Genomic DNA, 144,179 nt, shown 5'->3' on the forward strand with positions numbered 1-144,179 from the left:
TGATTTGGTTCCTTTGGTTCAAAACACAGGGTTGAGGGAGAGGTTCGTGCATGACCTAATGTAATATTGCTTGAAAGCCAACTTTTGTTGAATGATGAAATTGCATATCTGTGTCTGATATATGCAGTTTTCAGAGATGAGGTAAATAATGGTAATACCACGCCTGACAATATTTTTTGTGGATCTCCCGTGCTTTGTTCCAAAGCACCTGTTTTGGAATTGTCAGGGAGGATTATAGCAAAAAGTTACTGCAGTTAGCATGACAGAAGATCATAGAATCTCCAACGTTTACCAACAAGCCTAGGAAAGATACAATCCGCATCTAAGTTATGGATTTAGTCAAACAGACAGAGACAAAAAAATGACATTGACATTTGTAAAGACACAGACAAAAATGACAACCTTTTTTAAAAATTTCAACAATGGAATCGATGCCTGCAATGACAAAAAAAAATACACACATACATTTTGCTCAACGGGGCTCTATAAAAGACGAGGATTAAGATTAAAATAACAAACATTTGCTGGAACAGAGTAGATTTCGCTGCAGGATCTCTGAAGGGGAAAAGAAGGCCATGTCGTGCTCCAGAATCGCTAAATTTTTAAAAAAATGTAACATGCCTTTATAAAATTTGTTTTACACTATTCCTCTGGCCTACATGCCCAAAAAGAAAACCCTACTAGCCATCTGTCTTCAACTTTTGTCCCTCGTGCTCGTACTTGATTTCCCCTAGATCTGACCTTTGCAAGTTTTTTCGCAGTCGCCATCTGTTTCAAGCAAGTCAGGGACTCTGCTGTGATGGCCCTGCAGCCTCTGGAGATGTGTGTTCTTTCTTGTTGAGAACCACACAAAGCCCTGCCAACCCCTGCAAACCGTGATTGTATCCAATATGCCAATGCCAAAAAACTTGAGGATAATAATTCATGTAAATTATTCACATTATTACCCAGCAGGAACAAAGGAAACATGAAAATATTTAAATCAAAACTAAATATGATTGGTTGTCTCTGTTGTTAACCATAATAGCCTCCACTATAGTTTCCTGCAGGCAAGAACTAATAAAATGATTATATATAATGAACACATATAAACTATAATCTGACAAAATCAATACTATTCAGTCGATACATATACATTCATCAACATGAAAGCACAAGGGTTAATCCTATGAAGGATTCAATCAAACATTTCAATCAAGGATAAACAACCCAAATATTGTGATACTTCACTAAAAATAATCAAATTGACAAAAGGCATCTAATAGCTACCCAACCAATCTAACTCATCTTAACCAACTAGGTTGTGAGTGTGTCATAGCTCAATAAGACACATATATTAATATTACCAAAACAAATTCCTCTCTTGAGTGATACTCTTCCTCCCCTTGGAGGATCGCACATTTCCTGCATCCAACTCAACACATTACAACAGTAGTTAGTTGTTATTAAAACATCATATAATAGATTTTAAAATATTCAAGATATAAGAATGATTGCACATTCATTCATCTAATTCCCAAATATATTCAAAGCATATTAATGTGCTTACAATATTTTAACAAAAATAGGTAAAAGTAAATTTAGTAATGTCAAAATGGGATGTAACATAGAGGATTTGATTGGCAACCTTTTGGAGACTGTAGAAAGGCGATTGAAGAAGCTCGATTAAGATTTAATTTTTTGTTGTAACCACACTTGCTAGGCCTTTTTGTACTTGTTGAAGTCATCCCATTTTAAGCATTTATTTTAGATTTTACTAGATGTAGGGTTTTGGAGTGGAGTGGCTGGTTTATTGAGGGTTTGAATCTGTTGTTGAATGTTTCTTTACTACTGTGACTATTTAGTTCTAGTTGTACTATTGTTGGGTTGGTGTTGTGAGCACCTAAGGTTTGATGCATAATTATTGTTGATATTTGTAACGAAAACCTCATTTTCCAGTACAACTATTCTGGGTATGTAAGAAATTGTTATGTAATCTCTTTCTAATATAAATGTTGCTAGATTGGTGAAGGAAGCTATTTTTGGGGGTATGTCATAAATTTTGGAAATTATTTAGAGTGTTTCTTCTAATTTTCATGAGTTTACTGTATTCAAAGAGCTACAAGTTATTTATGTATCTGCATAACTATTATGGTTGAATGGACTAGAAAACAGTATATCAAATCATTACTCAAAAAATAAGAAAAAAAAAATTGTATCAAACTAGACTGGACATTATAATAGCGGAGCACAAAAAGTATCATATCAATAATTATCCCTAAAAAGATCATTATTAGAACTTTTTAATCAGTGCAACAAGTTGTTTTGTATTATCATTCAGGAAGATGAAGAATTTTGAAGAAGAATTGATTGAATTGAAGCATAGATGTGAAAGATAGAATGAGGAGTATAAACATGTGCAAAAAAGTTATAGTGAGTGTTTGGATCACTTAAATTACTTGCATGAGCATCCTAGCTGGTTTAGATCCATCTTCAAAAAGAAATTATAAGTTAAAAAAAATGACTCTTCCAGTGAAAAAATTTGGGATGTCAGTAAGAATGAATTGCAGAGACAAAATCTTTGATTTTCTTGCAAAGAGGTTTGGGAGCCCAATCACGTATTGTCACGAACCATATTTATCTATAATTACTTATTTTGAAAATGATGCTTATTTTATTTATAAAATTGAAAAGAAATGGAAATGAAATTTTTAGTGAAATAGATGATAATGAAATAGGAATTCAAATGCAATGAAAAGATTTACATTACATTATTTATGTAAATGTAATTGAATAACCAGTATTATTTTTGTGAAACTGGGGATCGACAGTGCTAATGAGAAATTGAGTGGAAGTGAATGTAGGAACAAGTGAATGCGGATGAAGGCAAGAACATGGTTCAAGTAGAGTTGTTTTTAGCTCTTGGACTTCGCTAGAATAGATGGGAATCTCACACACCATATTAGAATTTATAATCTGCATCTTGTAAAGATGGAGGATTTAAATGACTTTATTTGAGTGCTTGTTTAAACAGGAATGATGAATTTGGAATGAGTAGTTTTTATTGATAGATTGATTTAAATATTTGTACATGTATTTTGATGTTTGTATGTGCATCTTGTGAAATGGATTAATATCGTGCTTATATTTCAACTTCTTGATTTATGATAATGATGTTTATAAACATATATATATCTATATGTGTATATAAGGATATACATATACAAGTATATACACATATATATACATATATGAATTATATGGTGTTTTGAAAAGAAAAGAAAAAGATAATTAAATTTGAATTGATTTATCACTATAGTTATATTTAAATATATATAATTATACGTATTATATATGTATATGAGTTTGAATAATAATTCGATCACACACACACACACACACACACACACACACACACACACACATATATATAAATATATTGTTGAGATTAAATTATTTTGTTTTATGATATATATATATATATATATGAGTTTGAATAATAATACGATCACACACACACACACACACACACACACACACACACACACACACACACATACATATATATATAAATATATTGTTGAGATTAAATTATTTTGTTTTATGATATACACATATGTATATATATATATATATATATGTGCATGATAGTGACTTATTTGAAAGCAATCTATTCAATATGGTGGCGGGTTATCACTGCAATTCATAATCGACAAACCATGCATGATATGAGGGAAGTCGACTTGGCATTGTAGAGACTAGAAACTATTGTAAAGTGAAATCAGTATTAGTCAACCATGCTGCAAACAAAACTTAGAGATCAAGTTGAATATGGACTGATCGACGTGGCTGAAAACCGTTAGAATAAGCATCGCATGGCATGCAAACTAATCCACATACCAATGACAGTGCATGGGAAGCTAACAAACTACATTGATAGCAGTGGGAGTCGATAGTAATATCGACTAATAAATTGCCTAGCCACATAATAACATCTGTAATAATGAACTTAATGACTTGAGTAGTTTGGTGTCACATAGTAGATAATGAATATCATTGCATGGAGAACACATAAGTGTTCGAAACCATTTAGGACTGTGATGTTGCAATTAAAAAATGTGTGGTGTCACTTAGATACCAATAAATCAATCCACCACTATGAGAGATTGGCTCAAAAATAGGAATTAATATAGATTTCATCACTATATATATAGACTGTTGGTTTTGGAGGAAAACACGAGGGAGAAATATGCAAAAAATATAGATGAAAAATAGAATAAACAATATAGATGATAGAACAGAGAATGAAGATGAAAACAACACAACAAAAGGAATTGTAAAACATAGAGAAAGAAAAGTATTGGAAATCTAGAAGTGTTGCGGTCAGACTTAGAAGAAGAATTAGTGTTGAACATCATAGTTTTGGCGTCGAATTTCAGAGGTAGGCTCTTAATCGAGCAATAGTTTATTATATATTTATAGAATAAGAATAGAATTATCTTGAGAAATATTTATTTTAGATCACTAATAAAGAAAGAGTTAAACTTTGAATTAGTTTATTCATTAGAAGACATGATAATTTATTTTAAAATTTTATTTGAAGAAGCCATATAGGTATGTGCATTATGAAATGTCGTCTTACTTAATATACTCATTGTAAAAAAATTACTGAATTTAGATAGTTGAATTCGTAAATCATAGAAAACACATGTTAGTGTCAATTTTAATATGTTATTTGAAGAAAGAAAGTGTACTCATATTCTATTTGTTTATATGTAAATATACATACATACATGTGTTACACCTTCTTAATTTAATTATTGTCTTTGATTTACTTGAAAAGATAGAAGTGAAATATTTCTCTCTTTTCAGATATATATTTGTTTGTCCATGAAAGATTGTTTCCTTCTATTTCTATTTAATGAAAGATTGTATTCTTTAACATTGTATTTTTGTCATGCGAGAAATAGGAAGCTAGGATTGAAAATTGAAAGGTTGTCTTCTATATATTTATACTAAGTTTCATATGAACATTAGAAAAGCTACATATTCTTGTGTTTGTGGGAAAGTTACCTTCCGGGATGAGTGCCGAATGTGGAATCACAGAGAGAATAGTTTGCTTTTCAAAACTATATTTTATTGCTATGCATGGTATTATACTCGACCAAGTAACTAATTGACCATTGAAATAGATGGGTTTATTTATGCTCTTTACCACATCCTTGATTGATCTTGTTTGTTTCTTAATGGAATTAGAAAATAGAAAATATGTGTATCATTCCAGGCATGCACCAGATTCCATCTTGTCTATTGAATTCATTTTGCTAAGCAATTCGTGCAGGGTCAGGTATTCTTGATTGACCAAGAATTCTGAGGAAGTGTAAGCTTCAAGGTTGGGTGGAAAAAGCACCTGAATCTTGTTCTCCTCTTCATTCTAAAGATTGCATTGAAGATAGTTTGGATTGCAGACCAAGGGACACATCTCATTCTTTACTTTATATTTTCTTAAGACATTAGAAAGGCCTAAGTATTGTATGTAGATATGATTGAAATATTACTACATTTTCTTATTGAATAAAGAATCTATATCTCCTTATAGAAATCTCGTGTTTATAATGATATCATTGGAAATGATCATTTAGAACTAAGGATGAAATAGTGGAAGTAAATAGACTTATTTAAGGAATTATGAGTTTATTTAAGAATAAAGAGTATTACATTTTATTATTGAAATTAGAATGTTTTACGTCTGTACATTTTGGTATCAGAGTGCTAGGTTTGAAACACTAAGGCCTATGACAATTACGCTAAAGAAATACTCCTTGATACATGAATTGTTTAATTGCAATGGGTTCTAGAACTACTAGAGCTGGATCAAGCAATGGGAATGAAAGACTTGACTAGGTTCTTGATCTTTTGAATCGACAGAATGCTAGGATGGATGGAATTGAACAAGAAGTTTGAAGGGTTGGTGAGGTTTGAAATGAAATTCCTGGAGCTGAGGAACAACCTGATTATCAAGCTAGGATTGAAGGGGACTTAGCCAAAGACTTGAAAAGGATATTCCCACCGAAGTTCTATGGTAAGACCATTGGTGATCGTGTTGAAGCTTGGGTAATTGAGATGGAGAAGTATTTTGAACTTCGTAACATGTCCAATGAAATTAAAACAGTATGGGCTACTTATCAGCTTACTAGAGAAGTTGTGAGATGGTGGGACAATGAGAAATATGAGAAAAAGTTACAGCCTGGTGATATTACTTGGGAACTATTTCTGCAATCATTTAGGAAGAGGTGGTTTCCTCAGTTATTCTTCGACAAGAAGATGACTAAATTCCAAAATCTGAGGCAAGGTGGTTTGACAGTTACTAAATACTGGGAGAAGTTCACCAACCTCCTAAAGTATGTTCCACAGTACCAGATGGATGAATGATTCCGCATTCATAAATTCATCTTGGGTTTGAGGACTCGCATTGGAGCAGAAGTGGATATTCATAATCCATTGACTATGGATGGAGTTTTTGAGAAAGCAACTAAATAGGAATAAAAGTTGCAATAGTTGGCAAATTTATGAAAGAATGTGAATATACCAAACCAGGTTTTGGGAATAGGAGTTTTCAAAATAGTGATCATCAGAAGGGAAACCTATAGATAAGGAATCTGAAAAGAGGACCTCACACTCAAGAGAAAGGAAGAGTGAACCAGGATCAAAACAAGAAAGTAAATAGTAACACCAACTTCACTAATCCCAATACTAGGTAGAACTTTGACATGAATAGATCTGGTGGACACCCAAGACCTAAAGATGGATGTTACAACTGTGGGGGAAATCATTATGCTTCAAACTATCCATAACGTACCACTTCTCAAAGAGGAGGAAATCAACAAGGAGCTTCACAACATCAGATTTATGCAACGGTTGACAACCTTCAGGCTGATTTACAAGCTTCACCTATCCAAATGATGGGTAAGCTTTTTGGTCAATTAGTTTCTATTTTGATAGATATAGGAGCTACTGAATGCTTTATTGATCCTAAAGTAGTTTCTAGATTATTTATTAGACCTGGTTATATGTCAAATGCATGGATGGTTCAATATGGAAATCAAGCAGAAAAGAGGGCAGATTCATGTCTATTTTGTAGTGATTTAGAGCTTCCTAGTTTCCAAACTCAGGTTAATCTATATGTGGCACCACTAGGATCGTATTATGTAATCTTAGGTATCAATTGGTTAACTAAGCACAAAGTTGTAGTAAGCTGTGAGAGTAAGGTTGTTAGTTGTATAGATGATTTTGGAAATCCAGTTGAGAATTTTGGATCTCAAAGGTCTCTTGAATTGAGACACATCTTAGCTATGCAACTCAAGAAATCCCAAAGGAAGGGATGTTCCATCTTTACTGTCATTGTAAGTGACGTGGATAATGCCAAGAAGAGCCCTAATGATTATCCATTTCTTAGAGATTTTTTGGATGTTTTTCCAGAAGACCTTACTAAGTTACCACCAAAAAGGGAATTTGACTTCTCTATAGAACTCTTACCTATATCTGAGCCATAATCCAAGGCTCCATATAGAATGACTACCACAGAATTGTATGAGCTTAAGGCTGAATTGAAGGAATTGCTTAGGCAAGGTTTCATAAGACCTAGTGTATCCCCATGGGGTGCACTAGTAATCTTCGTGAAGAAGAAACATGGTACCTTGAGATTATGTATTGACTACAGGATGCTAAACAAGGTAGCCATTAATAATAGATATCCTTTGCCTAGGATAGATGAGTTATTTGACCAAATGAAAGGAGCTACAGTATTCTCTAAGATAGATCTTCGATCAAGTTACAAACAGCTAAGGATTAAGGATGAGGATATTCCTAAGACAAAATTTTGAACTCGGTATGGACACTATGAGTTCACGGTCGTACCTTTTGGTTTAACCACTGGCCCAACAGCATTCATGAACCTTATGAACAACATTTTTAGAGATTATCTGGATGATTTTGTGCTTATATTCATTGATGACATATTAATTTATTCCAAGAATGAAGAGGAACACAAGAAGCACTTAAGGATAGTTTTGCAACGATTAAGGGATCAGAAACTTTTTGGAAAGTTTTCAAAGTGTGCTTTCTTTTAGAAATAGGTGCACTAGTTAGGTCATGTTATATCCTGCTAAAGGAATTTCAATTGATCCTACAAAGATAAAGGAAATTGTAGATTGGCCAACACCTTAGAGTGTTACAGAGGTCATATTTTTGATGGGTCTTGCAGGGTATTACAGGAAGTATGTGGAAGGTTTTTCAAAGATAGCAACACCTATTACTTATCTTCAGAAGAAGGGAAAGAAATTTGAATGGACTGAGAAGTGCGAAGAGGCATTTCAACTTTTGAAGCAGAAGTTGACAACAACACCAGTCTTGACTGTACCAGATCCTAATGGACACTTCACAGTGATTACAGATGCCTCGGGTGAAGGTGTAGGAGTAGTGTTAATGCAGGAAGGAAAGGTGGTTTCTTTTGAGTCTAAGAAACTAAAGCAATATGAATTGAACTATGCACCACATGACTTGGAGCTTTTAGCTATTGTTCATGCATTACAAATGTGGAGGCATTACCTTTTAGGGAAGCCATTTGAGCTGAAGACAAACCACTTGGGACTGAAATATATCTTTACACAACCTAACCTTAATGCAAGACAGAGAAGGTGGCTTGAATTCATAAGTGAGTATGATTTTGGTATTGAATATATAAAAGGAAAGGAAAATAGGGTAGCAGATGCTCTCAACAGAAGAAAACATCTATGTGCTATGGTTACTACAAGGTCAAACTTGAAACCGCAAGTGTTGCAAAATCTTTTTGAAGATGAGCATTACCTAAGGGTTGAGCAAGCCTTGGGACTAGATCCTTCAGATCACCGATTTGATGGATATGAGTTGGAACCTAATGGTATTTTGACATACCAAGGAAGGATGTATATTCCTGAAGGTAGAGACTTAAAGAAATTAATATTGCATGAGGTGCACAATACACCTTATTCAGGACATCCTCGAGTGACAAAGATGGTAGCTTAATTGAGATCTTTGTATTTTTGGCTTAAACTCAGGAAAGTAGTGATTGAGTATGTGGCACAATGTTTGGAATGTCAAGAAGTGAAATTTGAGAATGTTCATCCTGCAGGACTTTTGTTTCAACATGTCATAATAGAGTATAAGTGGCAAGTAATCATTATGGATTTTATCCGAGGATTACCTATAGGAAAAAACAAGCATGATACCATCTTAGTAGTTGTGGATAAATTGATAAAAGTTGCACATTTCATACATGGAAACCTCAAGGATGGATCATTTATTCTTGCAACGAAATTTGTGCAAGAAATATTCGGATTGTATGGTGTACCAGAAACCATTATTTCAGATCTAGGGATACTAGGATGACATCTAGATTTTGGTCAACATTGAATGCATCTTTGGGAACCAGACTGAACTTTATTTCAACGTATCATCCTCAGATTGATGGCCAAACGGAAAGGGTTAATTAGGTTGTGGATGATCTTCTACGGATGTACTATATGGATCAATAGTACAATTGGGAGGAGTATTTGCCTTTGCTTGAGTTTGCATGTAACAACTCTTTTCACGCATCCTTAAGGATGACACCTTTTGAGGCACTCTATGGATGAAAGTATCGCACACCCATTAGTTGGGATAGAATGAAAGATAGGATCATTATTGGTCTTGATTTGCTCAAGGAAATAGATGAGCAGGTGAAGTTGATCAAGACAAGATTGAAAGAGGTAGCCGATAGACAGAAAACCTAGATGCTAATAGAAACGGGACTTTCAGAAAGTTTGTTGCAGGAGATAAAGTCTTTTTGAGGTTCAAGCCTCATAAGAGCTCTATCTCATTTGGGAAATCATCAAAGTTGGCACCAAGATATGTGGGACTCTTTGATGTGCAGGAAGTTATTAATCCAGTCGCTTATAGATTATATTTACCACCTTCTCTAGCACGAATCCATAATGTTTTCCATGTTTCTTTATTGAAACCTTTTCATCCCAATGCATCTCATATTCTTGATTGTCAATCTTTACAGGTACAGGATCCAGAGATGGCACTAGTGGAGCCCATCTGAATCCTAAATCAACATAGCATGAAGCTAAGTAGAAGAGATATCATTTAGTATAAGGTCCAGTGGGACCAATATTCTAAGGATAGTGCTACATGGGAGGATGTTGAGATGATTGATTGTCATTTTCCTCATTTGTTTTCTTAGAGTAGTATTTACTTAGTTCATGAGATACCTTGGTACTCTGATTTTATTTACATGTTGTGAACTTGGATAGCATGGATGCTATTGTTATTATTTATGTTTTGATTTGAGACTATGATATATGGTTAATATTCTATGATGTTGAAATACTATGTGCTTATTGATAGATAATAAGACATCGAGACAATGTCTCTTCCAAGTGGGGAAGGATGTCACGAACCATATTTATCTATAATTACTTATTTTGAAAATGATGCTCATTTTATTTATGAAATTGAAAAGAGATGGAAATGGAATTTTTAGTGAAATAGATGATAATGAAATAGGAATTCAAATGCAATGAAAAGATTTACATTATGTTATTTATGTAAATGTAATTGAATAATCAGTATTATTTTGTGAAATTGGGGATCGTCGTTTCTAATGAGCAATCAAGTGCAAGTGAATGAAGGAGCAGGTGAATGCAGATGAAGGCGATAACAGGGTTCAGGTAGAGTTGTTTTAGTTTTTGGACTTCGCTAGAATAGATGGGAATCTCACACACCATATTAGAATTTATAATCTGCATCTTGTAAAGATGAAGGATTTAAATGACTTTATTTGAGTGTTTGTTTAAATAGGGATGATGAATTTGGAATGAGTAGTTTTAATTGATAGATTGATTTAAATATTTGTACATGTATTTTTATGTTTGTATGTGCATCTTGTGAAATGGATTAAATATCACGCTTATATTTCCACTTCTTGATTTATGATAATGATGTTTATAAACATATATATTTATATGTGTATATAAGGATATACATATACAAGTATATACACATATATATATATATGTATATGAATTATATGATGTTTTGAAAAAAAATTAATAATAATTAAATTTGAATTGATTTATCACTATAGTTATATTTAGATATATGTAATTATACGTATTATATATGTATATGAGTTCGAATAATAATTAGATCATACACACACACACACACACCCACACCCACACACACACACACACACACATATATATACGTAATTATTATATATGTAAATATATTGTTAAAATTAAATTATTTTGTTTTATGATAAATCATTATTTATTTATATATATATAAATATAAATATATGCATGATAGCGACTTATTTGAAAGCAATCTATCCGTTATGGTGGGGGGTTATCACTGTAAGTCATAGTCGACAAACCATGCATGATATGAGGGAAGTCGACTTGGCATCATAGAGACTTTGAAAGAAGTCGACTCGACATCGTAGAGACTAGAAACTATTGCAAAGTGAAATTAGTATTAGTTGACCATGCTGCAAACAAAACTTAGAGTTCAATTTGAATATGGACTAATTGACGTGGCTGAAAACCGTTAGAATAAGCATCACATGACATGCAAACTAATCCACATACCAATGGTGGTGCATGGGAAGCTAACAAGCTGCATTGATAGCAATGGGAGTCGATAGTAATATCAACTAAGGAACTGCCTAGCCACATAATAACACCAGTAATAATGAACTTAACGACATGAGCAGTTTGGTGTCACATAGTAGATAATGAATATCATTTCCTAGAGAACACATAAGTGTTCGAAACCATTTAGGACTATGATATTGCAGTTAAACAATGTGTGGTGTCACTTAGATACCAATAAATCAGTCCACCACTATGATAGATTTGCTCAAAAATAGGAATTAATATAGATTTGATCACTATATATATAAACTGTTAGTTTTGGAGGAAAACATGAGGGAGAAAAATGCAGAAAATATAGATGGAAAAATAGAGAATAGAGATGATAGAATAAAGAATAGAGATGATAGAACAGAGAATGGAGATGAAAAGAACACATCAAAATGAATTGTAAAACATAGAGGAAGAAAAGCATTGGAAATCTAGAAGTATTGCGGTCAAATTTAGAAGAAGAATTAGTGTTGAACATCACAGTTTTGGCGTCGAATTTCAGAGGTAGGCTCTTAATCGAGCAATAGTTTATTATATATTTATAGAATAAGAATAGAATTATCTTGAGAAATATTTATTTTAGATCAGTAATGAAGAAAGAGTTAAACTTTGAATTAGTTTATGCATTAGAAGACATGAGAATTTATTTTGAAATTCCATTTGAAGAAGCCATATAGGTATGTTCATTATGAAATGTCGTCATACTTAATACTCGTTGTAAAAAAAATATTGAATTTAGATAGTTTAATTCGTAAATCATAGAAAACACATGTTAGTGTCAATTTTATATGTTATTTGAAGAAAGAATGTGTACTCATAATCTATTCGTTTATATGTAAATATACATACATACATGTGCTACACCTTATTAATTTAAGTCTTGTCTTTGATTTACTTGAAAAGATAGAAGTGAAAAATTGCTCTCTTTTCGGATATATATTTGTTTGTCCATGAAAGATTGTTTTCTTGCCAGATATAATTGGTTGTAAACGAAAGATTGTTTCCTTCTATTTCTATTTAATGAAAGATTGTATTCTTTAACATTGAATTTTTATTATGCGAGAAATAGGAAGCTAGAATTGAAAAATAAAAGATTGTCTTCTATATATTTATTCTAAGTTTCATGTGAACATTAGAAAAGCTAGATATGCTTCTATTTTTGGGAAGGTTACCTTTCAGGATGGGTGCCGAATATGAAATCATAGAGAGAATAGTTTTCTTTTCAAAACTATATTTTACTGCTATGCATGGCATTATACTCAACCGAGTAACTAATTGACAATTGAAATAGATGGGTTTATTTATGCTCTTTACCATATCCTTGATTGATCTTGCTTGTTTCTTAATGGAATTAGAAAATAGAAAATGCATCTATCTTTCCAGGCATGCACCAGATTCCATCTTGTCTATCAAATTGTTTTTGCTAAGCAATTCGTGCAGGGTTGGGTATTCTTGATTGACCAAGAATTCCGAGGAAGTGTAAGCTTCAAGGTTGGATGGAAAAAGCACCCGAATGTTGTTCTCGTCTTCATTCTAAAGATTGCATTGAAGATAGATTGGATTGCAGACCAAAGGACACATCTCATTCTTTACTTTATATTTTCTTAAGGCATTAGAAAGGCCTAAGTATTGTATGTAGATATGATTGAAATATTACTACATTTTCTTATTGAATAAAGAATCTATATCTCCTTATAGCAATCTCGTGTTTATAATGATATCATTGGAAATGATCATGTATAACTAAGGATGAAATAGAGGAAGTTAATAGACTTATTTAAGGAATTATGAATTTATTTAAGAATAAATAGTATTACATTTTATTATTGAAATTAGAATGTTTTACATCTTTACATGTATGTACAAGGGAAATGGTTAAGGTGTTAGTAGAAGAAAAAGGCACAAAAGGAAAGTTTGGGAAAGAAGAAATTGCTTCAGATGGGCTTGATGCTTGTAAAAATGAGGATGAAGTAGGGTCTTCATGTCCTTATATCAAAAATGGGTACAATGATGTTCAATAAATCAATGAAGAATCAATTTTTCTTCAGGTATGGATTGAATTATTTTTTGTGTGGGAAACTTGGAGGTTAGGCTTGACAAAACTGGTGAGATGATAGGTACTTTTGATGACACTAAATGTGCTCCTAATGTTGTTCAACCTTCTTTATATGAAAAGTGAATGACACTAACCAATGAGGAAGTTAAATTGGATGAACCTATTTTTGTTTTGGCACCAAATGATGATAATGATGATTTTATGTTTGGGCCTAGCGCTGCCCCAAAGTCTAATCAGCAAGTGTGCAAAGAAGATATCATAGAGTCAATTGATTATGAGAGTCAAGTTCTCCAAGGCTAATCATATAATTCATCATGTGAAGCAGATGGAGTTCATAAGCCTAGTAAGTCACATACATTGGAGAACCAATTGAAGGTTAATGAGAATAAGATTGTTGCAGCATTATCACATTTTGATAATACTCATAAGATGGTTGAAGATCATCTTTGGAAGATCCAACTTGAGAGAAGAAAAAAGGGACTTGAAGAAGAACCTTCTCACTTACAGGTGATTAAGGAAGCTATGAAGAAAATGAAATCAGATTATTTACATCTTCACTTAGATCGAGACCATCTCCTCAATCTTGTTGAAATATATTTTGATGCATTGGGAACGAAAGATGAAGAAGTTGCAAATCTTACCTATGAGCTTATGAATACAAAGAATTACTTGGAGATTACTCAAGTGGCCCTACAAGAAGAAGAAAATCAAATTGATGAACTTGGTTTGGAATTGAGTTTGGCACATTCTGCGTCAGCTAAATTAGTAAATCGGTCATCTATTGCAACCACTCCTATGGAACAAGGTACAAATAGGGCTAGGGAAATCATACAAATTGTTGTAGGAATCCATGTCGGTAAGGATGAAATAAAGAATAAGGATTCCAACATATTCTATCCTAAGGAGATACAATATGCTGACGAAGACTAGTAGGAACAACAAGAAGTTGAACTCATGAATGTTGTTGGACAATGTTCTCGGGATGATATAGTTTGCCACCATAAGCTAGTTGATTTAAAAAAAAAATTAGGTGGTTTTTAGGATGATACTTTTGATGGATTAGTAGCTCATAATGAGCATCCAAATTTTAAAAAAGGTGTGTATGAAGATAGCATTAAAAAAGATGAAGGAAATGAAGTTTCCATGAATGGCAACAACAATATATTGTCTTTTAATGTGCTCGATAATAAAAGGGTAATGAAAAAATCCTTTGTGAATGATGTGGGCTTGGAATATCATTTTACAAATGTTCAAGAAGATGGTTTTGTGGTCTCAAGCTACTTTTAGGGTATGTCATTCTACAACAGACTTGTTGTTCCTTATTTTATTAAGAAATCATTGCTTGGCATTTTGGAAAGACACAAGGTCTGTAAAGGTCTTGTACTATTTAGAGGATTGTATATGCATTGGAGCCATTTACTTGAAGAACTATTGATGGGAACTAATAGGTCACCTCTTGAAAAGGTAATGCAATTTCATAATGCATGGCTTATCATTTAAGGGAATGTTACTTCAAGAAGCAATGTGCAGCAAAAGATGGGAGTATTTTCAGATTTGATTCATTGGTTACCAACTTACTCATCAATGATTAATAGTTGTCCTATGAAGTTGATTGTAAAATTTTCAGACCTTATGGTGATATTAACAGGAAATTGTATGAATTTGTATGAACAGGGTAGTCTCTATAGCAACCAAGAGTTGGGTGTGGATGATAATTTAGTAGTCCATGACAACAAAAGCACTCTTGAGGTAATCAACAATCAGATTCCCAGAATTAGTACTGCTGCTATAATTTGTCCTAGCAACTTTGAGGAAAAAGAGAATGCAGATTTTGGAGATGACAAAATGAGGTATGAATCATTCCAATTTTCAGACTTCAATTTTGCATCAAAGATGGGATTTCAGTTGCATGTTTAATTCTATGTGTTTAAGTTTGGTGGTTCTAGTTTTATTTTGGGAATTTAATCACATGATCAACACAACCAAATGGTGTTATAAGCTTTGGTGGTTGGTACATTCAGAGATAGAAATGGTTGTAGGTGAGCATAATAAGGTTGCATGGGCAACCCATCTTAATGAATCTTTTCAATTTCCTACCTTAGTGGATATGCTAACTCATAGAGTTGACATTGATAAGTTCCCATCAAGAATGTTATTTGATGTAAAAGATGTTATTCATTGTTTCATGAGAGACAACTTGGATCTGGTGAGATGGTTGGATTGGCAAAGGTGCATGAATGGAATACTTCAAGAAAGCCAATTTTTAGATTGGAGAAACCAGTTTTCAGCATTTGCATTGTTAAATACAACTAAGTATGTGGTTTGGCATCAAGAGGATTATACTTTTAGTTTTGACCATTGGAGCATTGATGAGACAACAACATTTGGATTTTGGATGAGAGATATTCATTTCATATTGTAGGTGTATAATAGCCTTATGGTTTGGATTTCATGGAGAAGCCAGTTGCTTCGTAGGATGTTGCGGTATATTGGTTGTATCAAAGTGGCGCAACGTCAACATGGTGGTTCCCTTTTGAGATTGATTAGGAACTTTGGGATCAATTGGGTTTATAGTTCAACAATTGAGGATGAGGAGGCCAATGTTTCCTCACTGGGGTTTACTTCCATGGTGTTCCAGTTTAGTTTTTTTGAAGACCAGTTTCTTGGGGAGTTGACAGAGATGGTGCAGTATTTGATTGTTCTACTTACTAGTTGTTATTAGGAGGTCTCTTGTGTTGGCATCCAATAGGGCAATACTTTTAGTGGTTGGTTCTATAGATCTCCTAAGTTGACTTGGGACCCTGGGATCATACTCAGTTTCAGTTTGGTTTAGCATAGTGATCTTGGGGCTGCATTGGAATTGCTTCAAGACAAGCAATTTTGGGAAGGGCGAACTGTAATGTCCCCTTTTTAGCACATGTTGTTTGAGGTTGTTGTTAGCCTATTTATCCATGGTCCGGTAGGCTAACTAGGACATTCAAGGGATCTTGAGGATATCTAGCCTAAACAGTTTTAGTTGCAAGCGATTCTGAGGTGTTTTGGTGTGCTTTTGGGATACTTACTATTTATAGTAAGTCAGGTGGTCCAGGTTTGGACGATAGAGAACTCATGAATAATATCTTATTGATGTTAGTGTTGATTTTGACTGAAGATTTTAATAATCGCTTACGATTATTAATTTATTTAACAATAAAGTTAAGTTATAATGTTAAATTAAATATTTAACTTTATTAATGCAGGAACTTAAAAGTAAAAGGAAAAGTTATTTAAAAATTAAAAGCTGCCTTTCACTAGAAGTACTCAGAGACTTGAATATTAAAAATAAAATTATATCTATCTATCCCAAATTGGTTGGAAAAGTGTGTGAGCTCTCATAGGAAAGTTATAAATGACTCTTAAGAGTTCATTTTTAGCAAGCTTGAATTTGTGAGTCTATTTGCTGCAGATAATTTCTCAGAGGTTCTTGAGGATAGGAATCCTCTTGAATAACATTCTTCACACTGTTGAGAGACATAGTCTCAAGAATACATTGGGTTTTTTCATCCAGGAAAACATTGTGCTTCAAAGAGATTAAAACTTGCAGCTAGAGGATTTGATTGGCAACCTTTTGGAGACTGTAGAAAGGCAATTGAGGAATCTCGATTAAGATTTTATTTGTTGTTGTAACCATGTACTTGCTGGGCCTTTCTTTACTCGCTAATGTTGTCCTATTTTAAGCATTTATTTCAGATTTTGTTGGACGTAGGGTTTTGAAGTGGAGTGGTTGGGTTATTGAGGGTTCAAATCTGTTGTTGTTGAATGTTTCTTTACCTGTTGTGACTATTTAGTTCCAACTGTACTATTGTTGGGTTGTTGTTGTGAGCACCTAGGGTTTGGTGCAGATTATTGTTGATATTTGTAATGAAAAAACTCATTTTCCAGCACAACTATTCTAGGTATGTAAGAAATTGTTATGTAATCTCTTTCTAATATAAATGTTGTCAGATTGGTGAAGAAAACTGCTTTTTGGGGATATGTCATAAATTCTTAAAATTATTTATAGTGTTTAATTTGAGTTCCATGAGTTTAATCTATTCGAAGAGCTACAAGTTATTTATGTATTTGCATAACTATTATGGTTGTATTTGCATATCAAAACATTACTAAATAAATAAATAAATAATTGTATCAAACTAGACTGAACATTACAATAGTGGAGGACAAAAAGTGTCATATCAATACTTATCCCTAAAAGATACTTAGAGCACAACTATGGGTCTTATTTCTTTTTGGGACCATTTTGGACATCTTAGCAAAAAAGACATGTGATGTGACATAGTACTTGACCATGTGGACACGAAACCGATTTTTTTAAGTAGGGGACTTGACAAGTAAGCAACTATACAAAATTGAAAGAAATTTGAAATATCTAGGGCATATTTTAGGAGGCACAAAGTTAGGGTGCTCCACTCTAAGACCCTCTCCCCTAATTCACAAATGATTAGTCATCACTAGTTTATATTCCATTAATATTTTTAGTCATGATCCAAATAAAAAGTAATCCTCACTTGTCTATATCATCATTCATTAATATTTTACAAATGTATAAGATGATTGATATATCAAATAATAGGTGGTCCTCACTTGTTCACATCATCATGCATAAATATATTTAATCAAATAATGAGTGGTCCTCACTTATTCATATCATCATTCATACATATTTTTGATCATCCAAATAAAAAATAGTCAAACCATAAAAATTCTCATGATAGAGAACTTATCGCCCCAAATGAAAAGAATCAAACCATGAAGAAAAAACACTCAAAAAGGAGCTTTCACAAAGAATTGTCTATACAAGCATCAAAGAGAAGCCCGATAAGACAGTTTTCTTATTTAATAATTTATTTTTCATACATATTTTTTATCATTCAAATAAAAAATATTCAAACCATGAAAATTCTCATGATAGAGAACATATTGACTAAATGAAAAGAATCAAATCATGAAGAGAAAACACTAACAAAAAAGGGCTTTCACGAAGAATTGTCTATAAAAACATCAAAAGGAAGCCTGATAAGATAGTTTTTCTTATTTAATAATTAATTTTTCATACATATTTTTGATCATCCAAATAGAAAATATTCAAACCATGAAAATTCTTATGATAGAGAACTTATTGGCCAAATGAAAAGAATCAAACCATGAAGAGACTTTCACGAAGAATTATCTATACAAGCATCAAAAGGAAGCGTTATAAGACATTTTTTCTTATTTAATAGTTAATTTAAAATCAGAATACAATTATATTCTGATTTTTAAATTAAATATTAGAACTGGCACATAAATAAGACGTACCGTACAAAGTGATAAGAGAACAATAGTTTTGACATCTTCTTAGTCCGATGATCACTAGACGATTGAACAAGGCTTTTGGCCTGCAATTGCATTGTTTGCTCCGCATCAACGTACCAACCAAAGCAACTCTCATCATTATCACCTCTATTTGTACCACGCTCTCTTGCTGGTCAGCCAATCTGAATTTCATCATCCATTCAAAATGAAAAATCTCAGAACACTCCTGTTAATCTTACTTTTCGCGCTTCTGGTCGACCCTTCTCACCAGTTCAGTCGGCATCGAGCTCTCTCACAATTTTTGGCCAGAAGGAGGTCTGCTGTGGAAAAGCAGCCCCAAAAATGGACGCCTCCTTCCATTAACTTCGATCACATTTACGCTCAAAAAGGATTGCAGGAGAATGACAAGATAACTTCTCTGCCCGGCCAGCCATCAAATGTAACGTTTGCACAGTATTCGGGCTATGTGACGGTGGATTCAAAGGCGGGCAGAGCTCTATTCTACTATTTTACAGAGGCTACCCAAGACCCATCTACTAAGCCTCTCCTCCTCTGGCTCAATGGAGGTATTATTACCTTACCCTTCAATCTTCATACCATGGAATAATCCTTTCATTCTGCAAAGCTAATAATTAAAATGGTGTGTGATTTCAGGGCCAGGATGCTCATCGTTTGGAGTGGGAGCAATGACTGAGCTTGGACCTTTCCGTGTTAAGCCCGATGGAGCGACTCTTTATAGTAATCCCTATGCGTGGAACAAAGGTATTCTTTTCTTTTCTTTTCTATACCCACCCACCATTCTTTTTTTCTATTCACCATTGATGTTTCTTATTAACTTCCATTTCAATCCATTTTTTGATAGTGGCGAACACCCTGTTTTTGGAATCACCTGCGGGGGTTGGATTTTCATACTCAAACACCAGCTCTGATTATGATAACTCCAATGATGACATCACTGGTATTTTGGTCTGAGTTTTGTTATAAACAAGAATGCATACCAATTTATTTAGAGAGAATTATCTGTTTGAATTTTACTAATAATTAAATATACGCTGTTGATGTGATGGGTAAATACTATAGCTCGAGATTCGTACACGTTTCTACTGAATTGGTTTGAAAGGTTTCCGCAATATAAGAACAGAGAATTCTATATCGCAGGGGAAAGCTACGCTGGTAAGTCTTTCAACTCTCTGATATCTTAATACACATGAATAATAAATAATAAATACATGTCTACTCTTTCTTTTGTGCAGGCTTTTATGTACCTGAATTGGCAGACACGATTCTTAAGAACAACAACTCTCGAACATCTTTTATAAATCTCAAAGGAGTTATGGTGCGATTCTTTTACCTGCTTTTACAATTTTTTGAACTATTATATGCTACGAACGATGTGTATGATCGTTCAATTTATAATTCAACATATATATATTTAATTAAAATATTAGTTATCATTTAAATTTGAAGAATTATATATTTATTTTGTTTTTTACATTTGTAATTATGTATCAAAATATATTATACATCAAACAATTTTTTCATGATTTTAATTTCAGAATTGTATAAGTTTTTTTTTCTCAAAGATAAGTTTGATATCATATTTTTACAAATATTTCATTATTTTATTATTGATAATAATATTATTTTTCTTTCTTTTACATGTCATGAATGTCTTTATAGATAAATGATGTAAATAATATATATTTATTTCATAAATTGAATTAGAAATATTTATTTATTCAAAATTTGTGTTTATATAGGTTGGAAATGGACTAATAAATGACGAGACAGATGATTGCGGTGTGACTGACTATATGTGGTCACATGCATTAATGTCAGATGAAGAGTATGAAGATGAGCGCTGTATTCCATCTGATTCAGACTATCAAAGTCAAAGTCGCACAGTTCACTCTCAATCAAAATCGGATGGGGGAGACATAAACCCATATAATATATATGCACCACTTTGTCCTTCTCATCCTGACCCCATATGGAAATATTCAACTTTAAGATCTTCTGCTTTCACTGTAAGAAATAAATGTGCTTAAGTAGATTCATGTTTTCCCTAGAATATTTTAGCATTTGTTTTTTGAAGTGTAGTGATATTGGGTCATATGATAAAGTTTACAAGATCTAAAGAATTGCTAGATTGTCTCTATTGCAGGTTGATGCATCTATGGATGGATTAGATGGATTTGATCCATGTACTCCTGGCTATGTACAAACATATCTTAATAGACATGTAGTGCAAAGTGCTCTTCATGCAAATGTGACGAGCTTGCCTGATGCATGGGATGAATGCAAGTATGATTATATATGAGACTCCTTCAATTAAATATACGTATTTGATCTTACGTTTATGACATAGAAACTCATCATCTAAACTATAACTTTCTCACCTTTTTCTTCAAACAGTTTTGAAATAAATCTATTTTACAACACCTCTGCAACCACAATGCTGCCAATATATCAAAAACTCATGATGTTGGGATTGAGAATACTAGTCTACAGGTATTATAAGGGAGAAACCCATTATTTTGGAAAATATTATTAATAATATATTTTGAATTGTGAAGTAGCTAATAGCTTACACTTTGGTTGCAGTGGTGATGTGGATGCAAGGGTCCCAGTGACTAGTACAAGATATTCCATTAATGCATTAAAGCTTCCAATTGAGAAAGAATGGTATCAATGGATGAATGGAGATATCGATGTGGGGGGTTATAGTGTAATTTACAAAGGCTTGATATTTGCAACTGTAAGAGGAGCAGGACATGAAGTACCTAGCTATCAACCATCGAGAGCCCTAACCATGATCAAATCCTTTTTAGCTAACAAGCCTCTACCATCGTAGCAATCCCATGGTTAGATATTACTATTGTTGTTTAAATAATTTAATAACTATTGTCAATATTTTACTATTAGTAAAGTTTGTTAAAGATGGTATTCCATTAATTTTTAACTCTAATTTGAAATTTTGAGATTTAAAAAGTATGTAAATATTTGATTTGCTATGAGTTAAAAAATTGGATAGAAAAGATTTAAAAAATATAAAATGAATTACTATATTCATCTATCAAGTGTTATTATATTATATGAAAATGATGTGAGTTAAATGTTTCTTCTTTGTAATATTTATTTTTTGAAATAAATTTATATTTTATATTTATCTAAATAATAATAATGACATCTAGATGAAATTATATAATTACAAAGGGAAATCAAATTTTCCTAAGATTAACCTAGGATAATCAGGTAAATGTAATCAATTAAAAAAACTAAGATTTATTAATGATAGTTATGAATAGTCAAAATAAAATAATTATGCTTGTTATCATGGAAAGATAAACTGAACAAGGATAATGATAATAATCTCTATGAATTTTGAATTGATTATGTTTAATGTGGAATAGACTCATATTGCATCTCTATAATATTTAATTGTTCTCTTTCTATTATGACTTGTTTATGTCATCGAATTCTGGAAGGTTTTTCCCCGTGATAAATATTATATTTAATGCACTAAAATAATATATTTTATATCAATTGTTCCATGAATGTTTCTAAGATGAGAGAGAATGTAAGAGAGATGAAACATGTTAAATGAATGCCAAAACCTATAAATACAAACATATAGCTCAAATTATCTAAAAATGTGTTTAATTATCTCACGATTGATTTTGAAATAAGGAGATTAGCTAAAATTAAATTTTAAATGTGAAAAGCAATCTAGGTTGAGTTGAACATGAATAGGGGTCATTCTTATATCCAAATGAATTAATTAGGATGATAGATTAGTATGATCTAGGTGAGAAACAAATATCTAAGTATGTGTGGTGCAATAAGTGAAGGGTATATTATAAGATGCACAGAGATGGATGTGGGGTAAGTAAATGTCTATAAATTTGTGTATTATGATAGCTAAAATTTAGCGGAATCATCTCAAATTCACAAAAAAAAAAATCATTTAACTATGTATATAAGTAAAGATATTTTTTTAAAATGGGCAAAAAGTGAATGAGAAATGGTATGGGTATGCAAATTTTGTACCATTACACTTTTTGGAAAGAAAATTGGTAAGTACTTTGTCAAGTATTGATAGTTTCAGGATGAAAATATATCTTCTATAAGGAGGGGCCCACTTATTGAAAAAAAAACCTTAAGAAGAGTTGCAAAGGCTTTACAAATTGATTTTATGATAGGTAAGATTTAGGAGAATGATCTCAAATTCACACAAAATTGTGTCATTTAATAATTGATTGGCATTGATCTTTCAAATATGTTATTGGAAAATATTATTTTGTAGGAGGGTAAGTGGCCTTGGACTCAAATAGTTGACTATTAGGCTATTTTATTCTACTCAAATGCTATTTCACCACAAGAAATTTAGCTTCCACTTATCCCCATGGGTCTCGTCTTTGGTTTTCCTCCACCTAATGGAAGAACTTTGACCATCACAAATGTACGATCTTTCTTGATTCTTTGAATGATGACTCATATAACTCCATTGATTTAGTGCCTCCTTCACTTGTTTCTTAGGCTAGTTCATCTATGCTAGTAGTTACTCCTATTGCCCCTACATCTGGGGACTTGGATAGCTCTACGCTCCCTTCGATGGTACCAGATATTTAGTCTCCATTTTGTGATGTCTCCCCCTCCAAACCAGGTTCTTGTCAAGGTTGGAATTATTCCATTTGTTTTGCAGTGGGTGTTTCCTCCCCTACTCTAAAGGGTACTAATTGCAAATTGATTCTTCCTAGATAATTGTTATTTGAAAGAAAAAAAATTAGTTCTTATTATTATTTATTATGCATCAACTACCATTTATGATTTACTAATCATTTATTCATTTCTCACATCATTATTAATAACTTTTATTTTTTACTTTTCTATTTAATTAAAATAATATTTTATTATTCAATTAAATATGAGCTAATTTTTATTTTTCAAATAACTTCTATTGTTACCTCTTTAGTCATCATTAGGAAACTTAAAGTTTCTTTATTCATCTAGTCAGTTAATTTAGTCTATATTTAGAAACTTAATCTTCTTCATCAAGTTAATCTTGCTTCTATTTAGAACAAATTTCCTCTTCCTTTCAAATTGCAAATAGAAACTTGAAGTGTAAATTTATCTATAAAATAAATAAATAATCTAGTATTATCCCCTTACATCCTAAAATTGGCAAATTTCTAGTTTTTGAATTGAAACCATTATTGTTCAATTAAGTTAGGTAAGCATTCTTATCTTTATCTACTAAATTTATAAATGCATCATTTTCCTCATCATTTCAAATTACACATTCCAACATTTTATGTAATTCCATTCTCAAAATCAATCGACAACAAAGATTTAGCGTCCACAAATTCCAAACAAAGAATGTCAACATCATTATATTTTCAAGTTTACAGTGAGATTCTAAGAATAGAAGTAGGATTTTATTTCTTTCTTTTGTATTATCAAGTTATTTTACTAAATTACTTTTTAATTTCATACTAATTATTCACCTATCATTTATCATTTATTAATGGCTTCCATTTTCTAACATGAGACAATTGCCCCCCTTGGACGCATAGATCATAACCAAGAAAATGACATGAATCACATCAAGAAAATAAAGAAGTCGACATAGATCCCATTGACATCACTAATTGTTAATAGGAAACAAGCATGTATAAGGAAAATGCCACAATATCCTTTAAACTAAGACTATCTACTTTTGTCAAAGTAGGCTTTCTCGTAGATGAGAAATTAGTAAATATTGATAATTTCCAACTAATGATATCAGATTTCCACAATCCATTATAATAAGTTGTAGGTTTTCTGGAATTAAATTGAGTTGTCTTTTTTGCATCAAAAGAAAACACAATCTTATTCTAGAAAACCTACAGCTTATTAATTTCCAACTACACAAAGATGGGTTAACATCTTTATTTTAAAAAAATTACCCCATTGTGCAAATAGAATATGTCAAAGCATACAAGATCGCATAAGAGGATTAGGGTTGCATGACCAAGGCATTTTAGAACTAGTACAGGTTGAGGAAAATTCCTGATATCAAGGCATTAGTTATTCTTCAATCAATGAATCTAGTGATATCTCCATGATATTAGAGGAAAATAGTCCAATAAAACCATAAAAAATGGAACCATGTGTATTCCTTACCATAATGCTGCCAATATTTCTTTCATCAACACCCTAGTTCAATATGTTGTAAGTGTTATGTTAATGACCTGTGTTGTTGTAAGGGGTCTTATAAGGCTTGTGTTGTTGCAAGAGGTTTGTTTATAGCCTATGTAACTCTGCCCTTGGAAATTTGTTTGTAATAGGGTCAACAACCTCCTTTGTTGCCTCTTTAATAAAAAACAATAGATCTTTTATTGGATTAATTTGACATCCACTTAAAAGCCATCCAATCCACTTCAATAATTTTGAATCTAGAAACCAACTGAATATTCAAGTCTTCATATCCCTATGATAGATCCCACACTCTATCTCATCATCATATTCTTAACAACAGATGTTCCTTTGACTTTTTTGATAGCTAAGTCTATATCCTTGAATATCTATATATTACTTCTTTTTATGTCAAGAGGCATCTACAATGACATCAAAATGTCCATAAACAAAAATCCATTTCTGAAACAATTTGACATGCAAATGACAGGTAAATGCATAAAATATGCCATGTTTCAGCTTTTGTGGAGGTTTTATTTTATTACTCCAAATAAAATAGAACCCTTGCCACTTGTCTCCAACTAGATTCACAGATTTTTGCATGCAGGACTTTAATGGATTTGTATTCTTAATGTTTAGTATTTTAGAAGAACATTTATTTTACAAATCTCTCAACATATTTTACATTTTATTTTTTTAAATCAGTAAAGGCAGAGCCAAGTCCATATATTGATTTTAGTTAAATACAATATAAACATACATGACTGATGTAGGATCAAAAACTTGTTGTATGCTATTGAAACCATTCTCAGCATTTTTGAGAATAAAATTTCAAGGCAAACAAAAAACCCTATGCATCATCTTCTGTCATTCCAAAAAACTATCAACTTTATGACATTGAAGATCATATTAACTATAATAAGTTCAAGTAGTAGGTTCTCAACTACAAGATTAACAGAGATTTTTACCATAATTTTATAGCCAAAAATTTAACAAAGACCAGTGTCTAGCTATAAGCATCGAAATGTCTAAAAACATAACCAGAATATAAAACCTAGCTTTCAAGTTTCATCAAGGGGCACGACTAGAGGAGTCGAAGTTCTGCCTCTTCCTCGACCTTTGCATGGAGGTCGGCCTCAGCCATGACCGGACCCACGACCCACCCTTCTGGCACCACCTCTTTTACCCTGCTCGGCCTGGGGTTCCTCTTCTTGGAATTTAGGAGGCAGGATTACGTTTGACCTTGCAAATAAGATGAGTTCTTCCTCTCTGCCCAAGTCTTCTGGATTTTCACCCATGAAACGCCACTTGAGGTATCTGAGCCCCAATCCAGCAAATGCCCTATGTTTGTCCAATTCCTTACCTTTCAAGTCTAGCAGGAAGGGGTAATACTTTATTAGCTCCCCATGAACGTTGAACAAAATTCTTTCACTTGGCCGAGGGGCTCCAGATTCATGAAGCGCCTTGTTAAGAATTTCTTGGAATTCTTGTAAGGTTTCCTCTAGGAATAACTTCTTAGTAAGGCTCCATACGACTTGTTTGGCCAGTTTCAAGTCCATCAAAGAGGCGACGAACTTGGATGATATGCTTGTGTTATCTCAAGGATACTCCTCCCTATTCAAATGCACGCTACCCAGCATCATTTTAACCACCAAGATGACTAAAGGCTCTATGTGGAGTAGGAGTCACTTCAGCCTCAAGTCTATTATTCTTCGGGCAAGGGAAGGATTGAATCAGATTAATCTTTGAAATGATTTTTGGCAGGTTAAGAAATAATAATGGCTTGCAGTATATGCTAAGTAAAGCCTAGTGGGAACTCTCTTTAATGCCTAATTATGAGGAGTTGCTTGCATTAAATTCACCTGCAAAGGTGGCGAAGTATATTTATCCCGGACATGCCAAATCTCCCTGGCTCTGATATGATGATTGTCCTGCCGACAATCCATTCCTTGAGCTCGAAATGACAGCTCTCACCAGCTGGATTTTGAGAAGCGAAAAAGGAAAGGCTTGATTTGAGAGTGCATTAGGATGACATCACTGTGACCGGGCCTGCTTTATTGCTGAAATAAGGTGTAGATTTGAATTCAAAAAAGAGTAGCCGTTCCCCAACTTGGGCACCTAAGATAGATGTCATCTTTAATTAAGGAGGAGAGCCTCTACTGGGTCTACTCACTTATATTGAATCCCTCCCTTGTACTCAACAAACCCAAGGGACACATTCCTGCTGCTTTGACCTGTTCTACTTGTCCAAGCTACCGGACTCCCTGGTCCCACCAATGGATAAAATTTCTCTGTGATGTTAATTTAGAGAGGGCATCTGCTACTAAATTTGCTGCTCTGAAGATATGTTTTGCTTCATAATGCTCCAAATTTGCCATATTTTTTGTTATATTGTCTAAAATTGCCTGTAGCCACCAATTTGGGGTTTTTTCCCTTTTGATTGCATTGATTGCTATCTCTGAGTCTCCCTCCACTGTGATGTTTCTTAAACCATGCTTAATGCAATCCATCAGTCCTAGTTGTAAGGCTTTGAATTCTGCTATATTGTTAGTGTCCGATGGAATCGGCTTTGCCATTTTCCCTATGATTGATCCTGAGTGATCTCTAATTACATATCCTATGCCTGAGGGGACTGGGTTGCCTTTAGAGGTACCATCAAAATTTAATTTTAGCCAACCGAGCTTTGGAGGGGTCCAAGTAGCTTCCTTTCTAGAGTTGGATTTTTTCCCAAAAGAGGGAGGAATCCTAATTCTCTGCCAATTTTTCCTTATGCTTTCATCCCAAGAAGAGAAAATTTTGGGTGGTTCCAATGAGAAAGCTATTTTGTAGTTTATTGTATCCACAATTCTCGTTTCTATTGAATTTAGGATCGATTCAAGCCTTTTGGCTTTGTCTTCAAATAGCCTACGATTCCTTTATTTCCAAATTTCCCAAACTAGGCATGATGGGGACACTTCCATAATTTAATTCAAAATACTTTCCTTTTTTAAATATAAGTATACTAGTAATATGCCAATTTCCTTGATAACTCTCTCATTCAGATCACTCAATAGAAACCAATGAAAAAATCAAAAAAGAATTTACCTAATTGACCAATAAAACACAGTGGAGAAGAAGGCGATACAACATAGAGTCGAACTATATTAAGTCCGTGTATTTGGCGATAAAACAAGGCCACTGTCATCCTTTTGCTTACAATGAATTGCATTGTTTGCTCCGCATCGACGTAGCCTGCAAGCTGTTCAATCTCAATTATAACACGCTCTTTTGCTGCTCAGCCCATCTGAGTTTCATCATCCATTCAAAATGAAAAATCTCATAACCCTCCTCTTCATCTTACTTTTCACACTATTGTTCGATCCTTCTCACCAGCGCAGTCAGCAGCAAGTTCTCTCAAAAATTTTGGACAGGAAGAGATCTGCAGTGGAAAGCCCAACTCGTGAATGGACGGCTCCTTCTGTTAACTTTTGTCAAAGTAGGCTTTGTCATAGATGACAAATTAGTAAATATTGATAGTTTCCAACTACATAAGGATGGGTTAACATCCTTATTTTAAAAAATTACCCCATCGTACAAACAAAATATGTCGAAGCATGCAATATGATAGAAGAGGATTAGGGTTGCATGACCAAGGCATTTTAGAACCAGTAGAGGTTGAGGAAAATCCTTGATATCAAGACCACAGTTATTCTTCAATCAATGAATGTAGTGATATCTCCATGATATTAGAGGAAAATAGTCCAATAAAACCATGAAAACAGGGACCATGTGTATTCCTTACTATAAGGTTGTTGCGAGCATTTCTTCCATCAATTCTCTAGTTCAATATATTATATGACTCATGTTGTTTTAAGTGCTATGTTAATGACCTATATTGGTGTAAGGGGTTCGTTAATAGCATGTGTTGTATGTGGCATGTTAAGTTTTCTGTTGTTGTAAGAGGTTTGTTTATGACATATGTAACTCTATCCTTGGGTTTTTGCTTGTAATGGGGTCAACAACCTCATAATAAAAAATAATAGATCTTTTATTGAATTAGTTTGACATCCACTTAAAACCATCCAATCTTCTATATTTTTGAATCTAGAAACCAACTAAATGTTCAAAACTTCAAATCCCTATAATAGATCCCACCCTCTATATCAATAGTAGCTCATCCTCATATTCTTAACAATGAATGTTCCTTTCACTTGTTTGATAACTAATTCTATATCCTTGAATATCTATATATTACATCTTTTAATATATACCAATCATTCTGTGAATTTCCTTGATAACTCTCTCACTCAAATCACTCAATAGAAACCAGTGAAAAAATCAAAAAACAATTTACCGTATTGACCAATAAAACACGGTGGAGAAGATGGCGATACAACATAGAGTCGGATTATATTCAGTCCGTGTATTTGGCGATAAAACAAGGCTGCTATCGTCCTTTTGCTTACAATGAATTGCATTGTTTGCTCCGCATCGACGTAGCCTGCAAGCTGTTCAATCTCAATTATTCATAATCACCTCTATTTATAACACGCTCTCTTGCTGCTCAGCCCGTCTGAGTTTCATCATCCATTAAAAATTAAAAATCTCATAACCCTCCTCTTAATCTTACTTTTCGCGTTATTGGTCGATCCTTCTCACCAGCGAAGTCAGCAGCAAGTTCTCTCAGAATTTTTGGAGAGGAAGAGATCTTCTGTGGAAAGCCCAACTCATGAATGGAAGGCTCCTTCTGTTAACTTGGATCACATTTATCCTCAAGACGGATTGCAGGAGAATGACAAGATAACTTCTCTGCCCGGTCAGCCATCAAATGTAACGTTTGCATAGTATTTAGGATATGTGACAGTGGATTCAAAGGCGGGCAGAGCTCTGTTCTACTATTTTGCAGAAGCTGCCCAAGACCCATCTACTAAGCCTCTCCTACTGTGGCTCAATGGAGGTATTATTATCTTACCCTTCAATCATCATATCATGGAATAATCCTTTCATTCTGCAAAGCTAATAATTAAAATGGTGTGTGATTTCAGGGCCAGGATGCTCATCGTTTGGATTTGGGGCAATGACAGAGCTTGGACCCTTTCACGTTCAGTCAGATGGCGCCACTCTTACTAGTAATCCCTATGCGTGGAACCAAGGTCTTCTTTTCTTTTCTATACCCACCCATCTTTATTTTTTCTTTTCACAATTGATGGTTTCTTATTAACTTTCATTTCAATCTATCTTTTGGCAGTGGCGAACACCTTGTTTTTGGAATCACCTGCTGGGGTTGGGTATTCATACTCAAATACCAGTGATGATTATAAAAATGGCACTAATGAGAATACTGGTATTTTGGTTTGGTTTTTTTATAAGCGTGAATGCATCACAGTTTACTTCTAGAAAATTTGTTTCAATATTACGGATGAAAAGTATGCTTTTGATGTGATGGGTTAAAACTGTAGCTGTGGATTCATACACGTTTCTACTGAATTGGCTTGAAAGGTTTCCGCAATATAAGAATAGATAATTCTATATTGCAGGGGAAAGCTACGCTAGTAAGTCTTTCAACTCTGTAGTATTCAAAGCCATTTTTCCTGCCGAGGCAGAATTGTTAGTTAATTGATATAGAATTACAAGTTTTAGTTTGAAATCTTTTGGATTAAGAATCAAGTATTGAAGGTATCTTTTGAATTATCGTTCATGATATCTAATGTTTTTTTTAGGCCTTATACTGAAGAAGACTTCAGTAATGATGGTTCATTTAGAATAATTGAACTTCAGTAAAACCTTAAAAATCTATTAAACATAAATAATATTATCTCATTCTCTTCTTTTGTATGCAGGTTTTTATATACCTGAATTGACTGATACAATTCTTAAGAACAACAACTCACGTACATCTTATCTAAATCTCAAAGGAGTTCTGGTGTGTTCCTTTACATATACAAATTCTTAAATTAGTTTATGAGCCCTTCAAAATATATCTGTTATTGGATTTTTTTTTATTCATATATTTTATGATTAAATTTCTATTTTAGAATTAAATCCTTTACATAAATCTTGGGTTATTCAATTAAACAAGTATGGATAACTGAATGTATTAAAAATAAACAATCAATATTTTACATTTAAATAATTAAAATAAATCAAAAATATTTAGTTTTAAGTTCTAATCTAAAAATAGACTTTGTCAAGCGTGATTAATTTATTTTTTGTGTGACTTAAAAAGATGGGTAAATTTTCGGAATCAATAAAAGTATCGTATTATTAATTATATTATACTTATAAATATAGATATATCAAACATAACTATGAAATCAACCTAGCAATTGTAAATCAAATATATCTGTTTGAATTTAACTTATACAATTTTCAATATTAAAAAATATCTACTTATGCTTTTGAACATATATAGAAACATGGTTCTATAATCAAGAGTTTTCATATAATAGGAATAATTCTTCCCTTGCTTCAACTTCATAGATGTGATAGTTCAATGACATTGAACTATAATGAAAGACAACAAGGAGTCATGCTATATGATCTAAAATATTAATTCAATATTTATGTCACTAGATAATTATTTTTTAATCTCTTTGATGTGTATAGATGATGATCTTTTCATAGATTCACTAGATGATTAAATGAATTAGGATTAATAGAAATCCAAAGTGGCAAATAAAATATTTTTCCCTTCAAATTGTCAATGATGCTTAAGTGGAGAGAAAACAAGTAGTTCCAAAATAAAAGGTCATTCTCACAAGTAAATTATGGATCTTGGTAAAATAAAAGGTCATTCTCACAACTAAATTATGGATCTTGGTAAAGATATGAAATGGGTCAAATTAGATAATATAATTGATTCCTAGGAATGAGTCCAAATATAGGTGGATATCTTTCTAAAGATATAAAATGGGCTATAATAAAGGATGGATCTAATTCTTAAGAATGAGGGAAAATAAATATGATTATAAATTGATCATATGTAAATTCTTAACAAAATTCATACTATTTACATGTTATTATATAAAATTAAACTAAGTAAAATAAATCTAATTATTAAGAAAAATTACATGGTATATAATTTTTAGTGTATTATAATATACTAAAAGTAATAAAGACAATTTTCTATTGGGATGATGTTTTGATAAATCTATCCATTTTCTTTGTAAATACATTTTTATTTTGAATGCCTTTTGTTAGTGTAAATGTTTTAATTTGATGTTAATAATATTTATATATTTTTTATTCTCAATATTTCAAGCATTAAAAGTATTAATGATTGTAAATGATCTATTATTTGATAAAAAATCTTTTAAAAATGTTAAATTGTTCTATTATTTATCATAAAAAAAAAAATTCCATTTTATCTGAAAAAAGAAGAAGCGTATTTATTGTGTTATTATTGGAAGCTTGTATTTTTCAATCTTAATCACTATATATATACACTAACAAGTTTTTTTTTAAATGAGTATATCTATAAAAAAAATTAATTAGTATAATTCATAATTTATGTATGTCATCATAAGAAAATATTATAAATTTTAATATATCTATGAATTTTACATCTTAAGAACTTATTGAATAGTTATGTTTATATAGATTGGGAATGGATTAACAAATGATGAGACAAATGACTGCGGGTTGGTAGATTATGCATGGTCATATGCTTTGATGTCAGATGAAGAATATGAAGATAAACGATGTAAGGGATCTAATTCAAGATTCCTATCTTATAGCGACACATTCCACTCAAAATTTAAGTCAACTAAAGTGATAAACCCATATGATATATATGCACCAATTTGCCCATCCAATCCAGATTCCACATGGACATCATCTACTACAACTGTTAGAAAGCTATTCTTAACAATATTTTTTTCATATTTTTTTGTAGTGTAGTAAGTTAGATCATATTATAAATTTTGAGAAATAATACACATATGATAAATAATATCTATTGTAGGATGTTATATCTATGGATGGATTATATGGATTTGATCCATGTAGTCCTGGTTATGTAATTACATATCTCAACACACATGAAGTGCAAAGAGCTCTTCATGCAAATGTGACAAGCTTACCATTTGTGTGGGATATGTGCAGGTATAATTATATATGAGACTCCATAAAGTGAAGATAAGATTTTTTTATCTTAGGTTTATAACATAGAAGACTAACATCCAAAATATAATATGCTAATATTTTCCTCCCTATGCAACCACTATGCTCCCAATCTATCGAAGAATGATTACATCGGGAGTGAGAATACTAGTATATAGGTATTATAAGGGAGAAACACATTTAAAAAAAAATATTATTAGGAATATAATTTGGATTTTGTAATATAATATTATATACTCTGGTTGCAGTGGAGATGTGGATTTAGTAGTCCCAATGACTGGTACAAGATATTCTATTAATGCATTAAAGCTTTCAATTGAGACAAAATGGTATCCATGGATGAATGGAGATATTGATGTTGGAGGTTATAGTGTGATTTACAAAGGCTTGATTTTTGCAACTGTAAGAGGAGCAGGACATCAAGTACCTAATTATCAACCATCTAGAGCCTTGACAATGACCAAATCCTTTTTAGCTGGCCAACCTCTACCATCATAGAAATCCCACATTTAGATATTATTGTTTCTCTTCAAATTGTTGAAAAACTATTGTTACTATTAATAAATTTTGTTAAATCATCAAATTTTATTTTAATTTAAAAATATTCTATTTGTTTGATTTACTATAATTTTAAAAATGAAAAAGAAAATATTAAATTATAAATAAGATTAATACATTTATCTATCACTTTTTGTTAGATTCTATGAAAATAATTTGAGTTATATTTTTTCTCTATAATAATTTCTTTAAAATAATTTTATATGTTATGGCTAGCTAAAAAGTAACAATGACATGTAGATGGAATTATATAAATGTGAAGGAAGATAAACTTTTTTTAAGATTATGTTAGCCTAATTTAGCAAATGCAATCAATTCAATAAAAAATAATGTAGATTTATTACTCTTAGTTAGAAATCATAGTTTAAATCATTATACTTGTTCTTTTGGAATATAAATGTAAGGAAGCATAATGATAATTAGCTAGATATGAATTTATAATTGTTAATCTTTAATGTCAACTTAACTTTTAAATTTCTCTTGGGTTAACAATTAGACCTATCTATCTTTTTAATAATTTTTTAGGTTTCTTGTTGGCCTTAAGATTGAGTTGGTGTGAATTTCAAAATCTATGTTTATTTTCCAGGTCCCAAATTTATTCTCTTGTAGATTTGAGCTTGCTTGATGTGTAAGTATAAGTCATGTCTCACTTGAATACTCTTCTAGTATTATATTGTACATGAGGATTGGTAATATTGAAATATAGCTTATAATAATTATAATTATATCACAATGGAGCATGTTCATCTACATCAACCATAGAATTTTATGTAAAAGACCAAATATAGTATACAAGAATCCTAAAATAATGCATAAAAAAGTTACTCCATTTTATGTTGGTGCTTTTTTATATACTTAGTTAATTAGATTATTATATTAGTATGCATCTAGGAAAAAATTACATAGGTAGATATCTACTAGGGTACATTGTTATTGTATCAATTGATTTGTGTTTTTCTTATGTGGTGGAGATGTATACTACATATGTATACATTCACATATATTAGTAGCTTATCATATATATAAGCACTTGTGGCTCAATATTGAAATTCCTTGTAGAGTATTTACATCCCTCTTTAAATAGTAATCATAATTCATTTATATAATATTTAATTATTATTGTTTGTTTATGTCATCAAATTCCTAAAGGTTTTCCCTCATTAACAAATATCACATTAAATGTACCAAATTAAATTATTTTTATATCAATTATTTGATGAATTATTATAGAATGAGAGATAATGTAAAAAATAAAATACATGTTGTATGGAAACAAATAATGCCTAAATAAACAATTAGATGGCTTAAATAATGAAAACGTCTATTTAATTATCTCAATTTGGATATCAAATTAGGTGAGGCTAGCTGAAATTGGATATGGGTTTTGAAAATGCATCTCAGTTAATTTGAACATGAGTAGGGGTGATCCTTATATCTAAAAAAAAGAAATTACGATTGTAGATAAATAGGATCTAATTTGGAAATGAGTGTCTAGGTAAGCGTTTCTTCAGACATGTAGTGTTGCAGTTTAAACACTTCGTTGGTGAAGTGGCCACCAAGGTTCAAATCCTTGTTGGGTCGTTGTGCTCACAAGGCCTTGTTCCTTTGTTGAACCATTGTGCTCGCGGATTTGAACAAGTGAAGTGTGGGGACGAGGTTCCCCATTTGTGACCTCACCGATTCATAGCCCTGGGTCAAAAGAGTTCACGTGGAGCCCGAGAGTGTGTTGTGCTAGCGTCACCAGTCACGTTAAAAAGTTTACTAGGAATAATTTTTTTTAAAAATGTCTAGGTAAGCGTGGTGCAATAAATTAAGCACATATTATAAGATGCATAGAGATAGATATGATGCAATTAAATGTATATAAATATGTGTCTATTATGATACATATTTAAGTTTGGTGAATGATCTCAAATTTAAATTAAATTGTATCATTTAGTAATGTGCATATGTTATTGTAGAATATTTTTAAAATATTCCTTCTTCTAGAATATTCTTATTTCACATGGATTACTTCTTTTTGCAGATAATATTCATAGAAGAAAATCTTGCTAGGAGATAATCTTTCTCAGATGTGACTTTTTTTTATGGAGATCCCATTCCACTACTCTGTTAGTGTATTACACTATTGATATGTGGCTATATAGTTAGTTGATCAAACTATTGTATAGTTCTTAAGTGGTAACTTTGGAGTTTTACATTAATTAGTATACTTTTAGGTTAATAATTAAGTAATTAATAAAATTAGGTTGGTTAGTTTCTAGGAAGTTATTCCCATAGCCAGTTTTCATAAGGGAAAATAAGGCTTTAAAAAGCCATTGCACTATAATGTATTATCATCTAATTATATCTTATTGAATCCCAATGAAACCAATGATATCAAAGTTTTTTTTGTTTTTTTTTGACAATAATGGTTTAATCTTGTTTTCTCTATTTCCTCTACCATTTTTAACATGGTATCAGAGTAGGCGTGGGACTAACATGGCTGCTAGCAAGCATAGGAAAGTTCTCTGCACAAAATTATATAGAAGTTGTGTCTGGGAGGCATGGCATTGACAAAGGACTATTCTTTTGCAACCGATGAATATTCATGACATTTTATAGAAGGCGATTAGTTGTATTGCACAACAAAAGGTAATGGAGACAATTAAGGTAGTTATGCTTATTTTTGTCTCCATATAACTATAAAACTTTTTCTATCATTAGGTTTATTATTCTTTGTAATCAGTCTTATCTTCATCTACTAAATTTATAAATACATCATTTTCTTCATCATTTCAAATGATATAATCCAACATTTTATGTAATTCCATTCTGAAAATCAATGAACAACAAAGATTTAGCATCCACAATCCAAACAAAGAATATCAACATCATTATTTTTTCAGGTTTACAATGAGATTCTAAAAATATAAGTAAGCTTTTATTTCTTTCTTTTGTATTATCAAGTTATTTTACTTTTAGTTTTTAATTTCATCCTAATTATTCACTTTTTATTTATCATTTATTAATGACTTTCATTTTCTAACATGGGACACTTGACTCCCTTGGACATCATAACCAAGAAAAGGACATGAATCACATCAAATAAGAAGATAAATAAGTTACCATGGATCCCATTGACATCACTTATTATTAAGAGGATACAAGCATGCATAAGGAGAAAGCCACAAATTCCTTTAAACTAAGATTATAGATACTTTTGTCAAAGTAGGATTTCTCATAGATGAGAAATTAGTAAATACGGATAGTTTCCAACTACATAAAGATGGGTTAACATCTTTATTTTCTTTATTTTTAAAAATTACCCCATCGTACAAACAAAATATGTCAAAGCATACAATATGATGGAAGAGGATTAGGGTTGCATGACCAAGGCATTTTAGAAATCCCTAATATCAAGGCCTTGGTTATTCTTCAATAAGTGAATGTAGTGATATCTCCATGATATTAGAGGAAAATTAGTCAAATAAAACCATAAAAATAGGGACCACGTGTATTCCTTACCATAAGGTTTCTGCCAACATTTCTTCCATCAACACCCTAGTTCAAATATTATATGACTCGTGTTGTTGTAAGTGGTATGTTAATGACCTACGTTGATATAAGAGGTTTGTTAATGGCATGTGTTGTTGTAAGTAGTCTGGTAAGGCTTGTGTTGTTGCAAGAGGTTTGTTTATAGCATATGTAACTCTACCCTTGGGGCTTTGTTTGTAATAGAGTCGACACCCTTATTTGTTGCTTCTTTAACTAAAAAAGAATATTTCTTCTATTAGATTAGTTTGACATCCACTTAAACCCATCTAGTCCACTTTAATATTTTTGAATCTAGAAACCAACTAGATATTCAAATCTTCAAATTCCTATGATAAATCCCACACTCTATGTCAATATGATTTCATCCTCATATTCTTAACAACAGATGTTCCTTTGACTTGTTTGATAACTAAGTCTATATCCTTGAATAATCTATATATTACTTCTCTTAATATATACAAAAAATTTATTGATATCTCTCTCATTTTAATAATATTATGTAGTCCGATTATTTATTTTAACTTTTTAATCATCCAAATAAAGATCATGCAAACCAAGAAAACTCTCATACTAAGAACCAACTGGCGAATTAAAAAAACAATGAAATCACTGAATAGAAAACAGTGAAAAGAACAAAATAACTACCAAATGTGGGTTTCCACGCAGGCGATAAAATAAACCCTAGCCCATAGAACTAAGTGGGACAAAATGGCGATACAACATAGAGCCGAATTATATTGAGTCCCTGTATATGGCGATAGAACAAGGCCGCTGCCGTCCTTTTGCATTGTTTGCTCCGCATCGACATAGCCTGCAAGCTGTTCAATCTCAATTGTTCATTCAGGCCAGCCTTAAATCACATACATAACATTTTAAATCTAGAGAATGTCAATCAATTTCTCTTGCTGCTCAGCCCATCTGAGTTTCATCATCCATTCAAAATGAAAAATATCATAACCCTCCTCTTAATCTTTCCTTTCGCGCTATTGGTCGATCCTTCTCACCAGCGCAGTCAGCAGCAAGTTCTCTCAGAATTTTTGGAAAGGAAGAGATCTGCTGTGGAAAGCCCAACTCATGAATGGACGGCTCCTTCTGTTAACTTCGATCACATTTATCCTCAAGACGGATTGCAGGAGAATGACAAGATAACTTCTCTGCCCGGTCAGCCATCAAATGTAACGTTTGCACAGTATTCGGGATATGTTACAGTAGATGCACAGGCGGGCAGAGCTCTGTTCTACTATTTTGCAGAGGCAACACAAGACCCAACTACTAAACCTCTCCTCCTCTGGCTCAATGGAGGTATTATTGGCTTACCCTTCAATCTTCATATCCTGGAATAATCCTTTCATTCTGCAAAACTAATAGTTATAATGGTGTGTGATTTCAGGGCCAGGATGCTCATCGTTTGGAGTGGGAGCAATGACTGAGCTTGGACCCTTCCGCGTTCAGCCTGATAACGCCACTCTTTCTAGTAATCCCTATGCGTGGAACCAAGGTCTCCTTTTCTTTTCTATACCCACCCACCTTTAGTTTTTCTCTTCACAATTGATGTTTCTTATTAACTTTCATTTCAATCTATCCTTTTCGCAGTGGCGAACACCTTGTTTTTGGAATCACCTGCCGGGGTTGGGTTTTCATACTCAAATACCAGTGATGATTATAAAAATGGCACTGATGAAAACACTGGTATTTTGGTTTGATTTTGTTATAGGCCTGAATGCATCACAGTTTACTTGTAGAAAATTTGTTTCAATTTTACTGATGAAAAGTATGCTTTTGATGTGATGGGTTAAAACTGTAGCTGTGGATTCGTACACGTTTCTACTGAATTGGTTTGAAAGGTTTCCACAATATAAGAACAGAGAATTCTATATTGCAGGGGAAAGCTACGCTGGTAAGTCTTTCAACTATGAGGTATTCAGGTGGGAAAGAATTATTAAAATACTATTTTTACTTCAGAGGTTTAAATCAAATCTACAGAATTGTTAGTTAATTGATATAGAGTTAAAAGTTTTAGGGTTGAAATCTTTTGATGAAGAATAGATTAGATCATATCAAGATCGTTCATCATACCTAACTTTTTTTCTTATGATATTGAGGTCTTACATTGAAGAGGATTTCATTTATGATTGTTCATTTGAAACGATTTAAATTCAATAAAATCTTAGAATCTATTAACTTTCAAATCAGTTTTAAACAAAAATAATATTTCTTAATATTTCTCATTCTCTTCTTTTGTATGCAGGTTTTTATATACCTGAATTGGCTGATACAATACTTAAGAACAACTACTCACGGACATCTTTTCTTAATCTCAAGGGAGTTATGGTGTGTTTCCTCTACATATACAAATTCTTACATTAGTCAATGAGCCCTCCAAACTATATCTTTTATTGGATTTTTTTTCATAGATGCATTTTGTTTTATGATTAACTTTCCAATTTATAATTAAATCCTTTACATAAATCTTGGGTTATTCAATTCAGCCAGTAGGGATAAATGAATGTATTAGAAATAAATAATCAGTATTTAATATTTAAATAATTAAAATAAATTTAAATATTTATTCTAGAAATAGACTTTGTCAAGTGTAATTTATTTTTCATGTGAATTAAAAAGATTGGTAAATGTTTTGGAATCAATAAAAATAATGTATTATTAATTATATTATATTTATAAATATATATGTCATACATAACTATGATATCAACCTAGCAAATGTAAATCTAGAATGTCTATTTGAATTTAACTTATATAGTTTTCAATATTGAAAAATATCTACTTATGCTTTTGAACCTATATATAAACTTGGTTCTACAATTCAAGAGTTTTCATATAATAGGAATAATTCTTCTCTTGTTTCAATCTCATAAGAGTGAGAATTCAATGACATTGAACAATAATCAAAGACAAGAAGGAGTCATGTTGTATGATTTGACTTATTAATTCAATATTTATGTCACTAGATAGTTATTTTTAAGCTCTTTGATGTGCATAGGTGATGATCTTTTCATAGAATCATTAGATGATTAAATGAATTAGAATTAATACAATCCCAAAAGAGCAAATAAAACATTTTTCACTTCAAATTGTCAATGATGCTTAAGTGGAGAGATAACAAGTAGTTTCAAAATATCAAAGGTCATTCTCACAAGTGATCTAAACCACTTCCGCAAATTCTAGATCATAAAGATATGAAATTGGTAAAGTTAGATAATATAATTGATTTCTAGGAATGAGTGCAAATAGAGGTGGATATCTTTTCAAAGATAGAAAATTTGCTATATTTTGGAGAGATAACAAGTAGTTTCAAAATATCAAAGGTCATTCTCACAAGTGATGTAGACCACTTCGGCAAATTCTAGATCATAAAGATATGAAATTGGTCAAGTTAGATAATATAATTGATTTCTAGGAATGAGTGCAAATAGAGGTGGATATCTTTTCAAAGATAGAAAATTTGCTATATAATAAAATATGAATCTAATTCTTAAGAATGAGGGAAAATAAATATGATTATATGTCAATTCTTAACAAAAATCACATTATTTACATACACTTTATCATATAAAATTAAACTAATTAAAACAAATCTAAATTATTAAGAAAAATTAAAGATATATAAATTTAATCATTACAATAATAATAATGAAAATTTCTTGTTGCAATGATTTTTTGATAAATCTATCCATTTTCTTTATAAATATTTTTTTTATTTTGAATACCTTATGTTAATGCTAATTGTTTTAATTTGTTGTTAACAATATTTATATACTTTTAATTTTTGAATATTTCAAGCATTAAAATTTTTAAGGATTATAAATGATCTATTTTTTGAAACAAAATCTTTTTAAAATGTTAAATTATTCTATTATTTATCTTAATATTGTCGTTCCATTTTGTTGAGAAAAAAAAGTGTATTTATTGTGTTATTATTGAAACCTTATATTTTTCAATCTTGATCACTATATATACACTAACTATTTTTTTTAAATGAGTATAACTATAATTTTTTAATGAGTATAATTCATAATATGTATTCCTCATTAAAAAGTATTGTCAATTTTAATATATTTACAAATTTTACATCTTTAAGAACTTATTGAATGGTTATGTTTATGTAGATTGGGAATGGTTTAATGAATGACGAGACAGATGATTGTGGGGTGGTAGATTATGCATGGTCACATGCTTTGATGTCAGATGAAGAATATGAATATAAACGATGCAAGGGATCTAATTCAAGCTTTCGATCTAATAGCGACACATTCCACTTCAAATTTAAGTTAACTAAAGTGATAAACCCATATAATATATATGCACCACTTTGCCCATCCCATCCAGATCCCATATGGACATTGTCTACTACGACTGTAAGAAAACTATTCTTAAGTATACATTTTTGAAGAATGTTTTTAAATAATTTTTTTAATGTAGTAATGCTAGATCATATTATAAATTTTGAGAAATAATTAACACATGATAAATCATTTCTATTGTAGGGTGTTATGTCTATGGAAGGATTATATGGATTTGATCCATGTAGTCCTAGTTATGTACTTACATATCTCAACACACATGAAGTGCAAAGAGCTCTTCATGCAAATGTGACAAGCTTACCATTTGCATGGGATATGTGTAGGTATGATTATATATGAGACTCATTAAGTTGAAGATAAGCTTAATTTTTTTATCTTCGGTGTATGATGTAGAAGACTAACATCTAAAATATAACATGCTATTTGTTTTCTATAAACAGTGATGTACTATGGTATGGTACCTATGCAACCACTATGCTCCCAATCTATCGAAGAATGATTGCATCGGGAGTGAGAATACTAGTATACAGGTATTATAAGGCAGAAACTCATTTTTTTGAAAATATTATTAAAAATAAAATTTGGAATTTGTAATTTAATGCTATATACATTGGTTGCAGTGGAGATGTAGATTCAATAGTCCCAGTGACTGGTACAAGATATTCCATTAATGCATTAAATCTCCCAATAGAGACAAAATGGTATCCATGGATGAATGGAGATATTGATGTTGGGGGTTATAGTGTGATTTACAAAGGCTTGATTTTTGCAACTGTAAGAGGAGCAGGACATCAAGTACCTAGCTATCAACCATCTAGAGCCTTAACAATGACCAAATCCTTTTTAGCTGGCCAACCTCTACCATCATAGAAATCTCACATTTATATATTAATGTTTCTCTTCGAATTGTTGAAAAACTATTGTTGTACTATTAATAAATTATACTAAATCACCACATTTTATTTTAATTCAATGATGTAAGATTTAAAAATATTCTTTTTGGTTTGATTTGTTATGATTTAAAAAATGAAAAGAAAGTATTAAATAATAAAATAGAATTAGTATATTTATCTATAAAATTTTTTAGATTATATGTTCATGAATGATTTGAGTTACATTTTTTTTCTATAATAAATTCTTGAAAATAGTTTTATATGTTATGGCTAGCTAAATAATAATAATTACATGTAGATTAAATTATATAAATGTGAAGGGAGATAAACTTTCCTTAAGATTATGTTAGGCTAATTTAGCAAATGTAATAGTTTAAATCATTATCATTGTTATTTTGAAAAATAAATGTGAAGAAGCATAATGATAATTAGATAGATATGAATTTATAATTGTTGATCTCTTTAATGTGGACCTAACTTCTAAATTGCCTTTGGTTTAAAAATTACACCTCTATCATTGTAGTAGTTTGGATGTCATGTTGGATCTAAGATTGGGTTGGTGTGAATTTCATAATCTATGTTTATTTTTGGGTCCCAAATTCATTCACTATGTATAGATTTGAGCTTGCTTAATGTGTAATTCTAGGTTATGTGCCTCACTTGAGTAATCTTTGTCTCCATTACATTTTTATTGTATATCAGGATTTATAATATTAAAAGATAGCATATAATAATTACATTTTTTTTTAATCAATAAAATTTTAATTGTTTATATTGATAATAAAAAAGATACATAATCAAATTATAAAATTTGGCATATCCATGACACATTCAACTATCATATCTTCTTGACCCATAAATAGTCTTTAACTATAAGGGTTAGTGTAGGATCATGGGGGGCCAAAAAGTGGCGATGTGAAAAAAATAGCCTTTTCCACTTGCCTAAAAACATGAAAATCCGTGTTGACTTTTTGCTTGGCCTGGGTGTTAGTACACCTTGGCATGGTAAAAACCTAAGCAAATCGGATATCGAATAAAATTGGATATCCGAGAATATCAGATATCTGATTTTTATAGGTAATTTTAAATTAAAAAATAAATTATATATTATATAATATATAATAATATATTATATATTATATAATATGTAATATATAATATATTATTATATTACATTATATATTTTATAATACGTATTATATAATATATTATTATATTATATTACATATTATATAATATATAATATATAATATATTATTATAAATAATACAATAATAATACATATTATATATTATGTATTATATTATACTATAATTTATATTATATAATATAATAATATATTATATAATTCTATATTATATAATATATAATATAATATAATATAATATTATATATTATATAATACATATTATATATTATATAATACATATTATATATTATATAATACATATTATATTATATTATATATTATATATTATATTATATAATACAATATAATATTATATAATATATAATACAATATTATATTATATTATATATAATACAATATTATTTTATACTATATATAATACAATATTATATTATATTATATTATATAATATAATATCATATAATACAATATTATATTATATAATATAATATAATATCATATAATACAATATTATATCATATAATATATTATAATATTATATATTATTATATTATATTATACTATATTATATAATATAATATTGTATTATATATTATATAATATTATATTGTATTATATAATACAATATTATATTATATATATAATATAATATAATTTTATTTTACAATAATTTAACTATAAAAACCCGATATCGAATTTTATCAGATATTCGATTTTCTGAGACAATATAAGTGGACTGTGATAGCTCGTGAATTATTTTTCACCAATGGGCTGTGTGATTTTTTTAAAATCTGATATCCAATTGGACCCGATATCCAATTTTGTGACCCAAATTTGCAAAAAGCTCCATTAAAAGGTAGGATTTTATTGTTTTTCATCATTTTCATTCAAATTTTGGCATTTTTTTTAATGTTTATTTATTTTTTCATTCAAAATATGGTTTTTTCCATAAAAACTAGGTTTTTTTAAGTCAAATACAAAATTGTTCAACTTTGTTAACTAAATTCAATTGTTTACATTCAATTAGATTAAAAATGGGGGATAAAAATGAAAACATTGATCAACCACAACCACAACAACCAAACCCTCCTGCACAAAACCCTCCTTTGCCAAACCCCCCTCAATTCAAGATTTAATTGCACAAAATTTTAACCAATTGAGGGGGATTGCAGATGTCTATCGTAGGATCCCTTGCCTGAACCCAATGTTTGATCCCCTCACGTCGATCATAAAGAGTATACAAACCGTCACTAAGGAGCATAATGTCTCTTGTTTGTGGTGAGATTCTATTAACCTATGTTTTAATCCAATGTTTGATCCCCCTCGATCATAATATAAAAATTTATATTACATATTATATGATAGCTTAGGATCAATACCCAATGTTTGATCCCCGTCGATCATAAAATTTCCCTACGTTTTTATTAGGGCAGCATTTTTTCAGTTGGCAAAAAAATTGTCAGTCTCATTCAATCGAATGTTGTTGCATGGCCAATTTCTTGTTCTACTCATTGTGGTAACAAACCGTAGGTTCCAACATGTCCCGTTAGGCATTAATACCCTATGCATGCTCTTATTTTACCCCCCCACTCGGTCGAATGCTCGGGGTCATACCCTACAGGCGTCATCCCTTGAGCACCCTAAGTGCTAAAAATTGTCAAACTTTGACGGGCCCTAACTCAAAATCCATGGCACCTGCGAACGATCTATTTTAACCTATGGGGCCATGAGAGGGGTCCCTACAAAATCCTATCTCAGTTTTTCAATTTTTCCTATAGTTTTATTAGGGCAGCATTTTTTCAGTTGGCAAAAAAATCGTTAGTCTCATTCAATCGAATGTTGTCACATGGCCAATTTCTCGTTCTTCTCGTCATGATAGTGAACCATCGATTCCAACATGTCTAGTTAAGCATTATTACCCTATGCATGCTCCTATTCTCGGCCCACTCCCCCAACTCGGTCAAATGCTCGAGGTCATAACCTACCAGCGTCGTCCCTTGAGAACCCTAAGTGCTAAAAAATGTCAAACTTTGATAGGCCCTAACTTAGAATCCGTGGCACCTGCAAATGATCATTTTGAACCTAAGGGTCCACAAGAGGGGTCCCTACAAAATCCTATATTGGTTTTTCCATTTTCCCTAGGTTTTTATTAGGGCAACATTTTTTCAGTTGGCAAACAAATCGTCAGTCTCATTCAATCGAATGTTGTCGCGTGGCCAATTTCTTGTTCTACTCGTCGTGATAATGAACCATCAGTTCTAACATGTCTAGTTAGGAATTATTACCCTATGCATGCTCCTATTCCACCCCCACTCGATCAAATGCTCGGGGTCATACCTTAACGATGTTGTCTCTTGACCACCCTAAGTGCTAAAACTTGTCAAACTTTGACGGGCCCTAACTTGGAATCCGTGGCACCTGCAAACTATTTGTTTGAACCTATGGGGCCATGAGAGGCATTCCTAAAAAATCCTATCTCATTTTTTCAATTTCCCCTGTGGTTTTATTAGGGCAGCATTTTTTAGTTGGTAAAAAGATCATCACTCTCATTCAATCGAATGTTGTCGCGTGGCCAATTTCTCGTTTTGCTCGTCGTGATAATGAACCGTTAGTTATGACATGTCAAGTTAGGCATTATTACCCTATGCATTCTCCTATTCCCCTCCCACTTAGTTGAAAGCTCAATGTCATACCCTACCGGCATCCTCCCTTGAGCACCTTAAGTGCTAAAAATTGTCAAACTTTGACAGCCCCTAACTCAGAATCCGTGGCACCTGGAAACAATTCGTTTGAACCTAGGGGTCACGAGAGGGGTCCCTACAAAAGTGTATCTTGTTTTTTCAATTTTCCCTATGGTTTTATTAGGGTAGCATTTTTTCAGTTGGCAAAAAAATCATCAGTCTCATTCAATCGAATGTTGTCGCGTGGTCAATTTCTTGTTATGCTTGTCATGATAACAAACCATCAATTCTGACATGTCCAGCTAGGCATTATTACCCTATGCATTCTCCTATCCCCCCACCCCCACTCGGTCGAACACTCGGGGTCATACCCTACCAATGTCATCCCTTGAGCACCCTATGTGCTAAAAATTGTCAAACTTTGACGAGCCCTAGCTTGAAATCTGTGGCACCTGCAAATGCTTTGTTTGAACCCACAAGTCCATGAGAGGGGTTCCTACAAAATCCTGTCTCGATTTTTCAATTTTCCCTACGGTTTTATTAGGACAATATTTTTCAGTTGGTAAAAAAATCATCACTCATTTAATCAAATGTTGTCGCGTGGCCAATTTCTCATTTTGCTCGTTGTGATAACAAACCGTTGGTTCCAACATGTCTAGCTAGGCATTATTACCCTATGCATGCTCCTATTTTTCACCCCCCCTCCAACTCAATCGAACGCTTGGGGTCATACCCTACCGATGTCGTCCCTTGAGCATCCTAAGTGCTAAAAATTGTCAAATTTTGATGGGCCCTAACTCGGAATCTATGGCACCTGTAAACAATCTGTTTAAACTTACGGGGTGACGAGAGGGGTCCCTACAAAAGCCTATCTCATTTTTTCAAGTTTCCCTATGGTTTTATTAGGGTAGCATTTTTTCAGTTGGCGAAAAAATCGTTAGTCTCATTCAATCGAATGTTGTCACATGGCCAATTTCTCGTTCTACTTGTCGTGATAACGAAATGTCAGTTTGGACATGTCTAGTTAGGCATTATTACCCTATGCATGCTCCTATTCCCCCCCCCCAACTCGGTCGAACGCTCGGGGTCATACCCTACCGGCATCGTCCCTTGAGCACCCTAAGTACTAAAAATTATCAAACTTTGACGGGTCCTAACTCAAAATCTGTGGCACCTGCAAATGATCTGTTTTAACCTATAGGGCCACGAGAGGGCTCCCTACAAAATCCTATCTCGATTTTTCAAGTTTCCCTATGGTTTTATTAGGGAAACATTTTTTTAGTTGGCAAAAAAATTGTCAGTCTCATTCAACTGAATGTTGTCGTGTGGCCAATTTCTCGTTCTTCTCATCGTGATAATGCAGCGTCAGTTCCAACATGTCCATTTTGGCATTATTACCCTATACATGCTCCTATTCACCCCCCCCCCCCCCCCCTCCTCGGTTGAACACTCAGGGTCGTCCCTTGAGCACCCCAAGTGCTAAAAATTGTCAAACTTTGAGGGACCCTAACTCGGAATCCATGTCACTTGAAAATTATTTGTTTGAACCTATGGGGCCATGAGAGGGGTCCATACAAAATCCTATTTTGGTTTTTCAAGTTTCCCTATGGTTTTATTCGAGCAACATTTTTTCAGTTGGCGAAAAATCCATTAAGTCTCATTCAATGAAAAAATATAGATAAACAAGCATTACACTATAGACACATAATGATCATCAATATTTCCATCTATTGTATACACATAATTACCATTACACTTGCATGTGACATCCATGAACGAATATGCAAACATGATTTTTCATCATTATCAATACAACTACACCAATGTACTCATGTACATATACATTGTATATCATCAATATAACTAAACCATTTTGCTCGTGGACATTGTATATCATCATAACAATGTTACATTAGTTCACATGCATATACAAATACAACATCCCACTTCATCTGCATCAGATATCCTCATGTCCTAAGAGAAAATCTTACGTACAACAATGTCTGCATATAAATGAAGACCAAAATAAGCAACCTTTTTATGCGGAATGAATGTGCTACAAGAAACAAATTATAACACTTAACACAAATTATTTTGTCAAATTATAAATAGAACATTTGAAACATTTTTAAGACATACAAGATTATATAATTATGAAACTTACCATTTTCTCTGCAAATTCTAAAGTATAACTTTGAAGAAAGATGCATGTTGATTAAAGCCCTTCTCACTGCATTTCTCTACATGGTTGAAGATGGTGGTAGATATTGTCATTTCTAAATGGCAATACATTCACTTGACATAGTGTGTGAAAGTTTACAAAATTTAATCACATTGACAAAGTGAGGGACTTAGTGTTTATGCACAAAATTTAATCTCATTAATGCACAAAGGAATATGTACCATCACCAAGAGTAAACTAGTCAATGACGAATGATCTAGCATGAACCTGTATTTTTAAGAACTGTTAGTCTACACATAAAATGCATGCATGAACATAAAGGCTTTGTGATAATCACTTCAATTGAAATGCATGATAATAAATGAAAAGGTGGGATTATATACCATAAAAATATGTCCCTTTGAATTATATCGAGAGAACCCACTATGTTGACGCAAAAAACATAATGTGATAGTGTTTATATCATCAAAAAGACCTGCATAAGCATAAAGGTTTTGCGATAATTATATCATCAAAAATTGTCAAATAGTGTTGTCTAATAACAAAAATTGTAAATCTCATCAAATGCATGATAATAAGTCGTGTTGCAAAAATGCGTCCCTTCAAATTATATCTAGTGTACCGGCTATGTGCATGCAAAAACCATGTTGCCAAAAAAAGGTTCATCAATAGACCTGCATTTTGAAAACATCCTTTTAATATACACGTAACAAACTTGAACAGTAAGGTTTTATGATCATTGTTTGAAATGAAATGCATGATAAAAAAAAATAAGGCACCATTAAAGACCTACTACTCAAGTATGCCTGAAGGGTCATCTCTTTGCTTAAGAGTATCTAGTATTGCTTCATGATCAACAGTAGTCACTGTCCATAGTTCTTTGGTCTTCAATTTTTCTTGATGCTTCAACAACTTGACATTTGTAGCTATAATAAGGTGTGAATACATGAGAATGGTTTTGTGTTTCTCATAGTCTTCAAATCCAGGTATGTCATTCTTTCTAATCATGTATGTTCGCAACCAAGTTCCCACAACAACAACTGAACTTGTAGGATATGTGAACCCATCATCATCTGTCACTGGTTGTGTTAGCTTATGTTTTCCATGTACACATCATGCCAACCAATATTCTGATCTCTCTTCATTCCCTTGCGGTGCAACAACTATAAAAACATGTCCTAGCTATACAAGATCTGATAGACAGTCATACTCAAGTGAACTTTTCATGTCATTGTTTGACAAGGATATTGTTTGAGATAAAGGAGTTAGTTATTGGGGAACCCACGTATCAACCCACTCACTTGACTCACACTAATCCCAACCACACCGAACACAACTCTGACAAAAACAAGCCAACGCTCGTGTCCAAATGGTCCATCTACTTGTATCTAAGCTAAGAAATGAATGCATCTTTAAAGAATCTTTAATTGTTTGACAATCCAATTTGTATCCCACTGTGCCCTTCTCAACCAATCAAAAGAATCTGGTCACTGCTGAATCAAGAGTACCTCCATGTGACAATGTTGAACTACACCAATCAACAATATCTAACGTACATCAAAGAAATTTGCACCTAAAATCCTCAATTGCTCCTTAACTAGAGCTCTTTTCAAACATGCACCTGCTCCATTGTGCTCCCCCTTCCCATGCCCTACCTAAAAAAAACACCAAATATGAGGTATACACCTCTCTACATGCATTCTACTCAACCAATAAAACATACGGGCATTCTTGAATTGACCCGTACAATTATCTGACCATATGATATGTCGATCGATTGCAATATCTTTCTCAAGCAAGAACTCAAAAAAAATCAACAACACTCACTTCTCTTGAGACTAATTTGCATCTAGAACCTTCACCTCCACTCTTCAAAGTATATTTCACTGTCTCATATCTTTTTCTCTCAACATAATTATTTCCAAACTCGTGTTCGCTGCCCTCATGAAAACATGAAACAAACTTTGACAACTCACCACATTGTGAGCACTTCTCATTCAAACAATCATTTCTATAGAAATAACATCCATCATCTCTAGGGCATAAAAATAGATCTTGCAAGTCTCTTTATGTTCTCGGAAATAGCATTGCACCAAACTCTTGCAACATCTCATTAGTATGCATCGTAGAATGAATATGGCATAAAAGTTCATGGTACATTGAAAACTCCACATAGTACTTGCAACAAGTATTACGAATCTTAAGAGGTACACAATAAAATGGCTTCAAAGATTCAAAGGCCCTTTGTGATATTTGCAAAGTTGGATGTACTTCACAAAAAAAATTGTACAACATTGTTTGGCTTGATTCCAAGAAATGTTTGGAATGTGGTATGCGGTCTCAATTGTTGATTTTTAATTTCAAAACGTCCTTTACATTGGGTGATACTCTAGAATTAGAGTGCCAAAATTGTTGAATCTCCTCCTTCACATATTTAGTCAACTCTCTATCAACACATGGAAGCCTCCCACCAAAAGCCCATGTATCATGTTGAAGTGGATCGTCAAGTCTTTGTCTTCATGCAAGTTCTTTATCCAAGGTTTTACGGTTTATGTTCAAATCAACACAAGTTAGTCTCATTTAATGAGCCTTCCTCAATTGATGGCTTACGAAGGAGGTTGTAATCACTCTTCGAGCGGCTCTCTTATCTCTTTCCTTGGTATTCTTTCCAATAGAATTGAGAGCATCAAATATATTTTTGGCAATTATAGAATTTATCTCCATCTTCTTGTTCATACAAATCTTCTATTTGTTTAGCAATGGTCTCATCAATATCATCTTTAGCAATTGAATAAAAAGTTGGCATTGCTTGGTCAATGTCTTATTGCTAAAATTTTGGCCGAAAACTTGTGTAGCCCACAATCGAACGGTTCTTGTTGACCTCTTCTGTCACAACCCGACTTAGACCCTAGTTAGATTTACTTTACTGTGCCAGATACTTATATTGTTGACATTTTATATGTAATTATTTGATTAGCTTTTTCATGATGTTAGATGGTATTTTGTGGTTTAATGACATTAATGATGGTTAGTTATTTTATAATATCATTATTTAATGGTGATGAATTATTATTTTCAATTATGATCATTAATGATATTAATGCTTTAATTAGATTTTAAACCTGATAATATGAATAATGCATTTTATTATTGTGATTTGATGACCTTTTGTTGAGTTGGAGTATATTGCAGGTTAATCGTCGAAGGCAAACATATGACCGAGGAGGGGTTTTTCTAGCTCGCTAGTAGCAACCTAAGTATTGGAACCTTGTGCAAAGTACCCAATTAGATAAGCAAATAGTAAATTAAATTAGGGAGTTTAATATAAAATGAAATTATTAAAATAAAAATAAAATAATAGTAAGGATAAATTATTAAACATACAAGTATTTAATATTACAATCAAGCTAGAAATTAATTATAATATAATTATTTAAAAGTGAGTAATTAAAAAAAATATAAGTTATTTGATAATTAAATTATAAAATAAATAAAAGCTATTTAAAGAGATAAAATCTTGTAAATAATTAGAGGACTAATTTTAAAAAAAAGGGGGATTAATTCAAGGAATTTATTAAAATATTAATTAATAAAATAATTTTATATGTATAATCAAGATTATAAATTATATTTTCGACATGCAAGATACAATGCATGAGTAAATAGTAAGATACTAAATTTAGGGAAAATAATGTGCTAAAAATATAGACGACATGCAAGTAATGATGAAAACTAAATAATTAAATTAGTAGATTATTTTCTTTAAAACTAAATCTTTAAAATCATGCTAACAAATTTGTGATTTAATTTAAGAATTATTTTGTGAGTTCTAATCATGCATTTTATAATTAAAAATTTGGTTTTATTTTTAGAACTTAATCATGCAATCAGTTAAATTTTATTTTTAGAGAATTTAATATTTATAAATATAGGGATAAATCTCTTATTTGATCATTCCAATTCTTTTTGAGCTTCTTGATTCGTGTGATTGCTATGAAGTCGACAAGGTAGATTGAAGAGATTGTCTGAAATTTGGGAAACACCTGGGATTCTTCTTTCTCACAGCCAGGTTCATTTATTTTTCATATTTAATTTGAGTCTTAATTTGATCCTTTTTCTTTAAAAATTGGATATTGTGGATTTAATGCTTGTTTGTTTGATATGTCAGTTGTGTTGTCAATGTCATCTTCTCGATGTATCTTTAAAAGTGGAAACTGGGTTTTGAGGAAATTTGCTAGGTTTTTGTGTTTTAAACATTTTTTATTACTGTGAAAATTTCAGAGAAATTGGAATCTGGGTTTTTAAGAAATGACTGAAACATTATGACTATATTTGAAAAGTCTTGATAGTGGTAAATTCTAACTTCAATATTGATTTAAGAATTTTTAAGAAAAGAATAAAAGCAATAAAAATATTAATAAATATATATTAGGAATTGATTTTAAATATTATATTAACTTAAATAGAGATTCTTAATTTAGAATTATTGAAAATATTAAAATTTAATTTTGATTTGAGGAAATTATATTGTAAAGGGAAAATTTATAAAAATTTATAAAGAAAACATATAATAATATTATTCTGACATTAATCCACGGAGGGTTAATTATTTTTCTGTCTATGAGGGATGATTATGGAACGAGAGTGCTTGTTTATGGGCTAACTAGGGAAGGGTGATTTTCTTCACCTCCCCAATAGGGTAATGATGGCCATCATATTTATTTATTTTTCTCCCTACCATAACACATGTAGTTAGTTCAACCAAGATGGGTTGTTAGTTCTACATGATTGCACAAGATTCCTTTACTACCAGTTGGTACCGGCTTGCTAGGATACTTCGTCGTGAGGGACGGGAGCTTATCAAGAGCACCAGGAAGCTTATGCTTCATTTGGTTGGGCGGATAAAACGCCTGGGTCATATGTCTGTCATCCGGTTTGTGAGAGGAGGTTATCCAGGTCAAACAGAGGTGACACATCCGGAGATAGAGAAAGTCAGAGATTCCAGATAAAATTTTATGTAATAATTAAAGATGTATATTTTATTTCATTGTAAAGACTAGAATGCTTGCATGTAGAAGTTATGAAAAAGGACCTATAAGGTAACCTGATGTGAAGCGACAGGAAGTCGCCATGCAATGTAACTAACAAAAGAAAAGAAGAAAAAAGGCTACTAACATACTAACCCACTAACATGCATGATTTACTTTCTTAGATTAGTTTTCATTTACGCATGCATGCATGGTCATATTTAATTATCTGGTAGATTATTTAATTATGAGTTTTTGCATGTTAATTTTAATCGTAATAATTTCATGCATATGATTTACGCTACTCATGCGCACACGTAACTCAACATCGTAACTAATTATGGTTTGCATTCTATTGGACCTCATGCGAAATTTTAGATTGTTATTGTTCGCATGCACATTTAATTCCTACATGTTATTTATGAGTTGCATGGTTGTTCAGTTACTTATCTATTACTTGCATGTTGATAATCATTGCTTTTGCATGTGCAATAATGGTTAATTTATTTTTTTAATTAAAACAGTGAGTTTAAGTTTGGTTTAACTAGGGTTAGGACAAGTGGGTCCTTACATTTTGGTTTAACTAGGGTTAGGACAAACAGCTAAGGATTAAGGATGAGGATATTCCTAAGACAAAATTTTGAACTCGGTATGGACACTATGAGTTCACGGTCGTACCTTTTGGTTTAACCAATGGCCCAACAGCATTCATGAACCTTATGAACAACATTTTTAGAGATTATCTGGATGATTTTGTGCTTATATTCATTGATGACATATTAATTTATTCCAAGAATGAAGAGGAACACAAGGAGCGATTAAGGATAGTTTTGCAATGATTAAGGGATCAGAACCTTTTTGGAAAGTTTTCAAAGTGTGCTTTCTTTCAGAAATAGGTGCACTACTTAGGTCATGTTATATCCTGCTAAAGGAATTTCAGTTGATCCTACAAAGACAAAGGAAATTGTAGATTGGCCAACACGTCAGAGTGTTACAAAGGTCATATTTTTTATGGGTCTTGCAGGGTATTACAGGAAGTATGTGGAAGGTTTTTCAAAGATAGCAACACCTATTACTTATCTTCAGAAGAAGGGAAAGAAATTTGAATGGACTGAGAAGTGCGAAGAGGCATTTCAACTTTTGAAGCAGAAATTGAGAACAACACCAGTCTTGACTGTACCAGATCCTAATGGACACTTCAAAGTGATTACAGATGCCTCGGGTGAAGGTGTAGGAGTAGTGTTAATGCAGGAAGGAAAGGTGGTTTCTTTCGAGTCTAAGAACCTAAAGCAATATGAATTGAACTATGCACCACATGACTTGGAGCTTTTAGCTATTGTTCGTGCATTACAAATGTGGAGGCATTACCTTTTAGGGAAGCCATTTGAGCTGAAGACAAACCACTTGGGACTGAAATATATCTTTACACAACCTAACCTTAATGCAAGACAGAGAAGGTGGCTTGAATTCATAAGTGAGTATGATTTTGGTATTGAATATATCAAAGGAAAGGAAAATAGGGTAGCAGATGCTCTCAACAGAAGAAAACATCTATGTGCTATGGTTACTACAAGGTCAAACTTGAAACCGCAAGTGTTGCAAAATCTTTTTGAAGATGAGCATTACCTAAGGGTTGAGCAAGCCTTGGGACTAGATCCTTCAGATCACCGATTTGATGGATATGAGTTGGAACCTAATGGTATTTTGACATACCAAGGAAGGATGTATATTCCTGAAGGTAGAGACTTAAAGAAATTAATATTGCATGAGGTGCACAATACACCTTATTCAGGACATCCTCGAGTGACAAAGATGGTAGCTTAATTGAGATCTTTGTATTTTTGGCTTAAACTCAGGAAAGAAGTGATTGAGTATGTGGCACAATGTTTGGAATGTCAGGAAGTGAAATTTGAGAATGTTCATCCTGCAGGACTTTTGTTTCAACATGTCATACTAGAGTATAAGTGGCAAGTAATCATTATGGATTTTATTCGAGGATTACCTATAAGAAAAAACAAGCATGATACCATCTTAGTAGTTGTGGATAAATTGATAAAAGTTGCACATTTCATACATGGAAACCTCAAGGATGGATCATTTATTCTTGCAACGAAATTTGTGCAAGAAATATTCGGATTGTATGGTGTACCAGAAACCATTATTTCAGATCTAGGGATACTAGGATGACATCTAGATTTTGGTCAACATTGAATGCATCTTTGGGAACCAGACTGAACTTTATTTCAACGTATCATCCTCAGATTGATGGCCAAACGGAAAGGGTTAATTAGGTTGTGGATGATCTTCTACGGATGTACTATATGGATCAATAGTACAATTGGGAGGAGTATTTGCCTTTGCTTGAGTTTGCATGTAACAACTCTTTTCACGCATCCTTAAGGATGACACCTTTTGAGGCACTCTATGGATGAAAGTATCGCACACCCATTAGTTGGGATAGAATGAAAGATAGGATCATTATTGGTCTTGATTTGCTCAAGGAAATAGATGAGCAGGTGAAGTTGATCAAGACAAGATTGAAAGAGGTAGCCGATAGACAGAAAACCTAGATGCTAATAGAAACGGGACTTTCAGAAAGTTTGTTGCAGGAGATAAAGTCTTTTTGAGGTTCAAGCCTCATAAGAGCTCTATCTCATTTGGGAAATCATCAAAGTTGGCACCAAGATATGTGGGACTCTTTGATGTGCAGGAAGTTATTAATCCAGTCGCTTATAGATTATATTTACCACCTTCTCTAGCACGAATCCATAATGTTTTCCATGTTTCTTTATTGAAACCTTTTCATCCCAATGCATCTCATATTCTTGATTGTCAATCTTTACAGGTACAGGATCCAGAGATGGCACTAGTGGAGCCCATCTGAATCCTAAATCAACATAGCATGAAGCTAAGTAGAAGAGATATCATTTAGTATAAGGTCCAGTGGGACCAATATTCTAAGGATAGTGCTACATGGGAGGATGTTGAGATGATTGATTGTCATTTTCCTCATTTGTTTTCTTAGAGTAGTATTTACTTAGTTCATGAGATACCTTGGTACTCTGATTTTATTTACATGTTGTGAACTTGGATAGCATGGATGCTATTGTTATTATTTATGTTTTGATTTGAGACTATGATATATGGTTAATATTCTATGATGTTGAAATACTATGTGCTTATTGATAGATAATAAGACATCGAGACAATGTCTCTTCCAAGTGGGGAAGGATGTCACGAACCATATTTATCTATAATTACTTATTTTGAAAATGATGCTCATTTTATTTATGAAATTGAAAAGAGATGGAAATGGAATTTTTAGTGAAATAGATGATAATGAAATAGGAATTCAAATGCAATGAAAAGATTTACATTATGTTATTTATGTAAATGTAATTGAATAATCAGTATTATTTTGTGAAATTGGGGATCGTCGTTTCTAATGAGCAATCAAGTGCAAGTGAATGAAGGAGCAGGTGAATGCAGATGAAGGCGATAACAGGGTTCAGGTAGAGTTGTTTTAGTTTTTGGACTTCGCTAGAATAGATGGGAATCTCACACACCATATTAGAATTTATAATCTGCATCTTGTAAAGATGAAGGATTTAAATGACTTTATTTGAGTGTTTGTTTAAATAGGGATGATGAATTTGGAATGAGTAGTTTTAATTGATAGATTGATTTAAATATTTGTACATGTATTTTTATGTTTGTATGTGCATCTTGTGAAATGGATTAAATATCACGCTTATATTTCCACTTCTTGATTTATGATAATGATGTTTATAAACATATATATTTATATGTGTATATAAGGATATACATATACAAGTATATACACATATATATATATATGTATATGAATTATATGATGTTTTGAAAAAAAATTAATAATAATTAAATTTGAATTGATTTATCACTATAGTTATATTTAGATATATGTAATTATACGTATTATATATGTATATGAGTTCGAATAATAATTAGATCATACACACACACACACACACCCACACCCACACACACACACACACACACATATATATACGTAATTATTATATATGTAAATATATTGTTAAAATTAAATTATTTTGTTTTATGATAAATCATTATTTATTTATATATATATAAATATAAATATATGCATGATAGCGACTTATTTGAAAGCAATCTATCCGTTATGGTGGGGGGTTATCACTGTAAGTCATAGTCGACAAACCATGCATGATATGAGGGAAGTCGACTTGGCATCATAGAGACTTTGAAAGAAGTCGACTCGACATCGTAGAGACTAGAAACTATTGCAAAGTGAAATTAGTAGTAGTTGACCATGCTGCAAACAAAACTTAGAGTTCAATTTGAATATGGACTAATTGACGTGGCTGAAAACCGTTAGAATAAGCATCACATGACATGCAAACTAATCCACATACCAATGGTGGTGCATGGGAAGCTAACAAGCTGCATTGATAGCAATGGGAGTCGATAGTAATATCAACTAAGGAACTGCCTAGCCACATAATAACACCAGTAATAATGAACTTAACGACATGAGCAGTTTGGTGTCACATAGTAGATAATGAATATCATTTCCTAGAGAACACATAAGTGTTCGAAACCATTTAGGACTATGATATTGCAGTTAAACAATGTGTGGTGTCACTTAGATACCAATAAATCAGTCCACCACTATGATAGATTTGCTCAAAAATAGGAATTAATATAGATTTGATCACTATATATATAAACTGTTAGTTTTGGAGGAAAACATGAGGGAGAAAAATGCAGAAAATATAGATGGAAAAATAGAGAATAGAGATGATAGAATAAAGAATAGAGATGATAGAACAGAGAATGGAGATGAAAAGAACACATCAAAATGAATTGTAAAACATAGAGGAAGAAAAGCATTGGAAATCTAGAAGTATTGCGGTCAAATTTAGAAGAAGAATTAGTGTTGAACATCACAGTTTTGGCGTCGAATTTCAGAGGTAGGCTCTTAATCGAGCAATAGTTTATTATATATTTATAGAATAAGAATAGAATTATCTTGAGAAATATTTATTTTAGATCAGTAATGAAGAAAGAGTTAAACTTTGAATTAGTTTATGCATTAGAAGACATGAGAATTTATTTTGAAATTCCATTTGAAGAAGCCATATAGGTATGTTCATTATGAAATGTCGTCATACTTAATACTCGTTGTAAAAAAAATATTGAATTTAGATAGTTTAATTCGTAAATCATAGAAAACACATGTTAGTGTCAATTTTATATGTTATTTGAAGAAAGAATGTGTACTCATAATCTATTCGTTTATATGTAAATATACATACATACATGTGCTACACCTTATTAATTTAAGTCTTGTCTTTGATTTACTTGAAAAGATAGAAGTGAAAAATTGCTCTCTTTTCGGATATATATTTGTTTGTCCATGAAAGATTGTTTTCTTGCCAGATATAATTGGTTGTAAACGAAAGATTGTTTCCTTCTATTTCTATTTAATGAAAGATTGTATTCTTTAACATTGAATTTTTATTATGCGAGAAATAGGAAGCTAGAATTGAAAAATAAAAGATTGTCTTCTATATATTTATTCTAAGTTTCATGTGAACATTAGAAAAGCTAGATATGCTTCTATTTTTGGGAAGGTTACCTTTCAGGATGGGTGCCGAATATGAAATCATAGAGAGAATAGTTTTCTTTTCAAAACTATATTTTACTGCTATGCATGGCATTATACTCAACCGAGTAACTAATTGACAATTGAAATAGATGGGTTTATTTATGCTCTTTACCATATCCTTGATTGATCTTGCTTGTTTCTTAATGGAATTAGAAAATAGAAAATGCATCTATCTTTCCAGGCATGCACCAGATTCCATCTTGTCTATCAAATTGTTTTTGCTAAGCAATTCGTGCAGGGTTGGGTATTCTTGATTGACCAAGAATTCCGAGGAAGTGTAAGCTTCAAGGTTGGATGGAAAAAGCACCCGAATGTTGTTCTCGTCTTCATTCTAAAGATTGCATTGAAGATAGATTGGATTGCAGACCAAAGGACACATCTCATTCTTTACTTTATATTTTCTTAAGGCATTAGAAAGGCCTAAGTATTGTATGTAGATATGATTGAAATATTACTACATTTTCTTATTGAATAAAGAATCTATATCTCCTTATAGCAATCTCGTGTTTATAATGATATCATTGGAAATGATCATGTATAACTAAGGATGAAATAGAGGAAGTTAATAGACTTATTTAAGGAATTATGAATTTATTTAAGAATAAATAGTATTACATTTTATTATTGAAATTAGAATGTTTTACATCTTTACATGTATGTACAAGGGAAATGGTTAAGGTGTTAGTAGAAGAAAAAGGCACAAAAGGAAAGTTTGGGAAAGAAGAAATTGCTTCAGATGGGCTTGATGCTTGTAAAAATGAGGATGAAGTAGGGTCTTCATGTCCTTATATCAAAAATGGGTACAATGATGTTCAATAAATCAATGAAGAATCAATTTTTCTTCAGGTATGGATTGAATTATTTTTTGTGTGGGAAACTTGGAGGTTAGGCTTGACAAAACTGGTGAGATGATAGGTACTTTTGATGACACTAAATGTGCTCCTAATGTTGTTCAACCTTCTTTATATGAAAAGTGAATGACACTAACCAATGAGGAAGTTAAATTGGATGAACCTATTTTTGTTTTGGCACCAAATGATGATAATGATGATTTTATGTTTGGGCCTAGCGCTGCCCCAAAGTCTAATCAGCAAGTGTGCAAAGAAGATATCATAGAGTCAATTGATTATGAGAGTCAAGTTCTCCAAGGCTAATCATATAATTCATCATGTGAAGCAGATGGAGTTCATAAGCCTAGTAAGTCACATACATTGGAGAACCAATTGAAGGTTAATGAGAATAAGATTGTTGCAGCATTATCACATTTTGATAATACTCATAAGATGGTTGAAGATCATCTTTGGAAGATCCAACTTGAGAGAAGAAAAAAGGGACTTGAAGAAGAACCTTCTCACTTACAGGTGATTAAGGAAGCTATGAAGAAAATGAAATCAGATTATTTACATCTTCACTTAGATCGAGACCATCTCCTCAATCTTGTTGAAATATATTTTGATGCATTGGGAACGAAAGATGAAGAAGTTGCAAATCTTACCTATGAGCTTATGAATACAAAGAATTACTTGGAGATTACTCAAGTGGCCCTACAAGAAGAAGAAAATCAAATTGATGAACTTGGTTTGGAATTGAGTTTGGCACATTCTGCGTCAGCTAAATTAGTAAATCGGTCATCTATTGCAACCACTCCTATGGAACAAGGTACAAATAGGGCTAGGGAAATCATACAAATTGTTGTAGGAATCCATGTCGGTAAGGATGAAATAAAGAATAAGGATTCCAACATATTCTATCCTAAGGAGATACAATATGCTGACGAAGACTAGTAGGAACAACAAGAAGTTGAACTCATGAATGTTGTTGGACAATGTTCTCGGGATGATATAGTTTGCCACCATAAGCTAGTTGATTTAAAAAAAAAATTAGGTGGTTTTTAGGATGATACTTTTGATGGATTAGTAGCTCATAATGAGCATCCAAATTTTAAAAAAGGTGTGTATGAAGATAGCATTAAAAAAGATGAAGGAAATGAAGTTTCCATGAATGGCAACAACAATATATTGTCTTTTAATGTGCTCGATAATAAAAGGGTAATGAAAAAATCCTTTGTGAATGATGTGGGCTTGGAATATCATTTTACAAATGTTCAAGAAGATGGTTTTGTGGTCTCAAGCTACTTTTAGGGTATGTCATTCTACAACAGACTTGTTGTTCCTTATTTTATTAAGAAATCATTGCTTGGCATTTTGGAAAGACACAAGGTCTGTAAAGGTCTTGTACTATTTAGAGGATTGTATATGCATTGGAGCCATTTACTTGAAGAACTATTGATGGGAACTAATAGGTCACCTCTTGAAAAGGTAATGCAATTTCATAATGCATGGCTTATCATTTAAGGGAATGTTACTTCAAGAAGCAATGTGCAGCAAAAGATGGGAGTATTTTCAGATTTGATTCATTGGTTACCAACTTACTCATCAATGATTAATAGTTGTCCTATGAAGTTGATTGTAAAATTTTCAGACCTTATGGTGATATTAACAGGAAATTGTATGAATTTGTATGAACAGGGTAGTCTCTATAGCAACCAAGAGTTGGGTGTGGATGATAATTTAGTAGTCCATGACAACAAAAGCACTCTTGAGGTAATCAACAATCAGATTCCCAGAATTAGTACTGCTGCTATAATTTGTCCTAGCAACTTTGAGGAAAAAGAGAATGCAGATTTTGGAGATGACAAAATGAGGTATGAATCATTCCAATTTTCAGACTTCAATTTTGCATCAAAGATGGGATTTCAGTTGCATGTTTAATTCTATGTGTTTAAGTTTGGTGGTTCTAGTTTTATTTTGGGAATTTAATCACATGATCAACACAACCAAATGGTGTTATAAGCTTTGGTGGTTGGTACATTCAGAGATAGAAATGGTTGTAGGTGAGCATAATAAGGTTGCATGGGCAACCCATCTTAATGAATCTTTTCAATTTCCTACCTTAGTGGATATGCTAACTCATAGAGTTGACATTGATAAGTTCCCATCAAGAATGTTATTTGATGTAAAAGATGTTATTCATTGTTTCATGAGAGACAACTTGGATCTGGTGAGATGGTTGGATTGGCAAAGGTGCATGAATGGAATACTTCAAGAAAGCCAATTTTTAGATTGGAGAAACCAGTTTTCAGCATTTGCATTGTTAAATACAACTAAGTATGTGGTTTGGCATCAAGAGGATTATACTTTTAGTTTTGACCATTGGAGCATTGATGAGACAACAACATTTGGATTTTGGATGAGAGATATTCATTTCATATTGTAGGTGTATAATAGCCTTATGGTTTGGATTTCATGGAGAAGCCAGTTGCTTCGTAGGATGTTGCGGTATATTGGTTGTATCAAAGTGGCGCAACGTCAACATGGTGGTTCCCTTTTGAGATTGATTAGGAACTTTGGGATCAATTGGGTTTATAGTTCAACAATTGAGGATGAGGAGGCCAATGTTTCCTCACTGGGGTTTACTTCCATGGTGTTCCAGTTTAGTTTTTTTGAAGACCAGTTTCTTGGGGAGTTGACAGAGATGGTGCAGTATTTGATTGTTCTACTTACTAGTTGTTATTAGGAGGTCTCTTGTGTTGGCATCCAATAGGGCAATACTTTTAGTGGTTGGTTCTATAGATCTCCTAAGTTGACTTGGGACCCTGGGATCATACTCAGTTTCAGTTTGGTTTAGCATAGTGATCTTGGGGCTGCATTGGAATTGCTTCAAGACAAGCAATTTTGGGAAGGGCGAACTGTAATGTCCCCTTTTTAGCACATGTTGTTTGAGGTTGTTGTTAGCCTATTTATCCATGGTCCGGTAGGCTAACTAGGACATTCAAGGGATCTTGAGGATATCTAGCCTAAACAGTTTTAGTTGCAAGCGATTCTGAGGTGTTTTGGTGTGCTTTTGGGATACTTACTATTTATAGTAAGTCAGGTGGTCCAGGTTTGGACGATAGAGAACTCATGAATAATATCTTATTGATGTTAGTGTTGATTTTGACTGAAGATTTTAATAATCGCTTACGATTATTAATTTATTTAACAATAAAGTTAAGTTATAATGTTAAATTAAATATTTAACTTTATTAATGCAGGAACTTAAAAGTAAAAGGAAAAGTTATTTAAAAATTAAAAGCTGCCTTTCACTAGAAGTACTCAGAGACTTGAATATTAAAAATAAAATTATATCTATCTATCCCAAATTGGTTGGAAAAGTGTGTGAGCTCTCATAGGAAAGTTATAAATGACTCTTAAGAGTTCATTTTTAGCAAGCTTGAATTTGTGAGTCTATTTGCTGCAGATAATTTCTCAGAGGTTCTTGAGGATAGGAATCCTCTTGAATAACATTCTTCACACTGTTGAGAGACATAGTCTCAAGAATACATTGGGTTTTTTCATCCAGGAAAACATTGTGCTTCAAAGAGATTAAAACTTGCAGCTAGAGGATTTGATTGGCAACCTTTTGGAGACTGTAGAAAGGCAATTGAGGAATCTCGATTAAGATTTTATTTGTTGTTGTAACCATGTACTTGCTGGGCCTTTCTTTACTCGCTAATGTTGTCCTATTTTAAGCATTTATTTCAGATTTTGTTGGACGTAGGGTTTTGAAGTGGAGTGGTTGGGTTATTGAGGGTTCAAATCTGTTGTTGTTGAATGTTTCTTTACCTGTTGTGACTATTTAGTTCCAACTGTACTATTGTTGGGTTGTTGTTGTGAGCACCTAGGGTTTGGTGCAGATTATTGTTGATATTTGTAATGAAAAAACTCATTTTCCAGCACAACTATTCTAGGTATGTAAGAAATTGTTATGTAATCTCTTTCTAATATAAATGTTGTCAGATTGGTGAAGAAAACTGCTTTTTGGGGATATGTCATAAATTCTTAAAATTATTTATAGTGTTTAATTTGAGTTCCATGAGTTTAATCTATTCGAAGAGCTACAAGTTATTTATGTATTTGCATAACTATTATGGTTGTATTTGCATATCAAAACATTACTAAATAAATAAATAAATAATTGTATCAAACTAGACTGAACATTACAATAGTGGAGGACAAAAAGTGTCATATCAATACTTATCCCTAAAAGATACTTAGAGCACAACTATGGGTCTTATTTCTTTTTGGGACCATTTTGGACATCTTAGCAAAAAAGACATGTGATGTGACATAGTACTTGACCATGTGGACACGAAACCGATTTTTTTAAGTAGGGGACTTGACAAGTAAGCAACTATACAAAATTGAAAGAAATTTGAAATATCTAGGGCATATTTTAGGAGGCACAAAGTTAGGGTGCTCCACTCTAAGACCCTCTCCCCTAATTCACAAATGATTAGTCATCACTAGTTTATATTCCATTAATATTTTTAGTCATGATCCAAATAAAAAGTAATCCTCACTTGTCTATATCATCATTCATTAATATTTTACAAATGTATAAGATGATTGATATATCAAATAATAGGTGGTCCTCACTTGTTCACATCATCATGCATAAATATATTTAATCAAATAATGAGTGGTCCTCACTTATTCATATCATCATTCATACATATTTTTGATCATCCAAATAAAAAATAGTCAAACCATAAAAATTCTCATGATAGAGAACTTATCGCCCCAAATGAAAAGAATCAAACCATGAAGAAAAAACACTCAAAAAGGAGCTTTCACAAAGAATTGTCTATACAAGCATCAAAGAGAAGCCCGATAAGACAGTTTTCTTATTTAATAATTTATTTTTCATACATATTTTTTATCATTCAAATAAAAAATATTCAAACCATGAAAATTCTCATGATAGAGAACATATTGACTAAATGAAAAGAATCAAATCATGAAGAGAAAACACTAACAAAAAAGGGCTTTCACGAAGAATTGTCTATAAAAACATCAAAAGGAAGCCTGATAAGATAGTTTTTCTTATTTAATAATTAATTTTTCATACATATTTTTGATCATCCAAATAGAAAATATTCAAACCATGAAAATTCTTATGATAGAGAACTTATTGGCCAAATGAAAAGAATCAAACCATGAAGAGACTTTCACGAAGAATTATCTATACAAGCATCAAAAGGAAGCGTTATAAGACATTTTTTCTTATTTAATAGTTAATTTAAAATCAGAATACAATTATATTCTGATTTTTAAATTAAATATTAGAACTGGCACATAAATAAGACGTACCGTACAAAGTGATAAGAGAACAATAGTTTTGACATCTTCTTAGTCCGATGATCACTAGACGATTGAACAAGGCTTTTGGCCTGCAATTGCATTGTTTGCTCCGCATCAACGTACCAACCAAAGCAACTCTCATCATTATCACCTCTATTTGTACCACGCTCTCTTGCTGGTCAGCCAATCTGAATTTCATCATCCATTCAAAATGAAAAATCTCAGAACACTCCTGTTAATCTTACTTTTCGCGCTTCTGGTCGACCCTTCTCACCAGTTCAGTCGGCATCGAGCTCTCTCACAATTTTTGGCCAGAAGGAGGTCTGCTGTGGAAAAGCAGCCCCAAAAATGGACGCCTCCTTCCATTAACTTCGATCACATTTACGCTCAAAAAGGATTGCAGGAGAATGACAAGATAACTTCTCTGCCCGGCCAGCCATCAAATGTAACGTTTGCACAGTATTCGGGCTATGTGACGGTGGATTCAAAGGCGGGCAGAGCTCTATTCTACTATTTTACAGAGGCTACCCAAGACCCATCTACTAAGCCTCTCCTCCTCTGGCTCAATGGAGGTATTATTACCTTACCCTTCAATCTTCATACCATGGAATAATCCTTTCATTCTGCAAAGCTAATAATTAAAATGGTGTGTGATTTCAGGGCCAGGATGCTCATCGTTTGGAGTGGGAGCAATGACTGAGCTTGGACCTTTCCGTGTTAAGCCCGATGGAGCGACTCTTTATAGTAATCCCTATGCGTGGAACAAAGGTATTCTTTTCTTTTCTTTTCTATACCCACCCACCATTCTTTTTTTCTATTCACCATTGATGTTTCTTATTAACTTCCATTTCAATCCATTTTTTGATAGTGGCGAACACCCTGTTTTTGGAATCACCTGCGGGGGTTGGATTTTCATACTCAAACACCAGCTCTGATTATGATAACTCCAATGATGACATCACTGGTATTTTGGTCTGAGTTTTGTTATAAACAAGAATGCATACCAATTTATTTAGAGAGAATTATCTGTTTGAATTTTACTAATAATTAAATATACGCTGTTGATGTGATGGGTAAATACTATAGCTCGAGATTCGTACACGTTTCTACTGAATTGGTTTGAAAGGTTTCCGCAATATAAGAACAGAGAATTCTATATCGCAGGGGAAAGCTACGCTGGTAAGTCTTTCAACTCTCTGATATCTTAATACACATGAATAATAAATAATAAATACATGTCTACTCTTTCTTTTGTGCAGGCTTTTATGTACCTGAATTGGCAGACACGATTCTTAAGAACAACAACTCTCGAACATCTTTTATAAATCTCAAAGGAGTTATGGTGCGATTCTTTTACCTGCTTTTACAATTTTTTGAACTATTATATGCTACGAACGATGTGTATGATCGTTCAATTTATAATTCAACATATATATATTTAATTAAAATATTAGTTATCATTTAAATTTGAAGAATTATATATTTATTTTGTTTTTTACATTTGTAATTATGTATCAAAATATATTATACATCAAACAATTTTTTCATGATTTTAATTTCAGAATTGTATAAGTTTTTTTTTCTCAAAGATAAGTTTGATATCATATTTTTACAAATATTTCATTATTTTATTATTGATAATAATATTATTTTTCTTTCTTTTACATGTCATGAATGTCTTTATAGATAAATGATGTAAATAATATATATTTATTTCATAAATTGAATTAGAAATATTTATTTATTCAAAATTTGTGTTTATATAGGTTGGAAATGGACTAATAAATGACGAGACAGATGATTGCGGTGTGACTGACTATATGTGGTCACATGCATTAATGTCAGATGAAGAGTATGAAGATGAGCGCTGTATTCCATCTGATTCAGACTATCAAAGTCAAAGTCGCACAGTTCACTCTCAATCAAAATCGGATGGGGGAGACATAAACCCATATAATATATATGCACCACTTTGTCCTTCTCATCCTGACCCCATATGGAAATATTCAACTTTAAGATCTTCTGCTTTCACTGTAAGAAATAAATGTGCTTAAGTAGATTCATGTTTTCCCTAGAATATTTTAGCATTTGTTTTTTGAAGTGTAGTGATATTGGGTCATATGATAAAGTTTACAAGATCTAAAGAATTGCTAGATTGTCTCTATTGCAGGTTGATGCATCTATGGATGGATTAGATGGATTTGATCCATGTACTCCTGGCTATGTACAAACATATCTTAATAGACATGTAGTGCAAAGTGCTCTTCATGCAAATGTGACGAGCTTGCCTGATGCATGGGATGAATGCAAGTATGATTATATATGAGACTCCTTCAATTAAATATACGTATTTGATCTTACGTTTATGACATAGAAACTCATCATCTAAACTATAACTTTCTCACCTTTTTCTTCAAACAGTTTTGAAATAAATCTATTTTACAACACCTCTGCAACCACAATGCTGCCAATATATCAAAAACTCATGATGTTGGGATTGAGAATACTAGTCTACAGGTATTATAAGGGAGAAACCCATTATTTTGGAAAATATTATTAATAATATATTTTGAATTGTGAAGTAGCTAATAGCTTACACATTGGTTGCAGTGGTGATGTGGATGCAAGGGTCCTAGTGACTAGTACAAGATATTCCATTAATGCATTAAAGCTTCCAATTGAGAAAGAATGGTATCAATGGATGAATGGAGATATCGATGTGGGGGGTTATAGTGTAATTTACAAAGGCTTGATATTTGCAATTGTAAGAGGAGCAGGACATGAAGTACCTAGCTATCAACCATCGAGAGCCCTAACCATGATCAAATCCTTTTTAGCTAACAAGCCTCTACCATCGTAGCAATCCCATGGTTAGATATTACTATTGTTGTTTAAATAATTTAATAACTATTGTCAATATTTTACTATTAGTAAAGTTTGTTAAAGATGGTATTCCATTAATTTTTAACTCTAATTTGAAATTTTGAGATTTAAAAAGTATGTAAATATTTGATTTGCTATGAGTTAAAAAATTGGATAGAAAAGATTTAAAAAATATAAAATGAATTACTATATTCATCTATCAAGTGTTATTATATTATATGAAAATGATGTGAGTTAAATGTTTCTTCTTTGTAATATTTATTTTTTGAAATAAATTTATATTTTATATTTATCTAAATAATAATAATGACATCTAGATGAAATTATATAATTACAAAGGGAAATCAAATTTTCCTAAGATTAACCTAGGATAATCAGGTAAATGTAATCAATTAAAAAAACTAAGATTTATTAATGATAGTTATGAATAGTCAAAATAAAATAATTATACTTGTTATCATGGAAAGATAAACTGAACAAGGATAATGATAATAATCTCTATGAATTTTGAATTGATTATGTTTAATGTGGAATAGACTCATATTGCATCTCTATAATATTTAATTGTTCTCTTTCTATTATGACTTGTTTATGTCATCGAATTCTGGAAGGTTTTTCCCCGTGATAAATATTATATTTAATGCACTAAAATAATATATTTTATATCAATTGTTCCATGAATGTTTCTAAGATGAGAGAGAATGTAAGAGAGATGAAACATGTTAAATGAATGCCAAAACCTATAAATACAAACATATAGCTCAAATTATCTAAAAATGTGTTTAATTATCTCACGATTGATTTTGAAATAAGGAGATTAGCTAAAATTAAATTTTAAATGTGAAAAGCAATCTAGGTTGAGTTGAACATGAATAGGGGTCATTCTTATATCCAAATGAATTAATTAGGATGATAGATTAGTATGATCTAGGTGAGAAACAAATATCTAAGTATGTGTGGTGCAATAAGTGAAGGGTATATTATAAGATGCACAGAGATGGATGTGGGGTAAGTAAATGTCTATAAATTTGTGTATTATGATAGCTAAAATTTAGCGGAATCATCTCAAATTCACAAAAAAAAAAATCATTTAACTATGTATATAAGTAAAGATATTTTTTTAAAATGGGCAAAAAGTGAATGAGAAATGGTATGGGTATGCAAATTTTGTACCATTACACTTTTTGGAAAGAAAATTGGTAAGTACTTTGTCAAGTATTGATAGTTTTAGGATGAAAATATATCTTCTATAAGGAGGGGCCCACTTATTGAAAAAAAAACCTTAAGAAGAGTTGCAAAGGCTTTACAAATTGATTTTATGATAGGTAAGATTTAGGAGAATGATCTCAAATTCACACAAAATTGTGTCATTTAAAAATTGATTGGCATTGATCTTTCAAATATGTTATTGGAAAATATTATTTTGTAGGAGGGTAAGTGGCCTTGGACTCAAATAGTTGACTATTAGGCTATTTTATTCTACTCAAATGCTATTTCACCACAAGAAATTTAGCTTCCACTTATCCCCATGGGTCTCGTCTTTGGTTTTCCTCCACCTAATGGAAGAACTTTGACCATCACAAATGTACGATCTTTCTTGATTCTTTGAATGATGACTCATATAACTCCATTGATTTAGTGCCTCCTTCACTTGTTTCTTAGGCTAGTTCATCTGTGCTAGTAGTTACTCCTATTGCCCCTACATCTGGGGACTTGGATAGCTCTACGCTCCCTTCGATGGTACCAGATATTTAGTCTCCATTTTGTGATGTCTCCCCCTCCAAACCAGGTTCTTGTCAAGGTTGGAATTATTCCATTTGTTTTGCAGTGGGTGTTTCCTCCCCTGCTCTAAAGGGTACTAATTGCAAATTGATTCTTCCTAGATAATTGTTATTTGAAAGAAAAAAAATTAGTTCAATGGTTCCTCCCTCAAAGAATGTTCCATTGGGGTTGAATTTGGGCCCCAACTTTGATTGTAATTGATTTTTTATTTTATATTTTATTTTATTTATTTATTTTTTCAGTCTCTTTACAAAAGTCTTATCCTATCGGTGAGTTGGTTCTACCAATTTTTGTTGTTTAATTTTGTTTCATTCTATGTTTCTATCCTTTTGATTAGTTGGTTTTGCTATTTTGGTCCTTTTTTCTTTACTCGGATACCCCTTTGCTACCCTCCTTCATTTGTAATAAGGTTTGAGCCCTGTCAAAAACAAGGCTTATCTTAATAAAATAATAATTTGCATATGTAAAGATATTTTTTCAAAATGTGTAAAAAATGAATGACAAATGACGTTGTTAAATGCAAATTTTAACATTACATTTTTTTAGAAGAAAAATAATAATTTATCAAATAATTATAGTTTTTGGATGAAAATGCATCCTCTCTTTTAAGGTGAGGACCCTTATTAAAAATTAATCTTAAAATAACTTTTGAAATAGTTACAAATAATTTATAAATTAATTTTATTTAAGGTATTAGGGTTTATAACTTATAGAATTAAAAAATATAAAAGCTTGAAAGAAAGGAATGTGTATTAAGATATTTAAATGTATGTTTCAACTTAATAAAGCATAAGCATATTCATATTATTCTTAATGAATGTTAAAGGTTACCACAAATTTTATAAGAAAATACAGGAAGAATATGATTTAAACAAAACTTAAGAATAAAAAACACAAGCACATGACATCAGAGATGGAGAGCGGTGGGAGAGGAGGGAGCGAGGCTAGGGTTTCTGCAGGTAGGGTCGTTGATGAAGGTGAAGATGAATCAAATGGAGATGGAGATGGTTGGAGTAGTCCTTTAGGTGGTCCAAGTTCCTTGTCTTGGCCTATGGGTTGGGTCACTTCTTGCTTGGCCTGGTGTTTTGCATGCAGTGGTGCGTGTTGGGCGACAATGGCTTCCCTCGATGATGGTAATGTTTCTAACCCTGTCTCGGATGGTTGTTTGGAGGCTTTAATTGACTCCAGATCCCTTGTTTGGCATGGGGGTTGGTCTATTCTCGGAGTGGAGTGGCATCTTGGGTTGCGCAGGAGGGTCTATGAGGTGTCAAATCCTCTTTTCTTTTGTGTCTCGTCCTTTGTGTCCTATCTATGGAGGCTCTCTTTCTAGACCTTGAGGGTTGCTTCTCTGGTGGACATTGTGTGTTTTGGTGCGGTTCATTTTGTGGGTGTTGTTCTAGGCATGTGCCTTAGGTTTGGCTTGGTTGTTTGGCACCCCTGTTTTGGTTCGAGGGTCTTCTTGTTGGTTGTTCCTTGTTTCTTCCTACCTAGATCTTGGACTTTCTTGGGTGTGCTAGATGCCAGAGATCTTAGAGAGCTTTGATTCAGCGCCTTCTCGGCTATTGTTGGTCTAGACTTTCTTCGCTATCCTGCATTCTCTCTATGTTTTCTTTCTCATGGGTTGTTTGCAAATTTTTCTATTGAGGTGGAGATGTGTTCTATTTTGAGTAGATGCTGGGAGCTATTTTGTGTGGTTGTTTTCCCTCGATGGAGGAGCTTTCTTCCTATTCTACTTGGAGAGTTGTTGGGGATTCTGTGGTTTTCACTTATCCTCTACCTTCTTGCATTTGGCTGGAGGTTTCTTTGGGTTTTTTTTCATGGTTTTGGGAGCCATGTTAAAACCTAGAGCTTTTGGTTTGGGGAGCCTGTTTAAATCCCTTCGGTGGTTTTTATTTTTGACATCCTGGCGAATTCCCCTGTTCTCTTGTCTCAGAGGAAGGTTAAGGGAGTCTTGTTAAAACCTTTATTTATTCTATTTTTGGGGCCTCCTCTTTCATGTTTATGTTTTCTAACTCCTGGGTCTCCATATGATGAGGTATTTTTTGTCCCTCTCTTTCTTTGTTCCATGGCTATGATCATTATGCTCTATTTTCTTCATCTTGGGGTATCTCTGGTTATTCCTATTGAGGTGGCCCTGTCTTCTATGGAGGGGGAGATGGATGCTTCTGGAGGTGACCTCTCTCCTATTGAGGTGGAGTCAAATGCTTCTAAATATGCTTGGAAGTGCTATTGGGGAGTAGATGAAGCTCAGATATTTGGGTGCATGGGAGATGTTGATAGCAATTTTGCTTTCTTCTCCCATTTTTTTCTTTTGGAGATGAAATCTGTGAATTACATTCTGCCCATAGTGGGGTTCATAATGGTTTTGGGAGCTAGTTTAAAACCCAAGTTGAAGGTTAGGGGAGCCTTTCAAAACCCAATGTTTCCAAATTGTGATTGTATAGCTATTAGCTATTATATGGTGTTTGTGAAGACTATGGGTGCCTGACAAAACCCTTGGTATCTGATGAAGGTTAAGGGAGCCTTATAAAAACCCTTGTTCTTGTATTTGGCTTTGGCCTTCTGTAGTTTTAGCTAGTTATTTGTTGATAGGCTCTTCATTGTTGTATCTTTTGGCAGTTGTCTATTATGTGGTTCAAATCCCCTCAAAACCTGTTTTCCCCTCAATCAAAACAAAACTAAAGAATAATTTAAATCATAATCATAAATTATATACATTTAGTTTAATTTCAAATTTGGACTCTAAAGTTATTGCTCCTAATTATTATTTATTATCCATCAACTACCATTTATGGTTTACTAATCATTTATTCATTTCTCACATCATTATTAATAACTTTTATTTTTTACTTTTCTATTTAATTAAAATAATATTTTATTATTCAATTAAATATGATCTAATTTTTATTTTTCAAATAACTTCTATTGTTACCTCTTTAGTCATCATTAGGAAACTTAAAGTTTCTTTATTCATCTAGTTAGTTAATTTAGTCTATATTTAGAAACATAATCTTCTTCATCAAGTTAATCTTGCTTCTATTTAGAACAAATTTCCTCTTCCTTTCAAATTGCAAATAGAAACTTGAAGTGTAAATTTATCTATAAAATAAATAAATAATCTAGTATTATCCCCTTACATCCTAAAATTGGCAAATTTCTAGTTTTTGTTGAATTGAAACCATTATTGTTCAATTAAGTTAGGTAAGCATTCTTATCTTTATCTACTAAATTTATAAATGCATCATTTTCCTCATCATTTCAAATTACACATTCCAACATTTTATGTAATTCCATTCTGAAAATCAATCGACAACAAAGATTTAGTGTCCACAAATTCCAAACAAAGAATGTCAACATCATTATATTTTCAAGTTTACAGTGAGATTCTAAGAATAGAAGTAGGATTTTATTTCTTTCTTTTGTATTATCAAGTTATTTTACTAAATTACTTTTTAATTTCATACTAATTATTCACCTATCATTTATCATTTATTAATGGCTTCCATTTTCTAACATGAGACAATTGCTCCCCTTGGACGCATAGATCATAACCAAGAAAATGACATGAATCACATCAAGTAAGAAAATAAAGAAGTTGACATGGATCCCATTGACATCACTAATTGTTAATAGGAAACAAGCATGTATAAGGAAAATGCCACAATATCCTTTAAACTAAGACTATCTACTTTTGTCAAGGTAGGCTTTCTCGTAGATGAGAAATTAGTAAATATTGATAATTTCCAACTAATGATATCAGATTTCCACAATCCATTATAATAAGTTGTAGGTTTTCTGGAATTAAATTGTGTTGTCTTTTTTGCATCAAAAGAAAACACAATCTAATTCCAGAAAACCTATAGCTTATTAATTTCCAACTACACAATGATGGGTTAACATCTTTATTTAAAAAAAATTACCCCATTGTGCAAATAGAATATGTCAAAGCATACAAGATCGCATAAGAGGATTAGGGTTGCATGACCAAGGCATTTTAGAACCAGTATAGGTTGAGGAAAATTCCTGATATCAAGGCATTATTTATTCTTCAATCAATGAATCTAGTGATATCTCCATGATATTAGAGGAAAATAGTCCAATAAAACCATAAAAAATGGAACCATGTGTATTCCTTACCATAATGCTGTCAATATTTCTTTCATCAACACCCTAGTTCAATATGTTGTAAGTGTTATGTTAATGACCTGTGTTGTTGTAAGGGGTCTTATAAGGCTTGTGTTGCTGCAAGAGGTTTGTTTATAGCCTATGTAACTCTGCCCTTGGAAATTTGTTTGTAATAGGGTCAACAACCTCCTTTGTTGCCTCTTTAATAAAAAACAATAGATCTTTTATTGGATTAATTTGACATCCACTTAAAAGCCATCCAATCCACTTCAATAATTTTGAATCTAGAAACCAACTGAATATTCAAATCTTCATATCCCTATGATATATCCCACACTCTATCTCATCATCATATTCTTAACAACAGATGTTCCTTTGACTTTTTTGATAGTTAAGTCTATATCCTTGAATATCTATATATTACTTCTTTTTATGTCAAGAGGCATCTACAATGACATCAAAATGTCCATAAACAAAAATCCATTTCTGAAACAATTTGACATGCAAATGACAGGTAAATGCATAAAATATGCCATGTTTCAGCTTTTGTGGAGGTGTTATTTTATTACTCCAAATAAAATAGAACCCTCACCACTTGTCTCCAACTAGATTCACAGATTTTTGCATGCAAGACTTTAATGGATTTGTATTCTTGATGTTTAGTATTTTAGAAGAACATTTATTTTACAGATCTCTCAACATATTTTACATTTTTATTTTTTTTATCAGTAAAGGCAGAGCCAAGTCCATATATTGATTTTAGTTAAATACAATATAAACATACATGACTGATGTAGGATCAAAAACTTGTTGTATGCTATTGAAACCATTCTCACCATTTTTGAGAATAAAATTTCAAGGCAAACAAAAAACCCTATGCATCATCTTCTATCATTCCAAAAAACTATCAAGTTTATGACATCGAAGATCATATTAACTATAATAAGTTTAAGTAGTAGGTTCTCAACTGCAAGATTAACAGAGATTTTTACCATAATTTTATAGCCAAAAATTTAACAAAGACCAGTGTCCAGCTATAAGCATCGAAATGTCTAAAAACATAACCAGAATATAAAACCTAGCTTTCAAGTTTCATCAAGGGGCACGACTAGAGGAGTCGAAGTTCTGCCTCTTCCTCGAGCTCTGCATGGAGGTCGGCCTCAGCCGTGACCGGACCCACGACCCACCCTTCTAGCACCACCTCTTCTACCCTATTCGGCCTAGGGTTCCTCTTCTTGGAATTTAGGAGGCAGGATTACGTTTAACCTTGCAAATAAGATGAGTTCTTCCTCTCTGCCCAAGTCTTCTAGATTTTCACCCATGAAATGCCACTTGAGGTATCTGAGCCCCACTCCAGCAAATGCCCTATGTTTGTCCAGTTCCTTACCTTTCAAGTCTAGTAGGAAGGGGTAATACTTTATTAGCTCCCCATGAACGTTGAACAAAATTCTTTCACTTGGCCGAGGGGCTCCAGATTCATGAAGTGTCTTGTTAAGAATTTCTTGGAATTCTTGTAAGGTTTCCTCTAGGAATAACTTCTTAGTAAGGCTCCATACGACTTGTTTGGCCAGTTTCAAGTCCATCAAAGAGGCGACGAACTTGGATGATATGCTTGTGTTATCTCAAGGATACTCCTCCCTATTCAAATGCCCGCTACCCAGCATCATTTTAACCGCCAAGATGACTGAAGGCTCTGTGTGGAGTAGGAGTCGCTTCAACCTCAAGTCTATTATTCTTTTGAACGATACTTGGCACCTTGAGGCCATGAGAGAAATAGGAGTCTCTGCTCCGAAGCAAGAAGTAGGCCTTGGATAAACACTCATGATAAACCCATACGGTTCCTCACCAAACATGATTGACAATTGCAGAGGCTTCGGCAAGAGAAGGATTGAATCAGATTAATCTTTGAAATGATTTTTTGTAGGTTAAGAAATAATAATGGCTTGCAGTATACGCTAAGTAAAGCCTAGCGAGAACTCTCTTTAATGCCTAATTATCAGGGGTTGCATGCACTAAATTCACCTGCAAAGGTGGTGAAGTATATTTATCCCGGACATGCCAAATCTCCCTAGCTCTGATATGATGATTGTCCTGCCGACAACGCATTCCTTGAGCTCGAAATGATGGCTCTCACCAGCTGGATTTTGAGAAGCGGAAAAGGAAAGGCTTGATTTCAGAGTGCATTAGGATGACATCACTGTGACCAGGCCCGCTTTATTGCCGAAATAAGGTGTAGATTTGAATTCAAAAAAGAGTAGCCGTTCCCCAACTTGGGCACCTAAGATAGACATCATCTTTAATTAAGGAGGAGAGCCTCTACTGGGTCTACTCACTTATATTGAATCCTTCCCTTGTACTCAACAAACCCAAGGGACACATTCCTGCTGTTTTGACTTGTTCTACTTGTCCAAGCTACCGGACTCCCTGGTCCCACCAACGGAGAAAAGTTCTCTATGATGTTGATTTAGAGAGGGCATCTGCTACTGAATTTGTTTCTCTGAAGATATGTTTTGCTTCATAATGCTCCAAATTTGCCATATTTTTTGTTATATTGTCTAAAATTGCCTGTAGCCACCAATTTGGGGATTTTTCCCTTTTGATTACATTGATTGCTATCTCTAAGTCTCCCTCCACTGTGATGTTTCTTAAACCATGCTTAATGCAATCCATCAGTCCTAGTTGTAAGGCTTTGAATTCTGCTATATTGTTAGTGTCCGGTGGAATCGGCTTTGCCATTTTCCCTATGATTGATCCTGAGTGATCTCTGATTACATATCCTATGCCTGAGGGACCTGGGTTGCCTTTAGAGGTACCATCAAAATTTAATTTTAGCCAACCGAGCTTTGGAGGGGTCCAGGTAGCTTCCTTTCTAGAGTTGGATTTTTGCCCAAAAGAGGGTGGAATCCTAATTCTCTGCCAATTTTTCCTTATGCTTTCATCCCAAGAAGAGAAAATTTTGGGCGGTTCCAATGAGAAAGCTATTTTGTAGTTTATTGTATCCACAATTCCCGTTTCTATTGAATTTAGGATCGATTCAAGCCTTCTGGCTTTGTCTTCAAATAGCCTACGATTCCTTTATTTCCAAATTTCCCAAACTATGCATGATGGGGACACTTCCATAATTTAATTCAAAGTACTTTCCTTTTTTAAATATAAGTATACTAGTAATATATGCCAATTTCCTTGATAACTCTCTCGTTAAGATCACTCAATAGAAACCAGTGAAAAAATCAAAAAAGAATTTACCGAATTGACCAATAAAACACGGTGGAGAAGAAGGCGATACAACATAGAGTCGAACTATATTAAGTCCGTGTATTTGGCGATAAAACAAGGCCGCTGTCATCCTTTTGCTTACAATGAATTGCATTGTTTTCTCCGCATCGACGTAGCCTGCAAGCTGTTCAATCTCAATTATAACATGCTCTTTTGTTGCTCAGCCCATCTGAGTTTCATCATCCATTCAAAATGAAAAATCTCATAACCCTCCTCTTCATCTTACTTTTCGTACTATTGTTCGATCCTTCTCACCAGCGTAGTTAGCAACAAGTTCTCTCAAAAATTTTGGAGAGGAAGAGATCTGCAGTGGAAAGCCCAACTCGTGAATGGACGGCTCCTTCTGTTAACTTTTGTCAAAGTAGGCTTTGTCATAGATGAGAAATTAGTAAATATTGATAGTTTCCAACTACATAAGGATGGGTTAACATCCTTATTTTAAAAAATTACCCAATCGTACAAACAAAATATGTCAAAGCATGCAATATGATAGAAGAGGATTAGGGTTGCATGACCAAGGCATTTTAGAACCAGTAGAGGTTGAGGAAAATCCTTGATATCAAGACCACAGTTATTCTTCACTCAATGAATGTAGTGATATCTCCATGATATTAGAGGAAAATAGTCCAATAAAACCATGAAAACAGGGACCATGTGTATTCCTTACTATAAGGTTGTTGCGAGCATTTCTTCCATCAATACTCTAGTTCAATATATTATATGACTCATGTTGTTTTAAGTGCTATGTGAATGACCTATATTGGTGTAAGGGGTTCGTTAATAGCATGTGTTGTATGTGGCATGTTGTTGTAAGAGGTTTGTTTATGACATATGTAACTCTATCCTTGGGTTTTTGCTTGTAATGGGGTCAACAACCTCATAATAAAAAATAATAGATCTTTTATTGAATTAGTTTGACATCCACTTAAAACCATCCAATCTTCTATATTTTTGAATCTAGAAACCAACTAAATGTTCAAAACTTCAAATCCCTATAATAGATCCCACCCTCTATATCAATAGGATCTCATCCTCATATTCTTAACAACGAATGTTCCTTTCACTTGTTTGATAACTAATTCTATATCCTTGAATATCTATATATTACATCTTTTAATATATACCAATCATTCTGTGAATTTCCTTGATAACTCTCTCATTCAAATCACTCAATAGAAAAAAGTGAAAAAATCAAAAAAGAATTTACCGTATTGACCAATATAACATGGTGGAGAAGATGGCGATACAACATAGAGTCGGATTATATTCAGTCCGTGTATTTGGCGATAAAACAAGGCTGCTGTCATCCTTTTGCTTACAATGAATTGCATTGTTTGCTCCGCATCGACGTAGCCTACAAGCTGTTCAATCTCAATTATTCATAATCACCTCTATTTATAACACGCTCTCTTGCTGCTCAGCTATCATCTGAGTTTCATCATCCATTAAAAATTAAAAATCTCATAACCCTCCTCTTAATCTTACTTTTCGCGTTATTGGTCGATCCTTCTCACCAGCGAAGTCAGCAGCAAGTTCTCTCAGAATTTTTGGAGAGGAAGAGATCTTCTGTGGAAAGCCCAACTCATGAATGGAAGGCTCCTTCTGTTAACTTGGATCACATTTATCCTCAAGACGGATTGCAGGAGAATGACAAGATAATTTCTCTGCCCGGTCAGCCATCAAATGTAACGTTTGCACAGTATTCGGGATATGTGACAGTGGATTCAAAGGCGGGCAGAGCTCTGTTCTACTATTTTGCAGAAGCTGCCCAAGACCCATCTACTAAGCCTCTCCTATTGTGGCTCAATGGAGGTATTATTATCTTACCCTTCAATCATCATATCATGGAATAATCCTTTCATTCTGCAAAGCTAATAATTAAAATGGTGTGTGATTTCAGGGCCAGGATGCTCATCGTTTGGATTTGGGGCAATGACGGAGCTTGGATCCTTTCGCGTTCAGTCAGATGGCGCCACTCTTACTAGTAATCCCTATGCGTGGAACCAAGGTCTTCTTTTCTTTTCTATACCCACCCATCTTTATTTTTTCTTTTCACAATTGATGGTTTCTTATTAACTTTCATTTCAATCTATCTTTTGGCAGTGGCGAACACCTTGTTTTTGGAATCACCTGCTGGGGTTGGGTATTCATACTCAAATACCAGTGATGATTATAAAAATGGCACTGATGAGAACACTAGTATTTTGGTTTGGTTTTGTTATAAGCGTGAATGCATCATAGTTTACTTCTAGAAAATTTGTTTCAATATTACTGATGAAAAGTATGCTTTTGATGTGATGGGTTAAAACTGTAGCTGTGGATTCGTACACGTTTCTACTGAATTGGCTTGAAAGGTTTCCGCAATATAAGAACAGAGAATTCTATATTGCAAGGGAAAGCTATGCTGGTAAGTCTTTCAACTCTGTAGTATTCAAAGCCATTTTTCCTACCGAGGCAGAATTGTTAGTTAATTGATATAGAATTACAAGTTTTAGTTTGAAATCTTTTGGATTAAGAATCAAGGATTGAAGGTATCTTTTGAATTATCGTTCATGATATCTAATGTTTTTTTAGGCCTTATACTGAAGAAGACTTCATTAATGATGGTTCATTTAGAATAATTGAACTTCAGTAAAACCTTAAAAATCTATTAAACATAAATAATATTATCTCATTCTCTTCTTTTGTATGCAGGTTTTTATATACCTGAATTGGCTGATACAATTCTTAAGAACAACAACTCACGTACATCTTTTCTAAATCTCAAAGGAGTTCTGGTGTGTTCCTTTACATATACAAATTCTTAAATTAGTTTATGAGCCCTTCAAAATATATCTGTTATTGGATTTTTTTTTATTCATATGTTTTATGATTAAATTTCTATTTTAGAATTAAATCCTTTACATAAATCTTGGGTTATTCAATTAAACAAGTATGGATAACTGAATGTATTAAAAATAAACAATCAATATTTAACATTTAAATAATTAAAATAAATCAAAAATATTTAGTTTTAAGTTCTAATCTAAAAATAGACTTTGTCAAGCGTGATTAATTTATTTTTTGTGTGACTTAAAAAGATGGGTAAATTTTCAGAATCAATAAAAGTATCGTATTATTAATTATATTATACTTATAAATATAGATATATCAAACATAACTATGAAATCAACCTAGCAATTGTAAATCAAATATATCTGTTTGAATTTAACTTATACAATTTTCAATATTAAAAAATATCTACTTATGCTTTTGAACATATATAGAAACATGGTTCTATAATCAAGAGTTTTCATATAATAGGAATAATTCTTCCCTTGCTTCAACTTCATAGATGTGATAGTTCAATGACATTGAACTATAATCAAAGACAACAAGGAGTCATGCTATATGATCTAAAATATTAATTCAATATTTATGTCACTAGATAATTATTTTTTAATCTCTTTGATGTGTATAGGTGATGATCTTTTCATAGATTCATTAGATGATTAAACGAATTAGGATTAATAGAAATCCAAAGTGGCAAATAAAATATTTTTCCCTTCAAATTGTTAATGATGCTTAAGTGGAGAGAAAACAAGTAGTTCCAAAATAAAAGGTCATTCTCACAAGTAAATTATGGATCTTGGTAAAATAAAAGGTCATTCTCACAACTAAATTATGGATCTTGGTAAAGATATGAAATGGGTCAAATTAGATATTATAATTGATTCCTAGGAATGAGTCCAAATATAGGTGGATATCTTTCTAAAGATATAAAATGGGCTATAATAAAGGATGGATCTAATTCTTAAGAATGAGGGAAAATAAATATGATTATAAATTGATTATATGTAAATTCTTAACAAAACTCATACTATTTACATGTTATTATATAAAATTGAACTAAGTAAAATAAATCTAATTATTAAGAAAAATTACATGGTATATAATTTTTAGTGTATTATAATATACTAAAAGTAATAAAGACAATTTTCTATTGGGATGATGTTTTGATAAATCTATCCATTTTCTTTGTAAATACATTTTTATTTTGAATGCCTTTTGTTAGTGTAAATGTTTTAATTTGATGTTAATAATATTTATATATTTTTATTCTCAATATTTCAAGCATTAAAAGTATTAATGATTGTAAATGATCTATTATTTGATAAAAAATCTTTTAAAAATGTTAAATTGTTCTATTATTTATCATAAAAAAAAAAATTCTATTTTATCTAAAAAAAGAAGAAGCGTATTTATTGTGTTATTATTGGAAGCTTGTATTTTTCTATCTTAATCACTATATATATACACTAACAAGTTTTTTTTTAAATGAGTATATCTATAAAAATTAATTAGTATAATTCATAATTTATGTATGTCATCATAAGAAAATATTATAAATTTTAATATATCTATGAATTTTACATCTTAAGTATTGAATAGTTATGTTTATATAGATTGGGAATGGATTAACGAATGATGAGACAAATGACTGCGGGTTGGTAGATTATGCATGGTCATATGCTTTGATGTCAGATGAAGAATATGAAGATAAACGATGTAAGGGATCTAATTCAAGATTCCTATCTTATAGCGACACATTCCACTCAAAATTTAAGTCAACTAAAGTGATAAACCCATATGATATATATGCACCAATTTTCCCATCCAATCCAGATTCCACATGGACATCATCTACTACAACTGTAAGAAAGCTATTCTTAACAATATTTTTTTCATATTTTTTTGTAGTGTAGTAATGTTAGATCATATTATAAATTTTGAGAAATAATACACATATGATAAATAATATCTATTGTAGGATGTTATATCTATGGATGGATTATATGGATTTGATCCATGTAGTCCTGGTTATGTAATTACATATCTCAACACACATGAAGTGCGAAGAGCTCTTCATGCAAATGTGACAAGCTTACCATTTGTGTGGGATATGTGCAGGTATAATTATATATGAGACTCCATAAAGTGAAGATAAGATTTTTTTATCTTAGGTTTATAACATAGAAGACTAACATCCAAAATATAATATGCTAATATTTTCCTCTGAACAGTGATGTACTATGGTATAGTACCTATGCAACCACTATGCTCCCAATCTATCGAAGAATGATTACATCAGGAGTGAGAATACTAGTATATAGGTATTATAAGGGAGAAACACATTTAAAAAAAAATATTATTAGGAATATAATTTAGATTTTGTAATATAATATTATATACTCTGGTTGCAGTGGAGATGTGGATTCAGTAGTCCCAGTGACTGGTACAAGATATTCTATTAATGCATTAAAGCTTCCAATTGAGACAAAATGGTATCCATGGATGAATGGAGATATTGATGTTGGAGGTTATAGTGTGATTTACAAAGGCTTGATTTTTGCAACTGTAAGAGGAGCAGGACATCAAGTACCTAATTATCAACCATCTAGAGCCTTGACAATGACCAAATCCTTTTTAGCTGGCCAACCTCTACCATCATAGAAATCCCACATTTAGATATTAATGTTTCTCTTCAAATTGTTGAAAAACTATTGTTACTATTAATAAATTTTGTTAAATCGTCAAATTTTATTTTAATTTAAAAATATTCTATTTGTTTGATTTACTATAATTTTAAAAATGAAAAAGAAAATATTAAATTATAAATAAGATTAATACATTTATCTATCACTTTTTGTTAGATTCTGTGAAAATAATTTGAGTTATATTTTTTCTCTATAATAATTTCTTTAAAATAATTTTCTATGTTATGGCTAGCTAAAAAGTAACAATGACATGTAGATGGAATTATATAAATGTGAAGGAAGATAAACTTTTTTTAAGATTATGTTAGCCTAATTTAGCAAATGCAATCAATTCAATAAAAAATAATGTAGATTTATTACTCTTAGTTAGAAATCATAGTTTAAATCATTATACTTGTTATTTTGGAATATAAATGTAAGGAAGCATAATGATAATTAGCTAGATATGAATTTATAATTGTTAATCTTTAATGTCGACTTAACTTTTAAATTTCTCTTGGGTTAACAATTAGACCTATCTATCATTTTAATAATTTTTTAGGTTTCTTGTTGGACTTAAGATTGAGTTGGTGTGAATTTCAAAATCTATGTTTATTTTTCGGGTCCCAAATTTATTCTCTTGTAGATTTGAGCTTGCTTAATGTGTAATTATAAGTCATGTCTCACTTGAATACTCTTCTAGTATTATATTGTATATGAGGATTGGTAATATTGAAAGATAGCTTATAATAATTATAATTATATCACAATGGAGCATGTTCATCTACATCAACCATAGAATTTTATGTAAAAGACCAAATATAGTAGACAAGAATCCTAAAATAATGCATAAAAAAGTTACTCCATTTAATGTTGGTGCTTTTTTATATACTTAGTTAATTAGTTTATTATATTAGTATGCATCTAGGAAAAAATTACATAGGTAGATATCTACTAGGGTACGTTGTTATTGTATCAATTGATTTGTGTTTTTCTTATGTGGTGGAGATGTATACTACATATGTATACATTCACATATATTAGTAGCTTATCATATATATAAGCACTTGTGGCTCAATATTGAAATTCCTTGTAGAGTATTTACATCCCTATTTAAATAGTAATCATAATTCATTCATATAATATTTAATTATTATTGTTTGTTTATGTCATCAAATTCCTAAAGGTTTTCCCTCATTAACAAATATCACATTAAATGTACCAAATTAAATTATTTTTATCTCAATTATTTGATGAATTATTATAGAATGAGAGATAATGTAAAAAATAAAATACATGTTGTATGGAAACAATAATGCCTAAATAAACAATTAGATGGCTAAAATAATGAAAACGTCTATTTAATTATCTCAATTTGGATATCAAATTAGGTGAGGCTAGCTGAAATTGGATATGGGTTTTGATAATGTATCTCAGTTAATTTGAACATGAGTAGGGGTGATCCTTATATCTAAAGAAAGGAAATTACGATTGTAGATAAATAGGATCTAAGTTGGAAATGAGTGTCTAGGTAAGTGTTTCTTCAGACATGTAGTGTTGCAGTTTAAACACTTCGTTGGTGAAGTGGCCACCAAGGTTCAAATCCTTGTTGGGTCGTTGTGCTCACAAGGCCTTGTTCCTTTGTTGAACCATTGTGCTCGCGGATTTGAACAAGTGAAGTGTGGGGATGAGGTTCCCCATTTGTGACCTCACTGGTTCATAGCCCTAGGTCAAAAGAGTTCACGTGGAGCCGGAGAGTGTGTTGTGCTAGCGTCACCAGTCATGTTAAAAAGTTTACTAGGAATAATTTTTTTTAAAAATGTCTAGGTAAGCGTGGTGCAATAAATTAAGTGCATATTATAAGATGCATAGAGATAGATATGATACAATTAAATGTATATAAATATGTGTCTATTATGATACATATTTAAGTTTGGTGAATGATCTCAAATTTAAATTAAATTGTAGCATTTAGTAATGTGCATATGTTATTGTAGAATATTTTTAAAATATTCCTTCTTCTAGAATATTCTTATTTCACATGGATTACTTCTTTTTGCAGATAATATTCATAGAAGAAAATCTTGCTAGGAGATAATCTTTCTCAGATGTGACTTTTTTTTATGGAGATTCCATTCCACTACTCTGTTAGTGTATTACATTATTGATATGTGGCTATATAGTTAGTTGATCAAACTATTGTATAGTTCTTAAGTGGTAACTTTGGAGTTTTACATTAATTAGTATACTTTTAGGTTAATAATTAAGTAATTAATAAAATTAGGTTGGTTAGTTTCTAGGAAGTTATTCCCATAGCCAGTTTTCATAAGGGAAAATAAGGCTTTAAAAAGCCATTGCACTATAATGTATTATCATCTAATTATATCCTATTGAATCCCAATGAAACCAATGATATCAAAGTTTTTTGTTTTTTTTTGACAATAATGGTTTAATCTTGTTTTCTCTATTTCCTCTACCATTTTTAACATGGTATCAGAGTAGGCGTGGGACTAACATGGCTGCTAGCAAGCATAGGAAAGTTCTCTGCACAAAATTATATAGAAGTTGTGTCTGGGAGGCATGGCATTGACAAAGGACTATTCTTTTGCAACCGGTGAATATTCATGACATTTTATAGAAGGCGATTAGTTGTATTGCACAACAAAAGGTAATGGAGACAATTAAGGTAGTTATGCTTATTTTTGTCTCCATATAACTATAAAACTTTTTCTATCATTAGGTTTATTATTCTTTGTAATCAGTCTTATCTTCATCTACTAAATTTATAAATACATCATTTTCTTCATCATTTCAAATGATATAATCCAACATTTTATGTAATTCCATTCTGAAAATCAATGAACAACAAAGATTTAGCATCCACATTCCAAACAAAGAATATCAACATCATTATTTTTTCAGGTTTACAATGAGATTCTAAAAATATAAGTAAGCTTTTATTTCTTTCTTTTGTATTATCAAGTTATTTTACTTTTACTTTTTAATTTCATCCTAATTATTCACTTTTTATTTATCATTTATTAATGACTTTCATTTTCTAACATGAGACACTTGACTCCCTTGGACATCATAACCAAGAAAAGGACATGAATCACATCAAATAAGAAGATAAATAAGTTACCATGGATCCCATTGACATCACTTATTATTAAGAGGATACAAGCATGCATAAGGAGAAAGCCACAAATTCCTTTAAACTAAGATTATAGATACTTTTGTCAAAGTAGGATTTCTCATAGATGAGAAATTAGTAAATACGGATAGTTTCCAACTACATAAAGATGGGTTAACATCTTTATTTTTAAAAATTACCCCATTGTACAAACAAAATATGTCAAAGCCTACAATATGATGGAAGAGGATTAGGGTTGCATGACCAAGGCATTTTAGAAATCCCTAATATCAAGGCCTTGGTTATTCTTCAATAAGTGAATGTAGTGATATCTCCATGATATTAGAGGAAAATTAGTCAAATAAAACTATAAAAATAGGGACCACGTGTATTCCTTACCATAAGGTTTCTGCCAACATTTCTTCCATCAACACCCTAGTTCAAATATTATATGACTCGTGTTGTTGTAAGTGGTATGTTAATGACCTACGCTGATATAAGAGGTTTGTTAATGGCATGTGTTGTTGTAAGTAGTCTGGTAAGGCTTGTGTTGTTGCAAGAGGTTTGTTTATAGCATATGTAACTCTACCCTTGGGGCTTTGTTTGTAATAGAGTCAACACCCTTATTTGTTGCTTCTTTAACTAAAAAAGAATATTTCTTCTATTAGATTAGTTTGACATCCACTTAAACCCATCTAGTCCACTTTAATATTTTTGAATCTAGAAACCAACTAGATATTCAAATCTTCAAATTCCTATGATAAATCCCACACTCTATGTCAATATGATTTCATCCTCATATTCCTATATGATTTCATCCTCATATTCTTAACAACAGATGTTCCTGTGACTTGTTTGATAACTAAGTCTATATCCTTGAATAATCTATATATTACTTCTCTTAATATATACAAAAAATTTATTGATATCTCTCTCATTTTAATAATATTATGTAGTCCGATTATTTATTTTAACTTTTTAATCATCCAAATAAAGATCATGCAAACCAAGAAAACTCTCATACTAAGAACCAACTGGCGAATTTAAAAAACAATGAAATCACTGAATAGAAAACAGTGAAAAGAACAAAATAACTACCAAATGTGGGTTTCCACGCAGGCGATAAAATAAACCCTAGCCCATAGAACTAAGTGGGACAAAATGGCGATACAACATAGAGCCGAATTATATTGAGTCCCTGTATATGGCGATAGAACAAGGCCGCTGCCGTCCTTTTGCATTGTTTGCTCCGCATCGACATAGCCCGCAAGCTGTTCAATCTCAATTATTCATTCAGGCCAACCTTAAATCACATACATAACATTTTAAATCTAGAGAATATAAATCAATTTCTCTTGCTGCTCAGCCCATCTGAGTTTCATCATCCATTCAAAATGAAAAATATCATAACCCTCCTCTTAATCTTTCCTTTCGCGCTATTGGTCGATCCTTCTCACCAGCGCAGTCAGCAGCAAGTTCTCTCAGAATTTTTGGAGAGGAAGAGATCTGCTGTGGAAAGCCCAACTCATGAATGGACGGCTCCTTCTGTTAACTTCGATCACATTTATCCTCAAGACGGATTGCAGGAGAATGACAAGATAACTTCTCTGCCCGGTCAGCCATCAAATGTAACGTTTGCACAGTATTCGGGATATGTTACAGTAGATGCACATGCGGGCAGAGCTCTCTTCTACTATTTTGCAGAGGCAACCCAAGACCCAACTACTAAGCCTCTCCTCCTCTGGCTCAATGGAGGTATTATTGGCTTACCCTTCAATCTTCATATCCTGGAATAATCCTTTCATTCTGCAAAACTAATAGTTATAATGGTGTGTGATTTCAGGGCCAGGATGCTCATCGTTTGGAGTGGGAGCAATGACTGAGCTTGGACCCTTCCGCGTTCAGCCTGATAACGCCACTCTTTCTAGTAATCCCTATGCGTGGAACCAAGGTCTCCTTTTCTTTTCTATGCCCACCCACCTTTAGTTTTTCTCTTCACAATTGATGTTTCTTATTAACTTTCATTTCAATCTATCCTTTTCGCAGTGGCGAACACCTTGTTTCTGGAATCACCTGCCGGGGTTGGGTTTTCATACTCAAATACCAGTGATGATTATAAAAATGGCACTGATGAGAACACTGGTATTTTGGTTTGATTTTGTTATAGGCCTGAATGCATCACAGTTTACTTGTAGAAAATTTGTTTCAATTTTGCTGATGAAAAGTATGCTTTTGATGTGATGGGTTAAAACTGTAGCTGTGGATTCGTACACGTTTCTACTGAATTGGTTTGAAAGGTTTCCACAATATAAGAACAGAGAATTCTATATTGCAGGGGAAAGCTACGCTGGTAAGTCTTTCAACTATGTGATATTCAGGTGGGAAAAAATTATTAAAATACTATTTTTACTTCAGAGGTTTAAATCAAATCTACAGAATTGTTAGTTAATTGATATAGAGTTAAAAGTTTTAGGGTTGAAATCTTTTGATAAAGAATAGATCATATCAAGATCGTTCATCATACCTAAATTTTTTTCTTATGATATTGAGGTCTTACATTGAAGAGGACTTCATTTATGATTGTTCATTTGAAACGATTCAAATTCAATAAAATCTTAGAAACTATTAACTTTCAAATCAGTTTTAAACAAAAATAATATTTCTCATTCTCTTCTTTTGTATGCAGGTTTTTATATACCTGAATTGGCTGATACAATACTTAAGAACAACTACTCACGGACATCTTTTCTAAATCTCAAGGGAGTTATGGTGTGTTTCCTCAACATATACAAATTCTTACATTAGTCAATGAGCCCTCCAAAATATATCTTTTATTGGATTTTTTTTCATAGATGCATTTTGTTTTATATTAACTTTCCAATTTATAATTAAATCCTTTACATAAATCTTGGGTTATTCAATTCAGCCAGTAGGGATAAACGAATGTATTAGAAATAAATAATCAGTATTTAATATTTAAATAATTAAAATAAATTTAAATATTTATTCTAGAAATAGACTTTGTCAAGTGTAATTTATTTTTCATGTGAATTAAAAAGATTGGTAAATGTTTTGGACTCAATAAAAATAATGTATTATTAATTATATTATACTTATAAATATATATGTCATACATAACTATGATATCAACCTAGCAAATGTAAATCTAGAATGTTCATTTGAATTTAACTTATACAGTTTTCAATATTGAAAAATATCTACTTATGCTTTTGAACCTGTATATAAACTCGGTTCTACAATTCAAGAGTTTTCATATAATAGGAATAATTCTTTTCTTGTTTCAATCTCATAAGGGTGAGAATTCAATGACATTGACCAATAATCAAAGACAAGAAGGAGTCATGTTGTATGATTTAACATATTAATTCAATATTTATGTCACTAGATAATTATTTTTAAGCTCTTTGATGTGCATAGGTGATGATCTTTTCATAGAATCATTAGATGATTAAATGAATTAGGATTAGTACAATTCCAAAAGAGCAAATAAAACATTTTTCACTTCAAATTGTCAATGATGCTTAAGTGGAGAGATAACAAGTAGTTTCAAGATATGAAAGGTCATTCTCACAAGTGATCTAGACCACTTCCGCAAATTCTAGATCATAAAGATATAAAATTGGTCAAGTTAGAAAATATAATTGATTTCTAGGAATGAGTGCCAATAGAGGTGGATATCTTTTCAAAGATAGAAAATTTGCTATATTCTGGAGAGATAACAAGTAGTTTCAAAATATCAAAGGTCATTCTCACAAGTGATCTAGACCACTTCTGCAAATTCTAGATCATAAAGATATGAAATTGGTCAAGTTAGATAATATAATTGATTTCTAGGAATGAGTGCAAATAGAGGTGGATATCTTTTCAAAGATAGAAAATTTTCTATATTTTAGAGAGATAACAAGTAGTTTCAAAATATCAAAGGTCATTCTCATAAGTGATCTAGACCACTTCCGCAAATTCTAGATCATAAAGATATGAAATTGGTCAAGTTAGATAATATAATTGAATTCTAGAAATGAGTGCAAATAAAGGTGGATATCTTTTCAAAGATAGAAAATTTGCTATATTTTGGAGAGATAACAAGTAGTTTCAAAATATCAAAGGTCATTGTCACAAGTGATCTAGACCACTTCCGCAAATTCTAGATCATAAAGATATGAAATTGGTCAAGTTAGATAATATAATTGATTTCTAGGAATGAATACAAATAGAGGTGGATATCTTTTCAAAGATAGAAAATTTGCTATATAATAAAATATGAATCTAATTCTTAAGAATGAGGGAAAATAAATATGATTATATGTCAATTCTTAACAAAAATCACATTATTTACATACACTTTATTATATAAAATTAAACTAATTAAAATAAATCTAAACTATGAAGAAAAATTAAAGATATATAAATTTAATCATTACAATAATAATAATGAAAATTTCTTGTTGCAATGATTTTTTGATAAATCTATCCATTTTCTTTATAAATATATTTTTATTTTGAATAGCTTATGTTAATGCTAATTGTTTTAATTTGTTGTTAACAATATTTATATACTTTTAATTTTTGAATATTTCAAGCATTAAAAATTTTAAGGATTATAAATGATCTATTTTTTGAAACAAAATCTTTTTAAAATGTTAAATTATTCTATTATTTATCTTAATATTGTCGTTCCATTTTGTTGAGAAAAAAAAGTGTATTTATTGTGCTATTATTGAAAGCTTATATTTTTTGATCTTGATCACTATATATATACACTAACAAAATTTTTTAAATGAGTATAACTATAATTTTTTTAATGAGTATAATTCATAATATGTATGTCCTCATTGAAAAGTATTGTCAATTTTAATATATTTACGAATTTTACATCTTTAAGAACTTATTGAATGGTTATGTTTATGTAGATTGGGAATGGTTTAATGAATGATGAGACAGATGATTGTGGGGTGGTAGATTATGCATGGTCACATGCTTTGATGTCAGATGAAGAATATGAATATAAACGATGCAAGGGATCTAATTCAAGCTTTCGATCTAATAGCGACACATTCCACTTCAAATTTAAGTTAACTAAAGTGATAAACCCATATAATATATATGCACCACTTTGCCCATCCCATCCAAATCCCATATGGACATTGTCTACTACAACTGTAAGAAAACTATTCTCAAGTATACATTTTTGAAGAATGTTTTTACATAATTTTTTAATGTAGCAATGCTAGATCATATTATAAATTTTGAGAAATAATTAACACATGATAAATCATTTCTATTGTAGGATGTTATATCTATGGATGGATTATATGGATTTGATCCATGTAGTCCTAGTTATGTACTTACATATCTCAACACACATGAAGTGCAAAGAGCTCTTCATGCAAATGTGACAAGCTTACCATTTGCATGGGATATGTGTAGGTATGATTATATATGAGACTCATTAAGTTGAAGATAAACTTAATTTTTTTTTCTTAGGTGTATGACGTAGAAGACTAACATCTAAAATATAACATGCTAATATTTTTCTATAAACAGTGATGTACTATGGTATGGTACCTATGCAACCACTATGCTCCCAATCTATCGAAGAATGATTGCATCGGGATTGAGAATACTAGTATATAGGTATTATAAGGCAGAAAATCATTTTTTTGAAAATATTATTAAAAATATAATTTGGAATTTGTAATTTAATGCTATATACTTTGGTTGCAGTGGAGATGTGGATTCAATAGTCCCAGTGACTGGTACAAGATATTCCATTAATGCATTAAATCTCCCAATAGAGACAAAATGGTATCCATGGATGAATGGAGATATTGATGTTGGGGGTTATAGTGTGATTTACAAAGGCTTGATTTTTGCAACTGTAAGAGGAGCAGGACATCAAGTACCTAGCTATCAACCATCTAGAGCCTTAACAATGACCAAATTCTTTTTAGCTAGCCAACCTCTACCATCATAGAAATCTCACATTTATATATTAATGTTTATCTTCAAATTGTTGAAAAACTATTGTTGTACTATTAATGAATTATGCTAAATCACCACATTTTATTTTAATTCAATAATGTAAGATTTAAAAATATTCTATTTGTTTGATTTGTTATGATTTAAAAAATGAAAAGAAAGTATTAATTAATAAAATAAAATTAGTATATTTATCTATAAAAAATTTTAGATTATACGTTCCCAAATGATTTGAGTTACATTTTTTTTCTATAATAATTTCTTGAAAATAATTTTATATGTTATGGCTAGCTAAAACATAATAATTACATGTAGATTAAATTATATAAATGTGAAGGAAGATAAACTTTCTTTAAAATTGTGTTAGGCTAATTTAGAAAATGCAATAGTTTAAATCATTATCATTGTTATTTTGAAAAATAAATGTGAAGAAGCATAATGATAATTAGATAGATATGAATTTATAATTGTAGATCTCTTTAATGAGGACCTAACTTATAAATTGCCTTTGGTTTAAAAATTACACCTCTGCCATTGTAATAGTTTGGATGTCATGTTGGATCTAAGATTGTGTTGGTGTGAATTTCATAATCTATGTTTATTTTGGGGTCCCAAATTCATTCACTATGTATAGATTTGAGCATGCTTAATGTGTAATTCTAGGTTATGTGCCTCACTTGAGTAATCTTTGTCTCATCTACATTTTTATTGTATATGAGGATTTATAATATTAAAAGATAGCATATAATAATTACAATTTTTTTTTAATCAATAAAATTTTAATTGTTTATATTGATAATAAAAAAGATACATAATCAAATTACAAAATTTGGCATATCCATGACACATCCAACTATCATATCTTCTTGACCCATAAATAATCTTTAACTATAAGGGTTAGTGCAGGATCATGGGGGGCCAAAAAGTGGCGATGTGAAAAAAATAGCCTTTTCCACTTGCCTAAAAACATGAAAAATCCGTGTTGACTTTTTGCTTGGGTTGGGTGTCACTAAACCTTGTCATGGTAAGCACCTAAGCAAATTGGATATTGAATAAAATCGGATATCTGATTTTTATAGGTAATTTTAAATTAAAAAATAAATTATATATTATATAATATGAAATATATAATATATTATTATATTATATAAATTATTATATTATATATTATATAATATATTATTATAATATATTATATAATATATAATCTATAATATATTATATATTATATAATTTATAGTATATTATATATTATATAATTTATAGTATATTATATATTATATAATACATAATATATAATATAATATTGTATTATATAATATAATATAATATTATATTATATTATATTATATTATATTATATTATATTATATTATAAATTATTATATTATATTATATAATATAATTTTATTTTAAAATAATTTAACTTTAAAAACCTGATATCAGATTTTATCGGATATCCAATTTTTTGAGACAATATAAGTGGACTGTGATAGCTCATGAATTATTTTTCACCCATGGGCTGGGCAATTTTTTTTAAATCCGATATCCGGTTGGACCCGATATCCAATTTTGTGACCCAAATTTGCAAAATAATCCATTAAAAGGTAGCATTTTTATTGTTTTTCATCATTTTCATTCAAATTTTGGCATTTTTTTCAATGTTTATTTGTTTTTTCATTCAAAATATGTTTTTTTTTCATGAAAACTAGGTTTTTTAAGTCAAATACAAAATTGTTCAACTTTGTTAACTAAATTCAATTGTTTACATTCAATTAGGTTAAAAATTGGGGATAACAATGAAAAAATTGATCAACCACAACCGCAACAACCAAACCCTCCTGCACAAAACCCTCCTTTGCCAAACCCCCCTCAATTCAGGATTTAATTGCACAAAATTTGAACCAATTGAGGGAGATTGCAGATGTCTATCATAGGATCCCTCGCCTGAACCCAATGTTTGATCCCCTCACGTCGATCATAAAGAGTATACAAACCATCACTGGGGAGCACAATGTCTCTCTTTTGTGGTGAGATTCTATTAACCTACATTTTTATCCAATGTTTGATCGCCCTCGATCATAATATAATAATTTATATTACATATTATATAATAGCTTAGGATCAATGTCCAATGTTTGATCCCCCTCGATCATAAAGTTTCCCTACATTTTTATTAGGGCAGCTTTTTTTTCAGTAGGCAAAAGAATCGCCAGTCTCATTCAATCGAATGTTGTCGCATGGCCAATTTCTCGTTCTACTCATTGTGATAATGAACCGTAGGTTTCGACATGCCCAGTTAGGCATTACTATCCTATGCATGCCCCTATTTTACACCCCCCCCCCCCCCACTCGGTCAAACGCTCAGGGTCATACCCTACAAGCGTCGTCCCTTGAGCACCCTAAGTGCTAAAAATTGTCAAACTTTGACGAGCCCTAACTCAAAATCCATGGCACTTGCGAAAAATCTGTTTTAACCTACAGAGCCATGAGAGGGGTCCCTACAAAATCCTATCTCAGTTTTTCAAATTTTCCTATGCTTTTCTTAGGGCAACATTTTTTCAGTTGGCAAAAAAATCATCACTCATTCAATTGAATGTTGTCGCATGCCCAATTTCTTGTTCTTATCATCGTGATAATGAACCATCGATTCCAAAGTGTCCAGTTAGGCATTATTACCCTATGCATGCTCCTATTCCCCCCCCCCCCCCCTCGGTCGAATGCTCGAGGTCATACCCTACCAGCGTGGTCCCTTGAGAACCCTAAGTGCTAAAAATTGTCAAACTTTGACAAGCCCTAACTCAGAATCCATGGCACCTGCAAATGATCTGTTTGAACCTATGGGTCCACAAGAGGGGTCCCTACAAAATCCTATATTGGTTTTTCAAGCTTCCCTAGGTTTTTATTAAGGCAACATTTTTTCAGTTGGTGAAAAACTCGTCAATCTCATTCAATCAAATGTTGTCGCGTGGCCAATTTCTTGTTCTACTCGTCGTGATAACGAACCATCAGTTCCAAAATGTCTAGTTAGGCATTATTACCCTATGCATGCTCCTATTTCGCCCCCCCCCCCCTCCTCACTTAGTCAAACGCTCGAGGTCATACCCTAACGGCATCGTCCCTTGACCACCCTAAGTGCTAAAACTTGTCAAACTTTGACGAGCTCTAACTCGAATTCCGTGGCACCTGCAAATGATCTATTTGAACCTATAGGGCCACGAGAGGTGTTCCTAAAAAATTCTATCTCATTTTTTCAATTATCCTTATGGTTTTATTAGGGCAGCATTTTTAGTTGGCAAAAAAATTATCACTCTCATTCAATCGAATGTTGTCACATGGCCAATTTCTCATTTTGCTCATCGTGATAATGAACCATCGGTTATGACATATCTAGTTAGGCATTATTACCCTATGCATGCTTTATTCCCTCCCCACTCAATCGAATGCTCAATGTCATACCCTACTGGCGTCGTCCCTTGAGCACCCTAAGTGCTAAAAATTGTCAAACTTTGACGGGCCCTAACTCAGAATCTGTGGCACCTGGAAATAATTCATTTGAACCTACGGGGCCATGAGAGGGGTCCCTATGAAATTTTATCTCGGTTTTTCAAGTTTCCCTATGGTTTTATTAGGGTACCATTTTCTTAGTTGGTGAAAACATCGTCAGTCTCATTCAATCGAATGTTGTCGCGTGGTCAATTTCTCATTATGCTCGTTGTGATAATGAACCGTCAATTCTGACATGTCCAGTTAGGCATTATTACTCAATGCATTCTCCTATTCTCCCCCCCCCCCCCCACCTCGTTCGAACACTCAGAGTCATACCCTACCGATGTCATCCCTTGAACACCCTAAGTGCTAAAAATTGTCAAACTTTGACGGGCCCTAACTTAGAATCTGTGGGACTTGCAAACACTCTGTTTGAACCTACAAGTCCATGAGAGGGGTTCCTACAAAATCATGTCTCAATTTTTTAATTTTTCGTACGGTTTTATTAGGACAGTATTTTTTCAGTTGGCAAAAAAATTGTCAGTCTCATTTAATCAAATGTTGTCGCATGGCCAATTTCTCGTTTTGCTCGTCATGATAACGAACCGCTGGTTCCAACATGTCTATTTAGGAATTATTACCCTATGCATGCTCCTATTTTTCACCCCCCCCCCCCATTCGGTCGAACGCTCGAGGTCACACCCTACCGATGTCATCCCTTGAGCATCCTAAGTGCTAAAAAATTTTAAACTTTGATAGGCCCTAACTCGGAATCTGCGGCACCTGCAAACAATCTATTTAAACCTACAGGGTGACGAGAGGAGTCCCTACAAAATCCTATCTCAGGTTTTGAATTTTCCCTATTCTTTTATTAGGGTAGCATTTTTTCAGTTGGCGAAAAAATCGTGAGTCTCAATCAATCGAATGTTGTCGCATGGCGAATTTCTCGTTCTGCTTGTTGTGATAACGAAACATCTATTTGGACATGTCTAGTTAGGCATTATTCCCCTATGCATGCTCCTATTTCCCCCCCGCAATCGGTCAAACGCTCGGGGTCATACCCTACCGGCATCGTCCCTTGAGCACCCTTAGTGCTAAAAATTGTCAAACTTTGACATGCCCTAACTCAAAATCCATGGCACATGCAAATGATTTGTTTTAACCTACGAGGCCACGAGAGGGGTCCCTAGAAAATCCTATCTCATTTTTTCAAGTTTCCCTATGGTTTTATTAGGGCAACATTTTTTCAGTTGGCAAAAAAATCGTCAGTCTCATTCAATTGAATGTTGTCGCATGGCCAATTTCTCATTCTTCTCATCGTGATAATGAACCGTCAGTTTCGACATGTCCATTTTGGCATTATTACCCTATACATGCTCCTATTCCCCTCCCCACTCGGTCAAATGCTCAGGGTCATACCCTACCAGGGTTGCCCCTTGAGCACCCTAAGTGCTAAAAAATTTCAAACTTTGACGGGCCCTAACTCAGAATCCATGGCACTTGCAAACAATTTGTTTGAACCTATGGGACCATGAGAGGGGTCCCTACAAAATCCTATTTCAATTTTTCAATTTTCCCTACGGTTTTATTCGGGCAACATTTCTTTAGTTGGCGAAAAATTCGTTAGTCTCATTCAATGAAAAAATATAGATAAACAAGCATTACACTGTAGACACATAATGATCATCAATATTTCCATCTATTGTATACACATAATTACCATTACACTTGCATGTGACATCCATGAATGAATATGCAAACATGATTTTTCATCATTATTCATGTACAGATACATTGTATATTATCAATATAACTAAACCAGTTTGCTCGTGGACATCGTATATCATCATAACAAAGTTACATCAGTTCACATGCATATACAAATACAACATCCCACTTCATCCGCATCAGATATCCTCATGTCATAAGAGAAAAGCTTGCATACAACAATGCCTGCATATAAATGAAGACTGAAATAAGCAACCTTTTTATGCATAATGAATGTGCTACAAGAAACAAATTATAACACTTAATACAAATTATTTTGTCAAATTATAAATAGATCATTTGAAACTTTTTTAAGACGTACAAGATTGTATAATTATAAAACTTACCATTTTCTCTGCAAAGTCTACAAGTATAACTTTGAAGAAAGACACATGTTGATTAAAGCCCTTCTCACTGCATTTCTCTACATGGTTGAAGACGATGGTAGATATTGTCATTTCTAAATGGCAATACATTCACTTGACATAGTGTGTGAAAGTTTACAAAATTTAATCACATTGGCAAAGTGAGGGACTTAGTGTTTATGCACAAAATTTAATCTTATTAATGCACAAAGGAATATGTACCATCACCAAGAGTAAACTAGTCAATGGTGAATGATCTAGCATGAACCTATATTTTTAAAAGTTGTTAGTCTACACATAAAATGCATGCATGAACATAAAGGCTTTATGATAATCATTTCAACCGAAATGCATGATAATAAATGAAAAGGTGGGATTATATATCATAAAAATACGTCCCTTCGAATTATATCGAGAAAACCCACTATGTTGACACAAAAATCATAATGTGATAGTGTTTATATCATCAAAAAGCCCTGCATGAGCATAAAGGTTTTGCGATAATTATATCATCAAAAATTGTCAAATAGTGTTGTCTAATAACAAAAATTGTAAAGCTCATCAAATGCATGATAATAAGTTGTGTTGCAAAAATACGTCCCTTCAAATTATATCGAGTGTACTCGCTATGTGCATGTAAAAACCATGTAATATTCATCAATAGACTTGCATTTTGAACACATCCTTAATATACACATAACGAACTTGAACATTAAGGTTTTATGATCATTATTTGAAATGAAATGCATGATAAAAAAAAATAAGGCGCCATTAAAGACCTACTACTCAAGTATGCCTGAAGGGTCATCTCTTTGCTTAAGAGTATCCAGTATTGCTTCATGATCAGCAGTAATCACTATCCATAGTTCTTTGGTCTTCGGTTTTGCTTGATGCTTCAACAACTTGACATTTATAGCTATAATAAGGTGTGAATACATGAGAATGGTTTTGTGTTTCTCATAGTCTTCAAATCCAGGTATGCCATTCTTTCTAATCATTTATGTTCGCAACCAAGTTCCCACAACAACAACTAAACTTGTAGGACATGTGAACCCATCATCATCTGTCACTGATTGTGTTAGTTTATGTTTTCCATGTACACATCGTGCCAACCAATATTACGATCTCTCTTCATTCCCTTGTGGCGCAACAACTGTAAAAACATGTCTTGGTTGTACAAGATCTGATAGATGCTCATACTCAAGTGAACTTTCCATGTCATCGTTTGACAAGGATATTGTTTGAGATAAAGGAGTTAGATATTGGGGAACCCACGTATCAACCCACTCACTTGACTAGCACTAATCCCAATCACACCGAACACAACTCTGACAAAAAAAAGCCAACGCTCGTGTCCAAATGGTCCATGTACTTGTATCTGAGCTGAGAAATGAATGCATCTTTAAAGAATCTTTAATTGCTTGACAATCCAATCTGTATCCCACTGTGCCCTCCTCAACCAATCAAAAGAATCTGGTCACTATTGAATCAAGAGTACCTCCATGTGACAATGTTGAACTACACCAATCAACAATAGAACGTACATCAGATAAATTTGCATCTGAAATACTTAATTGCTCCTTAACTAGAGCTCTCTTCAAACATGCACCTTCTCCATAATGCTCCCCCTTCCCATGCCCTACCTCAAAAGAATACCAAATATGAGGTATATGCCTCTCTACATGCATTCTACTCAACCAATAAAACATACAAGCATTCTTGAATTGACCCATGCAGTTATCTGACCATATGATATGTTGATCAATTGCAATATCTTTCTCATGCAAGAACTCAAAAAAAATCAACACTCACTTCTTTTGAGACTAATTCGCATCTAGAACCTTCACCTCCACTCTTCAAATTATATTTCACTGTCTCATACCTTTTTTCCTCAACATAATTCTTTCCAAACTCGTGTTTGCTGCCCTCATGAAAACATGAAACAAACTTTGACAACTCACCACATTGTGAGAACTTCTCATTCAAACAATCATTTCTATAGAAATAGCATCCATCATCTCTAGGGCATAAAAATAGGTCTTGCAAGTCTCTTGATGATCTCGGAAATAGCATTGAACCACACTCCCGCAACATCTCATTAGTATGCATCGTAGAATTGTTGGATATTGTTGGCATATGATGAACTGGCATGATGATATGATGATAATGTATGTTGTCATTGATGTCAATAAGTTAAAGTGAACCGATATGTATATTGGAAGAAGACGGTGAACCGGTCTCGGGGTTTCACTAAGTGTGACTACCGGTTGGTAGTCTCAACTCTAGGGTTTCCAGTTTGGCAATCCAGCTTGTGCGATGCAATTGAAGACATTCTATGATGAGTTAGCTAAGAGATGTAAATGAGATCGAGGTGCCACTTCAGTTTTGTATGCGTGAAGGATTTCCTTAAGGATCTTTCATTTGAAGATCGATTGCATTAAATGTCAACCTTGGGAATGAACATTCTTCTTGGTGGTATGAGAAGAGAGCGTGATGGGTTATTGATTCCCATATGTGGTGAAGAATGAATGATGCAGATTGTCTTGTGATCTATTTGAGATTTTATTTCTCTATGCAATGTGTTTGGACAGCCAGGATTGGACCACTTGTATTGTAAACCTAAATGCTTAGGGTTTAGGGTTTATGCTACCGACCTAATTGTTGTCTATAAGGTCGATGATGTTTGTTATTGTTTGTTGTTAGAAAATGTTGTGTGTGTATCCAAGTGTTGAGATACTTGCCAGACCAGTAAGAGGAAAACTGTAGAGTGTGATTGCAAAAGAGAGGAACTGAAAAGGATCTACCTTGGCATGTAGTGTTGTTATCATATCAGAGTTTTACCTATTGTCTTCTAACCATTTCAACAGTTGGAAAATTCCTTTATTGGGTAGCTTTAACAAGCTTATTGTAAATCCTTTAACCAGGTGACTCAAGATCATTGAGTTCTTCGAACCCTCTAGCGAGGTAACCTTTAACAGGGTGATCTTTAACAGGATCTGTTCCTAACAAAACCTTATTGTAAAGTCTTTAACCAGACTAGGCTCCTAACAGAGCGAGCTTCAAAAGAGTTCAAAACAAGCTTGTGGGTATTCATCCCCACCGTGGTTTTTCCCATTTGGGTTTCCACATGAAAAATCTATGTGTCACGAGTTGTGCATTTTTCATGTGATGATTAAGTATTTTGTATTTTAGTGATTATGCATGCAAAGCTAATAGGTTATGGTATTACTAGTATACCACATGCATATGTTTATGGGTGAAGTTTTTATCAAGTATTGAATGTATTTGAAGTAATTAGACTTATCAGTTTATGATTGTCTGAAGTCTTACTGTGTTTAACCAGTATTGCCATGGTTAAATTCAGTGATGAAGACAACCAGTTGGTATTGTTTTAACTTGATAAGTTGTTGAGAAGGTTTTTGTCTATACTGATTGACCCCCTCCTCTCAGTACTGATTAGGGTATTGTTGTTCATCATTATTCATCAAGAATGAATATGGTATAAAAGTTCATGGTACAGTGAAAACTCCACATGGTACTTGCAACAAGTATTATGAATCTTAAGAGGTACACAATAAAATGGCTTCAAAGATTCAAAGGCCCTTTGTGATATTTGCAAAGTTGGATGTACTTCACAAAACAAATTGTACAACATTGTTTGGCTTGATTCCAAGAAATGTTTGGGATGCGGTGTGCGGTCTCGGTTGTTGATTCTTAATTTCAAAACGTCCTTTACATTGGGTGATACTCTAGAATTAGAGTGCCAAAATTGTTGAATCTCCTCCTTCACATTGTTAGTCAACTTTCTATCAACACATTGCAGCCTCCCACCAAAATCTCATGTATCATGTTGAAGTGGATCATCAAGTCTTTGTCTTCGTGCAAGTGCTAAATCCAAAGTTTTACGGTTTATGTTCAAATCAAAACAAGTTTGTCTCATTTAATGAGCCTTCCTCAATTGATGGCTTACTAAGGAGGTTGTAATCACTCTTCAAGTGGCTCTCTTATCTCTTTCCTTGGTATTCTTTCCAACAGAATTGAGAGCATCAAATAGATTTTTGGCAATAATAGAATTTCTCTCCATCTTCTTATTCATATGAATCTTTAATTTTTTAAGCAATGGTCTCATCTTTATCATCTTTAGCAATTGAATAAAAATTTGGCATTGCTCAGTCAATGTCTTATTGCTAAAATTTTGGCCGAAAAGTTGTGTAGCCCACAATCGAATGGTTCTTGTTGACCTCTTGCCTTCAAGATTCGCAATAATGTTCTCATCAATTTCAAGTAACCATTTTGGGGTCGTTGAAGGTCTGGGATTTGGAATTTGTCTTTCATCCATTAGAGGGTCTTCATTTCTGAAGTAATTAGGTGTTACATATTGTTCACTTGGTTGAGCAATTCCACCTTCAATGTCAAAGTTTTCCACATTTTCACCTCCAATGTCAAAATTTTCCACATGTTCACCTCCTATGTCAAACTTTTCTACATTTTCACCTCCAATGTCAAAAAATTTAATATTTACATGAAAAATTATGGACACCTTCATTTTCAGCTCCCAAATTTTCACTTTCCATTCTCGCGTCATGTTGAGCATTTTCATTATCACTTTCAACATTTTCACTTTCAAAATCTACATTTTTATTTTCAATAACTTGTTCAACATTTTTAAATTCAATTTCCTCTTCACTTGAAGTAACATTAGCAATATTTAACATACCTTGTCTTCTCCTCCTATGACCTTCTCTATCTCTTTCTCTATACACTTCAATTTGGTCATTTGAAATTGTTCTTTTGCATTAGACTTTTGATGACTACTACTCCCCATTTACTCCACAAAGATGCTCCTAAATGATTGGCAATGTACGATTTGACTTTAAGAATCTCTCAAAAACACAAATTTGTCTCAACCTATTTGAAAACCTATGATTGTCGACAGAAAATAGTATGTGAAGAATGTGGGCCGTTGGAATCCACAAAATGGCCCACGAGGCTCTTTTTTATTTACAAAAATCAGATATCTGATATATAATCGGATATCTGATTTTAATGTATAAATTTGTGGTCCCAAAAATTATTCTCGTTGACGCCTATTTTTACTGTTGCCACATTAATGGCAGTGGCAGAAATTGGATATCTGATGACATCCGATATCCAATTTCAGTACTCATATTTTAGAGAGAGAGAGATTAGGGGAGAGGGAGAGAGATTAGAGGAAAGGGGGAGAGAGAAAGATTAGGAGAGAGAGAGAGAGAGATAGAGAGAGAGAGAGGGAGGGGTAGGGGGAAAGAGAGAAATATTAGGGGAGAGGGGAGAGAGAGAGAAGAGAGAGAGAGAGGGGGGAGGGGGTAGGGGGAGAGAGAAATATTATGGGAGAGGGGAAAGAGAGAGAGATTATGGGAGAGAGGGGGGAGGGTGACATAGATTAAGGGGGAGAGAGAGAGATTAGGGGAAAGGGGGAGAGAGAGATGGATTAGGTGAGAGGGGGAGAGAGATATTATGGTGTCCTAAGGGGTCTTAGGACACAATATGACCCCTTAGGACACCATAGAAAGGCATATGGTGTCATAAGGGGTCGTAGGACACAATATGGCCCCTTATGGTGTCATAAGGGGTCATATGTTGTCCTTAGGGGTCATATGGTATCCCATGACCCCTTAGGACACCATATGACCCCTAATGATACCATATGGTGTCATAAGGGGTCATATGACCCATAATGACATTGTATAGAGTTGTAAGGGGTCATATTGTGTCCCAAGGGATCATATTGTGTCCTAAGGGGTCATATGGTGTCTTAAAGGGGTCATATGACACAATATGACCCCTTAAGACACAATATGACCCCTTAAGACATAATATGACCCATGACGACACAATTTGGTGTCGTAAGGGGTCATATGGTGTCCTAAGGGGTCGTAGGACATAATATGACCCCTTAGGACACCATAGGACCCATAACGACCCAATATGGTGTCATAAGGGGTCATATGTTGTCCTTAGGGGTCATATGGTGTCCCATAACCCCTTAGGATACCATATGACCCCTAACAACACCATATGGTGTCATAAGGGGTCATATGACCCATAATGATACCGTATAGAGTCGTAAAGGGTCATATTCTATCCTAACGGGTCATATGGTGTCTTAAAGGGGTCATATGACACAATATGACCCCTTAGGACACAATATGATCCATAAAGACACAATTTGGTGTCTTAAGGGGTTATATGGTGTCCTAAGGGGTCGTAGGAAATAATATGACCCCTTAGGATACCATAGGACCCATAATGACCTAATATTGTGTCATAAGGGGTTATATGGTGTCCTAAGGGGTCACAGGAAATAATATGACCCCTTAGGATACCATAGGACCCATAATGACCTAATATGATGTCATAAGGGGTCATATGTTATCCTTAGGGGTCATATGGTGTCCCATGACCCCTTAGGACACCATATGACCCCTAACAACACAATATGTTGTCATAAGAGGTCATATGACCCATAACGACACCATATAGAGTCGTAAAGGGTCATATTGTGTCCTAAGGGGTCATGTGGTGTCTTAAAGGGGTCATATTGCACAATATGACCCCTTAGGGCACAATATGATCCATAATGACATAATTTGGTGTCTTAAGGGGTTATATGATGTCCTAAGGGGTCATAAGACACAATATGACCCTTTAGGACACCATAGGACCCATAACGACCCAATATGGTGTCATAAGGGGTCCTATATTGTCCTTAGGGGTCATATGGTGTCTCATGACCCCTTAGGACACCATATGACCCCTAACGACACCATATGGTGTCATAAGGGGTCATATGACCCATAACGACATTGTATAGAGTTGTAAAGGGTCGTATTGTGTCTTAAGAGGTCATATGGTGTCTTAAAGGGGTCATATAGCACAATATGACCCCTTAGAAGACAATATGACCCCTTAGGAGACAATATGATCCATAACAACATAATTTGGTGTCTTAAGGGGTTATATGGTATCATAAGGGGTCTTAGGAAACAATATGGCCCTTGAGGACACCATAGGACCCATAACGACCAAATATGGTGTCATAAGGGGTCATATGGTGTCCCATGACCCCTTACGACACCATATGACCCCTAATGACACCATATGGTGTCATAAGGGGTCGTATGACCCATAACGACACCGTATAGAGTCATCTGTTAGGTCCCAATTCAACAGATTGGACAGGTTCTAAGGAAATGCCAACTCCTATGCTCAAACCCTCCAATTGATCTGGCCAGCTTATAGAGTGAACCTATTTGATTACTAACTCTCTCACTTTAGGCTCTGCAGGACCTAGGTGGGTATACCTACTCACTAGTTATTTTCAATGACTAGTGCCATTTTATAGAAGATTAAGTATCCTGGTCTGACTTCCTCCTATCTCAGAATGGCATAAATTCCTAGGATGGAGATATAGCAGATGAGTTCAAATTGTTGTTGTAGAAACTATTTGATCTTTGTGCTTGAAATTTGTATCTATACATTATTGCTAATTTATTCTAAACTTCCTACTCAGCTACTCCTATTACTTTTAATGTGAAAGTATGAAATAATGAGTTGTATTTTATAGGTGACCAGTGCCTTTCTTTGCTATTTGGGCTACAGAGTCTTTATATTTCTTTAGGACTTATTTTGTAAACTTATGAGACAATTTTTAAACCCCCCCTCTCAATGAGTCTGTCAGTTACTGTTTCTTATGAGCTCTACTTCAATGTCTATATTGTAAACTACCTGAATGAATTTAACCCTAACTTTAAGAGACCATCCAAGGAAGAATTACAGGGAACAATTACAATTCGCAAGTAAATCTTTTTGATCAAAAACTACAATATGAAACACAAAATTTTACTGGAAGAATACAAATAACCTTATCTCCTTTAGGTAATATCATAAGCAACTGCCTACAGAAAATGCAGTAATCCACAACATATACGCAAAGTAAAATGACTGATTATATTATATATATTCGCCAAAGTAGTACAATGGTAAGCCTGAGGCTATAATCTACTCCTTTTTTCTAATGATCCCCCATATTACAAGAGTTCTCTCATTTATATGATACTATACATTTTCACCAAGCATTGTGGCTTTTCATTACATAACTATTAACTAATCACTTTTGTTAACAAACTGGAAGATAAACAAATTCAGAACCCCTATGTGCTCAATGTACTTGCCATCTTTATACATTATGATATCATTGTTTAGCTTTCTCATTTCGTTTTCTGTCAGAAAAAAAAATTGGATAGAATATGATTCACATAAGGCGACAAGTCTTTGTCTCGATCCAACTCTTCCACTACTCGATTCTTCTCATTAACGAACTCTTTTTTCCACTACTCTAATGACACCAACTCACCATCACTATAAAAAGAGGGCACCCTAGGGGTATTCCCATCATCCAACTTTTGAAGTTCTCCTCTCAATTGATCTGCAAACTCATCATGGGATTTCAAATAGGCTTCACCTTCAACTCTCTTACCTGGATTCATCAAACTGGTATCAGTCATCATGTCCTGCAACCATGACCTAAGCCTTTCGTGCTCTTTCAAAGCTTTGGTTGTTCCAGTGTATGTATTCCAGTAGTGCTCTGCAACCTGAAACATATTCCTAAATCTATGTTCAACGATCTCAATAATTAACTTTTCCATCATTTTCTATATCTTTTCTACTTGCCGAGATGACTTTTTGGCCCTACTCCTCCAATATATTGCATCTGTCAAAGCATCCATAACATCTCTATCAACACTGTATGTCATCCCTATTTGACTGGTGCCTGTATCAATCTAAAGTAATCTCGCTTGCAGCCTTTGTTTTTCTTCATCGGCCTTTTCATATAGTCTTTTGTACGTAGATTTCTGTCTGACAAGAAACTCTATTTGATCCTGGTTCAGTTTAGCGACATCCAAATTTAGTTTGGCAGTGATCCTAGGGTCAGTCTTTCCAACCTGTTGTACCATCAGATGTCAGAAAGCTTCTTCTGTATCAACCAATATAGGTCTTTTATCTTTGGGATAGATAGCCCACTATAGAAGAGCCTTTTGATCTGGATCATATCCTGACCCCCTAAAGAGTTTATCAGTCTCATTTGGCATCATCTTCTTATTTGGATCCTATTTCTTAAGGAATCCATCAAACAACAGGGCGGATTTCATGTCTCATCCAGAGTACAATAACACACCAGCCTCCTTCAGTAATTGTCTCCCCTTTTCAAGTGTCATTTCTTTCATCACGAGATCCATCTCTTCTTGTAGCTTTTGAACTTGCTATTCTTCATTATTATCTTTCATGTTGTTTCTGATCTGTGATCCTTTATGTTGATAGAGGAATGCAATAAACTCTTTGGAAGCAATAAAGTCACTGTCAGCAATGAAATCCTCGTGCTTTAGGAATCTGATATCAGCAAATTCTTGGACATTCAATTCTCTTGTTGTCAAGTCTATCTATGTATCCTCTGTATAACCAGGAGGGTAATCCTCTCGAGGAGTGAATGGAACAATGCCAGATGTGGAAGTAGGAGACATATGAGCTAAAGGTTCTGCACTTCTGATAGTATCAATATACTCCTCAAAGACATGAGGTGGAACTCCTTCAAGTATTTCCAATTCTTGCTCCATGAGCTTGTTGGCTAACTCCAATGGGTCATCAATTCTTTGTAATACATTCTCATCCATTTTCCTTCTGAAAAGCTTCCATTTATAAGCCTGTATTACTTTCTCAAACTTTATTCTCTTTGCTCTGGCCTCTTCTCTGCCAATGTTCTTAATGAGATCATCCGACAAGTAAGATTTATGCCATAATAATCCAACTTTGTCTGTAGCAAGCTATAGCTCTTGGAACTTTTCACAATGACATCTGAAAAGACTAACAACCCAGGTACAATTGATTGTTTCCCATGGCTTGTCAGATGTTCTATACTCACTATTGGCAGTTGCCTCACAATCTCTAGACAAGCCACTTTGTTAGGGACTATAAGTGGCAATAGGTATGGTCTCCCTTCAAACCTCTATACCCTTACTTATGTGCAGTCTGAAAAACAATACCAATCTCCCCAATTGTGTTCAATTGAGAAATCTTCAGCTAAATCTTTTGGTCTCAAGAATCTTTGAATCTCTAGTGCAAGGGCATGATCACATGGGCAACCCAACAGTTTATATAATGGCTTGACAAAGAACTCCTCAAAGTGCCAATATTGATTATTCGCATACCTCTGGTCCCATGAAGAAACCCATAGCCGCACTGGTTTTCTCATCCTAGTATTGTCATACGTCCTGACACATAACTCTTCTGGCCATAATCCTTCATCTTGGCCCATATATAATAGCATATGCATAAGCTAGGAATAATGCTTGAAATGCACGTTAATGGCATCCCCTTTTAACTTTTCTAACTCATGATTCAAAACTTCAATTAGGAGGAACATCAACCATAGTGATGTTTGTTTTATAAGATGTTTCTGGACATGCTGCTAATTTGAATTCAATATCCTTCATGACACCAACCACTGGGACGGAGAGGTTATCCATAGCATAACATTTACCAAAATTTGTGTCCACTGCCATTCCAAGTTCCTTCATGACTCCTACGGGCATAACATTTTTAGCAGCTCCCAAATCAATCATGCAATTCTTTATCATCTTGTTATTGATAATCAAAGTTAAATAGAATGGGTCTACTTGAGAAGGATTTTTTGTTATTTTTGACCCTAAGTATATGGTTGGAATAGGGTCACTCTCAGTGTTACTGTTTTGGCCAGTCTATTTATGTTCTTTGGTCTTTTCCTTAGATACACCATTGATCACCTTCAAAGTTTTCTCTCGATACTCTGGGAGCTTCATCATCTTGAGTAATGAAACAAAGACCTTCATCTGTGTCAAGGTGTTATCAATATTGAATGACGTTGTAACAGGCAATATTGAAGCGTTCATTGTCTTGTCCTTTTCACCCTTTTACATCCTAGAAACCTGCAACTCCTTTTCCTTAGTTAACTTTATATTCTCTTCCTAAGTCTTACTTGGCTTAGTTATCGGTTTAGATGTTTTATTACTCTCCTTTATGAACATGCCTGATGGTTTGCCTTGTTCAGGGTTTATGGTTTTGTTCCTTAGCATATAAGTCCTTTTGGCTTGTTCAACAACAGCTGTAGTAATTCTCTCTCGTTCTTCTTTAGTAGGGGTCCTCAGCTTGACTTCATCTTCCTCATCCGAGAATATTTGTTGCATACAGCACTGCTGATTAATCCGCCTAGAATTTATATCATTTCCTTCACTCCCCTCAAATGAGTCATATTCCTCAAAGGACAATAAGTTTATTGCATGATCATCTGCATATTTTTCACATTCTTCCTCTCTTCCCTACAACTTCATTATCACCGTGCATTGGTAAGGAGAATGAGGCATATCACACGCTAAGCACCATATATCTTCATTAACTACCTGGTTCACCACTTTTCTCAAAGGATCTAGTATTTGGTTACCTTCTTTTGGGTTCTTGTCCACTGGCTTCCCATCCTTCCATGTGGTATTATAAGGCATATCATGCAATCTGGGCCTATCATTGCGATAGAATTGTTGTTTCTTTGTCTTATTTACCTTGACAGACAAATCCTTGAGGACATTCAGCACCTTGTCCAACTTGTCATCATCCTTTCTTTGTCTAGGGGCCTTTGGATTGAACAACCTTGCATCCTCCCTTCTTCCTATAGTTCCAGCTGCTTTTCTGTTATTTTCTATAGTTATGGCCACTTTCATGACTCCTTGAAGAGTTGTATGATTTTTTGTTCTGAGCTCATAGTTTGTTTTACTGTCAAAGGCATTCATGTAGTACAAGATGCTCACTTCAGGAAATGGTTTTATTCTATTAGGGATTTTATTCATAACTCTGTTAAATCTCTTATTGAAATCGGCCACTACTTCATTTGGATCCTTCTTGATGCTTATGATCTCATGTAACGCAAACTCAGGGCTATTGTGATCTCTGTATTGCTCAAGAAAAAGTCTTTTGAATTCTGTAAGGCTATTTACTGAAAAATTCGGCAATGCTCTAAACCAATCTCATGCATCCTCTATCAATGATTGCATGAACAACTTCATCTTGACATCCTCATATGGAAGACAAAAATCCTCCATGACTGTGTCAAAGGATTTACAATGTGCTTCTCCTGAGATGGCATTACTTCCAATGAATTTTGATATTGCAGTCCTAATTTCATTAGGAATAGGATGAGGATACACCATCATCCCTAAAAAGTCAAACTACCTGATGTGTTCTGTATTCATTAACCCATATCCACCTTGGAAGAAGTTTCCATAATTCAGTCTCATATTACTATTACTAGGAGGAAATTGGATTTGTGGTTGAAAGTGGTTTTGATATGTAAAGGCATTGAATTGGTTATGTTGATATTCAGGAGGTAAATTGGGGTATGGGAAGTTGTTGAAGTGACTGTGTTGGTGCTCAGGAGGTATATTATTATACGGAAGGTCATTTCGCCTAGGATCATATAGAGGGTTTTCAGACACCTTGTAAGTATTGTTTTTTGCATTCGTTTTATCTGTATTGCTTCTCCCTCTATTTGATCCTTAGGCTGCATGTTCACATCTCGCCCTGTATCTTTCCAAGTCATGATCAATATCATATTCATTGATATTCATACCCAATTTAGCACATAATTCTACACATTCTTGTACTCTTCCCTCATCTTTCATTTCAATGGCTGCTTCCATCATTTGTTTCATCAAGTCTGCCATACGGTCTGATGCATCCATCTTGCTTGAGCCTAAGGAACTTGAAGCTCCTGTCCTTGAATTTGGATGGTGATTCTCAAAGCCGGGAGGGAACTTCCCTTTCCACGCTCTATCCACAACTGCCAAGTCCTCATTTCTAGGGTATGTGGGAACTGTATAATTCTGTTTACTCAGGGCTGGATGTGAATGGTTTTCAGAATAATACTAATTATACTTCCCATTTATGAAATCATTTTTAGGTTCCATCGGATTGTCTACTGATTTCTTTTTTGAATTTCTTTTACTTCTTTTCTAGTCAAAGTTTGATTGGATTATGGGGTGGCCTTGTGTTATTGACCTTCTTCCATACATAAAATTTCTTATCTCAGAGTCGCCACCTTTCTTCTTGAAAGGAAATTGTATTTTGTATATGAGTTCTTTCCCACAGTAGAGTACTTTTTAAATGAATGTTCCCCAGCAGAGTTGTCAATCTGTTGGGTCCCAAATCAATAGATTAGAAAAGTTCTAAGGAAATGCCAACTCCTATGCTCAAACCCTCCAATTGATCTAGCCAACTTATAGAGTGAACCTATTTGATTACTAACTCTCTCACTTTAGGCTCTGCAGGACCTAGGTGGGTATACCTACTCACTAGTTGTTTTCAATGACTAGTACCCTTTTATAGGAGATTAAGTATCTTGATCTGACTTCCTCCTATCTCAGAATGGCATAAATTCCTAGGATGGAGATATAGCAGATGAGTTCAAGATTGTTGTTGTAGAAACTATTTGATCTTTGTGCTTAAAATTTGTATATATACACTATTGCTAATTTATTCTAAACTTCCTACTCAGCTACTCCTATTACTTTTAATGTGAAAGTATGAAATAATGAGTTGTATTTTATAGGTGACCAGTGCCTTTCTTTTCTATTTGGGCTACAGAGTTTATATTTCTTTAGGACTTATTGTGTAAACTTATGAGACAATTTTTAAACCCACCCCCTCTCGATGATTCTGTCAGTTACTATTTCTTATGAGCTCTAATTCAATGTCTATATTGTAAACTACCTGAATGAATTTAACCCTAACTTTAAGAGACCATCCAAGGAAGAATTACAGGGAACAATTACAATTCGCAAGTAAATCTTTTTGATCAAAAACTAAAATATGAAACACAGAATTTTACTGGAAGAATACAAATAACCTTATCTCCTTTAGGTAATATCATAAGCAACTGCCTACAGAAAATGCAGTAATCCACAACATATACGCAAAGTAAAACGACTAATTATATTATATATATTCGCCAAAGTAGTACAATGGTAAGCCTGAGGCTATAATCTACTCCTTTTTTCTAATGATCCCCCATATTACAAGAGTTCTCTCATTTATATGAGACTATACATTTTCACCAAGCATTGTGGCTTTTCATTACATAACTATTAACTAATCACTTTTGTTAACAAACTGGAAGATAAACAAATTCAGAACCCCTATGTGCTCAATGTACTTGTCATCTTTATACATTATGATATCATTGTTTAGCTTTCTCATTTCATTTTCTGTCAGAAAAAAAAATTGGATAGAATATGATTCACATAAGGCGACAAGTCTTTGTCTCAATCCAACTCTGCCACTGCTTGATTCTTCTCATTAACGAACTCTTGTTTCCACTGCTCTAACGACACCAACTCACCATCACTATAAAAAGAGGGCACCCTAGGGGTATTCCCATCGTCCAACTTTTGAAGTTCTCCTCTCAATTGATCTGCAAACTCATCATGAGATTTCAAATAGGCTTCACCTTCAGCTCTCTTACCTGGATTCATCAAACTGGTATCATTCATCATGTCCTGCAACTGTGACCTGAGCCTTTCGTGCTCTTTCAAAGCTTTGGTTGTTCCATTGTATCTATTCCAATAGTGCTCTGTAACTTGCAACATATTCCTGAATCTATGTTCAATGATCTCAAGAATTAACTTGTCCATCCTTTTTTGCATCTTTTCTACTCGCCGAGATGACTTTTTGGCCCTGCTCCTCCAATATATTGCATCTGTCAAAGCATCCATAGCATCTTTGTCAACATTGTATGTCATCCTTGTTTGACTAGTGCCTATATCAATCTAAAGTAATCTCGCTTGCAGCCTTTGGTTTTCTTCATCGACCTTTTCAGATAGGCTTTTGTATGTAGAGTTCTCTCTAACAAGAAACTCTATTTGATCCTGGTTCAGTTTAGCGACATCCAAATTTATTTTGGTAGTGATCCTAGGGTCAGTCTTTCCAACTTGTTGTACCATCAGATTCCAAAAGCATCTTTTGTATCAACCAATATAGGTCTTTTATCTTTGGGATAGATAGCCCACTATAGAAGAGCCTTTTGATCTAGATCATATCCTGACCCCCTGAAGAGTTTATCAATCTCATCCAGCATCATTTGCTTATTTGGATCCTATTTCTTAAGGAATCCATCAAACAACAGGGCAGATTTCATGTCCCATCTAGAGTACAATAACACACCAGCCTCCTTCAGCGATTGTCTCCCCTTTTCAGGTGTCATTTCTTTCATCATGAGATCCATCTCCTCTTGTATCTTTTGAACTTGTTGTTCTACATTATTATCTTTCATGTTGTTTCTGATCTGCGATCCTTTATGCTGATAGAGGAATAAAGTAAACTCTTTGGAAGCAATAAAGTCATTGTCAACAATGAAATCCTCATGCTCCAGGAATCTGATATCAGCAACTTTTCAGACATTCAATTGTCCTATTGTCAAGTCTATTTGTGTATCCATTGTATAACCAGGAGAGTAATCCTCTCGAGGAGTGAATGGAACAATGCCAGATATGGAAGTAGGAAACATATGAGCTAAAGGTTATGTACTTCTGATAGTATCAATATACTCCCCAAAGACATGAGGTGGAACTCCTTCAAGTATTTCCAATTCATGCTCCATGAGCTTGTTGGCTAACTCCAATGGGTCATCAATCCTTTGTAATACATTCTCATCCATTTTCCTTTTGAAAAACTTCCATTTTTAAGCCTGCATTACTTTCTCAAACTTTATTCTCTTTGCTCTAGCCTCTTCTCTGCCAATGTTCTTAATGAGATCATCTGGCAAGTAAGATTTATGCTCTCCATCCTTCAGCTTTTGTGATGATCGGGTTGTCCTTATGTATCCTTCAGGATCAAAATTGGGCCTTGGATCCCCCATAGCCATGCCATAATAATCCAACTTTGTTTGTAGCAATCTATAGCTCTTGGAACTTTTCACAATGAAATCTGAAAAGACTAACAACCCAGGTACAATTGATTGTTTCCCATGGCTTGTCAGATATTCTGTACTCACTATTGACAGTTGCCTCACAATATCCAAACAAGCCACTTTGTTAGGGACTATAAGTGGCAATAGGTATGGTCTCCCTTCAAACTCGTATACCCTTACTTGTGTGCAGTCTGAAAAACAATACCAATCTCCCCAATTGTGTTCAATTGAGGAATCTTTAGCAAAATATTTTGGTCTCAAGAATCTTTGAATCTCTGGTGCAAGGGCATGATCACACGGGCAACCCAATATTTTATATAATGGCTTGACAAAGAACTCCTCAAAGTGCCAATATTGATTATTCACATTCCTCTGGTCCCATGAAGAAACCCATAGCTGCATTGTTTTTCTCATCCCAGCATTGTCATATGTCTTGACACATAACTCTTCTGGCCATAATCCTTCATCTTGGCCCATATATAATAGCATATGCATAAGCTAGGAATAATGTTTGAAATGCATGTTAACGACATCCCCTTTTAACTTTTCTAACCCATGATTCAAAACTTCAACCAAATAAGCAGCAAAATCAAAAAAGTGGGGGTCGTTAGACTGCAAATCGGCACAAATGACCATGGCTGCAATATCCATCAAAGGATGGGCTTTTATCCCTAGAACTTGAGCAACATAGTAATAAGTATATTTGAAGAATGGTTGGAAAGAGTTGACATCATAGGGGGCCTTGTCATCTTGACCTAGTGGCACTAAGGACCTTGCATTTCTAGGTCTATGTATGGGGAATCTCCATGTTTTGTAAATGTGCTCTAGGTTAAAATATTCACTTGTCAATTTCTTGAGGTCAATCAATTCTTCGAACCCCCAGTCCAATTCAAACACAGTGTCAATAACCTCTTTTGTAATTGCAAGAATTGGCTCACCCATATAGTTATATATGGTTCTGGTTTTAGTGTCATAGTTGTTTGCCAATGCCTTCATGAGCTCCACATTCACGAAGACATTGGCCACAAATAGCCTAACTAAGTTCAATCGCCATAAATTGTTGATAGGTTGAGGGGAAACTCTTCTATTGTACCCATATATGAATAATTCATACCCCCTCAACTCTATCCATATGTCTCCAAGATCCTCAAACTGGTCCTCCAAGCCTTCCTCATCAACTCTAATCTTTTTGGACCTTAGACTGGATGATGGCCACTGGTCAATCAGGTCCTGGGCCAAAGAACACCCTTCCCTTTTCTGTCTCTTGGGTTTTTCTTCTGCAGCAAGAGGTTCCTTTCCCTTTCTGGTGTTACTAGCCTTAGTTGATGATTCCATTTGAATTTACAAAGGGGTTCTATGCGTAGATAACTTACTTGGAATCACTGAGCTTTATCTGTGAATTCGCCCAATTTCTGCTTCTAGTTTGTTGCCTGTGAATTCCTTAATGATGTGTCCATTGGTGTCGATTCATTACTTATGGCGTATTTAATCAGTTAATAATGGTGGTTTTAACAATGGTTACTTGGGCACACGTTTGAATTTAATAGCGATGTGACCTCCCCTGGGATTCATTTCTGATTTTTGCGGCAATCAATAATCATTTCGATGAGAATATTTCTTTTGATCATTTATTTTTTTAGTCCATCGATCTCTTTGTTTCGAATATTACTTCGATTAGGTATTTTCTCCCTTCATCGAAATGTTGCATTCGGTTATTATGGTTGTCTCCTCATCGATATATATCTGATGTCCATCGGGTTTCATGTCGAAGAAACCTTGGGCTTCAGTGACTTCCTTTATCTTTCCATCGAAACACCTTTTCCATCGACATCACTACACCCCGTCGATGAATGAGTCTATCATCTCATCGAAGCCTTCTTTACTTTGATGACTTGCTTCCGCTATCATCTTTCATCGATGAGCTCATTAGTAATCTTCATCGATAAAGTTGCATCGGCAAAATCACGCATATCGGTAACATGCCTTTTAGCTTCCTCGAAACTCATATCCTTATCGATATCTTTTATCGATGTATCTTCCTTTTGTCTGAATGATATCATTCTCTCGATAAGAACGTTTCTTTCGCTAAGTCTCCTTCATGTTACATCGATGGTATTGTTTCCTCAAAAACTTTTTCCCGTCGATGAAAACCATCTCTTCTTTCTTCGATATCCTCTGTCGATGGAATCATTGCTTTCAGTGAGTCCTTTCTATAGTTCATCGGTGTTCCCTTTCTTCGATAGCCCTTCTATATCGATGAGACATCACTAGGTCTCATCGATACCATCTGAATTCAGATATTTCTATAGGATGTCATTACACTTGCTCGATAACTTATGGGTTATTATGGTATCAATGAAAATGATGATTTCTTCCAAAGATAGATGGCTTCTATGATTTAATCCCACAAATCAAGATATTTTACTTACTTCAGATTTGATGCTCAACATCGTCAAGGGTCATAATGTGTCCTAAGGGGTCATATGGTGTCTTAAAGGGGTCATATGACACAATATGATTCCTTAGGACACAATATGACCCATGATGACACAGGTGTTGTAAGGGGTCATATGGTGTCCTAAGGGTTCATAGGACACAATATGACCACTTAGGACACCATAGGACCCATAACGACCCAATATGGTGTCATAAGGGGTCATATGTTGTCCTTAGGAGCCATATGGTATCCCACGACCCCTTAGGACACCATATGACCTCTAACGACACCATATGGTGGCATAAGGGATCATAGTGTGTCATGAGGTGGCAAGATGAACCATTATTACAATATAAAAAGTAATGCCAATATTGCCTACAAAAAATTGACACCTAAGGGGTCATATGGTGTCCTAATGGGTCATAGGACACAATATGACCCCTTATGACACAATACGACCATTTTCGCTCCCTCTCTCTATCTCTCTCTCCCTTCCCCCTCCCTCTCTCTCCCCTAAACTCTCTCTCTCTCTCTCTCTCTCTCTCTCTCTCTCTCTCTCTATATATATATATATATATATATATATATCCCCTCTCTCTCTCTCCCTCTCCCTAATATCATATACTAATTTATTTATAAATTAATATATTGTATTAATATATTATATATTAATAAACAATAGATTAATTATGTGCAAATTTAGTTATTGAATTTACTTATTAAAATTGGATATCCAATATAATCAGATATCCGATTGTACTGGATATCTGATTATATCGGATATCCAATTTTTGTTTTACAAATTTCAAATTTTGGCTCGGGAATGCTTTGGGATTTGGCTTGGAAGTGACAAGCCTGGAAAGTCAACTAAAAAATGTGTTTTTCAGTATTCCTTGATTTTCCAGACTTTACACTGGTGGCTGACGACTTTTTTTATAGACAAATTTGATAAAACAAAAAAGGGTTTTTTAAGGATGTTCTCATATTTCCAACAATATAAGGCTTTTCTTATTTCGACTTTAATAAATATTTATTATTTATTTTCTTATTGAATTCTGACAAAAATCCTGATTGATAGACTGATTGAAAAACACTCATAACTTTCACACGGTATTTTTTTTTTAATTCCAAAATGTCTGTCACATCCTATGCTTCATCTACTATAGGGAAAAAAAATTTTAAAAATGAATTTCATAAGGTTTTGACCAAGTTAAGGTAGTCAAATGTAGGAGTTTCTAAATTTCTAAAAATCTGTAGTAAAAAATTCATAAATAATTATTTACTTTATAAAAAATTAAAAACAAATATGTGTCACATCTGGACATGATTCTAATACTTATATTATAAATCTTATAAAAAATAATTATGATTTGATTGTGATTAGGGTGGTCAGACATACGCCTACTTCTTATATTTTTCCTGAAATTTTAGTACCACTACATTGAAATTTGAAATTTTCATCAAATAGGGTTTTTTTTCCAAAAAACAAGTATCTTAGAAACTACATTCAATTTTCTATAGATTCTCTTCTTACATATTTTTAAAATAATGTTCACAACTTATTCAAATTTTCATGTCAAGTTGCATAACTCTGATTTTTTGAAATTTCACTGCCACTTAAGGGTTTGTTTTGGCACACCATGATCCTGCACATACCCATAAGTGATATCCACTTCATAGACCAACTAACTATGATTCTTAGCCTCTACTCACTATAGTACCATCAAAGTCCTATATTAGTTTTGAATTTCTAAAACATACACAAGATATATCCATCAATAGAAACCAACCCAAAAATCATCATGATCTATTACCAGTTCAATTTTTTCCTTTTTCCTTGCCTTTTCTCAGTCGACAATTTTCTGCATCAACAATTTCCTTGAACCGGCATGGTGTCCATAGTGTCAAATCACCTCCTTACAAATATCAACACATTCTCTCCTACCCCATGCAACCCATATCCACTTCGCCAATTTCAAATGGTACCTCGCTCATGTCATCCCATCAATAAATTTTATCAATTTCATTCAACCCATAGCACCAATTTGATGCCCTATGTGCAATTATATTGCCTTCTCTCTTAATATGTTATATTTTGAAAACTTGAAATTTATGAAGCACTTATTAATTAGCTCAATAAATTTGTTAAGTTTCCAATTTTCAGCCTATCCGAATGAGATTGCATTAACTATAATACATGAATCTCCTTCTAAATACAATTTTGATACTGAAAGTTGGCTAGTAAGAATAATTGCAAGGAGAGTTATTTGCACTTCTACTTCATTATTTATGTCATCCTTTAATTTTTTAGCACCAATTTGTAATATTATACCATATTATTTCTGTGTGACACAACCTACACCCGAAGAACTAGTATTGCCTTTTGATGCTCCATCAAAATTGATTTTAGTCCACCCTTGATCCGGTTTTTGCCATAGTACTACTTCATTTTCTATTAGAGTAGGACCAACCCTCTAAAGCCCATTATGAAACCAAAATTTCAGTAACACCCATTAAGATTTTAATATTTTGTCTTCCATATTGAAAGCATGTTTTTTAAAGTTATCCCCATATGTCGAAGCATTTACTATTTCATAATAACAATTTCTAGATGAGTTTATGGGTGTTGAATGGGCTCCTCTTTATCCTAAAATCTTTTCCTATTTTGTTCTTTCCAAACTTTCTAAATAAATATCGTATAGGGTCCTATATACAAAATGCATGAATATACTGATGAGGATGCAACAGACTAGAAGGATAACCTTGAACCAACCAACCTCTAAGCCTCACAAACTCAACCAAATTCCTACTTCCAAAGATCCTTACACAACACCAAGACAAAAAAATGGTTCAAAATACACTGAACAACACCTTGGAAGACTCAAAGTCTCCAATACGTCCCCTTAAAAACAACTAACACTTCTCAAGTCTTGTGTGACTATACACACCCTTGCATTCATATGTGGGCTCCTACTAGGCTTTAGGGGTTTGAATAGCCCACTTGACCAATTCAATACAACAACCCTTAGAGGGGTGTTCTCACAAAACCTTAACACAAATGAAATAAGATTTCATGGTTTAGACCCATCAGAACACCAATTTTGACTCACTTGCCCATAAACAGACCTAGTTGCAATTAGGCTTCCATTTGAAGGAATTGGGTAATAACTTTTGACACCTTGAGGATCTAGGAAAACAAATTATATTTTCAGATACCCATTTGGGAGCTTTCAACTATATCTCAGTTTCTAGTACCAAACTAACTTGTAGATATCCTAACCTATACTGCACTAACAGACTTAATAGGACTATTAGGCCTATTTGACTGGACACCTTCCACAAACTTGTTTGGTTCTCCTAATTGGTGAACATCACTAACCATGAAATGTTATGTAAACCTCCAAAGTACTCTTCTATAATATTCAGACCCCTTTCCAATGTTCTGCCACTCAATTCTCATGCACTACACTCATCAAGTTGGTTTGTCACATAGAGATGTTAGACCTAGGGTTAGCTCTCCATCCTCGTCGCCCTGTTGTGTCCTCTTAATGGATTTTGGAACTGACATATGACACAGTGGCCTATCATCTCCTATAATGACATATTTTTCAGTTAAGGGTTCCTAGGCCAAAACCCATTATTGCAGTCAAACCCTAGGGGTTTGAGGGTTTTAGACTACCTGGTAGAGATTTGCTTGTAGAATGGGGCAATGATCACTTTAAGACATCACACCAAATGCAAAAAAAATCTAAAATGATATAGTTTCAGGATCTAGGTGATGATCATTATTTCCAATCCACCTTCAATATGCAATCAACAGAAATTAGACGGTTTTCCAAGTTTCAAACAGTTTTGATGCTTCAATTTCTTTTCCAAATCAACCAAAATCAAACAACTTACATCTTTTGGTGTTTGGGGTCCTTAAAGGTGTCACCCCAAACTAACACAACCTCCTCCAACCATTTTTCAAACTGAACAGACTGTTGGAAAATCACAACTTACAAAAAGTGCAAAATTGTCATGACAGCAAATTGACAATATGACAATTTTTGCATTATTCAACCAACTTAGACTCTTGACTATCATATTCCCCCAAAATTATTAAATTTTATTTTAAAACATAAAAAATGACTCAAATAAACCTTTGGCCACTTGATCCCTCAATTTAGACCATTGTGACCCTTATTGACTCAATTTGCTCTACAAGACCCTAGGTGACAATTTGACCCATACATGGACAAACTTGTCACACTCCTAAGATAGTGAAATACAAAGGAACCATAGGGTCTTATTACATTCATCTTAAACTAATATAAAATCATCTTGTCTTTGGATCATTCCTTCATAGGTAGGTGCTCCTGCACCATATACAAATCTCGTTCTTTCCATATTCCAACTAAGAAAAAGCTCTTTTAATTTGAGAGGCAAGGGGATTTTCCAATTCATTCTTTGCAATAGGAAATGCTAGCAATATGAGGTGTATTTACAATGTAAAATAAGGTGATCCAACATTTTTTCAACTTCTTGACATAACTAGCATTAAATAGGTTTGTGCAAACCTAATTTGCAAAGCCATTCTCCTGTTAATATTCGCCCTTTTATTGCAAGCCATGCAAAGTTTCATGCCTTAGGGAGGTAGCATCTATTCCAAAATAGTTTATGATTCCATGTCTCCCCTGCAAGGTTCTGTTCTAGCAGTTGATAACCAACTTTAACTGAGTATTTTCCATTCTTTTCCCCACACCAAATTATTTCATCTTTTCCCCATAAAAACACTATCTTCCTACTCTGTAGTAATCTCTTGAAAGTTTCCTCCTACTAGGATGGTAGATCAAGTTTATGTGCCTTCTTCCATTTCCATTTCTCTGAGTAGAATCTCACAAAATCACACACCTTTTGACCCCACTTCTCTTCTATGACTTGTTTAATAATTTCCCATCCTTGGTCATCTACTAAAGATTTGTATCCTTCCCATGAATCCTACCAAAATTCTGCATGCTCACCATTGCCAAGTTGTCATGTGCCATGATTAGTTACTGCATTCCAACAAGAGACAATAAAGTTCCAATTTATATATTCTTTAGGAGGATTTTGTATAGTGAGGATTTGTTCATTCTAACCATTATCAATATATTTGTTCCTTATAATTCGGACCCACTTATGATTTGGTTTTGATTACATGTTCCATACAAGCTTGTCATGCATAGCTTCATTCATCAAGCTCCAATTTCTCAATCCTACACCCCTAGCTTCCTTAGGTTTACACTATGAATCCCATGCCAGTAATGGAATTTTATCTTGCTTATTCTTACCATTCCAAAAAAAAATTCCTCATATTTTGATTAATAGTTTTCACCACCTTCCTTGGTATCTTTAAACACATCATTTCAAATATTGGGACAACCGTTATCACCATTTTAAGCTTGAATATCCATCCTGCTATCATGAGCCATTTTCTTTTCCATCCCTCTAGCTTTTTGAAACAACTATCTACCAATCTATTCTAAAGAGTTGATTTGTTAGCACCAGATAAGAGTGGGGTGCCTAGGAATCTTCCAGGAAGAGTCACAGATTTAATCTCCAAAATTCTAGAAATTTCTCTTTGTTTGTTAATACTTGTATTGAAGAAAAATATCTCGGCATTTGTTCCAATGTACTTTTTACCCCAAAACTATATAATATTTATCTAGTCTTTTCTTGACACATCTTGCCTCACTTAATGATGCTTCAAAAAATAGTAGAATGTCATCAGCAAATTGTTGATGAGTGGTAGATTCCATATTTGGAGCATTTTTTATCCCTCTCCATTTACCTTCTTGTCTCAATTTAGTAATAAACCTCCCCAAAACTAAACTTCCATAGTAATTGTTCGGTCCAACAATAGGAATAATAACTATAGTTAAAGTCTCAACCTAAAGTTTAGACATTCACTCTATTAAGTTACTATCTCCATAGTTGGAGTTCATTTGATTGTCAACCTAAGGACATAATACTTGAAATGGGTCTACGCTATATATGCACTAAGTTCCTGTGATAGCTACCCTACATTACTGCAGCAGCTAAAATCTTATGCAAGAAAAGTAAGCAAGAATTAAAACAACTAATGACTATAGGAAAAAACTCTGCATTAACATAAATTTCACTCAAGAAATACTAAGTCTAAAGCTGCCAAACAGGAATCACTATGTTTTCTTTGGCTACAAGAACAGTCAATGGATCTATTTCCAATGGCTGCAGGAACAGTCAATGCAAGGATGTCTACTATAGCGAAAGAAGAAAACTAAATTTAACAAAGGCATAGGAACATTCACCAAGTGGGTTCCCTTGGCTGAGTGCTTCTAGGCTTCCAAAATAATTCTAAGTGCTCAGAATAACATATCTTTATTCATTGTTTCTCAAAAGTCAATACATTATTCAGAATCAAAAGAAACTCAAAACACTCTACAACTTTATTTCTAAATCTTTTTGCTCTTTTTCCTTCTCCTTTCTTTCTAACCTCGGAAAAGAGACAAAGAAACTTATTTAAAAGAAAACAATAACTTCCTACAATTAAGATCACACTGATGAGAAGAGGCAGATAACATTCATGAAGGAGAACAGACAGAGTTAAGCCACTAAAAATGTGGATCTAAACCAAACCACAGCCAAAAAAATGGCATGGCGGTATTTACAAGATTGATGCCCACTAGAGTCAGACATAAATGAGTCTTGCACGCCTACTTCTCCTCTTCCATTCCTTACGCTCATTGTCCTCTTCGTTGATTTGAACTTTTAGTCGCCTCCTTGAATATCTCAAATTGCAATTTGCGTGACAAGAGAACCTTATCCGCAACATCTCATTTATTCCCACAATTCAAAAGAGAGAACATACAAGCATATCCATATCTATTTTAATTAATCAAAACATCTATTAATTTCACACATGATATCGCCTATGACAATCCGTATGGAAACAGGAATAAATCGCATGGCTATAGGAATAACTGCGAAGACAAAACATGATTTAATGGGTTCAGTTAACATCTGAAAGGCATATAGTCAAAATTTAATATGTCATTACCATCCTATCATATAAATCAAAACATGACAAAAAACTTATGAGTTCTAGCAATAAAAGGAGCTAATATCTCAGCTCATCATGTGCCCCAGCTTAGTGTCTTGTTGATACTCCATCAAGAGGAAAGTTTTTTATTCGGGTACTAGCTCTTAAGTCACCAATAGTTCCTTGACCTGTCCCTCCTGAAACCAAATTCCAATAAAATCCCTTCATCTTTTCTAGTCTGGTCCATTTGGCTTCTTCTATAGCTACCTCGTAGGGTTTGTCTATAATCCTGCATCCCAACAATGGCCACATGAGGATAAGGGGCTGAAAGATCAAGGGTAGCCAGTCATTGTTTTTCATCCTACCCAAATGGATGTATTTAGGGGCTCTTTGTATAGCTGCATGAAAATTTGGCAATGAATGAGGTTCGACCTATTTTAATTCCTTTGGCAAATTATTCCAACGTTGAATTAGGCAGTCAATTGCAGTTGCACTTTCATTGTCAATCAAGTGTCCATATGCTTGGAATATTTCTTCCCTCATTGGTAATACCTGACTCCTTACATATGGCCTTGCTAATATCTTCTGCCAACCATAATAAAGAACCCTTGGGTCTTTGGCTTCAATCCTAAGTGGCAATGGATAATAAAATTCAAGATTCTTATATGCTTTGGCCTGAGTTCCCATGCTAATTTCATTTTGCACCCATTGCATTAATGCTTTTATGTGGATATCACCGATGTATAACAAGGGATTCCACTCACTATTAGAAGTCACGACATAGCTATGCAAGTAGAATTCACACAATAAGTTTTTAACAGCTATTGCAGAGGTTTGATAAGCATCATAAAATTCTTTCAGGGTGTCTAAAGAAGGGCTAAAGTCTCTAATAATGTGGTTTAGCTTAAAACTTAAATACCCCTCCTTTAGATGCAAAGCATAAACTCTTGGTGGAGCCCTACATTGCATTAATTCAGGGACCATACTGGTAATTGTATCAATCTTAGCTTCCAATTCTTCAATCTTATCATCCCTCCTTTCAATTTCCCTTTGTTTCTTATCAATAATTCCTTGTAACATAGCCCTCTCTATCTCCCACTGCCTATAAAATGTTAATGCAATAGACCAATTAGTGAGAGATGATGGAGGTCTGATAGTTGTTACCTTAGGGCATGGAATTTCTTGAACATGTTCTTCAAATTGTTGTGCCACATATGCCAAACTTGAAAGTCTGTCAACACCATGTTCTTCCTGGATTTTAACCTCTGTTGGACTCCCACGTTACTCTTCTGATGTTTCAACTGAAATAACCTCTCTTGCATCACCTGTTGGACAAAATTTTTGTGTACTACTATGAGTCCTTCTTGCATATACCATTGGAGTAGCTGCAGGAACAGTTTCTACTAGAGGCTTTGTTGTAAGAGTATTTCCCTTCGGCTTATGCCTCTTGGCTGCAGGAGAAACCTGTGTTGCTTGTGACTGAACCATAATTTCATCTTCTACATCAATTGTTTCTAATTATTTCCCTTTTCTTTTAGAAGATGTCGCTCCTCTTTGGAAATAAGTGGAAGGTTGCACAATGTTTGTTTTCACCATCTCTTCCTCTATCACAATCAAAGCTTCTTTGGCAACGGGAAGTTCATTTCCTATAGAAATTATAGGAGACGAGGGCTCTCCTATATCCTCCTCTTGAGCTACTAATTCATCTGCAACAAGAGCATCTTCAACCCTAAATTGCAGCATATCTTCAAATACCCCCCATACCATTTGAGAAACATCCCTAAGAGAACGGTCTACCAACAATTTAATCAAACCATGATGACTGATAAAATGATTTCCATTCTTCTGTGTTTCTTTGGCACTTATGGAAATAAGGTGTTATAGAAATTTGGAGCACTTACCCTTCGGCCATGCCATAAATGACTAAGCAATTTGAAATGGACTTAATGTAAATTTGAATACCTTCCATCGCAGGTAATGTATTTCATTATATACAATGCCACCTGGGGACATTCTTCTAGAAGAGATACCCGTCTAGTTCCCTACTTGTCCACCATTAGAGGTCCATTTGTGGGTTGCATAAATTTTGCTCTGGTGCTTCTTGCATCCTTTGATTCAGGAAATAGTTCTCCTTCCTACAGCAACCCAATAACTTCATCTATTCGTTGTTCTGTAGCAATAACCCTTAATCCTTTGACAAAAAAATCCCCTTGATTGAATGAATGCATGAACTCGGAAGCAATTTCCTCATTATAATCTGTTATTTTCAAAAAGTAATCAATCCAACCATGCAGCTGGAAATAATGCTCACACAGGGCATCCTATAGAAACGCATCATGGATTACTAGTTCATGGTAGATAGGATCTCCACCCATAACTATCTCAGCTCATGAAATAATTTCCGCAGCTGAGAATGAGGACCTGAAGTAATCTGCAGACTGAAAATATTTGCTTGAAAATTCCTTCCTTAATTACTTCCAATTTTGGCGGTAGAATTCATTACTTGCTCATGCCAAAAATAATCTCATTAAAAAGAATGATGGTAGGCAATAAAATCAAGTTACTAAAAAGGACGGATAATTACTAATCTTGGAAATCAGACCATAAAACACCCCCCCACCCAACTTATTTTGGAACGTGTCCACACATGCGGAAAGGATATAGGGAAGTGTACATGGATTTGAAATAGGCAATAATCATAGTAAAATAATAAATGCATAATTAATAAAATATATATATATATGTACATACCTGCAGTTGTGCAAATAATTGTTGCATGAAACGGTTAGCCAAAAGAATGGTGAAATGAAATGATGTGGCGTGAATGAAATGATAGATAAAGAAATGAAGCGGGATGACGTGGATGGAAAAAAATTATTTATGGAGAATAATATTTCTATAAGACATGGAAATATCTTTATGAAATGATGCTTGAAGAATTATGGAGTGTTAGGAACGTTCCTTGTAGAAGCTATAGGAACTGATATTTGATCTTTATTGGTGAATTGCTGCAGGAATTGTTCTTTGGTTGCAGGCTTATGATAGAGGCATAGTCGGTGACCATTTACTAAAAGCTTAAATCGAACTGGATCAATAGTGGTCAAGCGAACTGCTCCATTTTTTAAAACTTCTTCTATCTCATATGGGCCTAACCATCTGGTTTGTAGGTTTCCCATAGTATCCTTATATCGAGAATCATACAGTAGTGCCCAGTCACCTGCTTGAAATTTCTTCTCCTTTATGTACTTATCATGCCATTTAGCTCTTTGATTTTGAGTAAGTTCTATTTGTTGGACAACCATTTTTCTCAACTCATCTAAAGCATTCAATTGTTGAATACAGTCTTTTTGTACCTCAGAAAGTGTCATATTCAATTGTAGAGTTGTTCTTAGAGTTTTGTGTTCAAACTCAATAGGCATCATTGCTTCTTTTCTATTCACCATTTCAAAAGGTGTAAAACCAATTGGTTTTTTCCATGTTGTTCTATATGCCCAAATGGCTTCTGGAAGTCTTTGAGACCAATCTTTTTTATGAACAGCTATTATTTTAGTAAGAATGGCTTCTAGATCCTTATTTGTGACTTCTACTTGTCCATTTTCTTGTGGATGGTATGGGGTAGACTTGTTGTGCCTTATATTATATTCATTGACCATTGCTGCAATCAATGTGGAAGCAAACTGTGGTCCTTGGTCAGAAAAAATTTCTCTTGGAACTCCATACCTAGTAAATATTTCTTCATAGAGAAACTCAGCTACTTTATTATCTCTTGCATGTATCATAGCTCGTGCTTCCACCCATTTGATTACATAATCAGTACATACCAGAATATAAGATTTTCCATTGGAAGGGGGATCAATTGGCCCAACAAAATATAATCCCCATTTATCAAATGGTGCAACTAATATCTATGGATATAATGGCATCTCATCAGATCTAGTAGGCCTACCCATGCACTGGCATCTATTACATTTCCTTGTATATTGCGTTGCATCCTTATATAATGTTAGCCAATAATATCATATGCTCAATATTTTAAGTGTTGTTCTCTTAGCAACAAAATGTCCTCCACATGGTTCATTATGACATGCATGTAGGATATCATATATTTTATCCTCTCTAACACATCTTCTCATGACTTGGTTAGGTCCAGTATAGAATAAACAATCAACAATCCATGAGAATTTAAAGCTTTTCTCAACCAACAACCTTCTTTCTTTAGGAGAGAAATGAATTGGCATTTTATTAGCAGCTAAATAATTGGCAATATCAACATACTAGGGAGTGTGTTCCTGTATAAGGAATAAATGTTCATCTGAAAAAGCATTATTTATGGTTGTAGGATCATCCTGCAATTGAAGCCTAGAAAGATAATATACAACCATATTGGACTTTCTTGGTTTTTCAATAACTGTGATATCAAATTCCTGCATCAAAAGTAACCAGCGAGCCAATCTTCCTGTAATTGAAGGTTTTTTCATGAGATATCTGATTGCAGTATGATCAGTATGCACAAATATCAGATATCATGTTATACAATGCCTAAAATTGTTGGGTGCATATATAACTTCTAACTTTTCCTTTTCAATGACTGTGTAATTTAGCTTAGGCCCCTGCATGTTCTTGCTGATATAATAAATTGCACTCTCCAAATTATCAATCTTTTATCCTAAGACTGCTCCTATGGCATAATCAGATGCATTTGTGTGAATGTGAAATGGTAAGGACCAGTTTGGACCTTTAAGAAGTGGTGCTTGGGTCAAAGCTTGTTTGAGCTTCAAGAAAGCTTCATTGCATGAGAAAGTCCATTTAAATTCCATATCCGTGGTCAAAAGAGAATATAGAGGGATTGCAATTTTGTTGAAATCTTTGATAAACCTCCTATAATATCAAGCATGACCAAGAAAACTTCTGACATCTTTTTGCTTTACCAGTGCGGTGATATTTTGAATAACTTCTATTTTTGTTAGGTCAACTTGTATTCCATTTATAGAGATATGATGACCAAGAACTATACCTTCATGCATCATCATGAAGCACTTTTGAATATTCAATGATAAATTATATCCTTCACACCATTCCAAAACTTTCTTCAGGTTCTCCAATGCTTCTTCAAATTATGAACCATAGGTTGTAAAATCATCCATATAAATTTCCATGGTATCCTAAGAAATATTTGAGAATATGCTTATCACTGCTCTTTGAAAAGTAGCTAGAGCATTGCATAATCCAAAAGGAAGAACAGAATATGAATATGTTCTCTAATGGAAATTAAATTTAGTCTTTTCTTGATCCTCTGGGGCAATTTGAATCTAGTTGTAGCCACTGAATCCATCAAGAAATGAGAAATATTGTTTCCCTACCAAAGAGTCTAATACCTAATCCACAAATGGTAATGGAAAATGATCCTTCCTGGTTGCCAAGTTCAAAGCTCTATAATCAACACATACTCTCCATTTTCCTCCTTTCTTGGGAACTATCACTAAAGGTGATGCCCATTGACTATCCGAAATAGGATAGATAAATCCAGCATTTAACATTTTTTGCAATTGTTCTTTAACTATATCTCTTAATGCAGGGTTGATTCTTCTCTATGGTTGTCTAAGTGGTCTATAGTCTTCTTTTATGTAGATACGGTGGGTACAAACTATAGTATCAATTCCATGCATATCCTTGTAATCCCATGCAAAAGCATGTTTATGACATTTGAGCAAGTCCACAAGTGCTACTCTTTGAGTTTCTGTAAGATTCCTATTGATATTCAAATATTTGTTTGAATCAACTTCCACTTTGATAGTAAGATGAATATGAGATACATCAGAAAAATGATAAGTGTAGACTTTCTACGGCAACAGAGTATGCAATATATCAGTGGCTGCAAGAAAGTCTGATTCTGAAATATTTGGTACTAACTCCTATGACTATTGCTCTTGCCTTAACTCATTTGTCAGAATTTTATAAAGAATCGAGTCATCATCATGAAGTTGGATGCATGGTCCTCTATTAATCATCATAAGGTGATTGATAGACTCAACTCCTTCTTCAAATTCTTCTCCCAAATTAGGCCAAACGGCTTGTTGTTGATCAAATTGGGGCGGCTCAGGAGAATATAGAGCTAATGTTTTGGTACTGTTTCCATCTGAGATAGTCATATCCCCTGACCAACATCCAATATATGCATCAGCTATAGAAAGCCAAGGTCTTCTCAAGATCACTGGATATCCTCCCAATGTGGCCTTGGGAGACAGGATCATAAAGTCTACAAGGTATTCCAAGAATTCGAAGCAACAACTATATCTTCAATCATACCATCAGGTCAAACTATAGGACCATCAACAAGCTGTAGGACTATAAGTGTAGGTCTGAGACTAGTTATTTCAAGCCATTCCATAATATCCCTTGTCATAACATTAATGGTTGCTCCCAAATCTATCAAAGCATTCTTTGTCTGAGTGTCATTGATGACTATATTCACAACAGGGCTACCAGGATCAGCATACTTAGGAATTGAAACTTTTCCTAACATAATATCAGCCAATTGACCCATTACATACAATGTTTGTGGATCTTTTTTCTTTCTGCTAGTCTTCTTTAGACATGCTTCCCTAAGTGCCTTATTGTATACAAGGACATCCTTTATAGCTTGTAACAATGGGATTTTAACACATGCATGTTTCAGTTGATCTATAATATCAAAACTTTGTTCTTATTCTGGAAGAATCTCTTTTTCTTGTAGCCTCTAAGGAAATGGAAGTAGTTGTTGATTTTGAGGTATTGAGACTATTGGACTAGAGATTTATTGTTCTTTGGGTATTTCAGTTATAACTGTAGGGGATAGATCAGGCAAAGTTGTCCCAGATCTGGGGTGAATATCACTTATAGATAGAGAATAGGTTGGGTATTGATTAGGATCAGCTTAATAAACTTGTTGTTGTTGCTGAGATTTTCTATTAGGATTCAATATTGGTTGAGTAGCAACTGTGTGGGTTTATGTGGAACAGTAGTGGCTATAGGGGGAGGCATTATTGTAGATGGTTGTGGCTGCTGCATAGGCTGTCGATATCCAAAAGACTGATTTATCCATGGCTGACTCCCTCTCCATTGAGGAGCAGGTTGCCAATTTCCTTGAGATTGTTGCCATTGTCCCTGAGGGGGAGACTAGTTTTGTTGTGGCTACTGCCATTGTAGATTCTGACTGGCAAAATGCTGCCCTTGGCCTTGAGGACCATACCAATTTGGATAACTACCAAAATTTTGAGAATATGGAGATTTCCATTGATTATTTGGTACATAGGAATTTCCACTATAACTAGAAAAAGAAAGTGGATCAGGGGGCATACCTTGTCTTGGAAAATTTGGCCTTCTTTGAGCAACATAGAAAACTTGTTCATCATCACCTTGTATTGTCTTGAAGTCATGAACTTCAAGATTTGCAACCATTTTACATCTGTAGTCTCTTTTCCTTTGTCTACAATGAGGGCAGAATTCTGCAAGAACTACATCAGCTTCTTCATGCTTCCTCTTAGTTGAGAGTGTGTCCTATTGAGTAGCCATATTATTAATGATATCCTCCTTAATGTCCTTCAACAAATGGCTAAGTTTCATTCTAGAAACTCCATTACCAAATGTTGATGAAGAAACTCCTGGCTTGAAACGCCTATTTTTCTTAGAAGAAGATCTGGAATACTTCTGACAAATTTTTCCAGTGTCATTCCATGTGGATTGTGTTATGTCACCTCCTCCCATAAGATTCAAAGCATCAGTGCATTCATCACTGATTCCTCTCAAAAATATCAACTTGAGAGAATCTTCATTTAGGGTGCTATGCTTGGACTTTTTGACATTGAAAAGAAACCTCTCCAGATAATCTTCAAGGCTCACATCTTCTTTCTGTGTCATTCTAAAAATATTATCCCTATGGCGATCAGTGCCTCTAAAATAATCCTTGTATTTTGTGAGAAACAATTGTTTCATCTCATCCCATGTAGTGATTGTGCTACTTCCTAGACTCATAAACCATCTTAAAGATGATTCTTTCAAAGTGGTAGGGAATATTTTGAGTCTATGGGCATCTGTAGTATAATCAAAACTCCTATAGAGAACATCGAACTTAAACAAGAATGTGTCTAGGTCCTCTATCACTAATCCATAGAATTTAGGGACGAAAGAAGCTATAATGTTCTTGAGATTAGCATTATCATGTTGATCAGAGATAGGAAACTCAAATGTTGGTTCCAAAGGTGGGGGTGGATTATTCCCACCAGGAGGTGGATTTCCTTGCATTGGGATTTTGGGAGAATTCACTAGATGATGTTCTTCTTCTGGAGGTCCAAAGAGAAAATGGAGGTTGTTCTTAGGAAATTCAGATTCAGGATGGTTCAAATTTTTTGGGTTTTGATAAATTTTAGAAAAAGGATTTACATCTAGGGGGTCAATTCCTACATGATTAGGATGACTGGGGAGGAATCTACCTTGAGAATCTCTTCTTTGCCTATGCATGCAGGTTCATAGAAATTACTTAACAATTAGGTCTATCAAAAACAACTAAACCAAAAACTAAGAAGATAATAACCATAACAGGTTCTTAGTTTGACACCGTCCCTGGCAATGGCGCCAAAAATGTTTGGTCCAACAATAGGAATAATAACTATAGTTAAAGTCTCAACCCAAAGTTTGGACATTCACTCTATGAAGTTGCTATCTCCATAGATGGAGTTCATTTGACTGTCAACCCAGGGACGTAATACTTGAAATGGGTTTGCACTATATATGCACTAAGTTCCTATTATAGCTACCCTGCATTATTGCATCAACTAAAATCTTATACAAGAAAAGTAAGTAAGAATTAAAACAACTGAATGGCTACAAGAAAAAAGTATGCATTAACATAAATTTCACTCAAGAAATACTAACTAAGTCCAAAGCTACCAAACAAGAATTACTCTATTTTCTTTGGTTGTAGGAACAGTCAATGGATCTGTTTCCAATGGTTGCAGGAACAATCAATGTAAGGACGTTTACTACAGTGAAAGAAGAAAACTAAATTTAACAAAGACACAGGAACACTCACCAAGTGGACCCCCTTGGATGAGTGCTTCTAGGCTTCCAAAATAATTCTAAGTGCTCAGAATAACTTATCTTTATTCATTGTTTCTCAAAAGTTTATACATTATTCAGAATCAAAAGAAACCCAAAACACTCTGCAACTTTATTTCTAAATCTTTTGCTCTTTTTCCTTCTCCTTTCTTTCTAACCTCAGAAAAGAGACAAAGAAACTTATTTAAAAGAAAACAATAACTTCCTACAATTAAGATCACGCTGATGAGAAGAGGCAAATAACATTCATGAAGGAGAACAGATAGAGTTAAGCCACTAAAAACGTGGATCTAAACCATACCACAACCAAAACATAGCATGGCGGTATTTACAAGATTGATGCCCACTAGAGTCAGACATAAATGAGTCTTGCACGCCTACTTCTCCTCTATTGTTCCTTACACTCATTATCCTCTTTGTTGATTTGAACTTTTAGTCGCCTCCTTGAATATCTCAAACTGCAATTGGCATGACAAGAGAACCTTCTCCGCAGCATCTCATTTATTCTTGCAATTCAAAAGAGAGAACATACAAGCATACACATATCTATTTTAATTAATCAAAACATCTATTAATTTCACGCATGATATCACCTATAACAATCTGTATGGCAACATGAATAAATCACATGGTTGCAAGAATAATTGGCAAAGACAAAACATGATTTAATGGGTTCAGTTAACATCTAAAATGCATATATTCAAACTTTAATACATCATTACCATCTCATCATAAAATCAAAACATGACAAAAACTTATGAGTTCTAGGAATAAAAGGGGCTAATATCTCAGCTCATCGGTAATAAAAAGAAAGAGAAAGAGGGTCCTCTTGGCTTAGTTCTCTACTCATTTGAAAGAATCCTTTGAGGATACCATTGGTAAGAATTGAGAATCTTGGGATTACTATACAACTTCTCACCCAAATAGGATTTTTGACGGGGGGATGCAAGAATATAGGCTTGTGACATCAAATCTGGTCCTAATTTTGTTTTTTGATGATAAATTAAGTACAAAACAAAATGATGAAGATTTAAAATAGTATAAGACACATATCCTTGAGTTGGGGGAGGTTGGGGGGGGGGGGGGGAGGAAGAGGTAAAAATCAAGGCTAGAAATGGTCCTAAAATGCTCTAGGAAATGTAAAATAAAGCAAGTTCCAAGAAGAGTGTGAAATCAGGCTCACAATTAAGGAGTACAATTTACAACACAACACTTATAAAAATGTCACTCTTATCATGACTGTAAATGATGTTGCTACCATAATATATTTGTGTATTAAATGCATAAATATCCTAGAGAACTGTTGTATAAACAAGATATTAATATGTGAAGCATGTTTGTGTGTATGTGTATGTGTATGTGTATGTGTATGTGTATGTGTATGTGTATGTGTATGTGTGCATACACATATACACATAAACATATAAATATATTTTGTTGTGCACCGTAAAGAAGCCAATTCCTATCCTAGTCAACTATTCGACAATAAATAAGTACTTCATAGTTATAATATGGTATTTTGAGAATACCAAATCATAATAAAATAATTGCTTTTGGACCATAATTTGTAATACCATGAAACTACCAAAATTAAATTTGGTTGATACTTTGGAGACACAAACAATATGGGCTACACTCACTTGCCATATAAAATAGAAATAACAAATTTGATAGTTTTTTTTAGAAACTTTGTTTTGACCAATACATATATCTTAATAATTTTTAGAACTCAATTAAACCAACTAGTTAGCAATTACGTGTGTTGTTCATAAAGAACTTTTCTATCCTATTTGATTAATTATTATTGCATTGTTTATAAATAATATAATCAACCATTAATGTTAAATATTATTGTCTTGTCCTAATTTGTCTTATGCATTATATAAGTAAGATAGTGAATATTGATACCATTGTTTTTTTAGATGAACCAAAACATTATATATATATATATATATATATATATATATATATATATATATATATATATATATATATATATATATATATATATATATATATATATATATATATATATATATATATATATATATATATATATATATATATATATATATATCATTAGTAATATTTTATATATATATATATATATATCATTAGTAATATTTTATATATATATATAGTAATATTTTCTACTTGCAAAATAAAAGGCAATATTCTTTACTTGCAAAATAAAAGGAAGGATTGGTTAGACAAATAAGCATGTTAACACTAGTTGATACTATATAAAAGTAAAGAGAATTGTAAATACTTTTGTTGTAGACTTTTAGCTATGTGTATTCAAGTGTATTCTCCAAGTTTTAAGGTTTGGTTGATATCAAAGTTTTTTGAGCTATATCGACACACACACACACACACAGGAACAAGTGTTTAATGTTACTAGATATTGATATATAAAATGAGACAATTTATTGTGAACAAGGAAGAGTCTTGATATTGTACCTATATTGGTGTTTGGAAACTATCTAATCTATTTATGATTGGAATATTCCTTTGCTAGTAGAATTGTTTTCTATCTACCTTTTTTTATGATTGTAACAATGTATCATTATGGATATAATGAGGTCTTCTGGTGATATGTTTGAGAAAGAGATGTGTCAACAATAATGCACATATCTATATAGGAATGTAGTTCAATATTTCAAAACATTGGCCAAACTAATTTAAATTGTGTGTGAGGCCCATCATCAAAAAGACAAAAACATCTACTATTTTGATTTAGTTGCATGATGATATATTACTATACATCAAATTCGATCCCATATTATTGTTAGTGATTGATTATAAACCATGGATTTGATCAACATTGTTTGTTAGATTTGTTAAGTAAATTTGAATTGTAATTGATGGGCCTATATTTTGTATAATTTCATAGCTTCCCATTAGATTTTAGTCAAGTTCTAATGTCATATATTCTACAAACTTTACATATAGCTTGACTCCTTACATTACCTAGACTTCATATGAGCACATTAATATGTCTATTTAAATGGATTATGATATAATATATATATGCTTAAAATACGCATGACATTATGAGATTAGATAGTATTATTTGTGATATTTACATGCTAACTTGTTATGCAACATTTTAATTAATGGTACTCCATCTGGTTTTTTCTCTACTTCCAGAGGTATTCGGGAGGGTGACCCCCTATCCCCTTTTATCTTCATCTTAATGAGTGAAGCTCTAAGTAAGGTGATTCAGCGGGAAGTCAAATTGGGTAATTTAAAAGGATTCAAGCCTTCTTCTCAAGCTCATGTGTGCTCTCATCAACAATTTTTTGATGATATCACACTCATGGGAGAAAGTTTTGTCAGGGAAGCTAAATTATTGAAGTCCATCTTATCCCTATATGAATGTGGATTTGAGAAGAGGACAAGCTTGCCTAAAAGCTCTATTTTCTTTCTCAATACCCCTACTCATAGGTAGATCAAAATTGTTGAAATTTTGGGGTGTAAACTTGGAACTCTGTCGGATGCTTACCTGGTTCTTCTCCCTTTCCCTGGCCCTCCTCCGGAGACCTTTTGGTCAAGTCTTATTGATAGATTTCATAAGAAGCTGGTGGGGTGGATAGTTTCCCTCCTTAGCCAAGCTAGTAAACTCCTTCTCATCAAAGCTTCCTTGCAGATTCTTCCAGTTTATGGCATGAGTTTATTTAAAGTCCCGGCTAAATTTGTGGATTGTATGGAGAAAATTCAAAAGACCTTCTTGTGGACTGGTTCTAAAACTAAAAACAAATTGCATCTTTTGTCATGGGAATAGGTGTGCTCCCCTAAAAAAATTAGTGTTCTGGTCCTCAGACACATTCGGGATTTTAATAAGGCTCTATTATCCAAGCAGTTTTGGAGGTGCCTTAAAGAAGATAATGAGTGGACTTACATATTCCACCATAAATGTCATATTCATGGCATTAAAAATTCCCTGGAGAATTATTTCTTTCCCATTGCGGCCTCTGATATGTGGAAGATCTTTTTCAACTCTAAGGACATTATTGCTCAAGGAATGAGATGGTCTCTTGGAGATGGTAGAAATATCCATTTCTGGGATGATTGGTGGGTGGGGGAAGGCTCTTTATCCACCTTTATGTGGGCATACCACCTCAAGGACAGATGTGTTAGACTTGTTGGCATCTAGGTTGCTGATTATATTTGGGTGGGGCCTAGATTGATCTTGTTAGCATTGATCTATCCTTTCATCTTGTTCAGAAGTGGCTTTCATGGGTTCATATTCCCTCTTTCCCTATTGTTGATGAGTTTTTTTGGAGTGGATCTCCCTCTAGGGATTTCTTAGTCTCTTATTCTTTTCAGCTCATCACTAAGACCCTCTCTCTCACTCCCTTTTGGTCTGGTATCTGGAACGATGTCCTAATCCCTAAAATCAATATTTTTTCAGCCTCTTTATGCAAGAGAAATTTTTAACCATTGATAATATTTGTAAAAGGGGTATGGTTATTCCCAACAAATGTTTCCTATGTAAAGAGAATGCAGAGAATGATAATCACATCCTACTATATTATTCCTTTGTTGCTGAAGTCTAGGCTTTTTTCTTTCAGTTGAGGGATTTATGGTGGATTTGGTTGAGTAATATTAGGGATTGTTGGTTCTAGTGAGTTTGCCCCACAATGAATCACTCTCTTAGGGTGCTCTGGAGCTGCATGATGCATCACATTTCTTGGGGTTTGTGGAAGGAAATAAATAATAGGATCTTCAGGGATGGTGAATCCGTACCTATTCTTGTGGCTCATAAAATCCATAATAGTATTAAGGAAAAAAAAAGATCCCCTTGCCCCTGTCGTAAAGGAGACCCTTACATTGACATCTTCAACGAGATTTAGATATCATCAGTAGATGGAACTTAAATCTGGACATCTCTATTTCGACTACCAAGATAAGATAACCCCAAAGTAATGTTATTTGGATCCCTTCGCCTAGCGGTTGGATTAAAGTTAATGTTGATGGGGTGGCCAAGGGTAACCCTGGGCTGGCTGGTTGTGGTGGAATGGCTAGGGATCACAATGTTAGCCAATTGGAGGAATTGATTATGTGTTGCATTGATGTTTTGTCATTGATGTCAACACTAGTTGTTTTGGATGCTTTACTGGGACCCTTCTGGTCCTAATAGATTGTCTGATTTCTGGTTGGATTGGATCTGACATGATCTGGTATGCTCTTGTATGATTTGGTTATGGAATTGGCTTATTCATGCTACTCATGTTCATATTCAGTCAGTTAGTTTTGATCTAGTGATCGGATGCTATCATGTTTGCTTGGAAGCTTGGTTTGTGGTTCCAGTGAGGGTTTTGTTGGTATTTTGGTATGGTTTTGTCATTGATGTCAACACCTACTAAACACTTATCAACTCTGGCACTTTGGAATCAGCAACATTCATCGGCAAGCAAGTGACTCATGCATAGTCACCGGTATCTGGTACACTGACACTTGGAATGATATGGAAAACACTTGGTTATGTTCAAGACATTGTGTGGACACTTTGTCTTGGAGTTTTGTTTATTGGTACATTAGCATTTGCATATTTGTTGTTACCGGCAAATAGGTCCAAGTTACACCAGCAGGTTTATCTTTTCTAGATCAGCATGGCACGCTATGGAGATGACTTATTATTGTTGTAAATGCATTAAGCTGACATATTGAATCAGTTACTGCATCGGGTATTAATTGATATGTAAATTAATTTTATTGTAATATCTTGTAGAGCCGACCTACTAAAATTGGTCTTAGGTTATGATATAAATGTAAGATCTTATTTGTAAGATCAAGAGTGGAATGTGAAAAAGGATTATGTGAAGGTATATGCAAGAATAAGTAGAGCTATACATGCAGACATCATTCGAAGATTGAAGGAGGGTTTTTGTGAAGACAATCAAAACTACGCTGGTACTGAATTCAGCATATGAAAATGTCAATTTTAGTAGTACATTCTTATTGGATTTAACCATCCAATTGTAGTCAGTGTGACTCCCATTTTGTGATTGAGCAGTGAGCTCTAGGCGCTTGGCCTTTCTGCATGTGCAGACCCCATTTATGTACACTTACTATCTACAGTAGTATCATCTAATTGTGGGTAAGGTTTCCCACCATGGTTTTTCCCCTTACAGGGTTTCCACGTACAAATATTGGTGTTATGTGTTGTGGATGACTTTGTCTTTATGTTTCATGCACTAATTCTTACTGATATAGCAATTAACTATTAAAACTGTCTACCGACATATTGAACTAGTTTACCGGTATTAAGCATTAAGTTGGTTAAGTTGTTTTTGGTTTGAATTTATTTGACAACTAATTCATCCCCCCACCTCTCAATTGTCTCTGGGACCTAACAATTGGTATCAGAGCATAGTCCTCTTTTGCAGAAGTTTAACAGCTTGAGGAGATCCAATGTCTACTAACTATTTCAGGAAGGACAATCCTAAACTTGATGGAACCAACTATGGCATATGGAAGATCAGAATGGAGACACGTCTAAATTGCATTGGAAAGGACATCTGGGATGTTACAAAGAATGGTTATACTGCTCCTACTCAGAGTCAACCCAATCCACCCAGCTTGACTAAAGATGAGGAAAATGATTGCAAAGCAAGAGAAGCACTTTTGAGCGCATTATCTGATCAACAAATCATGGGACTATCAGATAGGTCTACTGCTAAAGCTATTTGGGATCATTTGCAAACACTGAATGAAGAAGATTCCATAGTCAAAATTGCAAAACTTGAAAGCTTCCAGGTCAGGTATGAACATCTGAAAATGGAAGAAGATGAAAGGATTTCTGCTTTTATGGAAAGAGTAAATGAGATTGTTTTGGGTATCAAATGTTGTGGAGGAACCTTAAGTGAGGATGAAATTGTTTCAAAAGTTTTAAGAGGATTTCCATCGGCATATAAAATGAAAGTCATCGCTATAAATGAGTTAAGAACAATGCCTAATACATCAGTAACTAGGGATACATTGATTGGGAAACTTTCAGCTTTTGAAATTGAAGAATTTGGTCTTGTTGCTACTATAAAGACATATTTGGCCTTTAAAGCATCAACATCATCTGCTCTATCATTTGACAAATCTGATTGGAAAGCCTTTTATGCAAGAGAACTTGAAGAAAGCAGGAAAGAAAATGAAGAACTTGAAGCACTATTTGCAAGGAAAATGCCTAAAGGTCCAGTTGGAAGTAAGTATGAAGGTAAAGCCCCCTTTAAATGTTTTAACTATAATAAGATTGGTCATATGGCTTCAAGATGCCCTGATAGACATGCTAGACTAAGAGAAGAAGCTAGAAGATCATACAAGCCTAACCTTGAATATCAGAGATACTGATTTAAGAAGAATAAAGACAAATCTTGTTACATTGCTGATGAAGGTGTGACTGATGATTCTGATGATGATTCGGCAGACAATGGATGGGTTTTTGTTGCTATAACAGAAGATCAACTGGCACCTACTGCTCAACTGGTAGAACAGGCCTTGGCAACTAAAGTTGAAGTAAAGGATGAATGGATCATTGATTCAGGATGGTCACATCATATGACAAGAGACAAAGGTAAATTCTTGAACTTTCAAGAATACAATGGAGGCTTAGTGAGATTTGGAGATGACAAAGCTTGTTTGATCAAAGGTAAGGGTACAATATCTCTTGATGGTAAGCATAACACTGATAATGTTTACTATGTCGAAGGATTAAAGCATAATCTTTTGAGTGTTGGTCAATTAGTTGAGAAAGGATTTCAGTTACAATTCAAAAATGGAAAATGGAAAATCATGAATAGAACTGGTTTGGAAATTGCAACCGGTAATCAGACTAGAGGTAATATCTTTCATTTGAATAACAATGAAAAGACATGCTTAATAGCACATATTCATGAAAGTTGGCTATGGCATAAGAGACTCTGTCATGTAAACTTTGATTGCATGGTGAAAATCAATACTATTAAGGCAGTTAGAGATTTACCTAAAATTGTCAAACCTCACAATACAGTATGTAAGGAATGTCAATTTGGAAAACAAGTTAGAGCTAGATTCAAAAGTATTCTAGAAAAATCCAATAATGCTCTTGATTTAATTCACACTGATTTATGTGGTCCAGCTAGAACTAAAATCTTACAAGGAGATAGATATTTCATGCTAATCATTGATGACTATTCTAGAATGTGTTGGGTTACTTTTCTCAGAGAAAAATCAGAAGCACTTGGAAAGTTCAAACTGTTCAAAGCAATGGTAGAAAATGAAACCAGTAAGAAAATAAAATGTCTAAGATCAAATCAAGGAGGAGAATTTACATCTAAGGAATTTAATACATTCTGTGAAGTAAATGGAATCAGAAGACAGCTATCAGCACCTCGGACACCACAACAGAATGGAGTTGTTGAAAGGAAAAATAGAACTATCTTGGATGCAGCAAGAAGTATGTTATCAAAAGCAAACCTACCACGTGTATATTGGAGAGAGGCAGTCAATACAACGGTCTATACACTCAACAAAGTTCACATCAAAGGTGAAACTAGTAAGACCCCTCATGAACTATGGTTTGGTATTACTCCTACTCTTAAATATTTCAGAATTTTTGGAAGTAAATGTTATATCAGAAGAGATGAGTATGTTGGCAAATTTGATCCTAGAAGTGATGAAGGAATATTTCTTGGTTATTCATCTAAGAGCAAGGCATATAGATGTTTTAACAAAAGATTGCAGAAAACTGTTAAAAGTACAAATGTAAAGATTGATGAACAATTCAAAGGAACTTCAAGGTATATAGACTCTGAACTAGCAACGAAAATTCTGACAAATGAACCTACACTGAATCCACCGGTACAAAATGAAGATCCAGTTACACCGGTAGATTCCACGATAACTGAGGAACAACAGCAAACAAAGACACCCCGATATGTAAGACTGAATCATTCTAAAGATCAGATAATTGGAAACAAGTTTAAAGGAGTTATGACAAGAGGAAGATTGGCAAATGAAGAGGTATGTCTTATTTCTCAAATTGAACCATCGTCAGTTAATGAGGCATGTGAAGATAAATTTTGGATTAAAGTTATGGAAGAAGAATTAGAACAAATTGAGAAAAATAATACTTGGACATTAGTTCCTTGGCCTAAAGATAAAAATGTAATTGGAACCAAATGGGCATTCAAAACAAACTTAATGAAGATGGTAAGGTTATCAGAAATAATGCAAGACTAGTGTGTAAGGGATATTCTCAGAAAGAAGGAATTGATTATAATGAAACCTTTGCACCAGTAGCTAGAATTGAGGCAGTCAGATTATTTTTGGCTTTTGCAGCACATAAGAACTAAAAAGTATATCAATTTGATATCAAATGTGCATTTTGGAATGGAGATCTTGAAGAAGAAGTTTACATTGAACAACCTGATGGATTTTCTTTGACAGATAACAAAGATATGGTTTGCAGGTTAAGAAAAGCTTTGTATTGATTGAAGCAAGCTCCAAGAGCTTGGTATGCAAGATTGGATAAGTATCTTTTGAAGATTGGCTTTTCTAAAGGTAATGCAGACAACAATTTATACTATAAAGTGACTAATGATGACATCCTAGCTCTAGAAGTATTTGTTGATGATATAATCTTTGGAGGAGAAGATGGATTATGTAAAGAATTTTCTATTAAAATGCAGCAAGAATTTGAAATGTCTATGATTGGTGAAATAAAATTATTTTTAGGATTGCAGATTTCACAGACTGATAAAGGTATATTCTTGTGTCAATCCAAGTACTTAAAAGAGTTACTAAAAAAATTTGGGATGGAGAACTCTAAACCGGTAAGCACACCTATGACCACAAATGACAAATTATCACTAAGGGATGAATTAATCCAACTAGATACAAATCTATGATAGGAGGTTTACTATATTTGACACAAACCATACCTAATATTATGAATGCAGTATGTATTGTTTCAAGATTTCAAAGTAATCCTAGAAAATCTTGAATCAGTAGTAAAAAGGATTTTCCAGTACTTACAAGGTACTATAAATCTTGGATTATGGTATCCTAGAGATGAAAACTTTGAATTATGTGCATACATAGATGCAAATTGGGCAAGAGACGTGGATGATAGAAAAAGAACCACCGACAGAGCATTCTTTCTTGGAAACGAACTAGTTTTTTGGTTGAGTAAGAAACAAAGTTGTACATCTTTATCAACGGCAGAATCAAAATATGTTGCAGCAACAACTAATTGTACACAGGTACTATGGCTCAAGCAAATGTTGAAAGACATAAAGATAAAATGCAAGGAACCTATTACTATCTATTGTGATAACACTACAGCAATTGATATATCTAAGAATCTGGTATTACATTCCAAAACCAAACATGTTTCTATCAAACTGAATTTTCTAAGGGAAAATGTTGAAGCAAAGGAAATAAAACTGGTTTATATGAATACTAAATAGCAGATTGCATATATCTTTACTAAACCTCTGCCTAAGGAGACTTTTGAATATCTCAGAGATCAGCTTGGGGCCATACCCCACTGATAGAGACTTAGGAAGTTGATGATTGTCATCAACTGACAAAATTAGCAGAGAAATCTTTTATTCCGGCTTTGATGGGAAGCTACTTCTCAGGGGGAGTAGTTGGTATACTAAATTGATTGGTATTTTGTATATGAACTTGGCTTGGTAAGAACTTTGGCATTTGATGTCAAAGGGGGAGATATTGGTATGGAAAAACACAAGGAAAACACATGTTGCTCCTAGGGGGAGAGATTGTTGTTTGGGAGAGATTATTACTCTCTGTATCTTGATTTCGGAGATTGTTGGTTTTTGGGTATTTGGCATTTCTGTTATGGCACTTTGATGGTTTTTCCATCTTGTGTTGCCATCAATGCCAAAGGGGGAGATTGTTGGTATTTTGGTATGGTTTTGTCATTGATGTCAACACCTACTAAACACTTATCAACTCTAGCACTTTGGAATCAGCAACATTCACCAGCAAGTAAGTGACTCATGCACAATCACCGGTATCTAGTACATCGGCAAGATATAATGATCATCGACACTTGGAATGATATGGAAAACACTTGGTTATGTCGAAGACATTGTGTGGACACTTTGTCTTGGAGTTTTGTTTATTGGTACATTAGCATTTGCATATTTGTTGTTACCGGCAAATAGGTCCAGGTTACACCAGCAGGTTTATCTTTTCCAAATCAGCATGGCACGCTATGGAGATGACTTATTATTGTTGTAAATGCATTAAGCTGACATATTGAATCGGTTACTACATCAGGTATTAATTGATATGTAAATTAATTTTATTGTAATATCTTGTAGAGCTGACCTACTAAAATTGGTCTTAGGTTATGGTATAAATGTAAGATCTTATTTGTAAGATCAAGAGTGGAATGTGAAAAGGATTGTGTGAAGGTATATGAGAGAATAAGCAGAGCTCTACACACAGACATCATTTGAAGATTGAAGGAGGGTTTTTGTGAAGACAATCAGAACTACACCGGTACTGAATTCAGCATATGAAGATGCTAATTTTAGCAGTACATTCTTATTGGATTTAACCATCCAATTGTAGTCAGTGTGACTCCCATTTTGTGACTGAGCAGTGAGCTCTGGGCGCTTGGCCTTTCTACATGTGCAGACC

The 144,179-nt window shown here is 33.4% G+C and overlaps 3 protein-coding genes and 1 pseudogene across 3 annotated transcripts; all 4 read left to right on the forward strand.

Annotated features, from left to right (window-relative positions):
• Positions 1–19,347: 19,347 nt before the first annotated feature.
• LOC131061047 (serine carboxypeptidase 1-like) lies at positions 19,348–33,153 on the forward strand (annotated as a pseudogene).
• Positions 33,154–33,229: 76 nt separating this feature from the next.
• Positions 33,230–42,662, forward strand: LOC131858493 (serine carboxypeptidase 24-like). Its single transcript, XM_059211742.1, has 11 exons — positions 33,230–33,357; positions 33,624–33,777; positions 38,232–38,772; positions 38,861–38,968; positions 39,064–39,159; positions 39,275–39,367; positions 39,719–39,801; positions 41,598–41,846; positions 41,976–42,115; positions 42,233–42,322; positions 42,413–42,662. Exons 1-11 carry the CDS (start codon positions 33,230–33,232, stop codon positions 42,660–42,662), a joined length of 1,932 nt encoding a protein of 643 aa, XP_059067725.1.
• A 15,754-nt stretch (positions 42,663–58,416) lies between these two features.
• Positions 58,417–68,459, forward strand: LOC131061048 (serine carboxypeptidase II-3-like). Its single transcript, XM_057994553.2, has 10 exons — positions 58,417–58,445; positions 65,999–66,171; positions 66,260–66,367; positions 66,468–66,563; positions 66,686–66,778; positions 66,859–66,941; positions 67,366–67,632; positions 67,770–67,909; positions 68,021–68,116; positions 68,210–68,459. The coding sequence occupies exons 1-10, from the start codon at positions 58,420–58,422 to the stop codon at positions 68,457–68,459; spliced, it is 1,332 nt and encodes a 443-aa protein (XP_057850536.2). The 5' UTR covers positions 58,417–58,419.
• Positions 68,460–71,177: 2,718 nt separating this feature from the next.
• Positions 71,178–92,309, forward strand: LOC131061046 (uncharacterized). The gene is made up of 18 exons (XM_059211744.1): positions 71,178–71,528; positions 79,183–79,477; positions 79,566–79,673; positions 79,769–79,864; positions 79,980–80,072; positions 80,360–80,442; positions 82,111–82,359; positions 82,476–82,615; positions 82,909–83,062; positions 87,529–88,069; positions 88,158–88,265; positions 88,361–88,456; positions 88,572–88,664; positions 89,001–89,083; positions 91,246–91,494; positions 91,623–91,762; positions 91,880–91,969; positions 92,060–92,309. Exons 1-18 carry the CDS (start codon positions 71,178–71,180, stop codon positions 92,307–92,309), a joined length of 3,219 nt encoding a protein of 1,072 aa, XP_059067727.1.
• The last annotated feature ends 51,870 nt before the right edge of the window (positions 92,310–144,179 follow it).

The sequence above is a fragment of the Cryptomeria japonica genome, chromosome 9 (genome assembly GCF_030272615.1).
Source record: "Cryptomeria japonica chromosome 9, Sugi_1.0, whole genome shotgun sequence".
NCBI lineage: Eukaryota > Viridiplantae > Streptophyta > Pinopsida > Cupressales > Cupressaceae > Cryptomeria > Cryptomeria japonica.

What these genes read in the sequence shown, in the direction of transcription:
- LOC131061046 (XM_059211744.1), top strand. Translation starts at nt 71,178, where the DNA reads ATGGAGAGCGGTGGGAGAGGAGGGAGCGAGGCTAGGGTTTCTGCAGGT. An exon ending in GGACATTGTCTACTACAACT is followed by an intron (nt 91,495 to 91,622) that starts GTAAGAAAACTA and finishes TTTCTATTGTAG; the next exon opens with GATGTTATATCTATGGATGG. An exon ending in TTTGCATGGGATATGTGTAG is followed by an intron (nt 91,763 to 91,879) that starts GTATGATTATAT and finishes TTCTATAAACAG; the next exon opens with TGATGTACTATGGTATGGTA.
- LOC131858493 (XM_059211742.1), top strand. Translation starts at nt 33,230, where the DNA reads ATGGATGGATTATATGGATTTGATCCATGTAGTCCTGGTTATGTAATT. An exon ending in TTTGTGTGGGATATGTGCAG is followed by an intron (nt 33,358 to 33,623) that starts GTATAATTATAT and finishes CTCTGGTTGCAG; the next exon opens with TGGAGATGTGGATTTAGTAG. An exon ending in GTGAGAATACTAGTATACAG is followed by an intron (nt 42,323 to 42,412) that starts GTATTATAAGGC and finishes CATTGGTTGCAG; the next exon opens with TGGAGATGTAGATTCAATAG.
- LOC131061048 (XM_057994553.2), top strand. Translation starts at nt 58,420, where the DNA reads ATGATAGATTTGCTCAAAAATAGGAA. An exon ending in TCCCTATGCGTGGAACAAAG is followed by an intron (nt 66,368 to 66,467) that starts GTATTCTTTTCT and finishes ATTTTTTGATAG; the next exon opens with TGGCGAACACCCTGTTTTTG. An exon ending in TAAATCTCAAAGGAGTTATG is followed by an intron (nt 66,942 to 67,365) that starts GTGCGATTCTTT and finishes GTGTTTATATAG; the next exon opens with GTTGGAAATGGACTAATAAA.